The sequence below is a fragment of the Saccopteryx bilineata genome, chromosome 4 (genome assembly GCF_036850765.1).
Source record: "Saccopteryx bilineata isolate mSacBil1 chromosome 4, mSacBil1_pri_phased_curated, whole genome shotgun sequence".
Lineage (NCBI taxonomy): Eukaryota > Metazoa > Chordata > Mammalia > Chiroptera > Emballonuridae > Saccopteryx > Saccopteryx bilineata.
In genome coordinates this window covers 295,974,897-296,115,724 of record NC_089493.1, presented here as the reverse complement: position 1 = coordinate 296,115,724, position 140,828 = coordinate 295,974,897, and the positions used below count along the sequence as shown (strand labels likewise).

Genomic DNA, 140,828 nt, shown 5'->3' with positions numbered 1-140,828 from the left:
GCAGGAAATGGAACTTGGGGCTTTAAAACAAACAAACTCTTACTAACTTTTTTTTATTGCCTTTGGATTCCGTGAGAGAGAGAGAGGAGGTGGGGATGTGTCATATTTTAAGTGACCAAATAAATTATATTCCTCTCCCAAGAGGCCGATCACGTCATCTTGAGGGTCAGAGCTTACTTTCTCGTGCCCAGCAGGACGGCGTCCATCTGTGGAGCCCTCGGTGTGGCCTGGCTGCCTCCGCGCCTCCCTCCCGCATCCCCCGCGAGCTAGGTCCTCCGCATCACAGACCCAGAACCCGCTAGCGTCATCAGTGTGAAAGCCTCCCCGCATTGCCCAGGTTCCCAGTTTTGGACAATATCACATGGGGTTGGGGGAGGGGAAGAAAAACTAATTCAAATCCAGAATCCTGCCTGAGGAAATTGATGAGGAAATCTAAGATCCGTGTCCAAGCCACAGGCCCTTGGGCAGCATGGGGACCACCCTGTATATCCTATCCTATCGTATGTCCTCATTTGCCTCTTGTCACCCACGGCAAGCACAGGGGACAGACTTTCCATACAGCCTTCTCCTCCATGCCAGTGAGAAGTAATCACATCACCTGTCCAGCGTTGGGAAATCAGGTAGCGCGAGATCCCGTGTCTCTCCTGCTCACTTTTGTCCCAGGAGCTGCTAATCCACTGCCTGGGGTGGGGCAGCCCAAACCCGGCCCCTCACAGGCACAGACCTGGCTCTCATCCAGCTCTACCACGTCGCTGGCTGTGTGACCTTGTACAAGTTACTCCACCTCTCTGAGCTCATTTTCCTCCTTTGCAACGTGGAGATAATAATAGTACCCCTAGACGACGGACCTTTGTGGTAGGTTGTTGAAACATGAAATGAAATACACATAATGTCTACCATGGAGACGATGTATTTTATGAGACTAATGAGATGATCTCTATTATAATCAGGAGATGACCGTAGATATATATATATACACATATACATATATATATGCCTAGATCATATGAATTCATTTCTGAAAAGAATGTCATGGCACATCGTCAGGTTCCCGTGATTGAGACGTCACGCGTGCACATTGATGCCATGTGGTCACCTGCTTCCTAGCCCCCCCCCCAGCCCCACCGAAGAGAGCTGTTATTCAATCCAAGTGTATTCTATTTTAGATTCCAGGGACCATGGCACAGCACCTGGGAAAATACTCAGTGGCCAGTAGCTGTAGGCTCTTGTTGTAGGGGGGGGGCCTAGAAACATGACGAGCTCGGCTGCAGAGAGAAGAAAGGGCGCAGAGGCGAAACAGAAACTCTGTGCTTTCCGTAAACCGGCGGCCGGGCCTGGAGGATGGGGCGGGGAGGGCCGGAGCGTGACCTGGCGAGGCTGTCGGGAAACTCTCCTGGTAGATTTTTATCTGTCGGGATCAATTTGCAGGGTGCTGGCTCTGTGCCAGGCCCTGAGCTGGGCACCAGGGGGCAGGACGAGCTAGGACCGCTGCCCTCTGGGAGGCAACGGTGTGGGGCTGCGTGGGGTGGGGGGGTGGGGGGGCAATCCTAGAGTCGCCACAAAGGTACAATGTGCAGAGGCTGACCCGGTCACTCAGAGGGCCCCTGCCTCCAGCACTAGGTGGAAGGTTCTTCAAACCTGCCCCATGAGTCACGGGTTCAACCTCACCCAGCCCCCACCCCCGGGGCCCGGGGGGCCACATGTGGGGGGGAGAGCGGCCCTTTGGCAGCCGCAGTGACCAAAAAAAAAAAAAAAAAGCAAATATCCTGGAGAAAGGGGCCGAGGCCTCAGAATGCAGACCGTCCAGCCCACAGAGGGAGGAAGGAAGGTGGCCTGGGCGGGAGGACACGTGGACGCCCGGCCTCCGGGGACGTGCCCACAGGCCGGGCGTGTGAGCTCACCCGCTTCCCTCCCTCCTCTGCCCCTCCAGCCCGCCCGCCCGCCCTGCCACGCGCCGCCCGCTCGCCATGGCCCCCGGAGAGAAGATCAAAGCCAAGATCAAGAAGAACCTGCCGGTGACGGGGCCTCAGGCGCCGACCCTCAGGGAGCTGATGAGGTGGTACTGCCTCAACACCAACACCCATGGCTGCCGCCGCATCGTGGTGTCCCGCGGCCGGCTGCGGCGCCTGCTCTGGATCCTGTTCACGCTGACGGCCGTGGCCCTCATCTTCTGGCAGTGCGCCCTGCTCGTCCTGTCCTTCTACACCGTCTCCGTGTCCATCAAGGTCCACTTCCAGAAGCTGGACTTCCCCGCCGTCACCGTCTGCAACATCAACCCTTACAAGTGAGTGAGGGGCCCGAGGCCCTCCGGAAGGCGGACCCGCGGCAGCCGGCAGACGCCCGCTTTTGAGAGAGCCGGAGTCGTGGCCGGCCCGGGAGAGGTGCCCCTCCTCAAGCTGTCCCGAGTTTTCGGTCCCCCCGACGGCTTCCGAGAACGGGCTGGCTCAGGGAAGGCCGCGGGGACGCTTGCAAGGATCAGTTTTGCTTGGAGGTTGGACCTGGGATGAGCTGTCAACCCCTCACCCCGGGGACACACACACGTGTGCACACACGCCACCCACATGTGCATGTACACACACGTGTGCACACACGCCACCCACATGCGCATGTACACACACACGCGGCCCAGCTTGGCCACTTCCCCGGGGCTCTATAGCCTCACGCCCGGGTTCTCCCCAGATGTGAGCTCAAGGCTGACTCAAGAGTGGCACCCGGGTGACTTCCGGACACATCTCAGCTGCCCCAAATCCTCACCTGAGGGAACCCAGCCCCACTAATTAAGATCCTCGGGCTCTGGGCAGAATCAGCCCTCGGTACTGCCCTGCTGTCGGCCGCAGGACCTGTTTTAAATGGGTCACAGCATCCTTCTTAGGATTATTGAAAACTGGTCTGTGAGGCAGATCAGAACCTGGCGGAATATGTCAGAGCAGGTGCGGGGGTGGAGAGCAGGGAAGAGCCGGGGGTGGGGTGGTGGGGGGGACTAGCCAAGGGAGAGACCTGGACCAGAGTCACCGGCCGGCTGGCGGCCAAGCTCACAACCAAAATCAGGTCTACAGCTCACCCCCTACCTCCACGTCCTTCTTTTCTCCCCTTCTTTCTCCCTTCTGCCCATGACTAGTTCCCTAATGACCTACCGATGGTCACACTCCGTGCTGGGATCCGCAGCGTACGATGGAACAACCCACCGTCTTTGTCCTCGAGGAGTAGATATTGTACTGAAAGAGCAGCGTGGTAGCAAATACTATGAACACGAATGAAACTAGTAATAGTGGCCCTTTCGTGACAGAGGTAGACATAAAAAAACAAACCCAGAACTCGTGGACTCTTCCCAATAAGCCCATTTTGCGGATGGGAAAAGGAGACACAGAAAGGCTAAATGGCTTGTCCAAGATGACCCGTCTGAAACCGGGATGGGGGACCAGACCCCAGGCGGACCTGCCCAATCACAATGCACAGAGCAGGGAGGAGAGGGGGGGAGTTGAGAGAGAAGCCAGGATCATTTAGTACAGGGGTCCCCAAACTTTTACACAGGGGGCCAGTTCACTGTCCCTCAGACCGTTGGAGGGCTGCCACATACAGTGCTCCTCTCACTGACCACCAATGAAAGAGGTGGCCCTTCCGGAAGTGCGGTGGGGGGGCCGGATAAATGGCCTCAGGGGGCTGCATGCAGTCCGCAGGCCGTAGTTTGGGGACGCCTGATTTAGTATCACGAAGGATAGTGTCATTATGGTTCAGTCGACACCTGTAGCGTTCTTCTGTGTTCCCGGGGTTGTCAAGGGCACGGTTATACCTCTGCCCTCCCAGCACCGCCTCGAGGAGAATCAGAGGCCAAGGGCAAGTGTTCTGGGTGGAGACAGAGCCTGCCCCCTGGGGAGACTCCCAGTCAGCAGTGGTTGGTTTACGGGAGACACCCAGAGTCACCACTCCAGAAATGCTGGTTGGGGCAAACTCATCAGCACCCCCCCCCCTGAGCAAGCAGACAGTGGAGGCAGAGGTGAAGCCACAGGAAGCCACCCCAGGGTACACAGCCGCTGACCCCCTTCCACTCGATCGAGCGGTCACTTAGGATGGGGCAAATCGTCAAGGCCTGTCCTCCTTGGCCGAGGGGACAGGACACACACGTGGATTGGGAAGCAGCATGGAGAAGGGCTGGCGTTGGGCCAGAGGGGCCTCCGCTCTCCCTGACCCCCCTCCCTCCCACCTCGGCAGGTACAGCGCCGTGAGGCCCCTTTTAGCTGACCTGGAGCAGGAGACCAGAGCGGCCTTGAAGACCCTGTACGGCTTCTCGGAGCTCGAGTCCCGGCAACGCCGAGAGGCAGAGCCCTGGAGTTCCACGTGGGAGGGCGCCCAGCCCCGGTTCCTCAACCTGATTCCGCTGATGGCCTTCCGGGAGGGCGAGACCAGGAGGGCCACGGACTTCCTCACCGGGAGGAAGCGCAAAGTCAGCGGGAAGATCATCCACAAGGCGTCGGACGTGGTGCACGCCCAGGAGTCCAAGGAGGTGGTGGGGTTCCAGCTGGTGAGGACTCAGGCTCCCCGTGTGGGGGGCGCACGCGGGGCGGGCTGGAGACGGCGGGTCCCGGGAGGCCCCTCCTCTGGCATTTAGCCTTCTCTATGGTCCCACTGGAGGGCTCACGCCCCGTTAGGGTAAGTGAACTACAGGCAACTGAAATGGACTCAGGCCCTCTTAAGCAGGAAGCAAATGTCTTAGCGGGTGACTGGTAGCTTACGGAGGGTTCTCAAAGGACAGACAGGAGGGGAGACCCAGGCATCTTGGTGACAAGAAATAACAGCACATCATTCCCGCTGCTGCTGCTGCTGGATTAGATAAGCTCCGGCTATTCTTAATCTTCTCGTTAATTCATCCATCAAGATGGTTTCACGTCCCATCTGTGTGTGTGTGTGTGTGTGTGTGTGTGTGTGTGTGTGTGTGTGACAGAGACAGAGAGAGTCAAAGAGAGGGACAGATAGAGACAGACAGACAGGAAGGGAGAGAGATTGAGAAGCATCAATTCTTTATTGTGGCACCTTAATTGTTCATTGATTGATTTCTCATATGTGCCTTGACCGGGGGGCTATAGCAGACCGAGTGACCCCCACTCCAGCCAGCAACCCTGGGTCCAAGCTGGTGAGCTTTGTTCAAAACAGATGAGCCCGCACTCAAGCTGGCGACCTTGGGGTCTCGAACCTGGGTCCTCGGCGTCCCAGTCCGACGCTCTATCCACTGCGCCACCGCTTGGTCAGGCTCACATCCCCTCTTGAGGTAGCTGATTGGCCGAGCAGGGGTCACGCTGGCTCACAGAAGGCAGGGACCTTTGCTGGACAGTTTCACCAGACTGTATCCACAGGGGGACATGAAATGCCACCAAAGCGTAAAATTGGGGCACAGACACCAGAAGGAAGGAAATAACGAATACCCGGAAACACCCATTGTTCCCCGCACCGCTTGCCTTCATGAAGGGGCTGTCACCTGACTTTTCTTCTGGGTCGCATTCGAGGGGCTTGGGAGAAATAGCCAGTCACCAGAAATGCGTTCCATTGCCTCCCTGGGCAAACTCAGTGATCACCTTCCTCTCTCTGCCCCAGCTGCCGGGGTGGGACGAGAGCCGTGTTTCCACCTTCCAGCCTTGAATGCTGATTGTGAGACCTCCTTGCTCCAGCGCCAGGTCCCGAAAAGCTGGCCCCCCCTCGGTCACTGCGTCTTTTCCTAAGCCACCCACTAGGTTCTCCTTGAGACCCAAATCAACCCTTTGATGCCTGTCAGGAGAGTTTCTAAGCCCTGCACGAGAAGAGAGCATCTGGGGTGTGGCACGATTTCCCTGTGAAGCTCACCTGATTTTACAGCTTTTAAACGCTGCTCTTCCCTATCGCCGTAGGAGGCGAGGAAGGGAGGTATTTTGGTCAATGTTCCGCAGGGGACGGAATGGATCTGCAGTGCCGCCCCCAGGACCCCATGGAGACGCTGTCAGGGTCTGGGCTGTAATTCCGAGTTTTAGACTGTGGAGCCCAGTAGAGAATGGCGAGGGTCCCGGAGGGTCTCCGTAATGATAATCAGCCATAGCCCGGATGTGCGGGGACCCCAAAGAGGCCAGTTTTGCTTTTCACCTGGTGAGGAGTCATTTCTTCCTCATTGACTCCCTTCCTGGCTCTTTGAGGCTGGAGGACGATGTCCCTGAGCCCCCATATGTGAGAAGCCCATCCTTGCCCAGGGACCCCCTTCCTGTCCCCCCCGAGGGTCTCGCCTGGGGTCTCAGTTCCTCATCTTGACGGTCCTGCTGCAGGCCCGCGGCAGAGCCGACGGCTTCAGCCTCCCGCATCTCTTCCCTACTCGCAGTGTTCGAACGACACGTCCAACTGCGCCGTCTACACCTTCAGCTCGGGAGTCAACGCCATCCAGGAGTGGTACAAGCTGCACTACATGAACATCATGGCCCAGGTGCCCCTGGAGAAGAAGATCAACATGAGCTACTCGGCCCAGGAGCTGCTGGTCACCTGCTTCTTTGACGGGGTGTCCTGTGATGCCAGGTCAGGAGAGAAAGGCTGCCCCCTCGGCTTCGGCTCCGGGGTCCGCTCGCTCTGAGGGGCGGACCCCTGCGGGCACCTGCCGCTCAGCTGTGGGTCCCTGGGAGGGAATAGAGTGCTTCTCACTGACCCGGCCCTTTGGGAAACGGCTTACACAGGAGCTGGGTTCTAGAGTCAGCGAGGAAGGTGGAGACGGCATAGGGTCAAGGTCATCGTAGTCGCATTAAATTACTCAAAGAAACAGAGTAGTTCATCATATGTGTACAACGATTGTAGGATACCCTCATGTATACCAGTGACTGAGAACCACTGATCTAGCACAGAGGGAGGGAGGGAGGGAGGGAGGGAGGCAGAGAGGCAGGGAGGTCTATAATGTGGCCCCTTCTCTCGAGATCATGTTGATCATGTCCTAAAACTGGGGATTGGGATGGGAAAAGGTCAAATGTTGGCTGAGAACTTCAAGAGTAGAGGAATTTGGGGCCGGCGTACGGCACAAGAAGTACCAGGTCAGATGGAGGTGGAGGCTGGCGGATGAACAGAGAGAGCCAGCCTGCTTCAGCCTGGATGGGAGGTCCCTTCTGTCACTTACGAGAGAAAAGTGGGGGAGAGAGAGTCCTGTCCACTGTCCCTTGTTCACTGTCACCGCTGCCCACTCAGACTTCAGCTCCAACACGTGAGCAGGGGGAGGTTCCCAGCCCAGCCCCTTCTGACTCATGTTCTCACCCCCATATAGGAACTTCACCCTTTTCCACCATCCAATGTACGGGAATTGCTACACGTTCAACAACAAAGAAAACGAGACCATCCACAGCACCTCCATGGGGGGCAGCGAATATGGTAAGGAAATCGGGTGCGGTGGACAACAGGGGATGCCTGAGCTTTCCAGGGGTGGAGGGTCTTCCCGCCTGGCTGGACCAGGGGCAACACTTTCCCATTTCACCGTTTCCATCACCGTCTGTGTTGGTCCCTTCCTCACTGGTATCTTTGTTTGCTTGTTTGTTTGTTTTGTGACAGAGACAGAGAGAGACACAGAGAGGGACAGATAGGGAGAGAGATGAGGAGCATCAATTCTTCATTGTGGCACCTTAGTTGTTCATTAATTGCTTTCTCATTTGTGCCTTGACCAAGGGGAGGGGGACTCCAGCAGACTGAGTGACCCCTTGCTCGAGCCAGCAACCTTGGGCTCAAGCTGGTGAGCTTTGCTCAAACCAGATGAGCCTGCACTCAAGCCGGCGACCTCGGGGTTTCGAACCTGGGTCCTCCGCGTCCCAGTCCGACGCTCTATCTGCTGCGCCACCGCCTGGTCAGGATTCATTGGTACCTCCCGCCCCCCCCTTTTGGACATCTCCTCTCGACTTCTGAGAGAGCAGCCTCGACATGGCTGGGATTTCTCCTGGGAACCCACCCCGGTTTTATCTTGTCGCTGGAGTGAGAGAGGCGAGGCCGGCAACTTCCAGGGGGACGGACACCCAGACACACTGAGCAGGAGATGAGGAAGGCAAACACCGGGCCTTGGTCTTGATGGCTGAGAGGACGGCAGATGCTGGAGCCAAAACCTTGTACACATCTCTGAAGTGGGGACGCTCGTAACAGCTCTGAGGGGAGGTCGCTGAGAAGACTGGAGAGAGCGTGTGAAGCGCTTGGAGTAGAGCCTGACCCACTGGATGAGTCTGCCCAGGCTGTCGTGGCAAAGCATCACCGATGGGGTGACTTAAGCAACAGACGTTTATGCTCCCACAATTCTGGAGGCTGGAAACCCACGGTCAAGGTGCTGGCGGATTTGGTGTTTGGTGAGGCCTCTCTTCCTGGCTAGCAGGTCAGCCAGCTTCCTCACCGTGTCCTCACGTGGCCCTTCCTCTGTGGCGTGCAGAGAGACAGAGCTTTCTCTGGTGTCTCTCCCTCTTCTTTTTCTTCCTTTTTTTTTCCTTTTCTTAAGTGAGAAGCAGGGAGGCAGAGAGATAGACTCCTGCATGTGCCCCAACTGGGATCTACCCAGCAAGCCCCAAATGGGGCGATGCTCTGCCCATCTGAGGTGCTGCTCTGTTGCTCAGCAACCGAGCTACTCTAGCGCCTGAAGCAGAGGCCATGAAGCCATCCTCAGCGCCTGGGGCCAACTTGCTCCAATTGACCATGGCTGTAGGACTAGGAGGAGGAGGGGGAAGAGGAGAGAGAGAGAGAGAGAGAGAGAGAGAGAGAGAGAGAGAGAGAGAGGAGGGAAAGGGAAGGGGTGGAGAAGCAGATGGGTGCTTCTCCTGTGTGCCCTGACCGGGAATCGAACCCGGGACTTCCACACACCCGGCAACGCTCTACCACTGAGCCAACCAGCCAGGGCTCTTCCTCTTCCTATAAGGACACCAGTCGCATGGGATTAGTGCTTACCCTGATGACTTCATTTAACTCTCATTAGTTTCCTAAAGGCCCTGTCTCCAAATACAAGTCATATTAGGGGTTTCACCCTACGAAGGTGGGGAGAAGGGGACGCGTTCAGTTTACCACACACATAAAGCACACAGGGAGCGCCCGCTGTGGTTGTCACGGCGACGGTGGCCGCTCTTCCGCTCTCCCTGGTGCGCCGTGTCTGCTGCCCCACACCTGAGCCTGCAGGGGAGGCAGGCCCTCGACAGCTTGCCCGGGCTCACCCACCCAGAGGGATCCCTGAGAGGTCCTAAGCAAACTGAGCGTGAGGGATCTACGGGGACACGCCCACAGGGAAAGCCAGGCCTACGTCATCGTCGTGGAGGAAAGCCCCACCTGGACTCCTAGCCCGTGCCACCGTGTTGGCCGGCTTCCTGCCACGTCGGCAAGGAACCACCACCGAGGGCACGTACTTCAGCGGGAAGACTTGCCTGGCCTGCCTCTGCTCCTTGCGTGCTGTGTGACATCCAGCAAGTCACTTCCCCACTCTGGGCTTTGGCTCCTTTATCTGCAAATGGAAGAAAAACAAAACAAAACCAGAATTGTTGTCAATGTTCAGGGTTCCCTGAAGAGGAGCCCACGAAGGAACGAGGCAGCAACAACACTGCCGGCGGAGGACCCCAGTCTCTCCAGGACTGAGGCAGCAACAACACTGCCGGCGGAGGACCCCAGTCTCTCCAGGACTGAGGCAGCAACAACACTGCCGGCGGAGGACCCCAGTCTCTCCAGGACTGAGGCAGCAACAACACTGCCGGCGGAGGACCCCAGTCTCTCCAGGACTGAGGCAGCAACAACACTGCCGGCGGAGGACCCCAGTCTCTCCAGGACTGAGGCAGCAACAACACTGCCGGCGGAGGACCCCAGTCTCTCCAGGACTGAGGCAGCAACAACACTGCCGGCGGAGGACCCCAGTCTCTCCAGGACTGAGGCAGCAACAACACTGCCGGCGGAGGACCCCAGTCTCTCCAGGACTGAGGCAGCAACAACACTGCCGGCGGAGGACCCCAGTCTCTCCAGGACTGAGGCAGCAACAACACTGCCGGCGGAGGACCCCAGTCTCTCCAGGACTGAGGCAGCAACAACACTGCCGGCGGAGGACCCCAGTCTCTCCAGGACTGAGGCAGCAACAACACTGCCGGCGGAGGACCCCAGTCTCTCCAGGACTGAGGCAGCAACAACACTGCCGGCGGAGGACCCCAGTCTCTCCAGGACTGAGGCAGCAACAACACTGCCGGCGGAGGACCCCAGTCTCTCCAGGACTGAGGCAGCAACAACACTGCCGGCGGAGGACCCCAGTCTCTCCAGGACTGAGGCAGCAACAACACTGCCGGCGGAGGACCCCAGTCTCTCCAGGACTGAGGCAGCAACAACACTGCCGGCGGAGGACCCCAGTCTCTCCAGGACTGAGGCAGCAACAACACTGCCGGCGGAGGACCCCAGTCTCTCCAGGACTGAGGTGCCTTGGTGAGATCGGCTGTCCGATTGATTAAGCAGAAATCTGTCATCTTGCCTGAGAAACTAACAAGCAGAATCCAGTGTCCAATTTTATTATTTAGTTTGGCAAGACAGATTAGATTTCTCTTGCCCTTTCTGAGACATAGCACCATCCATCTGCTGTCTGAGTCCTGACCCGCAGAAAGCTCCAGCAGGGCCACACACCCACGTCCTCGGGGCCTTCCCTGGACACCAGGGCCTCAGTCACGTAGGCTTGGCCTTGACCTTCACTTCCCCGGGATGGGAGCAGAAAGTCCCCCGGGCTTTGGCTCTCCTCCAACAAGAATAACTCTCGGCCCTGGCTGGTTGGCTCAGCGGTGGAGCGTCGGCCTGGCGTGCGGGGGACCCGGGTTTGATTCCCGGCCAGGGGACATAGGAGAAGCGCCCATTTGCTTCTCCGCCCCCCCCCCTTCCTCTCTGTCTCTCTCTTCCCCTCCCGCAGCCAAGGCTCCATTGGAGCAGGGATGGCCTGGGCGCTAGGGATGGCTCCTTGGCCTCTGCCCCAGGCGCTAGAGTGGCTCTGGTCGCCCCTGGTGGGTAGAGCGTAGCCCCTGGTGGGCGTGCCGGGTGGATCCCGGTCGGGTGCATGCGGGAGTCTGTCTGACTGTCTCTCCCCGTTTCCAGCTTCAGAAAAGTGCAAAAAAAAAAAAAAAAAAGAGTAACTCTCGACGTACAGGCTCTTCTTCGGCCCCTGGAGGCCCTGCTCACTGGCTCCCTCATTTACCAAAATCACTTACTGAGAGTGGGGTGGATGCCAGGCCTGCGCCCAGGGGCCAGGGACGGCGCGGTGAGCAGGACATATGCTGTGTCCGCTCACAGGGGACGTGTGTGTTAGCCAAGAGGGACGGGTCACAGAGGAGCCAACAGGCACACGGACCTTGCCCAGTTACAAATCCTGCCGCATGCCGGGCGGAGAGAGAGGCGCCCGGGTCAGGATGGGAGTCTTGTGTAGGGACGAGACGACCCGTGGTAAGGTCCGCAGAAGGGTGTTCTGGGCACCAACCAACATAAGACCATGAGAAGGAAGTGAGTATGATGTGATCTAAGACCAGGAAGACCAGCGTGCTTGTGTTTGGAGCTTCGAGAGAGAGAGAGAGAGAGAGAGAGAGAGAGAGAGAGAGGAGGAGGAGGGAGGGGGAGGGGAGGAAGCAATGGCCTCAGGGCAGCCGGGTCCTACCCTGGGGCATCGCGCACAGAGAGAGGCCACCGAAGGGTTTTAGACAAGGACCTGAGCCTGTCGGGGTTCTGATTTTCAGGACGGTCCCTCTGGCTGGCTGGCTGCTGGGTGCAGAGCAGACAGACGGACGGACGCAGGGGTGGGAAGTCAGGTCAATGATGTGGTGGGAGGCCCCCCCACAGCTCCGCCCCCCTCCCCGCCCCCAAGGGTTTCCCCAGCAGCAGACTCCGTGCTGCCCCCCCCCCCCCCCCCCCGCAGGGCTCAGCAGAGCTCCCCTCTCTCAAGCACCAGGCGGGGACGCTTGTCTGGGCAGGCAGGGCGGCAGTTCCCTGACAGCCAGCGGAGCCGCGGGAGTGAGGCTGTTTGTGAGCCCCCATTTCGAGCAAGGCCGGCAGGACCCCATCCCCTCGTGGGGCTTCCTGCCTGGCCTGGGCCGGTGGTCCTCCCCTGCAGGACAATGCCTGGGCCTGCGTCTGGAGCCTCCCAAGGAGGGAGGGAGGGAGGTGGGCTGCCACAGGGTGTGTTCTGGGGCCTTTCACCACAAGGAGCCGCCTTGTTCCTCCCTCCCCCCCCCCAGGGCTGCAGGTCATCTTGTACATAAACGAAGAGGAGTATAACCCCTTCCTGGTGTCCTCCACCGGGGCCAAGGTGATTGTCCACCGGCAGGACGAGTACCCGTTCATCGAGGACGTGGGCACAGAGGTGGAGACCGCGATGGCCACCTCCATAGGCATGCACCTGGTAAGAGCCTCCTCGCATCTCCGGGGACTCGGGGAGAAGCGCAGATGGTTTTTTATTTTATTTTCAAGGCTGACCCATGAGGTGCAGCGAATGGGAAAGAACGTTGGGTTTCCAAAGGCAAGGGGTTCCCGCATTTGCCCACGGGCACCCCACCGGGTGTTCCGGTGGTTACACAACAGGTAGGCTAGGCTCTCCCTGTCTCTTCGTGCGGGTGAACTCGGACAAGAGGCCCGTGGGGGGAAAGAAACGGAGGAAACCTTCCTTGTGCCAGAGACCAGACACCAGCATGTACGGAGGGAGTGTGTGCTGGAAGCACGGTGTCAGGCGCTTGACAGTCCCCCCGCCAGTGATACAGATAGAGCAGGCCGACGGCTTTCTTCTGGGGCCACCGGGAGGCTCACGAGGCACGTGGACACTATTTAAAGGCGAATAGAAGGCCGCCGGGAGCTCAGAGGTTCATGTAGCCCGCCCCCACGTCCCTTAGTTTCACCCCGTTTACCAAGAACCCCCTTCTGCCTCAAGTGTTGGACCCTGTCCGACCTCACTCGGTGCTGAGGACACACACACCTGTCAACAGAAACGCATCCGGGCGGCGGGCTCCAGGCCTCGGGTCAGCCGTGCCCGGTGCGGGCAGAGGGTCGGCGAGAAGTTCGCTTCTAGGGGCCAAGCCGGGTCTTCCATGCTGCATGTTTCACTTGGTTTCTGGATGAGTGTGTTAAGCTGGGAGACTCAGTGGCTGGTTACTCAGTGAGGTAACAAAATTTCCTTCCACTTCTGCTCCCCTCTCTCGCGCGCGCACTCTCTCTCTAATAGAATGACTCTTTTTTATAATCTCTTTTTTTTTTATTTCTGTTTACGTTCAATATCATTTCATATAAGCGTCAGGTGTACGGCGCGGAGGTCAGACCATCTAGAATGAGCGTAAGAACGTGGTCAAAGGGAGGACGCACACAGAGCGAAAGACCCAAACCGCAGCAAGGGCCACACGGGGGCCGCCGTCTCCCTCCCTCCAGCCCTGCCCTCCGGGCGCCTTCCTCCCTCTCGCCCTTGCTGCTGGGCCTGGGCCGACCCTGGCATCGGGCATCGTGCTCGCCAAGTCGGTATAAGCATTTCTCCAGAACTCTCTTATACCCCGCTTTCCCCCTGACCCCGATAGCTTGGCGGTGGCTCCTGTATCAGCACCCATAGACCCGCCTCCTGCTTCTTAAAGACCCAGACCCTCCACGGCACGGAGAGTTATTGAACGATGCCCTCTTCGTCCGCGCTAGGTCCTTACCCACCACAGCTCAGTCAGGGTGTGACGGGACGGCGTGTGGGTGTGTCGGGCTGCTTCCTCGAGGCGCGTCGGAGAGCATGCGCTCTGTGGGGCCGGCCGTCCCCTCGCCGGCCACGTGGCCGGGTGGCTGGTCTTCGGCACCCTCGTCAACACGGGGATTATTAACCCACTTTTAATCTCTGCTAATCTGTCAAGCCCAAAAAATGGTAGCTATTCTCATTATGACAGTCCTTAGCGGCACTATTATTATTATTATTATTATTTTATTTTTTTGTATTTTCCCGAACCTAGAAACGGGGAGAGACAGTCAGACAGACTCCCGCATGCGCCCGGCGATGATCTGCCCCTCGGGGCGTCGCTCTGCCGCAACCAGAGCCACTCTAGCGCCTGGGGCAGAGGCCAAGGAGCCATCCCCAGCGCCCGGGCCATCTTTGCTCCAATGGAGCCTCGGAAGGAAGGAGAGGGGGTGGGGTGGAGAAGCAGATGGGCGCTTCTCCTGTGTGCCCTGGCCGGGAATCGAATCCAGGACTTCTGTACGCCAGGCCGACGCTCTACCACTGAGCCAACCGGCCAGGGCCATTATTATTTTTTACCTATGTGTAGAGGGGAAATTCTCCTTGAGGGCTGTCGGTTTATATCTCTGTTCATATCCAACCTTAAACGTCCCCGTTAAACTTCTCACTTTCACCCCTCACCAACTTGACCTCCAGAGCCGCATTTCCCAAGCCTGGTTGACCATCAGCCTCTGATCTGTATCTTGTACCAAACGCCACTGGTTATTATTCTAAGAGGCAGCCAGGCCGGGAACCTCCGCTTCATAAACCTGACTCGTTCTGCATGAGTGAGAAGCCAAGAGCGTTCCCTCGAACGAGAGTAAGGCCGGGCCGGCAGGACACACAGGGCTTAGCACAGCCGTGCCCGAGGGCTTCATGGGAGGGTAGAAGGTGGCAGGGTGGGTGGGCACCGGCGCTGGTATATCCACCCATTATTTATCCATCCACCCAACCAGCGTTTTCTGAGCCCTCCTAGGACCTAGACATTGGGATCACATCGGTGTGGAAGACCCTGTCCCTGTCCTGTGGGAACTTAGGGTCTAGCAGAGAGAACCAATGGCAAACGAGAAAGAGCACCCAAGTGGTTAATTGTAATTGTCACAGGTGCTAACGAGGAGAAAGGCAAGATGCTGGGATGGGGGGCGTCTCGTGGGGGATGCTCGGCCAAGGGCTATTTTTAAATGGGGGACGGGGAGGTTTGGGGAGTTCAAGCAGTGCTTTCCTGAGGAAGTGACATTGGTGTGGAGACATTTCCTCTGGAATGGTGAGATTCCAGAGGACGTTGGTGGCCTCAGTGTTGCGTGGTGCCCAGGGGAAGCCATCAGTTCGGGGGTCTGGGGACCCAGCCGCTCGAAGGGGCCACGTGGGTCAGGGGCTGCACTCTGGTGTGGGCAGTTTGTTCTCACACGAGCAGTTCCGTGTACTCACTTGGCTGTGTGCAGGGTGATTGCCCAAGAAAAAAAAAAAAAAAAGGTCTTGAGCCCCAACCTGCTCAAACTGTGGCTTTCAAGGACTTTGTGGGGCCACTTAGAAGCGCTGAGTCACTGGTTCTTCTGTTCACCAACTCCCGGATCAGATCGGATCGGAACGGATCGGAGGGCACGGTGAGCCAGCCTTTCCTGAGCAGTTTTACCCGCCGGCTGGAGCAGGGGCTGGGATCTGCAGTCACAGTCTTACCTGAGCCCTTCGCTGTGTCCTGCCTTCCGCCTCTCACGGCATCTGCGGACCGGACCAGGGGTTGGGGGGGTTGGCGTGGGGACGACAGTGACGAGAGCTAAGAATAAAGTCCAGGAACCGAGGGATTCCGCCTTCTGGTTCTCTGCTGCGAGCTCAGAAAATACCCACCACATTGTTCAGCCAATGTTCTCTTTACCAATGGTGGGTAAACAGAGACTTGGGTGGGTTTTCTGTTCTGCCTAATTTGAGATGTACAAAATGCAAGCTACAGAGCCGGGTCAGGCAGCTGCAGTGTGATTTATGAGCATTTAACAACAAGAAGAAAAAAAAAACCCAGGGATTACTGAGAGGTCAGTTGGGAGTCACTAAGAATAAGTTCAAACAAGGTAGACTTCCTTCCTTTCTTATTTATGTTTTGTTTGTTTTTTGGATGGGCATGTTAAGCCAGTGGACTCAGTGGCTGGTTAATCAGGGAGTTCACAAAATTTCTTTCCTTCTTGGAGGCACTGTGTGGCCAAAGCACTGGATATTCAGAGATGACCACATCATCAGAACACCTGCCTTTCAAGGTCTTAGCTTTAAGACAATACACGTTGGCAATGCGGTTTCTTAGCTCTGTGGGAACAGACACCTTCCCTGTCTTGTCCACAGGTGCAGTTCTTGGGGAGATAGTAGATCCTCAGTAAGGGATGGATGGATGGATGGATGGACGGATGGACGAATGGATAGGTGGATGGATGGATAGATGGATGGATGGATGGATGGATGGACGGACGGACGGACAGACGGATGGATGGATGGATGGATGGACGGACGGACGGACGGACGGACGGATGGATGGACGGACGGACGGATGGATGGATGGATGGATGGATGGACGGATGGATGGATGGCAGCCCAGACAGAAGCTGTTGGTGAAGGCTTTCTAGACAACAGATTCGTGAAGGACGAGGATCAGGAAGCACTATCAGGGCAGGACAGTCCAGACAAAGGGCACAGCAGTAGCCAAGTGGTCCCAGGAAGGATTGTAAGCCGTGTAACGAAATCTTCTGAAACATCCCCTTGGCTGAGTGTAATCAGGATACTGCAAGCAGCGCGTTTATAGTCATTCTAGAGAGAAGCGATAGGCATCTCAGCGGAGGCCACGGCAGCGGAGGCCACGAGCAGAAGTGAAGAGGTTTGAGAGAGATTACAACAGGAGGCAGCAGAGCTCGACAACCAAGGTCAGGGAGGAAGGGCCAGGGTGGGGGGAGTCAGGCTGATAATTCAGGTTCTGGCTGGGGCCGCGGGGTGGATGGAGGTGGCAGGCTCGAAACTAGGGCCTACAAGAGGAGGGGGAGGTCTGGGGGAGAAGACAGATGATCGCTTCCTTCCGGGACATACCCAGGTGGTTGTGCCTTTGGGGAGCCAGGTGGAAGCGTCCAGGAAGCAGCTGAGGCCGGGGCTAGTGGGCAGCATCACTCCGGACTCGGAAGTAAGCGCCATCCCCCCCCCCCCCCGCCGGGACCTGAACCGGAACGCCCCCTGTTTAAAGTCTGAGCAGAGAGAAAACGGGCAAACAGAGGCAGAGGAGTCGAGGCAGAAGCCGGGAGGAGTCGGTATCGGACGAATCGAGGAACAGAGCCTCAAGGAAGGTGTGAGCCGAGGGGCCAGCTGCAGCTGAGCGGTCAAGCAAGAGAAAGGACGAGAGGTGGTGGTTCTCTGGATCTGGCAGCGCAGCGGTCACCGCGGTGCTTTGCCGCGGAGGTTCTCAGCGGAGGAAGCAGGACAGAAACCTAAGTACAATGGGGCTGGGCAGAGGGGACCGCTCCCCTGAGGGCGTGGCGCCAGCCCCAGAGGGGTGGGGGTTTCTCGGTCACCACAAACCCTGCTGCACAGCCTCGTCCTAGAGCTCGTGCACACTTCTTTACACGAGCGCAGGCGCAAGAGGGAGTGAGTGCTCAAACTCCAGAGCCAGACGGCTGGGGTTGAAACCCCGGCGTGGCACCGTGGCTGTGTCATCTGTGTGTGCGTCTCGGCGACTCGCTCTGTAGAACGGGGGTGAAAGAACCGACTCAGTTCCTGGGCTGGTGAGCGTTCAGCGGAGTTAATTCGTGTGGAGCACCGAGAGCCAAGCTTGGCATGTAGGGAGTGCTTAAATATCGAGTATTGCTCTATGCATTTTATTTTAAAGAGAAAAAGATGTGAAGAAAAGGAAAAATAAAGGGAAAGGGGGTTGAAGAAGTTCCCTCTTGTCCTTTGTGATACTCCTCCTCCTTTAATGAGTCCAGAGACATCGATCTCTTTCTTTTTTCTTTTTTTTCCAAGTGAGAGGAGGGGAGATAGAGAGACAGACTCCCACATGTGCCCCCAAACCAAGCTATTTTTAACACCTGAGGTGGAGGCTCCAGAGAGGCACCCTCAGCACCTGGAACCGATGTGCTCGAACCAATGGAGCCTTGGCTGCGGGAGGGGAAGAGAGAGACAGAGAGGAAGGAGAGGGGGAGGAGTGGAGAAGCAGATGGGCGCTTCTCCTGTGTGCCCTGACCGGGAATCGAACCCAGGACTTCCACACGCTGGGATGATGCTCTACCGCTGAGCCAACCAGCCAGGTCCTGATCTCTTTCCTCTTTAGAAAGAGCACACTAATGACTGGCCACATGCGTTGCAAATGCCTTCCCCAGCTTGTGTTTTCCTTTCAGATTTCCCTGGGCTACTGTTTCACACACAGAATCATCGAATGTTTACATACTCCAATCTTGGGTTTAGTCACAATGTTTATGGAGGATTTTCCCTCTTTGAGGTCAGATCCTGAGCTGAGTTTCCTTCTAGTTATGGTATTATTTCGTTTCATATCTTAACCCACTAGATTTTCTTTTTCCCGTCCCTGCAGGAGATGAAGTGGAGATAGAATTTTGACTTCCTCCTAATAGTTAATAGTCCTCACTTCACAGATGGGGGTCACTGTTTCCTTCTCCACTGATTAGACCTGTACACTTCATCCTACACAGATGCGTTTTATGAATTCACTGCAATATAAAAACAGAACAAAAGAAAAAAAAGAAAGACTCGAATCACCCCTCATTCCATCTCAGGCGCCCGCAGCACCTGGGATTTCCCTGGTACACACCTTGTCAGACGTCAGCTGAGGACACTGGCACACCTGCCACCCTCCCCCAGGATTCTCAGAACGACCTGGGTTGATAAAGACAGGTCCTGTTTCCCACACACACACACGTGCACACCTACACTGAACCACACCTACACGTACCTGTGCATGCACATACATACGTGCTCGTATACATCTGTATGCTCGTACACAGACGTGTGGGCATGCTCACATATCTATGCACACAGCTTGCACCCGTTCTCTCTCTCTCTCTCTCTCTCACACACACACACACACACACACACCCAGTCTCGTTTTTGTGTCTCTCCCGAGAACACGAGCCAGGGTGTGTCCCCACCCTGCACGGATGAGCAGTTCTTAGAAGTTGACTGTGGACTGTGGCAAAGGGGGAAAGCAGGAAGGAGGGAGGGAGGGAGGGAAGGAGGAAGGGAGGGAGGGAGGGAGGGAGGGAAGGGAGAAGGGAAGAAGGGAGGGAGAGAGGGAAGGAGGGAGAGAAGGAAGCAGGGAGGGAAGGAGGGAGGGAGGGAGAGAGGGAAGGAGGGAGAGAGGAAAGGAAGAAGGGAAGGAGGGAAGAAGGGAAGGAAGGAGGGAGGGAAGGAAGAAGGGAGGGAGTGAGGGAGAGAGGGAAGGAGGGAGAGAGGGAAGAAGGAAGGGAAGGGAGGGAAGAAGGGAGGGAAGGAGGGAAGAAGGGAGAGAAGGAAGGAGGGAGGGAGGGAAGGAGGAAGGGAAGAAGGGAGGGAAGGAGGGAAGAAGGGAGGGAAGGAGGAAGGGAGGTAGGAAGGGAAAGAAGGAGGAAGGGAGGGAGGGAGGGAGAGAGGGAAGGAGGGAGGAAGGGAGGGAAGGAGGGAGGGAGGGAGGGAAGGAGGGAGGGAGGGAGGGAAGGAGGGAGGGAGGCAAGGCTGTGTCCAAGTTCATCCCCCTGAGGCTTTGAGTAGTGCAAGACCTTCGTGTCACTCAAAATAGTTCACTTGCCCTTGTGGCTTCAGAAGCACCCTGCGTAAGCCAGGCGCGCCGAGCCTGCTAAGCACCGCCACACAGAAAAGTACCCTCGTGCCCTCAGAAAGCATGAAGATCCAGAGCTGAGTCTCCCGGTCGCATTCCCTGGCAGGGCCCCTGGGCTGGCCCCCCAAGGAGCAGGAGCCCCAGCCACCTCTGCTGGTGACCCACCACTGTGCCCAGACCCTGTCGCCTCCTCCGTGCGATGCCAGGCGTGTGTACCCCCCGCCAGGCTGGCAGCGCTCAGAGCTGTTCCTGGTCTCTCAGACAGGACAGCTGACGTGGCTCCATGGGACACGGGGGCTCCAGGGACAACCGCCCAAGGAGCCTGCTGCTTGGCGTCTCAGCTCCCGGGGGCCCGGCCCCACCCTGGCACGTACCAGAGGCCCTGAGTCTGTTTGCTCCCAGCTATTAGAGGAATGGAGTCTGTCTGTCTGTCCTGTCCCGACCCGGAAGGACACTCACCCTTTATTGTTAGTGAGAACGGGAGGTTGCGGGGCAAAGTGGAGGCCTGCCTCCCTGCCTGTCTGTCTGTCTGCGATCGGGATCGGATCTGTTGGGGTGGGTCCCCTGGGGAAGAGAGTGACCAGACGGCCACTTGGCCCTTGGCTTCTGCTGTTGAAATATTTTTATTTATTTTTTATTTATTTTTTAAATTTTTATTTATTCATTTTAGAGAGGAGAGGGAGAGAGAGAGAGAGAGAGAGAGAGAGAGAAGGGAGGGAGGAGCTGGAAGCATCAACTCCCATATGTGCCTTGACCAGGCAAGCCCAGGGTTTTGAACCGGCGACCTCAGCATTTCCAGGTCGACGCTTCATCCGCTGAGCCACCACAGGTCAGGCTGTTGAAATATTTTTAAGTCAACACCGTTGGTTGCGCCTGACGTCCCTGCCACCCACTGAGGGAGGCTGCCAGGCCAGCAGGTGGATTACAGCACAAACCGAAAGAGGTTCTAGCCACAAACTGCTCGATCTCCCCCCGCCCCCCCCCCAATGATCTTTCTCGCTATCCAGACACCTTTCAGAGAAAAAGCATCTGTCACCCATTTTTCTTTATCCCCATTCTCAGAAAACAAAAACAAAACAAAGAAAATTGTACACACCAACAAGCACCCTGGAACCTTAGCTATAAGGAGGTCACAATTCATACTGTCCCCCCCCCGCCGGAGACATCGTCCTCTCTTTTTCCTCCGGTAGCTGGTCTGGGTTGTCTGTTCGCAGTGACGGACACTAAGCCAGAGCCGAATGCAGTAAAGCACAGACCACAGAGTGTGACCAGGCTCTGGACCCGCCGGGGCCAGTGTGCTTCCTCTCGCCAGGGAGTCCTATTCTCCTCTGCTGGGCCCTCCTCGGCGCTAAGAACGTCCACTTTTCCAAGTCCGTTTCTGGGGGTCAGGAGACAAGCGGGTGGAACGGGCCGTCCCTGGGACAGACGAGTCCCATGCAGCGTGGTCGCTGACCTCCCCCGGCCTCCCGGGGGGGGGGGGGGGGATTCTCCAGGGGCTTCTGACCACCCTTCTGCAAACCAGTCCGTGCTTCTCCGCGCGGGGTGTAGGCGGTGGCGGGGTTGGGCCGGGGCCTCCTGCTCGGACTCCGTGGCCAGCGGCTTCTCTTCCTTTGCCGCGTGGCCCCCCGGGCCCCTCTCTCGCCCTCGTGGCTTCCTCCGCCGCGTGCGTCCGCTTCCTGCGCCGCGTGCGTCCGCTTCCTCCGCCGCGTGCGTCCGCTTCCTCCGCCGCGTGCGTCCGCTTCCTCCGCCGCGTGCGTCCGCTTCCTCCGCCTCTTGGCACGGCCGGCTCTTTTCTCCGTCCCGTGTGGAGCCGACACGGCCCTTTCTCGAAGGTACCTTCCCTCGCCCCTCCAATGCCTCCAGCCTCTCTGCCCAGTCCCGTGGGTCACTGTCCCAATAATCTTAGTTATTTGCTCTTTTTACCATCTGTCTCCTCCCTGAGACCGTAAACTCCATGAGCACAGGGAGCTCGTCTGTTTCGATCATTCTTGATTCCGCAGGGCCTAGAATAGCCCCAGGCACCTAGTAGGTGCTCAATAAATAGCTGTGAAATGAATGACTAAATGCTGTTTCAGCTCCCGGGGGCTGTGGGCAATGCCCACCTCCCCCCTCATCCCTCCCTCTGCCCCCCCCACCTGGATCCTGAGGCAGGAGGCATCCCCCCTCATCCCCGCCTCTGCCCCTCCTCACCTGGATCCTGAGGCAGGAGGCAGAGCTGAATAGTGTCCCGCTGTCGTTACAGACGGAGTCCTTCAAGCTGGGCGAGCCTTACAGCCAGTGCACAGAGGACGGCAGCGACGTGCCCATCAAGAACATCTACAATGCCGTCTACTCCCTCCAGGTAAACGCGCTGCAGGGGACACCCAGCCCTGGGGGGTGCCCTGGACCCAGAAGAGAAAAGTGAGAGATGGGCTGGGGGGGTCTGGGACCAGGAACTCGGGTGAGAATCCCTGGGGTTCATTCAGACACCTCTGGAACAAACGACACTGGCTAGTTCCATCCCCTTCAGTCCGTCTGTAACCGGAGCCCGATGGATTCACTGGGGTTTGCCCAGGACACAGCCCACGGCCGAGACAGGCCCACTTCCTACAAAAGGGCCTTGGCCGGCGAGGGAGGGACGGGCGCAAAGCCGTCTGGGTCAGGCACTGGCTGAGAAGTCCCGAGCTTGGCCGGCAGGCCTGCACGTGCCCCTCGCTGGCCAGTGGCCCTGGGCAAGATGTGCCACCCTCAACCATCACCAGGCAGGTTGGATTCAATCAGACCCCTTCTGGGCTGTACACCTGGTTTCTTTCTGGCCTGGATGGTGTTTTCACAAAGGAAACCAAATTTCTCAGCTTCTCTTTAAAAAAACAAAAAAACCCCCACAAGATCAGGCCGATCGGTTTTAACAAAGCGTGGGTTCTGTGCTCTCCACCAGCCCAGCCCCTCATGGACGGCCGACATCACAGCCCCTGCCAATGTCTGAGTTTGCCACCCTTGAGCGTGGTCCTCTGCCTTGTCGCATCTTCTCCGAGTGTGGGGTTCACCGCCCCTGGGGGTGCCCCGAGTGTCAGTGAGAATCATCCCAGCAGAAGGGACCAGGAGCCCCTCTGCACTGAGCCCTCTGCTGACGTCAGAGCTGAGGCGTGAGCTGGTGGGGACACTCAGTGGAAAGAGACTCTTAGTCGAGGAACTCTGCTTGTAAGAATAAGAGAGGCAAGCAAACTGAGGTCAAGACCCAAAAAAAGAAAAAAAAAAACTCAGCTTATTGGAAAGACAGTCCTGTCCTAGAGAATATCCAGTGAGAGACGTGTACAAACCCCTTACATGTATCAATGTGCTCCGTGCTCAAAGATGAAGAAACTGGCGCTGGCTGGTGGCTTTCTGGATAGAGCATCAGCCTGGTGTGTGGAAGTCCTGGGTTCGATTCCCGGTCAGGGCACACAGGAGAAGCACCCACCTGCTTCTCCACCGCTCCCCCTCTCCTTCCTCTCTGTCTCTCTCTTCCCCTCCCGCAGCCAAGGCTCCACTGGAGCAAAGTTGGCCCGGGTGCTGAGGACGGCTCCATGGCCTCGCCTCAGGTGCTCTTGGTTGCCAAGCAACAGAGCAGTGGCCCCAGACGGGGTTGCCGGATGGATCCCGGTCAGGCAGGGCATGTGCAGGAATCTGCCTCACTGTCTCCCCTCCTCTCACCTTAAAAAAAAAAAAATGAAGAAAATAATGCATCAGAGAGGCTAAGTCACTTCCCTAAAGTCACACAGCTGGGAGGTGGCAAAGGTGGGATTTATTTATTTATTTTACAGAGACAGAGAGAGCGTCAGAGAGAGGGATAGACAGGGACAGATAGGAACAGAGAGAGATGAGAAGCATCAATCATTAGTTTTTCGTTGCAACACCTTAGTTGTTCATTGATTGCTTTCTCATATGTGCCTTGACCACGGGCCTTCAGCAGACTGATTAACCCCTTGCCCGAGCCAGCGACCTTGGGTCCAAGCTGGTGAGCTTTGCTCAAACCAGATGAGCCCGCGCTCAAGCTGGCGACCTCGGGGTCTCGAACCTGGGTCCTCCGCATCCCAGTCCAATGCTCTATCCACTGTGCCACTGCCCGGTCAGGCAAAAAGGTGGGATTTGAACTCAGGTAGCCTGCCTTCAGAGCCCCTGCCATTAGCTCGTACACTCTAAGCTTCTTGGATAGCGTGGTAGCTTATGATCCCCAAGGATCCCGGTGGAGGGCTTGGACCTGCGAGTGGGAGAGTTGGGGACCGTGTTCCTCTCTGTTTCTCGGCGTCTGCTGCGGCTCTCCCACTTTGCTCTGGGTCGGCGCTCCCACGATGGGAAAATGTCCACTCCAGCCCCATCACCACCTCTCCGTTCGTCTAAATTCTCCATACATGTTCTAGCTCGGTCTCTTTGGAGTCAGGGTACCGCCTCTGGACCACCGGGCTGTGACCTGAAGGGTATATTTATGGGGTCTTCCAAGGCCGTGGGAGGATGGCCATCTGGGTGGGGGCGGGGCTCCCAGCCCCCAGCCCCCCCCCCCCCCCCCCCCCCCCCCCCCCCCGCCTGCGGGGAGATTAACGGAGTCGCCTGGCTTCCTCTTTCAGATCTGCCTCCACTCGTGCTTCCAGACGAAGATGGTGGAGAGGTGTGGGTGCGCCCAGTACAGCCAGCCTCTGCCCCCGGCCGCCAACTACTGCAACTACCAGCAGCACCCCAACTGGAGTGAGTGAGACCGCCCCAGCCGTGCCCCGCCCCCCAGCCTGTGCTCGGCAAGTCCAGGCCCCGCCCCCACGGCCCTTTTTTCTGAGGGCAGTATTGGGAGAGAGATGTAGAGATGTTAAACCGAGTGTAAGTCTAGTCCTCCAGCCTGGCTTGAGTGATACTTTTTCCATGAAAGACCAAATGCTACAGCCCAGCCTTTGCCAAGAGCTCTGTCCACACTCCAGGAGACAAGAACTATTGATAGGACCCTTTCACGGAATGGGTCATTGAGGCTCAGGAAGGTTAAGCAGCCTGCCCAAGGCCACACAGCGAGGGAGCAACGGAGCCCAAATCAAGGACTGCCTGCCCACCCCCCCAACTCGTGTCCCTATCCACCGTCATGTCACACAGCAGTGTGTGTGTCCAGGGAGGCAAGTTTGTAGGGTGTGGCAGGAAAACTTTCACGGAGACCATGGGGGCACCACTGGAGACGTCCCACCCCCAGGAAGGACTCTGTGTCCCCAGTGCTCATGCTGCCCCGTCCCTTGTCCCCCAGTGTACTGCTACTATGAACTGCACCAGGCCTTTGTCCGGGAACAGCTGGGCTGCCAGTCTGTGTGCCGGGAAGCCTGCAGGTCAGTGCCCCTGAGGGGGACGGGGTGAGCAGGGCAGCGCTGGCCTGGGCCGGCCACGCTCACTCTGTGCCCTCCGCCCTTAGCTTCAAGGAGTGGACGCTGACCACCAGCCTGGCACAGTGGCCGTCGGTGGTTTCCGAGGTCAGTCCTTCCGCCCCCTCCCCTCTTCCTCCTGCAGCTCCTCAGCCTGGAGCCGGTGCCCGGCTGTGTCCTCTGCCCTCAGGGATGACACCAGGGAGGCCCGGGGTGGGGGCAGGGGTGGGGGCAGGGACTGAGGGCCACGGGCAGACGGCTGGCCCTGTCTCTCCGGGAGTTCCCCAGGGCAACACCTTTTTCTCCATCGCAGAAATGGTTGTTGCGCGTTCTCACTTGGGACCAAGGCCAGCAAATAAAGAAAAAGCTCAACAAGTAAGTTGATCACACGGTTTCCTTTGCTCTGTCCTGGGCCTCAGCCTCCTCACTTGCTTCCTCATTGCCAAACTCTCTCCTTCCCATTCACTCATCGCTTGATTCCACAAAGATTTATTGAGCTTGTGTCCTGAGCCCAGCCCTGCTCTTGGCCCGGGGCTCTCGAATGCTCTGACCACGAGGCACAGTATAAAAACACCTCTCTGTGTGGCCCACGCAGTGTGCGACAGCAATGGAAGTCTTGGGGAAACAACGCGTCCTGCATACACGCATTCAGGCAGGTTTTCAGATGCGCCCTCTGAGAGCCAAACCGATGGCTCCCAATTCCGAACGATTAGTGCTCAGATCATCGATGCTAATGTTGACTATCTCTGTGGACGCACGATGGTACTTTCTATTCTGTTTCACTTGGAGAAAGGCACTGGTAATAGCCCAGTTCATTTATTCACGGTTTTCTGATCTGTCTTGACCTCGTTGGAAAAATACTCCACTGAGCCTTGCACTTGTAATCCCTTGTGCATTTTCCACATCGAAATTCACTTCCAAGGGATCTTTAGCAAAAATCAGCCAGGCCGCTGTTCAGGGGCCTCAGCAGATGTAGGCAAAGATGGGGTGGCAGGGCCTGACTGCTGATGATACAGTGGATGAAGTGTCCACCCGAAATGCTGAGGTCACTGGTTTGAAACCCCGAGGTCGCTGGCTCTGAGTGCGGGCTAATCAGCGCAGGGCCGCTGGCTTGAGCAGGGGGTTGTCCACATGATTCCATAGCTCGCCAGCTTGAGCCTAGAGGTCGCTGACATGGAACGCCCAAGGGTCGTGGGCTTGAGCAAGGGGGGCACTGGCTTGACCCCAGTCAAGGCACAGACGAGAAGCAGTCGAGGTACCACTGGAGTGAAAGCAACTATGAGTTGATGCTTCTCACCTCTCTCTCCCACCCTGTCTTGTCTCTCTCCGTCTCTCTCTCCATAAGAAAAAAAAAGATTGGGGAGCAGGGAGGTTGCACATGAGCTCACATCTCTGTGGGCCATCCCATCTCCACAGTGCCCAGCATCAGGCCTGGCCCAGCGGGAGCCGGTCTGGTGCCTCCAATGTGGACTCGCTGTTTTGTGCCAGGTGCTTTGTGAGTGCTGGGCTACCCTGTTGACTAAGCAGACATGAGCCCTGCCCCCAAGATGCTTACAATCTAGCGATAAAGGTAGACTTCGACCCAGCAAAGTGCCTTCAACCGGCACTGCAAATCGGCGATTCCCAAGGCCAAATTGAGCTCCACCCACACAAGTAACTCCCAACAACATGTCCAGGCTTTCTCTGAGATGCCCAAAGTTCTGGCAACGGCAGACCCTCTGTTCTTGCCTGGTGCCTGAGAGCTTCCTCCTGGGGTAAGCGTGAACTTTCCAGCTTGCCACGGTCCTGTCAGGAGGCAACCCAGTCCCAACAATGGTGTCAGGGCACGGACTTTGAAGTCAGAGCCCCCTAGGTTTGAACACTGGCACTGCCCAGTCTGAGCTGTGTCGTCTTGGGCAAGTTGCTGACCGATGCCTGTCTTCGTTTTCCGTGTGGGCGAAATGGGGACGGTTAGAACCTCCCAGGTCACAGGGTGGTGCGCGTTCGGGGAGCTGATTGAGCCAGAGGCCAAAGGCTTTTGGAACAGCGCTTGGCAACATAGGAAGTGTCTAATAAAACATTCGCTGCTCTAATGATTACTATCATCATTCCCTTCTACCCAGCCTACCTCGCTCATTCACCTTACCTGCCCGTCTCTTGAGATTGCAATCAAACAATCACAAATGTCCAGGTTTACTGTAAAGAACAGGGTGCTAGGAGAGTATCAGTGGGTGGCCTGCCGAGTCGGGAGGTTGGGAAGTGGCTTTTGAGCCATGAACGGCCCGAGCAGCCAGGCCCAGGCTGGAGCTGTGCCCGGGCGCAGAAGGGGCGGCACGGGCCAGGCCCTGGTCCCCGGGAGACAGATCCCAGTGCAGCTCCGGGCACCCAGCTCACCCGGGCTCTGTCCGCTGGGATTTCTGCAGGACTGACCTGGCCAAGCTCTTGATCTTCTACAAGGACTTAAACCAGAGATCCATCATGGAGAGCCCTGCCAACAGCGTGAGTAGCTCCCTTCCCGCCCGCCCGTTCTCAAGGAGCAGAGTCAGATCGGGGAGCGGGGGGGGGGTCTAGTCTGAGCTACTGGGGGCACCCCAGGCCCTCGCCAGCCAGGCCTTGGACCAGAGCGGGCAGAGGAAGAGGGACAGGAAGCCTGCCTACTTCCTTCTCCACACCCGCTCAGGGCCAGGGCTGGCCAGTGGCTCTCCTGGGAACTGAGGTCCCTGCATGAGGCCAGCGTGGGTGGCACCGTCCTGATGGTGGGGCTCGGCCTCTCCTCTTGCAGGTTGAGATGCTTCTGTCCAACTTCGGGGGCCAGCTGGGCCTGTGGATGAGCTGCTCCGTCGTCTGCGTCATCGAGATCATCGAGGTCTTCTTCATCGACTCTCTCTCCATCGTGGCCCGCCAGCAGTGGCAGAAGACCAGGAAGTGGTGGTCCCAGAAGCGGCAGGCGCCCAGCGTCCCGCAGGCTGCCCACGGTCACCGCGGCCGGGACAACCCGGTCCTGGACCTCGACGATGACCCGCCCACCTTCACCTCCGCCTTGCGCTTGCCTCCGGCCCCGGGGGCTCAGGTGCCCGGCACGCCGCCTCCCACATACAACACCCTGCGCTTAGAGAGGGCCTTCTCCGACCAGCTCACGGACACTCAGGTGCCGGCCGAGTCCTGAGGCTTGGTGTGGACGAGAGATCCAGCCAGCACCGCCAGTCACGGTCTGAGACCTGGGACCCGTCTCCTGCCCGCAGAGGGGACCCTCCGCACCCACTCTGGGCTTTTGAGAGACACCGACTCCAAGTCCGCTTTGTACAACAAGACGGGGCCCCTTTGGGCCCTGCCCGGCCGCACTCAGAGCCGTCCTGACGAGACAGGTCCTGTGGCACACACCCTTCCCGCCTGGGCCCCAGAGAGAGATGGGGCCGAGGACGTGGTGCCCGAGGGAGCTAGCTCTCTGCCAGGACTTGGGAAAGACCGCTAAGCCTTCGGCCCAGGCTGTGACCTTCCGCAGGCACGGAGGCCTGACAGGGCGGGCTGGGGCCAGTGTAGGAGAGAGCTTCAGCCCCGGGGGCTGGAGCTGTTGAAATGAGACGTTTTTTTAGTCGCTGACATGGAAGCAATGTCTCTCCTCAGGGCCGGGGAGTTGGCTCGAGGTCCTTAGAGCGTGTGGAAGGGAAGAGGGTGCAGTTGGGGGAGGCCCGAGGATGTGACAGTGGGCTGTCCCTCTGGGAGCAGGGCTGGGGTCACCTTATGGGCAGCAAAGCCAGTGCCTTGGGCCCCTTCCCCCGGCAGAGAGGAGCCAGTTGGTGGGCATTGCTGGACGCTGCTGTCCAGTGGCCGCCGGGGGCCTAAAGGACTTTATCCTGATAAGCTAGCTGTTCTTCTTGCAAGGTGGACCTTCCACCGGCCAGCCAGCCCCGGCAGACAGCCCTGCCTCCGTCCCCCACCCCCCACCCCTGACGCGATCGTAGCTGGTTGTATGAAGAGTTGGGGCTCAACGTCAGCCCAGGCACGGAGCGCTGGGTGCTACCCTGAGCTCGTCCCGCTTAGCGTGGGGGGACCGACAGACAGACACTAGGACACCTCAGGTCAGACCCCGCGGATCGCCCGTGACCTAACGATGGGGCGGTATTTTCTCCCCTCGACTTCACAACGGTTAAAAGATATTGAAAGAGAAATATTTTGTGACTCATGCAAATTCTACGAGATTCAGATTTCCGGGTCCGTGAATAAAATTCTATTAGAACACAGCCACGCCTCTTCCTTCTTCCTGTCCGTGTTCGTCCGCGGCGCGTGTGTGCTCGGCCGCGGGCCGAGTGGCTGGGACAGAGAGCTTGACGGCCCACCAAGCCGACCCTGCCCACTCTCCGGCCTCGTACAGAAAATAAATCATCATCATAACCTGCCAGCCCCCCTGGGTGGGTGCATTTGGTCCGTACGAAGATCCCATTTCATGGGTAAAGAAACTGAGGCGTGGGGAAGGTGGCGCAGGTGAGCTGCGAGCGACTCCGGGCCGTTCGACTCCGGAGCCTGGGCCCTTTGGATCACGCCGCCCGCACTCGGCATCCAGCCCGCGCCGGAGCCTCTGAAGCTCGGCGTAGGTCAGCAGGCGGGGAAGGCGGGGCAGGTACCCATGGGGCAGGAGGGGCACCAGCTCTGTGGCCCGCGTTTCAGGACAGCGTCCAGAACAAGTGTGGCTGGGGACAGAGAGGCAGGAGGGCGGGTGAGGGAGCCGGGGCCGTGGGACCCTGCCCGGTCCCCCCCTCTGGGGACACCAGGTCCACCCTGACCTCAGGCCTGTGGCAGCCACAGGTTCCATAGGACCTCGCAGGACAGGGTGCCGCAGGAGGCCTGGAGGTCCGCGGGGAAGCGGTCGCTGTGACCCCAAGCTGTCCGGGCTCCCTGGGGAGCGGGCTCGGAGGGACCGGGGCTGCTGCAGGCAAGCGTCAGGTTCCAGAGGGCGCCAGCCAGCCTGCCGTCAGCACCAGGCTCGGGCGGCTGCAGCCGGTGCCGACAGGGAACTAGCCCTGGGACCTGCCTGGACATCGCCCACGGGGGAGCTCTCCTCCTCCTCCTCCTCCCCCTCCCCCGTGGCAGGCTCATGGAATCGGCATGATGTCACAGGTAGGAATGTTCCCAGCGAGGACGGGTGGCTGCTGACTTTGTCCAAGGTGAGGCCACGAGCACCTGGACCCAACAGGTGCCCCTCGTCCCCTGGGACACGTGCGTGTGGTCCCCCTGCAGCTCCCGCGGCCTCCTTCCTGCCTGTCCCCCTACCCCCGCACCCCCATCTCTCCACCTCGGGGCTTCTGCTCCTGCACTGCTGAAGGCTGCCCTCTCTCTTCCTCCACCCGGCTTGGAGGCCGGGCACAGACGTCCCCACCACGGGAAAATCGACCCACTCCTTCGCTGGCCCAGGCTGTTGGAGCTCCCTCCATTATGGATGGAATTTCTTTATCCGTTTGTCTGTCTCGCACTCAGTGGTCAAGTCTTTGAGAGCAGGAACTGTGTCTTATCCCTTTGTCCCCGGACAGTGGCACTTAGGGAAAGTTTATGGAGCTAATAAAACAACAACAGCCGTGATCGTGGCTGCTATGGACGGAGCACTGGCGGTCTTGCCAACGGCCGGGCATTCGGCTCAGTGCTTCACACTCCCAGCCTGTGGGACTGTCACGGCTCAGGTGTCCTTGCAGATAAGGAAACCGAGGCCCAGAGAGTTCTCCTCGTGGTCCCACCGCTTGTGGGCGTAACCACCGTGCAGAACGAATGGAAGCTTGCTCCGGGAGTCCAAGTCTGCCTGCCCCCAAGGAAGTCCCCTTTGGTCCTCTCCAACTTTGGGTCCAGCCTGCCCAGCCAAAGGGCTCTCTCTTATGCCAGGACAGAGGTGGGGGCGGGAGGAATCTCTTCAACCCCAGACCCCTTGGATAAGCAGCCATCACGGCCGGGGGTCACCACTGACTTCGAGGGACAGTGACTCCGTTTGTAGGTCGTGCTTCTGTTTGTTCACGACACATTCTTGTTTTTCTCAAGCCCTCCAAGCCTCCATCCTCACCGCCCTTCGAATTCTAACTCCCTTCCCAGAACCCTGAGTCTCAGACCCAAGTGTCCCCACAGCCAGCACCACATGCCCTCTGATAACGGAGACACCTCTAAACGCCATGTGTCCCCTGTGAGCCAGCACCCCAAGGGGAAGATACCTGATAAAAGACGCTGACCTCCCTGGGGGTTGGAACTCGGGAAGGAGCTCTGGGCTGGACAGAGCCATGAGTCATCAAGGGTGTGGTCCAGGTCACCACGGAGGACCAGCAAGTCCAAGAGGAGGAGAGAGGACGGAGACCCTGGGACCTCCGTGCTTAAGTAGCAGTTGGGGCCGAGAAGGAGCCCAAAGCAGAAGACGAAAGCAGTGGCCACAGGCTCCCGTTGGCTGCACAGTTCCTCCCTGTCCCCCGGCTGTGACCCTCCTGTGACTACTCATACCCACTGACATGAAACACTCCCGACAGGCAAATCCATAGGCACAAAAGGTAGGTTAGTAGTTGCCCGGCTCAGGCAGAGGGGGGTGGGAAGAGGCTGCTTCCTGGGGACGGGGTCTCCTTGGGGCGATGGAGACATCACTAGCTAGGTTAATGCCGCTGAACTTGACACTTTAAAAATGGTTAACAGCCTGACCAGGCAGTGGTGCAGTGGATAGAGCGTCAGACTGGGATGCTGAGGACCCAGGTTCGAGACCCTGAGGTCGCCAGCTTGAGCACGGGCTCATCTGGTTTGAGCAAAAAGCTCACCAGCTTGGACCCAAGGTCGCTGGCTCGAGCAAAGGGGTCACTCAGTCTGCTGAAGGCCTGCGGTCAAGGCACATATGAGAAAGCAATCACTGAGAAACTAAGGAGCCGCAACAAAGAATTGATGCTTCTCATCTCTATCCCTTCCAGTCTGTCTGTTCCTCTCTCTGCCTCTGTCACACAGAAAAATAAATAAAATTAAATTAAAATGGTTAATATTTTTTGTTGCTGTTACAGAGACGAAACAGACATAGAGAGGGATAGATAGGGACAGACAGACAGGAAGGGAGAGAGATGAGAAGCGTTAATTCTTTGTTACGGCACCTTAGTTGTTCAATGATTGCTTTCTCATATGTGCCTTGAACTGGGGGGCTACAGCAGAGTGAGTGACCCCTTGCTCAAGCTAGTGACCTTGGACTTCAAGCCAGAGACCATGGGGTATTGTCTATGATCCCACGCTCAAGCCAGCGACCTTGGGGTTTCAAACCTGGGTCCTCCGCATCCCAATCCGATGCTCTATCCACTGCGTCACTGTCTGGTCAGGCAAAAAACAAATGGTTAATTTTATGTTATGTGAATTTTACCTCAATTTTTAAAAAAGTAATATATCTATCTATCTATCTATCTATCTATCTATCTATATATATGTTTGAATAAAAAGAGTGAGTCGACTTAAAGAAAAATGATAAATGAAACTAGAAAGACAAGCAGGGTGCCCCCACAGGAGAAGTCAGGAAGCCCCTGGGGGCAGGAGAGGGGACCAGGGCCCGAGGCACTTCTGGAACTGGCCAGCAGTGGTCTACCTCTCCTCTCCAGTGGGGGGTACAATTGTGGGGGTTTGCTTTCCTGTTTATTTTCTTAAACCACACACATGTGCTTTTGCACACCTCTAAAAAGCATGGTTCTGCTCAATTAAAAAAATCTCAGGAAAGAAGATGATGGGTCGTGGGTAACAGAAGGGTCCAGTGGTGTTCCAGGAAGTGCCCCCAAGGGGTAAATAGCTCTCTGGTTCTGTCCTCCCCCCCCTTCACTGAGGCAGCTAGCAAGACACCCCCCAGGGTAGGTGCCCCGGAGGGGGAGCAGGGAGGCCCACACAGCCATCCCTGGTGGCTCGGCCCGGCCCAGCCCCACCGAGGGACAGTTCCAGCTCCTCCTCTCCTGCGGCAGGACCAGCCCAGGGTGGAGAAGGGCCTGGATCCGCAGGATTCTTGAGACACAAGCTTTAATTGTAGGTTGCAGACTGAAGACGCCTCATTGTGCCGAGCTGGAAGCTGGAAGGAGCCGGGGGAGGAGGGGAAGCAGAGCTGATTGTTAACCCGCATCCCCACCCCACCCCCTCTCCTGGAAGGGCTTTCCCGGCCAGGCCAGCCGGTCTGGGGCTGCCGTCTCTCTGGCCAGACCCACAGGTGTCTGTCTGACAAGCTTCTCTGTGGCAGCCCTGTTTGTTGACTAACTGCAGGAACTCAGGACTCTTCACAGAGGCCTTTTGTTCTTTAATAGCCTTGTTAAAAAAAAAAAAAAAAAAAAAAAAAGCATTTATTTTCATACAGAAGTTGTAAATATTGTGCTAGGAATCTTGTCTGCGAAGGCCGAGAACCTCACTCAGGCTGGGAGCCCGGACGCCTGTCCAGTCTCTCTGCTCCCCAGAAGGAAGCCAAGCTGCTCTCACACCACTACCACCACCCCCCAAAACCGAAATGATCCTATGGGCCTGCAGAGGACGCACTGGGGCCACGCCCCGGGCCTCTTCCTGAACTGGGGATGGTCGCCAAGGGGACAGAACCCTGTGGTGGGTGGGCCAGGCCTCCCCTGTGTCCTGGGGAAGCAACACATCTGCCTCCAAAGAGAGGGCGGAAGGGAGCAGTGGCCCAAGAGAGCCCCTGCGGTGGGCGGCCGTGTGGAGGAGGGAGGTAGGCGGGTTCGGCCCCGACCATAGGCACGGGCAGGCGGCGATGGAAAATTCCAGAAAACACAGGGGAGAAAATAAAGACCAGCCCGCCGTTCCACCCTGACAGACATCCTGCATAGAGACCCACTTTGGTACATGAAGAGGGGACCCACTCCAGCTCAAAAGATGCCCCAGCCCGGCGACAGGACAGGGATTCAAGTAAGAACACAACCAAGAGAGGAGAAGCCTGGCGATGCCCATGGCTCCCTGCCCGGCTCCTGTGGCCAGTCCCCCGCCAGGCCAGGTCCGCCACCAGCCCCAGGACGAGTTTCCGCCTCCTTCAACACCTCCACTCACCCGTCCACCCAGCGTGAGTGCGTCTACCGTTCGTATGGCCGTTCACAGATCCATCCATCCATCCATCCATCCGTCCATCCATCCTCGCACCTGCCGGCCCAATCGTTATCTTTTACACTCTGAGTCAGACGAGCTGGTCCTGAGACCTGCTTCAAATCCGGGTTCCCACGCTTCTCCACTGTGTGGCTTTGGCCAAGTTACTTAACCAATCTGTGCCTCGGTGTCCCTGTCCACAGAGACGGCGGCGGGAGGGAGGGTTCTGACAACTTCTACTGTATAAGATGGGTTTGAAGGATCAAATGAAATAAGGTAAAGACTAAGGCCTTGCTGGGCTGAGGGCCCGGCTCACAAAAGACCCCAGTCGCAGGAGAGCTTGCTGGCGTGAGGTTGGCTGCCCACTGATACAGAAACGGGCTGAGATGGGGCCGGCACCACGGTTCCCTCTCTGCTGCCCTGGAGGCAAATTCTGGCTGCACAGAACTGTGAGGACCACAAGGAAATGTCCTCCAGGACTTACTAATAAAAATAAACAAAGAAAAAACTACTGTATCTTTTTTTTTTTTTTTTTTTTTTTTTTTTTTAAGGCAGCTCAGGCCTCACAACTCCTAAAGGTCCTCAAGGTCAGGGCCTGAAATATGCTACCGCTGATTTAAACTTCCTGGCTTCGTTAGGACTGGGTCCCTGAGAAAGAGCTGAACTAGACCTCGGGGGAGCCATTTCAATGTAGGTCTGGAGAGTGGGCAGACCAGTACCCGCCCTCAAGTCTTTGAGGGACAGTTTATGGAAAACCTCGGGGTTAAGGGGGTGTCTTCATCACGTCTCTCTCCCCCCTCCCCCGGGGGTAGAGATGTCAGGGAAGAGGGTCGGGGAAGGTCTCGAGCTGGTTCTCCAGGTGGACAGTTGGATCTGGATTTCTTAACCAAGGTTCAAGACCTTGTAATAACATTCCGGGCCCTCACCAGTGGTGGATGCGGCTCATGGAATAAGAAGAGACTATTCTGGATGACAAAGGGGTGCTACAGAAAGTCACCCCACAGGTGAGCTGGTCATGACTGGTCAGGTCCTGGCGGAGAGTCAGGTCCCAGGCCTATAACTTCTTCTTCTTCTTTGTATTTTAAGTGAGGGAGAGACAGGGGGTGGACAGGAAGGGAGAGAGATAAGAAGCCTCAACTCGTAGTTGCAGCACCTTAGTTGTTTATTGATTGCTTTCTTATATGTGCCTTGACTGGGGGGCTCCAGCTGAGCGAGTGACCCTTAACTCAAGCCAGCGACCTTGGGCTTCAAGCTAGTGAGTGACCTCTGAGCTCAAGCTAGTGACCATGGGGTCATGTCTATGATCCTACACTCAAGCTGGTGAGCCCGCACTCAAGCCAGATGAGCTCATGTTCAAGTTGGCGATCTTGGGGTTTTGAACCTGGGTCCTCAGCTCTATCCACTGCACCACCACGGGTCAGGCCCAGGCCTATCGCTTCTGGAGTAAAAGGTTTAGCTTCGCCTGAAGCCAGCCCTGTCCACTGTCTCTTGCACATCGAGGTTAACACGCCTTTGAAATACCAGAGCAACCCTCTTTTTCAGACCCCTCCAAGGGAAACCCACCCTCAGGGGAGAACACAGTCTTGTTAGCCATCCTGTAACCCAGGGGTCCCCAAACTTTTTACACAGGGGGCCAGTTCACTGTCCCTCAGACCGTTGGAGGGCCAGACTACAAAAAAAACTATGAACAAATCCCTATGCACACTGCACATATCTTATTTTAAAGTAAAAAAACAAAACGGGAACAAATACAATATTTAAAATAAAGAACAAGTAAATTTAAATCAACAAACTGACCAGTATTTCAATGGGAACTACGGGCCTGCTTTTGGCTAATGAGATGGTCAATGTGCTCCTCTCACTGACCACCAATGAAAGAGGTGCCCCTTCCGGAAGTGCGGTGGGGGCCGGATAAATGGCCTTAGGGGGCTGCATGTGGCCCACGGGCCGTAGTTTGGGGACCCCTGCTGTAACCCCATCTCTGCCTGGCTTTCTCCTTTCTCCTACCTCCATGGAATCTTTCTCAGCTCCCTCCTTAATTCGAAGTGTGTAAAAGAAGCCGCACGCTAGCATTTCTTGGAAGCATTTTTCTGTCTGTCGAGGTCTCCCTTCCTCTGTTTGGCTCAAATATTATTATTATTTTTTAATTTTATCTATTTTAGAGAGAGAGGAAGGGAGGGAGGGAGGGAGAAACACTGATCTGTCCCTGTAGGTGCCCTGACCAGGGATCAAACTGGCAGCCTCTGCTCAGCGGGATGGCGCTCTAAGGAGCCGAGTCATCCAGCCAGGGTAGCTGATGTGAATTATTATAATAACTCTGTCCAGATCCGGACATTCTTATGTTGACACTGCGGTTGCCCTGAGCAGGGCCAGCTGGCTGCCAAGGTTTGGCCCTGAGTCTGAAAACAGAAATAGAAACAGCATCAGGGTTTGGCATGGGGCCCGAACTAAGGACCAAGCTATGACCAGAGAAGGGCCCAGCCCGTGGTCAGTGCCAGAGGTCAGTCTGTGGTCAGAATCAGGGTTCAACCCCGCTGAAGGCCTGGCCCAGTCCCCGAGCAGGTACGGGTCCTGATAACCCTGCTTGCTATTGGTGGAGGCCGCCTCCTTGCCCACGGGTGTTGGTCCAGGTAGGCTTGACCTTCTGCCGCTTGACCTTTCCCACCACTTCCAAGTCAGGTCCCCCAGTCCCCTTCCTTTGAGGCTCCTGGCAGCGGTCACACCAGCCCCTGACGCACGCACCCTTTCCCATCTCACCCACAACCAGCCAGGGGCCCTCCTTTGCATCCTCTGAAGACTTCAGCCCTGACACCAAGTTTCCTACTTGTATTTGCTCTTTTTCCGTATCAGAGCGGCAGATACTCCAGCTCACTCTGGCTTTGGCAAAAGGAGGAGAGAAAGGCTCTTTTGACTCACTTAAATGAAACATTCAGATGCCTCTGGCGTCAGGCGTGGGTGCACCCGAGTGCGTGGTCAGTCACCGGGGCTCCATCCACCCTTCACCGGGGCTCCATCCACCCTTCTCCGCACCTCCCTGGTCTCCGGGCTTTGCTGTTCGGACCACTCCTCTTACCCAGTGGGAAGTGGTCTTCCCCCAGAGATTCCCCGCCCACCACATTCACAGATAAAACTCACCAGGGGTTCTGATTGGTCCTCTTGGGTCACATGCCCAACTCTGAACCAATTGCAGTGGCTGGAGAATGTCTGTGTTAAACATGCCCACCTCCCAGGTAAGGGTGAGTTCTACCCAAATCACACAAACTCCCAGAGAATGGTGGATGAGCAAGCAGCCCAGCCCAGACCCTAACCCTTGAGCAAAGTGGACTTGAAGCGCGGATGACCCCATGCCATCAGGGGACGCTACGATGCCTGCGTTCCTCTGTTCTGATGGCGCCATTCCTCCCAAGGCTGCCTGTTGGATATGGACGTCCCTTCCACCTCTCCTGCTCTGTCCTCCCCCCACCCCTGCCTCTTGACCCCACCCGAACCCCCAGACCCTCTCAGTCTTCCCTGGACCCCCAACTCATCCGCCCTCTTCCTTACACGTTCTTCCCATTCTAGACCCTCACGTTCAAGCGTTTCAGCCACCCTCTCACCCCCATCACCACGGTTCCACCCTCACAACCCATGTTCAGTCCAAACGGGAGTTTCTCACTTCCCGCGGGTGGGCTCCCCCGTGGGGACGGTCATGGTTTTGTGCCGCTGCGCACATTCCTGGCGGTGGCGGTGACTTCGCGTCACACTTCTCAAACGTTCACGTGCACGTGATTCACTTGGGGACCAAACTTTCCAAACGCAGGCGCTGATTGGTTCGGTCTGGAGTGAGGGGCGCGGCTGTCCTGAGCTCCCAGGTTAAGGGCGAAGCCGCTGAACAGCCAGGTGTTAGCCACCCTCCAGGGAAGAACTGTGTGGGCCGCTTGTTCCACAGCGATCATCAAGTCTCTTCCTGGAACTTCTCACGGAGCAGGTATGGGCCAGAGACGCAGGCACTCTGTGATTTTTAACACATTCCAAGTGACTCTTAACCCCTGGGATGATTGGGAAATACTTCCGTGTCACGGTGACTTGGCTGGATGACTCCTTCTGGCTTCCGGGTCCCCTTGACCCACAGCAGGCGTGCCTGCCAGCCTCCCAGAGGAAACCCCGGGCGGGTAGTAGATGTAGACTCTCCTGTCGAGAAACCTCAGTGTCTGTCCTCCGGTCCTGGTTCTTTCCCGCCGTCTGGGATCAGCTTCGTCAAGGAGACTGGCTCCTGCTCTGTTCTGCATCCGCCGTGTCTCACCAGAAGTACCTAGCTCTGGTTCCGCCTCAGTCCTTACTGACCTCCCATACTTGTCCTAACAGTCAGTGTATTCCAGAGAAGGACGTCCCATGGGGATGGATGTTGAGGCTGTTCGCTGTGCTTTGCTACCACGCAGAAGGCTGCAGTCAATGACCCGGTTGGAACCTCTCCGGACACATGGGTCAGCATCCTCGTCTGATAGATTCCCGGGAGTGGAGTCCCTGGGCTGAGTGTGTGTGTGTGTGTGTGTGTGTGTCTGTGTTTGAACACCGATTTCTCCACATCCTCCCCAGCCCAGTGTGAATCGTGTCCATGCTGGCCAATCGGGTCAGTTGTTTTTTTTTTAAATGGTAACCCTTCCTTGCTTTCATATGCCTGCCTCTCTTTTATTAGGAGTGAGAGTATGTTTTCATGTCTTTAAAATTCAATCGACGAGATGCCGACTTCCAGTTATAAGATAGAGAAATCACAAGGATGTGGTGTGCAGTGGAGGGAACACGGTCGATAATGTTGTAATGTTTTTAAGGATGAAGAAATACAAATCGGCAGTTACCGAACAGTCATGGGATAGAAAGTACAGCACAGAGAATACAGTGAATAACATCGTAATAACGACGTGTGGTGCCGGCTAAGTACTGGGGGGAGCAGTTTGTAAAGTACACAGTCGTCTCACTGCTGCGCTGTCTACCCGAAACTAAACTAACTCCAAGTAATACTGCATGGACACTGTCATTGAAAATAAAATCCAGCTGACCAGGCAGTGGCGCAGTGGGTAGAGCATCGGACTGGGATACGGAAGGACCCAGGTTCGAGACCCTGAGGTCTCCAGCTTGAGCGCGGGCTCATCTGGTTTGAGCAAAGCTCACCAGCTTGGACCCAAGGTCGCTGGCTCGAGCAATGGGTTGCTCGGTCTGCTGAAGGCCCACGGTCAAGGCACATATGAGAAAGCAATCAATGAACAACTAAGGTGTCGCAACAAAAAACTAATAATTGATGCTTCTCATCTCTCTATTCCTGTCTGTCTGTCCCTATCTATCCCTCTCTCTGACTCTCTCTCTCTGTCTCTGTAAAATAAATAAATTAATTAATAAATAAACAAAAAAAAAATTTTTTTAAAAAGAAAAAGAAAATCCAAAAAAGTCTTGGTGTGTCTGTACGGTGATGGATGGTCGCTAGACTCACCGTGATCATTTCATCGTGTATATAAAATAATCAAATCACTATGCTGTGTACAGGAAGTAAATGTAACACTGGAGGCGAACTAGAATTCAGTTTTACAAATGAAAAGGAAAGTGAATTGCAACATTCTTCTGAAGAGAGCCGGTGCTGTCACACCTGGTCCCCTGGTTTTGTCTTTGTTTCTCTGGTTGTTATTCCTCCCCTGTCTTCTCTGCCAGCTTCCTGTCCCCCATGTCCCTTCTTCCAATGGCAGTCCTCCCTGGTTTTCTCCATAGCCCTCTGCTCACTGTACTTCGCACACCTGGGCTATATACCTTGTTCTTGCTCCCCGAAGGCCATGGTCCCCTCCTTATATACAATTTTTATCTCTGGGGAACTCCAGATCTACACTCTCCATTGTCTTCTAGATATTTCTACCTCAACACACCTAAGTTTTTATGTCCAGAACTGGACTTGGTCTCTTCCCCACTTCAAATTGGCTCATCTTCCCAAAAATGTCAGCTGGTGGCATGCCCCATGGACCCAGGCGATCCAGGCAAAAACCTGGAGGTCATTCCGCCCTCGCCTCCAATTCCGTGGTAGCAGGCGGTCAGTAGAGCGTGAACAGACAGAAACGGTGGGCCAGGCGCAGAGGGCCACCAGGGCGGAGAGCCCCGTGCGCCCAGCAATGGGCCGAACAGAAAGCCCTTGCACAGCCAGGTCTCAGCTGCATGTCAGCTCCGCGTCCAGAAGAGCAGCAAGAGCAGGCAGAGCAGCGCCGTGGCCGACATCAGGACCAGCCAGCTGCAGTGACCGATGACCTGCTTCTGTAATTTTTACGAATTTCAACAAGGAAGAAATGCTACAGAAGCATGTAGAAATTTATTGAAAGTGTTTGGTGGAGGTACAGTTTCCGATAGGACATGCAGAAGATGGTTCGAAAAATTCGAAACAGGTGATTTTGACCTTTCTGATAAGCCACGTTCTGGGCGACCATCTTTGATCGATGACGATGCTGTTAAGACCATGCTGGAGCAAGATCCTTTTCTGACAACATCGGAGATACAGAAAGGCTTAATTCTGCTCAGCAAACCATTTCGAACCACATTCGGAAGATAGGATTGGTGTGGAAATATATTATTTCATAAAGTTTATTGACGGTAAGAAAAATTTGTATTTTGTTTTATTCCAAAAATGGGCAGAATTATATATACATATATACATATCTTTATTATATGCGGCTTAAGTGTCTGTTTGTCGCCGATAGCTTATTGGTTGCTTGCGTAACTGTACTAGCCAATGGGGTGAAGTTGCCACAGCTGAATGCAAATTGAGCGGGTCAGGGGGAAGGTGAACATTTGTTTGCATTGGCAATCATCTGTTTCACATAAAAACTACGTCTTAACGTAATTTCTTTTAAGAATGCCTCCTAGAAAATACAGCACTGAAGAGGAGAGAAAAGGAGCTAAAGCTGCACAAAAATGGCTTTCTCGACAAAAAGAAACCACTGAGCAGAGAAAGACAAGGCTTGCTTCAGTCGCAGAGCAAATGCGTCTTTCTCGGCAAGGTGAGCTTAAAAATGATGGAAAGATCTACACAAGAAATGTTGTGTACAAAGAGATCTTTGACATGTGAATTAACATTTTATTATTTAAATCACCTTTATTTATTGAGCTAGCGGTGGCTCTTAAGAAATGTACCGCCAGTGGTTTCCTTCATTGCACTCTACTTTAAGCAATTAAGCAAGTAGAAGGGGGAAACCCCGTGGGGCACTAAGCAAAAGGGGCGTCCTCGCCGCCTGCCCTGGGTAATTCAGTTTGAATTAGCAGACACCTTTGCACAAATCATTTTAATTACAATTTATAATATCTAGAACAGCGGTCATTTCGTATGACCGCTGGGCTTTCTAGTATACATATATACATATATACCAGGGGTCCCCAAACTACGGCCCGCGGGCCACATGCGGCCCCCTGAGGCCATTTATCCGGCCCCCACCGCACTTCCGGAAGGGGCATCTCTTTCACTGGTGGTCAGTGAGAGGAGCATAGTTCCCATTGAAATACTGGTCAGTTTGTTGATTTAAATTTACTTGTTCTTTATTTTAAATATTGTATTTGTTCCCGTTTTGTTTTTTTACTTTAAAATAAGATATGTGCAGTGTGCATAGGAATTTGTTCATAGTTTTTTTTATAGTCCGGCCCTCCAACAGTCTGAGGGACAGTGAACTGGCCCCCTGTGTAAAAAGTTTGGGGACCCCTGATATATACTATATGTGTACACCTGGCTCTCCATAAACATTTTTTCAGTGTACGAATAGGCACTGCCCATGCCCTGTAGACTACAGAGGAAGACAGATCAGTAAACAGAGTTAGAAGTCCAAGGGGTGAGTTCTACGAGAGGCAGAAGACAGGAGTTTCTAAGAGCGTAGCTCAGGGTGTCTACTTAGGGGGACTTCCTGGAACACTCCCTGGGGGAAGTGGGGGTTTAAGCTGAGGCTTGAGGCTTGGCTTGGTCAGCCAAGGGAAGGAGGAGGACGAGGCGGAAGGAGCATGAGGTTGATCCTAGGAGGAAAACAGCCTCACCCCACTGATGGAAAACAGGGAAGCACACCTCTGTGGCGGCCAAAAATCATGCAGGGGTTTCTGCAACCAGACCGAGGGGGGGGGGGGCGGGGGGCGGGGGCTGGGAAGCGGGGGGGGGGGTTCTCAAGCCATGACTCATTCCAGGTTCAAGAGAGAAGCCCATTCCAGGAGGTGGAAGGGACCAAAAGACTTCTGTGACACCTGGCAACCCCGAGGACACCAGCTGGGACACCAGCAGTGGCTCAGTCTGTGGGGATGAGAAGGGGGACAAGACTTGATGCTGCTGAAGCACCCACCAATGTCTGTCCCACCCAAGAGATGCGCTAGGTGAAACAGGCTGCTCCCAAGGGCACCCCAACCCCCCCCACCCTGAGACCAGCTGGGCTGGGTTAAAACGGCGGCATCGCCCCGGGGAAACCTGACTGCCGCCAGCCGCAGACCTGAGGTGGAGAGACGCTGTGGGCACAAAGGTGAAATCCCTTAGAGCATCTGCTCGGGGAGGCTGGAGCCCCGCCCTGCGCCCACAGCTTGCTGACTCTTTAACAGGGCGCAGTGAAGGTACAGCAAATACACGCTTTCCCTCCTCTCTTTGTCTGGGCCAAAAAAAATGTTTAAACAGACTGTTTAACCCATCTTAACACCCAGAGCTGAACAAACACGGGCCTCCTTCTATAAGAACGAGCAAATAGCGGCCGATGACGGCACGGGCGGAGACCGCGGAGGTCAAAAAGCAGGAGCGATAGGAGAAGGGAGAGCCAAGGTTCCCCACGAACAAGTCACCTCGACAACCCAGGGGATGGAATTGAAGGGGGAGGGGGGGGACGCTGGTTTGTAGTCTCGAGACGTGGAGGCTGTCGACCTCTCAAACAATTCTTAATGAGAAAACATTCCGAGGGCATGAAAGGCTGCAAAAGCAGCTCACGGACCGCGTCGCCCGAAATCAAGCCGATGAACGTGACTGACGTACAGATTGAAGGTGTTGGAGTGCAGACAGAAAGAGGAAAGAAAGAAAGAAAGAGAGAGAGGGAGAGAGAGAGAGAGAAAGAGAGAAGAAAGAAAGAAAGAAAGAAAGAAAGAAAGAAAGAAAGAAAGAAAGAAAGAAAGAAAGAAAGAAAGAAAGAAAAGCAGATTGGCAGTAAGGGATAAACGTCCATGTTATCCCCCCCCCCCCCCAAGGAACAGACAGAGAAGAAAGATGCAAAGGAATAGCAGAAGAAATAGCCACTGACCAGAAGAAATATTTGAAGCCATATTGTAAAATGATTCTGTAATTATCTGGCAAAAAAAAAAAAAAAGAAAAAGAAAAAGAAAAAAAAAAGGCCCCCAAATCTGTCGATAGCCTGTGAAACTTTTAACAACTCAAACATACAGGAAAAATCTCCTACGAGAACCAGGCAGAAAAACTAGGTTATGTCTGAATGAGGTCATCCATCCACGTCTGAGGGTTAGACATCACTGTTAACATAACAAGACATTTCCTGGGAAGATAGTGATCCATTTCCAGGGAAGTGAAACAACGTTCACCAAGAAACTCTTCTAGCCTAAGAAACAAATTCCAAATAAAGACCCCTCCCCCCTCCACCCACCCAGGACAGGAATGGCAACAAAGAAAAACTCCAGTCCAAGAGACCTGAGCAATCTAAACCTAAAAATCCCAGATCATTTTAATTATACGGATCCTAAATACAAGCCTTCGTTAGCTGTTGTCAGGTAACAAAGTCCCCTAAAAACTCAGAGGCTTAGTAGCGTTTGAGTCCAGCAGACTGCCCTCCCCGATGTGTGTGGGCGGGCCCCCTCCAATCCGTGAAAGGCCTGCACGGGACAGAAAGGTGGAGGAAGAGGGAGTCCGCTCCCCCTGTCTGACTGCCTGGACTCGGGGTAACAGCATCAGATCTCCGACTCTCGGGCCCTCGGACGCGGATAGAACCTATGTCATTTCTCCCCGGTTCTCGGGCCTTCGGAATCGGACAGCAACTGCACCAACCACCAGCTTTCCTGGGTCCCAGGCTGCGGACGGAAGATGGTGAGACACCTCTGCCTCCATCGGAAGACTGGCCAATTCTTTATAACCCATCTCTTCACCTCTGTCTATCTCCTGGTTGTCTCTGCTTCTCTAGAGAACCGTGACTAACACCGTAACATGTTGTAGACATCAAGAACGTTGTGGTGGCAAAGGACAGAAACCCAATTCCAGCCAGCATAAAATAAAGCGGAAGTGGGGGGAGAGGTTACTGTTTCATATAAGTGAAAAGCTCAGTGATACAATACAGGCTTCCAGTATGTCTGGATCCAGAGACTCAGATGATCTCAACCAGGCTGTCTCTCTCTCTCTCTCTCTCTCTCTCTCTCTAATCTATCTATCTATCTAATCTATCTATCTAATCTATCTATCTTATCTATCTATCTATCTATCTATCTATCTATCTATCATCTATCTATCTCTGTCCTTCAGGAAGGTCCTCTCAGTTCCGCTGCAGTCCAAGAGTCATACCCTAAAAGCTCAGCGGCCCCAGAACAAAGAGGGACTCTCCAGAACGCACGTGCTGGGGAGAATCTGATTGGCCTGACGCGTATCCCACCCCCCACCCCCGAAGCAACCGCGGCAGCCCAGGTAGGAAGCGGGGATTGGCCGAGCCGACCTGCGGGAGAATCTGATTGGCCTGACGCGTATCCCACCCGCCCCGGAAGCAACCGCCGCAGCCCAGGTAGGAAGCGGGGATTGGCCGAGCCGACCTGCGCAGTGTGTCGTTTTAAAACTACGTACACGGCGTCAGACCGTACAGATACCAGCGTTAAAAATAGGAGCACGAATTCTTTGACACTCCTTCCTTCCTTCGACACACGGAGCCTCACGCGGGGGCTCTCCAGTGTAGGCCCAGCTTCGTGAGTTCTTCTTCCTCATGAACAGAACACAGCAGCAGTGACCGGGCGTGCCTTCCGGAGCTGGCCGAGAAGACAGGGCTGCTTCCTCCGTCCGCCCTCCTGTTTGTGCCCTCTGGGGGTGGCTAGCCGCCGTGTTGCAAGGATACTCAAGGAGCCCCAGGGTTAGAGGTCCGCTGGGGGAGGAACGCAGGCCTCTCACGAACGACCAACACAGACTCGAGGGCCATATGAGCGCGCCCTCTTAGAGACAGACTCCTCAGGTCGGTCAAGACCTGGGGTGGCCACAAGCCCCAGCTGACATCTTGCTCGTAACTTTACGAGAGACCCTGGACCAGACCCTCTCTGCTCCACTGCACTTAAGTTCATGGCTCACATCAACTATGAAGATGATCTTGTTTGTTTGTTTGTTAACACCACTCAGCTCTGGGATAGTTTGATGTTTGAAAATAATAGGCAATACACCTATCATTCTGCGTCATGAAAGAATCGCTTACTACTGTGTGTGTGTGTATGTGTGTGTGTGTGTGTGCTTTTAGCTCTAGTCATATGGACACACGTGGATCAGGCTGTTTCTTTTGATGGTCACAACCACGTGGGATTCATCGTGCCCTTATTTGTAGGCACCTAGACAGTTCCTGGTTTCCTGCCGTTGCAAACGATTGCCACAGTGAACACACTGGTAGTGCTTCCTCGGGCAAGGGTGAAAGAGCTGCTTTGGACAACACAGACTGACCGTTTTCTGAAGAGTGCCAGTTTGTTCTCTCAAGTCAACGTCAGAAGGCTGTGCCCCACCCAGGATCAGAAAGCAGACTCGGCAGCCCTGGGGGGGGGGGGGGGAGGAGAAAGAGAGCAAGGGGTTGGGGGGGGCAGAAAGAGATTTTGCTTGGGGCAGAGGCCACACAAGGTGGTGTGTAGATGGCACTCTATTGATCTGTACACTTCAAACCCATATGGCTTTGCAAATCAGTGTGATCCCAAGAAACTCAAATAAATTTTTAAAAATTTAAAAAAAAAATTTTTAATGAAAAAAGCAGAAAAGGAAAGCATGCTTGGGCCAAAGCTCTCAGCAACACCGGTCATCAGACGACAGCTAGGGAGGGGGCTCTCATCTCCCGGGGGGCCCCTCTGTGCTCGGCCTCCTGCCCCCGGGGCCAGGGAGGGGGCTCTCATATCCTGGGGGCTGCTCAGTGCTCCGCCTCCTGCCCCCGGGGCCAGGGAGGGGGCTCTCGTCTCCTGGGGGGCCCCTCTGTGCTCGGCCTCCTGCCCCCGGGGCCAGGGAGGGGGCTCTCATATCCCGGGGGCTGCTCAGTGCTCCGCCTCCTGCCCCCGGGGCCAGGGAGGGGGCTCTCATCTCCCGGGGGCTGCTCAGTGCTCCGCCTCCTGCCCCCGGGGCCAGGGAGGGGGCTCTCATCTCCCGGGGGGCCCCTCCGTGCTCCGCCTCCTGCCCCCGGGGCCCAGTTCAGCTCTCGGTAACTGGCCCGGATGGGATACCCAGAAAGTCCTCCACCGGCTGACCATTTCCAGGAAGGCCGGGGCTTCGACCTGAGCCCTGGACTCACTCCGTCCGCTCCCCTCAGGAAGTGCGGCAGCCCGTGGGCCGCCAGCCAGCCAGCCAGGCCTGGGGCCAGAGGACAGCGTCTTCCATAGAAAGGACCCAAGGACCCTGCCCTCTGGAGGAGGCCCAATGGAGCGGAGGGCAGAGGAAGCTGGAGGCGGCAGCTAGCTGCCCGGCACGAGCTGCTGGCACCTGCCGGGCCCACACGGCCCTGCTCAGGCCCTAAGGACCCTGCCAGCAAGAGCCAGGGCCCTGGCCTCAGATGTCCCTCAGGGCAGGGCTGCACTCATGGACCCCTAGGACCTGCCCAGGCCCCCAACGGGGCCGGTCTGCCGTCAGCCTGAACCTCGTGGCACAAGCTGCCACGGGGCCACTCTGCCACATGGAGTCGGTTCCTCCAGCTTCAGAGACACGGCCCGAGGTCTTCAGCGTGACACTTATCAGAGGTCAGCCGTTTGCCAAGCGTGCCTTCACAATCTCTGCCATATTCACGTGCCGCTCCTTACGCAGCGAATGCAGATGGTAAAACATCTGCCGAGTGTTTCCAGTTTGAACACATCCCTTTGTCTTCCCACCCAGCACCCGTGGCCAAGAAGAGAAGGCAACTTGGCAGGACGGCGTCCGAACAGACGAGGTCGGCGCGCTCTGCGGGCAGCGCTGCCCGCTCTTCCCTCAAAACAGAGACGTGTTTGAAGGCCTGTCACTACGCTGAGGTTTCTTTTTTCCTTCTGGGATACAATACTGCGGGTGTCCCTAAGCCACGTCGTGCCAGAGACACGCAGTAGCTTCTCGTCCAAGTTCATTTCTAGCTTCCGCGGCAGCCGGGTCGTGGTCCCGCCCCTGCGGCTGGTGCCGTGTGGCCTGGGTTCCTCTGAGTAGTGTGAGCGATGTTGCTCTCGGGGGGTTGCTGAGACCGACCAGAGGGGCCCCTTGTCACACTCTTCCCCCTCACAGCTCACCTTGCTGGTGACACCTCTGAAGCCCCCGGGTGGGGGATGACAGACTCACCACTTCTGCAGAAGGAGCGCCTGGAAGAGATGCCCCCAGTCCTGGCCAGCCACCAAAGACCGTGACATGAGCAAGAAGTGCATTTTTTTTTTTTATTTCATTTCGTCTGTGCCGTGACGCCGCTGGGCCTGTTTGTTAGCGCCGCTTAGCCTGTTGTCACATCACCAAAGCCCGCAGCCTTCACCCCTCAGTGACCTTCACTGCACCAAGGACGCCAGGGAGGGCACTGAGGGAGCGCGTGGTGCTGGACGCGGGGCAGTCTGCGCTCGAGCCGGAGTCTGGCTGCAGGAAACTGAAGTGGACTTTCAGCGATCACACCAGTTCCCGGTCTGCCCCGCAAGGCGTGACCGCCCCCCACACACACACCTCGGCTCTACATCCTCCTGACGCTCTGTGACGCCCGTCTCTCCTGGTGGCCACACGGGCGGGCATGTGCCTGACGGGAACCGGTGGTTGTCACGGCTATTTCTCTGATAGCCGACGACAGTGAATAGATGCTCAAATATTTATAAGTCATCTGGACACTCTCTTCTGTGCAGAGACTGAAGATAGATGGGTAAACGGACAGACACACAGATATCCTTTTTTATCCTATGGAGCTGTCTGTCTTTCCCTTGTTGATTTGTAGCTCTCTGTCGGTCTGCGAACAATTCCTTCGCAGCATCCCTCCTCCCCGGTGCCAGCTGCCTGTCCACTCTCTCGGTGGAGTTCTTTTCTGGACAAGCAGTTCTTACGTTTCGTCTTGTGCTGCTGGTGGTGCTTCTGGTCTTCCGGCTGACACTTTCAGTTTTCTGTAAATAGAGGTATTTCCCATTTCCCCCCCCCCCCCTTGCCACTGCCTTCCCAGCCCCCCCCCCCCCGGCAGATAGAGAGGGTGCCCACATGACACGGCTCTGGCTGATGAGACAGAGACAGAAAACTGCTGGGGCGGGGCGGAGCTCTGGGGAGCTTTCCTGGTGATACACCTCTTCTTCCCTCCGCCGTGTGGCTGGTGCCTCCCAGATACAGTTGCCATTGAAAAACATTCATGAGCCCTGGCCGATAACTCAGCTGGTTAGAGCAGCACCCCAAAGTGCAGAGGTTGCTGGTTCAATCCCCAGTCAGGGCACATACAGGAACAGATCAATGTTCCTCTCTCTCTCTCCCCTCACTCCTTCCTCTTTTTCTCTAAAATCAATCAATCAATTAAAAAAAAAAACGCTCATGATATGCTGACTAAAACTCCCGACTTCCCGGGTAGCAGAGAGCCGAGCTTCTCTATGCCCCCGTCTCGGTTCTCCAAGGACGCGGAGACATTTCGCGGTGGTGTCACCTGCCACGTCCACCGGCTCTCTGTTCAGAACTTGGCGGTTTGTCACGAGCTGAGCTGTTCTAATCGCCGAGGCTCCTCCCAGCCCGGATTCCCAGTCCTCTTCCTTGAATAGGAGACAATTCCTTCCCTGCTGTGTGCCATCCTGCACATGTTTGACTGTGTATAACCATAATGTTTTGCTGGATAATCAGAAAACCAGGTACACATGGGATAAAACTAAGAAAGAAAGAAGGAAGAAAGAAAGAGAGAGAGAGAGAGAGAAGGGAGGGAGGGAGGGAGGGAAAGAAAGAAAGAAAGAAAAAGAAAAAAGAAAGAGGGGGGAAGGAGGGAGGGAGGGAGGAAGAAAGGAAGGAAGAAAAGAAGAAAGAGAAAGAGAGAAAAAAGAGGGAGGGAGAAAAGGAGAGAGAGAGAAGGAAAGAAAGAAAAAAAAGAGGGAGGGAGGGAGAGGGGGAGAGAGAGAGAGAAGGAAAGAAAGAAAGAAAGAGAAAGAAAGAAAGAAAGAAAGAAAGAAAGAAAGAAAGAAAATAAAGAAAGAAAGAAAAAAGAGGGAGGGAGAGGGGGGAGAGAGAGAGAGAGAGAAGGAAAGAAAGAAAGAAAGAGAAAGAAAGAAAGAAAGAAAGAAGAAAGAAAGAAAGAAAGAAAGAAAAGAAAGAAAAAGAAACTCTCCAGGAATTTAGAGGTGGATCCCACTAATAAGTAGAGTCACGATTCTGGTGGCCAGAACAGGCAGTTCCTTTAATAGAACTTAACAGAACACCCTCCCAGAGAAAGAACACCTTGTTACTGTCCGGGTGTGCCACCTGTTACAACTACTCAATAAATGTTTGTTGAATGAATAAATTAATGTTAACTCCCCCCCCACCCCTACCATCACCTTATCAGATAAAGTCCCAACTCATTTGAATGGGTTCCAAGTCTCCATGTCCTGACTTGAACCTCTCGTCATGCTGCTGTCTTCACTGGGCCTTTTGCCCGTGACTTCTTAGCCGGCCTTCAAGGTGGGGACCGAGTCTCACTCCTGCCCGTGAAGTCTGACCAGCCTCTGACATCTCCAATGTCCCTACTGACCCCTTCTTCCTTGCAAGTCTTATTATATACCTTCTTACTCTTCATCACATTTCATTCTATAGATCATTATTAGCTCAGCGTGTTTTAACTGCCGGTCTGCGGACCAGTCCGCTGGGAATTTCCTGCCGATCCCGGAGAGAGTTAACCATCCGGGCTGTTGTATGGATGTCAGAGAGCCAACGGGCTTCGTCAAAGTCACTGACGCTCAGGTGACTTCTGCCTTCACAGGAATAACCCTGTTCCCAGCGGTCCCCAAGGGTAAAAAGGTTTCTATACGCCTGAAGTCTTTTATCTTTTTGAAAGAGAGACACCCCAAGGGCAGGACCCTTTTCCTGCTCTCGTTTCTTCCAAGCAGTTGGGGATCAAGAAGCAGTTACTGGTCTCTGAATTCATTGTCCTCATTCTGTTCAATGAGTCCTCAGCTCTGTCTGTCTGTCTGCGGCTGGGCCCCCCAGGAGCAGGTCTGGGGTGCCAGGACCAGGATTGCGTGTGACAGTGACGTGTCAGGGGGTGCTCCCAGGGAGGACAGGCAGGGGAGTGGGGATGTGTGGTGGGGGGGGGGCAAGGGGACCAGGTAAGGGGGTGTTAACTGCAGAAAGCCACCCAGAGGCCAGTGCTGGTTCAACCTGCCAGGGCGCTTTGGAAACAGTGTGGGTCCTATTTAGAGAGGCCCCAAAAGGCAAAGGAGCTGGAGTGCCCCCACCTCCACCTGTTAGTCATCGATTAAAGAATGTTCCCGCCCTGGCCCAATAGCTCGGTTCGGTAGAGCATCGACCCGGAATGCAGAGGTTGCTGGTTCGATCCCCGGTCAGGGCGCATATAGGAACAGATCCTCCTGTCTCTCTCTCTCTCTCTCCTGCTCTCTTCCTTCCTCTCTCTAAAATATCAATAAAATAAAACATTAAAAAAAATAAAAATAGCCTGACCTGGGGAGGCACAGTGGATAAAGTGTTGACCTGGAAATGCTGAGGTCGCCGGTTCGAAACCCTGGGCTTGCCTGGTCAGGGCACCTATGAGAGTTGATGCTTCCTGCTCCTCCCCCCTTCTCTCTCCCTTCTCTCTCTCTCTCTCTCTCTCTCTCTCTCTCTCTCTCTCTCTCTCCCCTCTGTCTAAAATGAATAAATAAAATATTTTAAAGAAATAAATACATAAAATAAAAATTAAAAAATAAAGAATGTTCCCAGGCATGAACACTTTTGGGCACATCGGGCTCTCGTGAGCACAGGGGACAGGTGGGTTCCGGTGGCCGGCCCAAAGGCGGTCAGCTCTTCCCCAGGGAGAGGGAGGCACTGACCGCAGGGCAGAAATGCACGGGAGCCCACCGTGTGCTCAAAGATGGTAAAAACGACCGAGAGAGTGACCTTTCCGCAGACACTGAACGCTCATCACCGCACAGACGAGGCATGGGCTGAGTCCTCGGGGGTCCTGGGGTCTTCCTGAAGTCACCTGCACCTCGCAGTCCTGCCCCAGGGGAGGAGCACGGGAGGCAGAGGCGGGTGGGGACAGGGAGGAGATGACACGGTGCCCGGTGACCCGGGCATGACCCAGAAGCCCAGAGAGTGAGTAAGGGGACGGGGAATTGCAGCCGGCGGAACAGCACGTACAGAGGCCGCAAAGCCACGCGGTCCAGGTCTGTTTGGAAAAGGGGAGCAGCTCGCCGGGGCTGGAACACAGGGTGTGGGACAGAGGCAGCACGCGGGAGCTGGGGCTGTAAAGGGCTGAGGCGGGGTAGCCGGGAGGCCATCCTGTCCTGCCGAGGAGACAGAAGGACGTCCAGATGAGTCCAGCTGTGATGTGAGAGGTGTTCCAGGAAGAGGGCCGCCATCAAGACCGTACACTGGACCCCCGGGGGGCCAGCGGTCAGGCTGGCATCCAGGACCCCAACCCGAGGGTTCTGTCCCTCCAGCCACAGGGGCTGGTCAGGGGCAGGCGGGGCGCTGAGCAGAGGGAAGAGCCAGGTCTGCAGCTGCTCGGGGCACGGAGGGAGGCCCGGGCAGCAGAGGAGTCAGGAGACGGAGACGGGGAAGGGTTTCTGAGGACAGCGGCCCCGAGCATGGACGTTCGTTCTCTCTAAGTACGACGATTGATGGACATCAGGAAAGTCTCTTTATCTGGCTTGAGCCGGTTTGTATCATGTCACATTGAGAGTCTCCACCGATAAGAATATATACTTTAGCCTGGCCAGGCGGTGCCCATCTGCTTCTCCACCCCTCCCTCCTTCCTCTCTGTCTCTCTCTTCCCTTCCCGCAGCCAAGGCTCCATTGGAGCAAAGATGGCCCGGGCGCTGGGGATGGCTCTGTGGCCTCTGCCTCAGGCGCTAGAATGGCTCTGGTTGCAAAAGAGCAACACCCCAGATGGGCAGAGCATCGCCCCCTAATGGACATGCCGGGTGGATCCCGGTCGGGCGCATGTGGGAGTCTGTCTGACTGCCTTCCCATTTCCAGCTTCAGAAAAATACAAAAAAAAAGAAGAAAGAAAGAAAGAAAGAAAGCAGAAAGGAGAAGAAAGTGCAGATGATGACCAACAGACGTTGGGGAGGGAAAGAGGACCAAGGGGCAGTGTTGGTAAAACCAGGAGCTCTTTATTGGAAAGGACCAGTCGATTCTGCGTGTGTGCGTGTGTGTGATTATGTCCACAGACAACTCCCTCTTTCTTTCTGACCCACTTTTCAAACGCCTGTGTTTGCCTTTTCCTTTCAACTCCTCCCCCTCGTGATAAACATGACTAATGCGGTCGCTCGTAGAGTGATGATAACTGATCCGATAACGAGATACTGAGGGAAGAGAAAGGGGTAAGGATGGGGGTGACAAGCTGAACGGGCGTTGGGGCCACTCCAGGAAGTCGTGATGGACCCCAGGACCTCGCAGCCCGACTACAATCCCCTCCCTGCCCCTCGGCGGGAACAGAGAGGCCCGTCTCTACAGTGAGGGCCCCCACGTGCTCCGAGAGCCACCCCACGGGCCCCGGGGTGCACTTACACGATGGTTCAGACCAGCTGAGAAGGAGGAAGGACGAGGATATGGACCCTGACGGGGGACACGATTAACAAAAAAAAATTTTTTAATCACTTATTTTTATGCTATCAATTTGAAAGTATTGATGAAAAAGATGAAAATCCATGGAATCGTCAACATAGCTCAGTGGACTTGGGAAGAAGGGACGCCCTTCAGTCTCGAGTCCTCCCTCGTCTCGTGACGCATCAGCATCTCGCTCTGTACGGGCTGCGTTCTCTGCCCAGGAGTCCCCTTGTACACAGGGTGTGTTGGGTTTGTTTTGGGGTTAGCTTTGAGACGGGGAACTTCGAGCACTGGCTCGTTGCAGGAATTCTTCACAATAGCAGCCCAAACGGCTCAACACATAGGGCGCCAGCGTAGCCAAGACGTGTTTGGAAGGTGAAGAAAACGGGAGCGACGCTGGTGGGCCACACCGAAACTGAACAGTCATGTATCCAAAGCTACTCTCAGGCCACCGTCCTGACAACGGTGGTATGGCAGCTGGGTGGGGGACAGTCCCCCCCATGCCACAGACACAGAACTCAGGGGACACCCACCACTTAGCGCAGTCTCGGACACAGGGTGCTGAGTGGTGAGAGCCACTCCACCAGGTGACTGACTATGTAATTCCATCTATGGTCTTCCGGAAGAGATAGGATGATGTTGATGGAGAAAAGATTGTTTGTCACCTGACAGGAGTCTGGGGGGGGGAGTGACCAGGAAGGGGGGGGTGGCACACAGAAGTGAGTCTTTTCAGGGTGACAGGAGAGTTTTGTAACCCAGTGGCGGTGATGGTCACACACACATAGATACAGGTGTTAAAATTCAGAGAACTATAGACCCAAAATGGGGCAATTTTATGGTATAATCATCTTTAACATAAATTAAAAAGCAAAGCAGAGTGGTGGGTGGTGTAGCTCTAAACAGAGAGATGAAGGCCAGCGTATGTACTTAAGGCTGTTGGAATATAGAAACGGCTCTCCAGGGGGTGGGCTGCATGGCTCTGTGAACGTAGGTAACACTGCCAACCTGCACTCTTAGAAACAGCAAAGATGCCTAACCAGGCGGTGGCACAGCGGATAGGGCTGACTGGGATGCAGAAGACCCAGGTTCGAGACCTCGAGGTCGCCAGCTTGAGCACGGGCTCATCCGGTTTGAGCAAAAGCTCACCAGCTTGAACCCAAGGTCGCTGGCATGAGCAAGGGGTTACTCGGTCTGCTGAAGGCCCGTGGTCAAGGCACATATGAGAAAGCAATCAATGAACAACTAAGGTGTCGCAACGAAAAACTGATGATTGATGCTTCTCATCTCTCTTCGTTCCTGTCTGTCTGTCCCTATCTATCCCTCTCTCTGAATCTCTCTCTGTCTCTCTAAAAAAAAAAAAAAAGAAAGAAACAGCGAAGATGGTAAACTGCACGACGTGTATTTTCCAACATTTTTTTAATTGGCTAAGTGTTTTTGGTACATTTTTTTATATTGATTGGTGTTTCAGTTGGGAGATAAGGTATTTGTGGGATTTTAATATTATAATATTTTTGTATCATGTGATATTTTCCATAACAATATTTTTTTTAAGTGAGAGGAGGGGAGATAGTAAGATAGGCTCCCGCATGTGCCCCAGCTGGGATCCACCCGGCAACCCCTGTCTGGGGCTGATGCTCGAATCAACCAAGCTATTTTTAGTGCCTGAGGCTGATGCTTAAACCAACCGAGCTATCCTCAGTGCCCAGGGCTGACACTTAAACCAATTGAGCCCTTGGCTGCGGGAGAGGAAAAAGGATAGAAGGGGGAGAGGGAGGGAGAGAGAAGCAGATGGTCACTTTTCTTGTGTGTCCTGATTGGAGATTGAACCCAGGACATATACGCTGGGCTGATGCTTATAGAAGAATTTAGGATCATTAGAGATGAAAAACCCAGATGTAGCATATAGATAACATATGCTCCTGCTGCCTGCTAATGACAGTGGGCATGGTCTACGGCCATACCACCCTGAACGCGCCCGATCTCGTCTGATCTCGGAAGCTAAGCAGGGTCGGGCCTGGTTAGTACTTGGATGGGAGACAGTGGGCATGGACCTAAAAGAGCTGAATGTATAAGCCGGGCTCTCCCACTTAACCTCCCTGCACCTCAATTTCTCCATCTGCCAATGGGGTGTATGGTGGAAACTCCACACCAGAAAGCGTGGCTGGGTACCTGGCAACCTGGTAAGAACCAAAAAAAAGGTCAATCGTTCATTATGGTGGGGGACAGGTGTAGCATGCTGCTGGTGGTCCGGGTGGGGGTTTGTTGTCTTCTGTGCTGGTCTCTGTGTTTCCCGTGTACTGGACAATGATTAAGTATTACTATTATAACCAAGAAGAGATTATTTACAGTTTTCCTCTTTTTTTTTTTTTTTTTTACAGACAGAGTCAGAGAGAGGGATAGATAGGGACAGACAGCAGACAGGAAAGGAGAAAGATGAGAAGCATCAATCATTAGTTTTTTTGTTGCGACACCTTAGTTGTTCATTGATTGCTTTCCCAGATGTGCCTTGACCTGGGGGGGCTACAACAGACTGAGGAACTCCTTGCTCGAGCCAGCGACCCTGGGTCCAAGCTGGTGAATCTTGCTCAAACCAGATGAGCCCGCACTCAAGCTGGCAACCTCGGGGTCTTGAACCTGGGTCCTCCACATCCCAGTCTGACGCTCTATCCACTAAGCCACTGCCTGGTCAGGCTCCTCTTCTTTTTTTTTTTTTTTTTTTTTTTTAAAAGAGCTTTAACTAGCTCTCTGGAGAGGAGATCATAAAAGGAAACCCTAGCATGCTGGGGTTCAGTCGTTCAACCTGGGGAATGATGTTTCCTCCCCCAAATCTATTATCCCCAGTGGGTGCCAGGATGACTAAGACACCAGCCCCACCTGGGAGCAGACCAACGCCGTGCTGGAGACGAACGGGCAGGTGAGCCGTGTCAGGAGGCAGGTGAGGACAGAACGCCACCGTGGGTGCTAACGAGGACCTGAGCAGCTGGAGAAAGTCTCCCGGAGGTGACGTGTGTGAGCTGAGTCCTGAAGGTGAGAAGGTGAGAAGGTGTTCGCCCCGCGTGGGGGCTGAATCCGGGAGGGGGAGCCGCGTGGGGAAGTGCACGCGGCACAGAAAGACACGGCCACGTCGAGGGGACGCAAGACGCCCAAGTGGATTCTTCTGTGAGTGGGGGAGTGGAGGATGGTGAGAGTCCTGAAGGAGATCGGACTCATCCTGTAGCCAACGGGAGACGATTGAAGGCACCTGGGCAGAGAGGCAATGAGGTCAGACCTTGATTTTAGAAGTGAGGTCCACCAGATAATCCAGAACAATGTCTCCACCTCAAGGGCCGTTCATCAGAAAGCTTGATTTCACCTACAGCCTTAATTCGCCTTCGCCATGTAAGGCCGCAGACTCACAGGTCTGGGGGTTAGGGTATGGACATCGTTGAGGGCGCTATTCTCCCTTCCACACCCTCTGTATTTCAGAGGTTGTGGTAGGGTGCTGGGGACACAGACAAGGAAGGTCCCTGACCTCTCGGAGCTGACGTTTTACTGAAGGAGATAGACAGTTTACAAATAAACAACCAAGTGTTTTGTTTTGTTTAAGATAATTTCAGGCCCTGGCCAGTTGGCTCGGCGGTAGAGTGTCAACCCAGTGTGTGGAAGTCCTGGGTTCAATTCCCAGTCAGGGCACAAAAGAGAAGCACCTGTCTGCTTCTTCACCCCTCCCTGTCTCACTTCTTCTCTTTCTCTCTCTCTCTCTCTCTCTCTCTCTCTCTCTCCTCTCCTCCCGCAGCCATGGCTCGATTGGAGCAAGTTGGCCCCGGGCGCTGAGAATGGCTCCGTGGCCTCATCTCAGGTGCTAAGAAGAGCTCTGTTGTTGAGCAACAAAGCAACGCCCCAGATGGGCAGAGCATCACCCCCTAGTGGGCGTGCCGGGTGGATCCTGATCGTGGCACATGTGGGAGTCTGTCTCTCTGCCTCCCCTCCTCTCACTAAAAATAATAAAATCATTTCAGAATGTAGTATATGCTCTGTGAAATAAATAAGAAACAGGATGATCAGAGAAGACCTATCCAAGTGCCTTTTAGTCTGAGACCTGAAGAGAAGGTGCCGGCGACGGGGAGATTGAACCTAACTGTCCCTAGCAGGAGGGACAGCAGGCGCAAAGGCACCAGAGAACCACGGCGACAGTCCCCAAGAGCAGGGGCGCAGCCGCGGCGAACCCGGGACGCAGAGGCTATAGGACGCAGAGCCCGATGAACCGTGTTCCGCGGAGTTCAGGGGAACGGGAGGGAGTAATAATCCTGTATTCGTTTCCTGATGTCACGTGACCAGTGACCCCCAACCGTCGAGACTTAGAACAACAGGACCTTCTTACCTCGCAGATTCTGAGGGTCAGGAACCGGGAGCAGCTTATCTGGGAGGTCCTGGCGTGCGCCTCTCAGGGAAGTTGGAGTTCAGTTGTTGGTCAGGGCCACCGTCTCTGCAGCCTCATGGGGGGCCAGAGAGCCCGCTCTTGTCTCTAGCCATGCGGGGGCCCTCTCCTTAGGGCCGTTCATGGTGCTGCTGCCCTCGGCACAAGTCATGAGTGCGCAGGGGAGGGGACACTCCGTCGTGTGAACCTCAGCTCAGAAATGACGTCCCGCCACGTGTGATCAGACACACCACGGAGTTGTGACGAATGACCACGGCTCCGTGGCTTTCACCGACGTGGAGTTCTCCTCCGGGTCAGGAGGCCAGCCATCTGGACCGGTCTCACTGCTCTGTCACCACGTGGTCTGTCTGTGATCCTTCCGGATAGCCTCGGGGAAAGGCCAGCTTCCTGACTCTCCAGTTCCTGGAGGCCGTCTGTGCTCCTTGGCTTTTGCCCCCTTCATCTCCCCAGCCAGCGACCTCGAGCCCGGCGTCTCCAGTGAGCCCTTCCTCCAGTTCCGACTCCTCTCCCTCCCGGCCTCCCGCTTAAGAAGATCACTGTTACACTGGGCCCACCTGGGTCGCCCAGGATGCTCCCCTTCTCCAGGGCAACGGCTTCCAAGCAACCTTCACCCCACCCGCCACCTCAGTGTCCTCGGGCCTGGTAACGGAACACATCCCCGGGTCCCAGGCGTTAGGACGTGGATGTCTCTGGAGCCGCTGTTCTGCCTCGCCCCCAGCTCCGTGACGCAATCATGTGGGTGGTGACTATCCAATAACACGAGACCAGGAGGTGTGGATGGCTGGGGGCCCTGGCACAACCCCCCTTAGAGCTCCAGCCGGAACACCTCGGTGGGAGAGGAGATGGGACACACCACACCCTGGGCTCGAGCACCAGAGGCAATTAAACACCTGGTTTGGGTTTCCAGCCATTTGTACGGTTTGTCTGGTCACAGTAATCTGTCCCCGTCTTCTTGTTCACTAGCGGGGCCGAGATCCCTCCAGAAGAAGACCCTCAGGGTGCTGCAGGCGGGGGTGGGGACACGAGTTCTATCGAATGATGCCACCACCACCTGGTGCTTTCTGGGTACACCCGGCGGCTGAAAACCAAGGACAGCTGGGACACCCCAGAATGACATTGCTCTTCCCGTCCACCCCTAACCCACCCTCTCTCTCTGACACACACATACACACACACACAGCGTGTAAATCCATCCTTTGTTCTGCTCGGTGGACAAAACAGAGCATGACGCAGAACGCAGGCGGGAATTGAAGGAACATCCGGTGTTTGGGGCAACTCAGGTGTGAGGGGTCAGGGTGCCCGTTTCCAGGTGACAGGTCTGGGTGTTCGATTTCTCAGCCTCGTTTATGAGATGTGCCCTCGTGCTGAGCGACCGAAAACATCCCTTCGGCCTGGCCGGCCGGCGTGGGAGCCATCTCCATTCACTGTCACCCAGCTGTCCTTTCGGTGGCCGGCCAGCGTGGGGGCCGTCTCCATTCACACTGTATCTATCACCCAGCTGTACTTCCGGGAGGTTTCAGGTTAGGCAACAACCATCTCAAGGTGTAAAAACAGGTCAGGCAGCCGGCAAGGTCAGCGTAAGGTCACGTTCCTGATCCAACCGGTATAGGCAACGTCTAGGCTGTTTGATCCAACCCTGGGGCCGACAACAAAATGGATTATAATAAATCTAAGGGCTCCTGGGAGTGCGGCCGCCTTCGACAGGCTCCTGGACCCCACTGCCAGGATCCCAGGTTGGTAACCGAGACCCGTACGACTCCTGGACGGCCATGGAGCTTCTTTTCTCTGCTCTCCATCATCCTTGTGTGACCACGTTACCCCCAGATGTCACCCTCTGCCCCCCCGGACACCAGAGCAAGGTCCTCCCTGTGAGTGGCTCCCCATGGTCCCTGTCCCTTTCCAATACATTGCAGCCTCCAGATCTTTTGATGACCCAGATCTGTCTGTCTGCAACACCCCCCCTCCCCGCCCCAAAATAATCCCTTTCCACTGTTGTTCATGTAAAGACTTCAATCCTCCCACGGCCGCCGGGCTGCTTTATGCTGCACCCCTTCCACTTTGCTCTCTGCACTTCACTCGCAGAGGACTTCTGCGGCAGGTGTGCCCTGTCCCCTGCCCCCTGTCCCCGTCCCTGTCCCTGTCCCCTCACCCTCACGCTCACCCTTTCAGAGCACGTCTGCTGACCGCCAGCTACCCACCTGCTGAGCTTCGCTCAAGCGCTTCCTCTGGGCTCCACAACCGCCGGCCGACCTCGCAGCCTGCGGAAGACAGCGGGTGAGGTTGGGGTGCCGACGCCCACGGTCCCCCGCCTGGGTGGGTCATTCTGCTGTGTGTCTTTTCCGCACCGTCTCCCAGGTGCCCCACTTTCCAGCTGGAGGAGCATTGTGATGGTTAATTCCCCGTGTCCGCTCGGTTACGCTGTAAGGATAGCCGGTTACTCCATCAAATACTAATGACACCGTGGCTATGAAGATAAGTGGTTAATGTCTGCAGTCAGTGGACTGTAAATAAAGGAGATTACTCTTGATAGTACAAATGGGCTTCAATCAGTTCAAAGACAAAAAAAAAAAAAGGCAAAATCTGAAGTTTCCCCCTCCAAAAAATTGTGTCTCAAGACTGCATCAAGTCCTGTCTGGTTGTCCTGCACGTGGACTCAGGCTGTCAGACCTCTGCACACGCTGTTCCCTCTGCACACGCTGTTCCCTCCTCACATGCTGTTCCCTTCGCACATGCTGTTCCCTCTGCACACACTGTTCCCTCCGCACATGCTGTTCCCTCCTCACATGCTGTTCCCTCTTCACACACTGTTCCCTCCTCACACACTGTTCCCTCCTCACACTCTGTTCCCTGCACACATGCTGTTCCCTCTGCCTGCCTGGGAACCCTCCCATGGCTCCTCTGCTGAATTTCTCCATATCATCCTTTCCAGTTTCACCCACCTGTCATCTCCTCCAGAGAGCTGGGTCACGCCAAGGTCCAACTTCCCTAGGTCCAACTCTTGACCACTGTGAACTTCTTCATAGAACCTCTGCCTAGTTACCCTATTACATTCACAGTTGTGTGTCTGTCTCAGAACACCTGAGTGTGCACTCTTGTGCCGGAAGCTTGCTCTAAGCTCTCCTGGGTGATGGATGGTCAGTCAGGTGCGGCCAGAAGAGGTGCTCGGGAAAGCAAGGTTCATGCTACCGCGGGGCCTGGACACACGCAGCGCCACTTGGTTAAGCCTCCGCGTGGCCAAGAGGCATAAGCCAGGGTGTGGGGCGAGGAGAACGGGAGCTTGCAGGGATTGGTTTAGTCTGAATAATTTCAGCAGTTCTCTTAGCAATAGGGGTGGTCTCTAGAGGTGGGATATCTGATCCTGGGACAAGGATTGAGGACCCCTGGGGTTGGGGGCCAGCAGATCAGACACCTCTGGACGGGTTAGTCTGCATATGAACAGCATGCTCCACAAACCCTTGCTGGCCCCGAGACCCGGGCCAGCTCCAGGGTGGGGGTCTCACTCCAGCCAGAAGTTTTTTAAGGTGTCAAAGCATCATAATACACACAAAAAATAAACAACACAGAGCTGCTGTGGAGCTGACTCCACCCTCGACTCCTGGCCCATAACAGGCAGGTCGAAAATACTAACGGAATGGATGGATTTTCAGGACGGCCGAGGTCTGTCCCACACACGGTCTTTCCCCCGGCCGTCCTGCGGAGGACAGACGTCTGCGAGCTGAGCGGACAGAGGGCATCGGACAGAAGTACAGGAAAGGCGTCAGAAGGCAAAGGGGGTGATTTCAGATAACACGAGGCAGTGGACTTTCTCACAGGTTTTTGTTGTTATACAGGCCGTATGTTCAGATAAACAAAAGAGAGCAAATAAAAATTGCCTGTGTTAAAAAAATAAAAAAGACAACAGACCAAAAATGGAGTCTCTTGTGCTAAAGCCCCATCCATACCCGCAGACCAAGACATACTACCTAACTAGCTGTAGTTACAACTTCCCCCAGGGATGTAATTTTAACTGGTCAGTCTGGGGTTCTCCGGTCAGCACCAATGCGGTCATCTGCCACAGAGTTCCCCTCTGTCCCCCGAAGGTAGATAAGCTAGGCCTGAAGCCACCCACCTTCTCTGCCTTCTGTCTACAGAAGACTCCGTGCCAGCCTTTAGAGCTCCTTCCTCCTGGCTAGATTGGGATGCTGCCCGATTCAGTGACTGTTCAGTAAAGCCCATGAGATCTTTAAAATTTACATGGTGGGATTTTTCATTGAATTTGTTGCGGGGAGATGGGTCAGTAAAATCAGAGAGGTTACTTTACAGGTGTACAGTGCTACGATACATCATCTGTATATCGTATGGTGTGTGTGTTCACCACCCCAAGTCTGCTGAATTTTTTTATATTGAACTCCTGCGATGTAAAATCAGATGAAACCTAAATAATGTCTGCCTCTGAGTTAACAGTGTTACAATAAATGTTATGCAAGATAGGAAACCTTGTGACTTTGATTAAATTTAGTTTAGTTTTGTTTTGTTTTTTTACCTTTTAAAATTTGTATTTATTGATTTTAGAGAGAGAGAGAAACATGGATGTGTCATTCCCCTTACTTATGCATCCGTTGGTTGGTTCTTGTAGGAGCCTTGATCAGCGAGCGAACAAACCCACCACCTTGGCGTATGGGAACGATGCTCTAACCAGCTGAGCTACCTGGCCACGGCTGCCTGAATTTAGTTTTAAATCCCAGCCCTAGAAATTATATCTCCCTCCTCCTTGACCCCCAGAGGCTTAGACTCCCCCTACCCCCGGCACAATCAGCAACCCCCGAGGCCACAGAAGACAGTAGCCTGGACCTGACTGGTGGTCACTGATCTGGACCAGGCAGCCTAAAGGTAACAATATTGACCTAAAGTTATGTTTCAGCTCCTAAGGGGGTCCGGGCAGAGGGATACTGGAAAAGATCTCAGGACCCCCCTACCCCCTGATAAAAATGATTCATTACCTCACCGCTAACCAATAAGCTCCCAGCACAGCCCAAAGCCTCCAATCCATGCTCTCCTGTGAGTATGCCCTGTCTAGTCTATAACCTACATGCCAAGGGAGCCAGGGTTTGTTAGAGCACTAAGCTCCTGCCTTTGTATGGGCCAATTTAAAAAAAAAATTAATTTTGAGATAGGGGAAAGGAGAGAGAGAGAAACTTCAACTCGCCATTCCACTTACTTGTTCTATTGATTGCTTCTCATAGGTGCCCTGACTTGGGCTTGAACCGGTGACCTCAGGGTTGAGCTGGCGTCCATGAGATCGAGCCCCGGCAACCCCAGGATCGAACCGGCGACCTCGGCACCTCTGCACTCCTGGAAGATGCTTTATCTACTGAGTTCCCGGACAGAGCTGGCCAATTCGATATTGAGTTATTTCTCTTTCTATTCTGCAAACCCTTGCCCCTGCATCTCTTCGGGCCAGTACGTGCAGGCAGGTGGACTCGAGGGGGAATCACTGGGCATCCTGGTAACAGCAGTCTCGTGGGAGAGGTTTCACAGAGTGTACACACATCCCTCGGAACTGCTTTCTCCGTTTCTTCTGAGTCTGAAACTATTTCAAAATAAGACATTTTAATAAAATAAAACATCGCTTATGGTGGTCATACCACCCAAAGATAACGACTGTTAACATCATGTCATTTCCCTTCCAGACTCTCTTTATGCATATATGTTCGTGTTTTATCAACGACACTGCACATGCTGGTTTGAAATCCGCCCTGTTGGGAAGATAAAATATATTATGCTCACTTTGTTAAAGATGGCATTGCCCATATGGAAGCTCGTTGCCCAGGTGATGGTATTGGTTGCCCTTCTTCCTTGGGATGGGCGTAATTATATTAATGTGTGTTGGGGGCGGGCTGTGGGCAGGCAGGAACCTCGTAGCCTGGGACTTGGGTTTGGGACTAAGCCTTTCCCACCCTTTTTGATCTGGGTGGTGCAACTCTCATGAGGAATCCCATTATGCCTCAGATAAGTGGCTTTGTATCAGAGACTTCCTTATTTGTATATTGGATTAAAGGTTTTGGATCTACACTATAAAGTGGGGCAGACCAGGAGCTTGCTCTCTCTCAGTTCCTGAGATTAGCATTAGAGAGGAGAGCAGAGAAAGGCCACGTGGAGAAGTGGAGAAGCAGCCAAGATGGCGGAGTGCTGAAGGAGAAGCCAGTTTGTGCGGAGTTTGTGCAGGGAGAAGGAAGGAGATGGGGAACAGAGGTGAATAAGTCTAGTGAGCTAGAAACCTTTGATTCTAAGAAACTTGGGTAAGTCAGTAGCTTTGTGAGCACTGAGTGAGTGGGTTTTGGAGCCCAGTGTGTGTTTTTACTTGCCCGCCGGGTGCAAGCTAGGATTAAAGCTAATGACCCACCAGTTCTTGGCTCCGTTGTTTCATTACCAACTGTCTGAATCAGATGCGAACCTGCCTGGGCCAGGCGGCTGTGATGGTGGCCGTGGCTGCTGGCTTTACAGCCCCTCCCCCCACTTCTCACAGCGATTCTTGATTCTTCCTTCTGAGTGCCTTGAAAAGGTGCCGGTGACCTTCTCCCAGAAAGACTGGGAACGTGTTTCTCTCTTCCTCCCACTGGTGTTTTCTGTTTGGTTGCTGGCTGTTGCTTTGCCTCATCTGCCCCAGACGCGGAGCTGAGGAACCCGGGTTCCGAAAACGTGAACAAGCACATTCCAAGAAACCGAGCAGCAGCCTGGCAGTCTCTCCGCCTCCCTCTCCCACTCCCTTCCCCGCCCTCCTCCCTGGCACGGGCATGCCTTCTCCAGCCCGCCCCCTCCCGCCTCCCCCTCCTGAGGAAGGGCTCTCCTGATTGCAAGGGGCCACCCAGGTGATCCGGGATAATCTACCCATCTCAGGGTCTTTCCCTTAATCTCATCCTCCAAACCTCTTTCGCCAGTGCCAGGCCACATATCCCCAGGTCCCAGCCTCAGGGTGAGGACATCTTTGCAGGGGACGAGGGTGAGGTCTTTCTTCCAGCTACAAGTACAAAAGGAGTCAAGAGTAAATCTCCACACACACACACAACTCCCAGGACCCCCCCCCCACACACAGACACACACACAGAGACACACACACAGAGACACACACACATACACAGACACACACACAGAGACACACACACATACACAGACACACACACACAGACACACACACACAGAGACACACACGTAGACACACAGACAGACACACACACACAGACACACACACAGACACACACACATACACAGACACACACACACAGACACACACACACAGACACACACACATACACAGACACACACACACAGACACACACACAGACACACACACACAGAGACACACACACAGAGACACACACACACAGACACACACACAGACACACACACACAGAGACACACACACACAGACACACACACACAGACACACACACAGAGACACACACACAGAGACACACACACACAGACACACATACACAGAGACACACACGTAGACACACAGACAGACAGACACACACACACACACACTGTTCCCAGTTTCTGATGTGTGTTCTTCTAAGATATTTCATGAAAATTCCAATGTCTCTTTATCGTTTCTATTTTTTCACCAATGATTGCACACTGATTTTTTTTTTTTTGCTAGCAACAAACACATCCTGCCAATTGCCCCAACCCCCAGAAGGTGGGTCCTCTTGAGAAGCTGTGTCATTGGGGGAACCCCAGCTACTGAACTGGTTCAAAGGCAGGTCCTTGAATGTTGGGGGAGGGCTGGGGAGAGGCGGGAGGAATCCCAGACTCTTGGGCAAGTGACCAAAATTGGCACTCGGGAACAAAAAATTAACAACCACGAAACAACTGCACAAATATTTATCCAGTGGCCCCGACCAGCCAGGTGCTAAACTGACGTTGGTTTACCCCTTAGGGTGAGACAGCCCTGACCCATCTCTGTGCTCCCACAGCCCCGGGGCCAGGTGAAGACACCGGTCAGGTGAGAGGCCTGTTGCTATTTATATGGTAAGTGCTGCAGTAGGAGGTCAAGAATTCTTCCGGAGAATGGGGGCGGGGGCGGGATACATTCATCAGGGTAAGTTCACTGCTATGGCAACACCCAGTCTCAGTGACTTCATGCAATCAAGGATTTCTCACTCCTGTGACCCATGGGAAGCTGGTTGGCGGAAGGGCAGGTGGCTGTGCTCCACACAGTCATGCAGGGACCCAGCCTCCTTCTACCTAACGGCTCCATTGCCCTCCCCCCCCCCACCCCAGGGAGTCGGAGTGCTCTGTGGGGTCCCCTGCATCCATCCACATCCTCCTGCAGAGGAAAGAGGGAACGGGGAGGATGACACAGGATGTTTTCAGTCATCATTCTGCCCACTCTCCATTGGCCAGAACTCGGTCACATGGCCTCACTCGTCTGCGTGGGAGTCTGGGAAATGTAGTCCAGCTCAGAGCCCCCTCAAAAAAAAAAAAGGGAAAGAACCAGTTTGGTGATCACATAGCAGCCTGTGCTGCACCCAGACTTGGAAAGTGGGAAGACTTCCTGGAGGGGGGAGGCTTCTGAGCTGATACCTGAGGGATGTGTCAGAGTTGTCCCAGGAAAGGAGGGGAGAGGAGGTGGAAAGGGGCATGTGGCAGGCAGCCTCGCTGCACGCAGCCGCGGACACAGGCACACAGAACCCTGGAAAAACCACCACCACGCGCTGTGGAGGAGAAGGAAGAAGCTGTGCTTGTCTGGAGGGGTGAAGACAGCGGGTTCTCAGCCTGTGGGTCGCGACCCCGGCGGGGGTCGAACAGCCAAAACACAGGGGTCGCCTAAAGCAATGAAAATACATTCCGAATCATAACTGTAGCAAAATTACAGTTATGAAGTAGCCACCAAAATTATTTTTTGGTTTGGGGTCACCGCAACATGAGGAACTGTATTGCGGGGTCACGGCATGAGAAAGGTTGAGAACCACTGGGTTAAGACATTGATCCCCAGAAAACCAGAGCCATGGAAGGGGTATCAACGGAAGATCAAGTTTCATGCTATAGAAAATTGTCTCTGGCTTTCTGAGCGGAAGAATCGATTGGAAGGGGACCGGAGAAGGTGCCGGAAGACCCAGCTGTGGGGGGGGGGGGGGAGATGACAGTCTGAACCCCGGGCGTGGCTGCAGGGAACAGTGGACAGTTCCAGGTACCAGAATGTCGGGCTCCAGAGCCTCTTTGTGGCGGGTTCAGTGAATCGAGGCTCAGAGCTGGGGCTCCGCGCTGGGTAACTGCATGGCCGGTGGTTCCATTTGCCAAGAAGGACAACCCGGCTTTTTACGGCGGTTCGTTTCACCGTGGACTCACTCGCTGAGTTCGCGGCGCCCGCGGGACACTCAGAGAGAGAGACGGTGTGCGGTCAGTGACGCAGGAGTCTGAGGATTCAGGGAAGGATGTGGGCGTCGGCTGTGGATGTAGCTCACTCCAGGGAGAGGGGAGAGAGGAGAAGAGAGCTCGGGGTGAAACCCCGTGAGATGCCAACACTCCAGGGTCCCGAGGACGTGGAGCTCACGGACGTAGGACAGAAAAACAGCCGGGTATACGGGACAGAGAAGACGAGCCAAGGCATCATGAAAAGGGGGAAAAAAAGGGGAAAAAAAACAATGTCCTGAAAGCAGGTGTGATCGACGGAATAAAACGAGCACAGAGGTCCATCGAGGGCTGACGTCATCAGTCGATGTTCCAGAAATGGCACGAGCCCAAAGGCCCAGAGGTGGGAGAGAGACAGTCACGTGCACCGAGGGCTGAGACGCCTGCCCAAGTGGCCAGCGAAGGAACGCCGAGCAGGAGGGCAACGGCAGAGGGGAGGTCAGAGGGCAACGGCGAAGGGGAGGTCAGGGGTCAACGGCAGAGGGGAGGTCAGAGGGCAACGGCGAAGGGGAGGTCAGGGGTCAACGGCAGAGGGGAGGTCAGAGGGCAACGGCGAAGGGGAGGTCAGGGGTCAACGGCAGAGGGGAGGTCAGAGGGCAACGGCGAAGGGGAGGTCAGGGGTCAACGGCAGAGGGGAGGTCAGAGGTCAATGGCAGAGGGGAGGTCAGAGGGCAACGGCAGAGGGGAGATCAGAGTCGTGACGGGGGGGGGGGGCAGGAGGTGCAGAGCCTCGTAGGGACACTCCGCAGGACTTCCTCTGTGTGCGTGAGCCGGGGACGTGGGCGCTGGACAGGTTTGACAGGGGAGGGACACGCCGTCACGTGGGTTTTAACTGACCGCTCTGGATTCTCTGTGGAAAAAAAAAAAAAAAGATGGGAGCAGAAAAAGGGGTCAGAAGGACAGAAGTAAAAGGAGAAAAAAAAATCCAGGTGACAGGTGACGGCAGATGGGACCCCAGCGGAGAAGGTGAGAAGTGGAACCCTTTCTAGAAATTATTTCGAAGGTGGAACCAGCCGGGCCAGCTGGCTGGCGGGTCGAGCGAGGAGCGTAGCAGGGACGTCTCCAGGGAATTATCTGCCGATACAAAGGAAGGACGGGCCCACGCAGGCTGCGACCTGCGTGCACCTGGAGAACTCTGCTCAGGGAAGGGGAGCCAGGCACTCGAGCCGTGGACTGTACGAGGCCACCGACACAGGCTCCTCAGAGTTGTTAAGCCCCAGACGCAGAACGGATCAGCCCTTGCCCGGGCTTCAGGGAAGGGGGCGAGGGGCGGGGCTGTCCCCTGACGCCCGGCTTTCTCACGGGGAGGGGCACGGCCTGGACCGGATGGGAGGCGGCGGTCACACAACCCTGGGAAGAGTGTACTCAATGCCGCTGAATTGTTCACTTTAAAAGGGTTAATTGATGCGTTTCACCTCTATTAAAAAAAATAGTTTGTGTTGTGTTGTTTTTTTTTCAAAGGACTTCAAGGCCTTTGGTCTAAACTTGAAGAATGGGTTGCCATCTAGTCAGGCAGAGAAGACTCTAGGAGGAGCAGGGTTGGGAAGAAAGTCCCCCGTGTTCAGTTCTGAAGGCCCGTCCATGTGGAGATGGCCACTGAACACCCAGGTGAGGCCGCCCAGGTGGGACCGGGCCGGCACACAGACCGACGGACGTGCACTTGGGGAGACATTAGGGAGCTGTGGGCGTCTTGAGACGTAGCTGGGTTTTCCACTCGGACGAGGCTGGTGCCTGAGTGTCTGCTTCCTGGAAGAAGAGGTCGGAAGCAGCAGCAACGTGGTTACAGAGAAGCCAGCCGTCTGATGTTCCCCGTCCCAGTCTGTGGAGGGAAGGCCATCCCTTCTCCATCAGAAGTGAGCCCCCGCTCGGGAGAGACGCCAGGCAGGACCAGGCTCGCAGGGAGGCTGCCGGCTCCGGGCTCTTCCACGCGTCCATCCTCCGTGTGGGATGTGGGCAGCAGCCGCCAACCTGGTGCCTTCCATCAACACGTGCCAGTTGAGCCTGCCAGCCCGGCCTGGTCCTGCTGAGACTCGTCCACAGAGAGAGCCGAGGAGCGCCTCTGGTTCGTTAGCCAGGGCGAAACTCCGCCAAACGAAGGGACCGGGTGGGTAGAGGAACAGTCTTCCATTGTTGGTGCTGCTCAGGGGCGACTCACCACCATCACCGTCCGATGGGAACAACCACCAGTGAAGCCTCGCCGGTGTGCCCGGCGCACTTAGCTCACTGCTTTGCGTTCACCGTCTCACTCTGGTCTAACACGCAGCCTTGGAGGCAGCTGGTGTTATTCTTAGCCCCGGTTTTGCATGTTGAAACAAGCACAGAGAGGTCTCGTGATTTGCCTAAGGCCACACAGTAAGTAAACAAATGAAGAAGCAGGAAGGCAAGCTCTGTGTCCAGCTCTGCAGCCCCGTGCTTGGGAGGAGTGGGATAAAAACAGACAATGTCGGAAGCCTCCCGTGCCACGGCTCAGGCACTCAGCAGCTGGAGAAGGCGGGCGGGTCTGGGTCCCCACCCCAACCACTGGGAGCCTCCTCACCTGCCCTAAGCGGGGATTGGCACGTAATGGGTGTCCTGAGCTTGTTGGACGAATGAAGGAATGATTAAGCGAACAGGCCCACAGAAGAATGATGAACTGGATGGCATTGCATCACGCTCAGTAATGAACGAGCCTGTCTCTCCAGCTGGGCTGGCAGCTCCTTCGGGAGAGACCCTTTCTGACATCCGGTGACAATGGAGCCCGACACGCTGAGGAAGTGTATGTCCCAGGTTAAAGGGCTTGGGCTCCACAGGCGGCGTGTGCCGGTTCCGACCCGTGGCCCGCTTCTGTACAAGCTGGGAAATGCCCACCGAGTTGTTTTGCCTCTCTGGGCTTCGATGGCCTCGTCTGGAAGACGGGGAGACTAGTGGGCCCTACACCTTAGAGATAGTCACCAAGATGAATCAGTTAAGATGTTGGTCAGAGCAAGTGCTCAAGAAACACCGGTTGTGTGTCGAGGACGCCACAGGAAGAGTCCCCGGTTGTCCCCTGCTGGGTCCGGGACCGTCAGCACCCTGTCGCCTAGGGTAAGAACAGGTAGCACTTTTCACGGGGAGCAGGTCTCAGGGACTGAGCTAAGCACCGGGTATGCATCGCTGCATGTTATCTTCACGACCACACTACGAGATGAGTACCATTCTGACCCCCTTTTCTTAGACTTGAGACTGGGGGGGGGGTTAAGTTATTTGCCGAGAGTCACAGAGTAAACAAAGGCAGAGAGAAGAAAGGGACCCAGCCTGTGCTCCACGAGGTCAGGGGCAGGTCTGTTGTCTCAGAAAAACAGAAACCAGTCTGGGTCTTCCAAACAGAAGGGACTTCTCGCAAGGGACGGATCCCACAAAGGAGCCAACAGCTGAGAAGTCGGACGGGCCGTGGTGATGCAACCCCGGGCCTGGCACCGGCAGGAGCTGCTATCTGTCACTGCTGGGGCACTGGCAGGGGACGGTGCCCTCCCTGGGACCGTGAGGGAGGAGCTAGGAGTTCAGCACGGGGTGGCAGAGGCAGGGGTGCCCAGTGAGGAGCTGAACCGGGCAGGAGATGACGCCTCTGAGTCTGGGAAGGGGGCGACCGCCCCGGCCGCCCCCTCTCTGTCCCGCCACCCAACGCCCTGCCAGGGCCTCCCCCCCGGTTCACCGTAGCTAGAGGCCAGCCGGCCAGTGGGCGATGTAGTTTGGGAACCGTGGTTCGCAGAAGAAGAAGAGGGGAGAGGGAATGAATGAATGAATGAATGCATCTAAGATCAAACGGGCCAATAGCCTGGCACTTGGGCTCTGCCTGCCTGTGGAACCCCGGCACACCTCACACGGGGGCTCAGCCCAGAAGAGGGGTGTCATACACCTCACACGGGGGCTCAGCCCAGAAGAGGGGCATCATACACAGGGAGAAGAGATGGGAGGGAGGGAGGAGAGTGGAGCGGACACCGAAGTCCGCGTCTAACCCCAGGGAGCAGGCTCAGGACCGCGGAAACCAGGCCGCTTCAGTGAAAGAGGTGCTGCTGACCAGTTCTGCGGTGCTCAGACGGGAGCTGCCGGCCCAGCCTCCATGGGGCGGTCCCGCTGAGCGGTTCTGCAGGGCTCAGAGGGGAGCTGCAGGCCCAGCCCACATGGGGCGCCCCGCTGAGCGGTTCTTGGGGGGGGCAGACCGGAGCTGCAGGCCCAGCCTCCATGGGGCGGCCCTGCTGAGCGGTTCTGCAGGGCTCAGAGGGGAGCTGCACATCCAGCCTCCATGGGGCGGCCCTGCTGAGCGGTTCTGCAGGGCTCAGAGGGGAGCTGCAGGCCCAGCCCACATGGGTCGGCCCTGCTGAGCAGTTCTGCAGGGTTCAGAGGGGAGCTGCAGGCCCAGCCCACATGGGGCGGTCCTGCTGAGTGGTTCTGCGGGGCTCAGATGGGAACTGCACATCCAGCCTCCATGGGTCGGCCCTGCTGAGCGGGGCAGACTCGGGCGCTCTGTGTGGCCGGGTTTGCTGACGTCTCAGGAGAAACGGACCCTTCTGACTCTCCCGTTAGATCCACTGCTTTCTGCATGTCGGCAAAGCAGTGAAACCCAGGTGTGTTTGGGATCTCTTGTTGGGTCAGAAAGAAGCTTGTTAGAGACGACGTGTGGTCATGATCACGTCACGAGAACACGGAAGCAGCTTCCCCACGCTCCCCCTTGCTTAAATTCAGTCACTTGTTTGTCCACTGGCCCCCTTAGTTAGGGTGTGTCTTTTTTATTGATTGATTCATTTTAGAGAGGAGAAAGAGAGAGAGAGAGAGAGAGAGAGAGGAGAGAGAGAGAGAGAGGGAGAAGGGGGGAGGAGCTGGAAGCATCAACTTCCGTATGTGCCTTGACCAGGCAAGCCCAGGGTCTCTAGCCGGCGACCTCAACGTTCCAGGTTGAGGCTTTATCCACTGCACCTCCACAAGTCAGGATAAGTTGGGTCATTTTTAAGCATCAAAGAGAAAAAGCATGGATGAGTGATCCCAGAATAGATCCTGGAACAGAAAAAGGACAATAGTGGGAAAACTAGTAAAATCTAAATAAAGTCGAATCAATCAATAGTCATGTATCGATGCTGGTCTCTCAGTCTTGTCGAGGAAACCATGATGATGTAAGATGCTGTAACATTAGGGTAATTGGATGAGAACATGTGGCCAACTCTCTGCACTATCTTGCAACTTTTCTGGAAATCTAAAATTATTCCTAAATAAAGGTTTATTTTAAAAATAATGAAGGCAGTTGAATGAAACTTTTTTTTGGTGACAGAGACAGAGAGAGTCAGAGAGAGAGACAGATAGGGACAGATAAACAGGAAGGGAGAGAGATGAGAAACATCAATTCTTCACTGTGGCTCCTTAGTTGTTCATTGATTGCTTTCTCATATGCGCCTTGACCAGGGGGCTACAGCAGACCGAGTGACCCCTTGCTCAAGCCAGCGACCTTGGGCTCAAGCTGGTGAGCCTTGCTCAAACCAGATGAGCCCGCACTCAAGCTGGCGACCTTGGGGTCTCAAACCTGGGTCCTCCACATCCCAGACCAACGCTCTATCCACTACACCACTGCCTGGTCAGGCTGGAACTCTATTTTTAAAGGTTAATGAGTTCATCCTGACCTGTGATGCTGCAGTGAAGAAAGTGTCCATCTGGACCACTGGGGTCACCGGTTCAAAGCCTTGGGCTTGCCTGGTAAAGGCACATACGAGAAGCAACTACTATGAGTTGATGCTTCTCACTTCTCCCCCACCTTTTTCTCTTTCTCTTCCTTTCTCTCTCTCTCTCTCTCTCTCTCTCTCTCTCTCTCTCTCTCCTCTCTCTGGAACCAATAAATAAAATCTTTTTTTAAAAAAAATTAGTGTGGCCCTGGCTGGTTGCTCAGTGGATGGAGGATCAGCCCAGCGTGTGGATGCCCTGAGTTCGATTCATGGTCAGGACACACAGAAGAAGTGGCCGTCTGCTTTTCTTCCCCTCCCTCTCCCTCTTCTCTCTCTCTTCCCGTTCCAGAGCCAATGGCTCTGTTGGTCCAAGCGTCAGCCTCAGGCACTGAGGATAGCTTGGTTGATTCAAGCATCAGTCCCAGACGGGGGTTGCCGGGTGGATCCTGGTCGGGCCGCATGCGGGAGTCTGTCTCACTGTCTCTCCTCCTCTCACTTAAAAATAAACAAACAAACGGATTAACGAGTTCATAATGATATTCAAAAAGCTTCTGCATTAAGTCTTCACCCTGAAAAAGTAGTCATTAAAGGGCAGTGTCGACTCTGACCCAGCCAGCAAAGGTAAGGAAGTCCTCTCTACAGGAGGTCGCGGGCTCACGGACGTCAGAAGGAGGACGTTGGAATTCTGTCTCAGCCCCGACTGAGACAACCGACTCAGCAAACAGTGGTCAGCGTCAACGGATGCTGAGACTCGGAGAGAAGGCTGGCTTCTCACATCCGGCATGTCATCAGCCCGTCGCAAACCTCCTACCGGGTATGAGAAGAGGCGACTTAACCACGGAGGGGGCCGGTTGTCACCGCTCACGAGTTGTCACCCACTGATCAATCTTAGCTTCAGAGTGAGTCTGGCTCATTCAGCACCGAACCGTCTCAGAGGACCCAGTCCTAAATGAAATAGTATCCCTCTCATTCTCCTTTTAAGTGAAAACACGGGTTATTAGGGGTTTCTCAAGTTTCTAATTACGTAAGTAACAGGTTAATATATCCCCTTATAAAATAATAATACTGCAGCTGAGGATGAATTCTCCCTGCCTCCCCCCTTCCTCTGTCTCTACCCTTCTCGAGGCAGCCGGGGTTATGCATCGTCTCGAACTCTGTCTCTGCAGTTCCTTAAACGTACGTGCCCACTCAAGTCTAGGCTCCTGCTCGAGAGGGTCTCTGCATGTGGATAAGGTCACACGGCAGGCATTGTTCCACGCTTGCTTCAATGGCGTCCGAAGGGACTAGGACTCGCTGAGCACCAGTCGTCTGGGAAGATTTGGTCCTAAATTCTCTCACCACCACCCCACCCGCCCACGTCCCTCCATCCCTCCGATCACTCAGCAAATGACGTCAGCTCTCCCTGAAAAGCATTTTAATGCTCTGACCTCTTCTCACCACCTCCAGGACACTCGCCCCGGTCCCTGCATCAGTCCCTGCCACCCTGTGGTCCCTTGTCAACAATCCGTATGTAAGTGAGTCTTTTCAACGTCCAGTCAGACACAGCCAAAGGAGATAAACATGGGGACCGAGACAGAGACTTCCACACCCCTGTCCACGCGAGCCACAATGATACCCACCACAGCCACGAAGGGAAAAATCCCCAAGTGTCCATCGGCGGGTGAATGTGTTAACAAAATGTGTCAAATACACGTACAATGGAGTACTAGGCACCCTTAAAAAGGAAGGTAACTTTCTCACCTGCTACAGCATGAATGAACCTTGAGGACACAAAAAAGTCAAGTATTGTATGATTCCAAGGACGCGCAGTACTCACAGAGACAGAATAACGGTGACTAGGGGCTGTGAGGGGAGGGGACTGATTCATCGTGGCGTAAGGCGTAGTGTTTCCATGTGGAAAGATGCAAAAGTCTGGAGATGAAAGGTGTGGGTGGTAACACAACAATGTGAATGTCCTTAATGCCCCTGAACCATCCACTTAAAAAATGGTTAAAAAGGTAAGTTGCATATTATGTGTATCTTATCACCATTAAAAAGTGCTTCAGTCCCGTAATCACCCACTCCAAGCCCTCCAAAGACCCTCACCTCACTCTGATTCAAGACCAACATCCTTGCAAGGTTCTCCCTACATGTTCCTCCAACTCCCCTACCCTTCCCTGACCCCCTCTTGCTCTCCTTTCCTGGTTCACTTTTGCTCCTGTCTGCTCCTCACACACTCTCCCTGCCCCAGGGCCTTTGCACTTGCTAGTCCCTCTCCAGATAGTTGCACGGCTGCCTTCCTCCCTCCCTTTGAAAATCCAACCTCCATCCCATCTTCTTTGGCTGGAATTCTTTCTTTCCCTTTTTTTTTTTTTCTCCGTAGCAGTAAAAAACACCTAAAAGTTTCTTTATTTTTTACTGTTTGCTTTTCCTCACTAGAATGTAGGAATGTTAGAGTGCTTCAAAGTCTCCAAGCCATGGCATGTTCTCCTTCCTGGAAGCACGCCCCTGCACTTTCGTCTACCCCCTCTTCTTCCCCTGCAGACGTGCATCTCTTAAACTCTAAGGGACTCCACGAGTCTTGCCACCAAAGCAGCCCTGCCTTGTCTCACTGTCCCCAGCTGTGATAAACATACTCTCAAAAGAAAAAAGAAAAGTCTCCAAGCTCTAACCCGACCTTTCTCAGGGTTCTCGGGTGCAACTGAAAACCTCAATAGCAAAAGCTGCAACGTCTGTTCCCAGCTGTCCCCGGGTCAAGCCCCCAACCTCCTCCCCCCCCCCCCGGTCCCCGGAGCTGATTAAATTTTCCATCCAGACCAGTAAGGAGATAAACTTGGAAAGGTATGTGCTCTGAGCCGCCAGGTAAGCCCTGAGCGCCGGCCTGCCTGGCTGCACCCCGTGTGATCTGGGCTCTGTGGTTGCATTTCTGGGAACAAGGGAAAAACCGCCAGGCTTGGTGGTGGCCAGAGGGTTTTGGGAAGACTGACCAGGCCAGGCAGGAGGGCAAGGCCAAACGGAGGTGGCCGGGAGGCATGGACAGCAGAGGCCCCACACTCGGATGCCCGTGGGGCAGAAAGAAGCCGGCAGGCTGGAGCGGGCGAGAATCACAAGGCACCGGGGGACTCAGGCCAAGCAGGTGTCAAAGTCTCGCGTCCCTAAACCTCCTGACTCCTTCTTTTCCAGAGAATCAGGAAATTGGTTTTGTTTTTTTTTAAGGCACTATTTCCTCATTTTTAAACACTGGTTTAAAAAATTTTTAAAAACACCAGGTGATCTGACAAACACGTTTGGAAGCTGGGTCTCTCCCATCCTCTGCCCACGGTGCTCCCGGACCGCCCGTTCACAGTGCTGCGATCTTGCAAAACCACAAAAAAATAAAGTTTAGGAACAAGGACTCTGGGTCCAGGAAGACCTACCAGGTTCCCTGACACCTGCACGTTTCTCTGCCTGAGATATGAGAACAAAAATCGTGCCTGGTGAGACCACGGGGGAGGAGAGTGAGCAGGTGCCTGACAGGTAGCGGTATTCATTGTCCCCACGAGGGAGGGGAGGAAGCCAAGGACCCGGAAATACTGGACAGAGAAAGAGGAATCACTACAGGACACGTGTGGCGTCCGCTGGTGTGTGATGATGGCCAGGAAGCATCTAAGCTTGCTCGGGTCCTCGGGCTGAGACGAGAGGTCCAGGGCCCAGGTCAAGATGCCGGTCAAATCAGAGACCCGGGACCTCCACACCTGCGGGGGGCGCTGCAGTCCTATGAGGCTCTCTATCTGTGGGGGGGGAGGGGTGGCGCAGATCTCAAATCAGGGCTTCCCATTCTGTACTTAAGCGCAGCCCCCATGGTCTGGCTGACCCTAATGGAGGACTTCCCCTCTGGGCTTGTGTCCTGTGGACTTTGTCTTAGAGTCTGGAGCCTGACATTCCAGATGGTCAACAAGATTCTGCTCATCGATGAATATTCACTGTCCCTTGGAGATCCTCCTGAGGTAGTTTGGATACAGTGTCCACCGGAATCGGTTGAGAGTCTTTTGGTTGCAAGCAACAGAAACCCCAACCCATGATGGGTTAGCAAAGATAAAAAATAAGAAAGGAAATACATGGTTTTCACGCAGCCCGAACCGTCCAGGGGCTGGTTCCAGGTAGGGCTTGATGTGGGTCAAATGATGAAACCAGGAGCTAGTTTCTCTCGCCGTCATCTCTCTGGATGGGATCCATACTGAGACAGCCTCTTCCCAGCCGTAGCGCCACCCCCGGACAGCTAGCTGCAAAGCGGGTGGGACTCCCTCCGAGCTCAAAGCCTACGTAGGGAGGAAGGGTACAGAATTCTCCTGACTGTTGTTAACCTGACCTGGGTCACGTCCCCTCCCTTGACTCAGTATTCTAAGAGGAATATCATGCGCTGATTTCTGGGCCGGGGGGTGGCAGCCACCTTGAACGGGGTGGTGATCTATGTGATCAGCATCCCAGGGTCAAAATATGGAGTGGATGTGAGAAAGGGACGGAGACCCCAGATCTAAGTCGGGCTCTGTTGCCTGAAGCAGAGAGAATGAATGTGCTGAGCCCCCTTCCTATGGGGAAAAAAAACCCCAACTTTTTAAAAAGAGAATATTCACCTCATCTCTTATGCAAAACATTAGGTGCTAAAGTACAACCTCTAACACCCCACTGACCACATCACTAGGGCTGGCTTGGCTCCCTTTGGGCTCTTGGATCCTCTTCCATATCTCGTCCTCTCCCAGAACGGCAGGAACCCGATAAAAGCCAGCAGAACTGTTCTCCTACAATGGGGCATAATTACCCAGGAGAACATGGTTTTGCCACTTAGAGACCTCCCGAACCAGGCCTGAATCTATCTAGACTCCAATCTGTGCATAATTCACCCCGTGTGCCTTCATCTTGAAAAGTGTGTGTTAAAAAAAATTCTTTGATTGATTTTTAGATAGAGGAGGCTGGGGAAGAAGCAGGAAGCCTTAACTCGTAATAGTTGCTTTCTGTATGTGCCTTGACCAGGCAAGACCAGGGTTTCGAACCGGCGACCTCAGCACTCTATCTAGATCGACACTTCATCCATTGTGCCACCACAGATCAAGCAATTTTTTCTTTGGCCAAACGATCCATAGTTCCAAACACCTGTCCAAAAAACCCACGTGGGCTCCTGTTGATGTCCTTCAGACCCGAGTCCCTATCAAAAAAAGACAGAAAGAAGAGAGCTCAATCTGCAAGAAGCTGAGACAACGCAATTTTTGTTCAAAACTGTTTAAAATACGTTACCTTAAAATGTGTCGGTCGGCCTGGCATCCACCAGTCTGGAGTTCCTAGATATACTCCAAAACTCCAGCTTCTCCGCATTGGAAACTACGGCACAAAGAAAGACATGCGATTTGTCTTTACAAACCCACTCACGCCGACACAGTCCGTCACAGACACACCTCCACTGGCACTGATTGCTCTGTGGGACGGGTGGGGATTTCAGGGGCACAGGCTCCTCCTGCAGCTGATCTCCCCAGAAATGTCTCTGGACTTTTTCCACTCACAACTTTGAAGTCTAGGAACACCCGTATACACAGGTAGAATATATTTCTTGTTCAGTGCTGTATAGTACTCCATCGAACAACCATGTCACGTTTTATTATTTCTCTAACTAAAAATAATGACAACAATACACTTCTTTCTACTTGTAGAGGTTTATCCATTTATAGTATCAACAATCTTGGTTGACTAATTTTCTCCAGCAGGATTCAGCCTCCCACTGGCTCAGTGTCTGTGGTAGACAGAATAATGACCCCACCCCCACCCCCACCCACCCCCTCAAATGTCTATATCTTCATTTCCCAGAACCTGTCAATATGTTAGGTTACGTGGCAGAAGGGGAATTAAAATTGCAGAGAGAATTAAGTTTGGTTATTAGTTAACCTAGAAATGGAGAGATGATCTGGGTTACCCGGGAAGGTCCAGTGCACTCACAGGGTCTTTAGAAGTGGAAGAGGGAGGCAGGAGAAAGAGAAACAGAGAGATAACATTGCCTGGCATTGCTCGCTCTGAAGATAGAAGAAGGGGCCACAAGCCAAGGAATGCAGGCAGGATCTAGAAGCTGGAAAAACAGGCAAAGAAGTAGATCCTACCCTACCCTACAGTCTTCCAGACGTCCTTCCTGCCACTTGTTGATTTTAGTGTCAGACTTCTGACCTCAGAGCTGTAAGATAGTAAATGTGTGTGTTGTAAGCCAGTCCCTTGGTGGTCATCTGTTCCAGCAGCAAGTGAGAAGGTGCCGTCTCTCAAACCGCAGGGATGGAGAAGACCGACACCTGGGGTTTGCCTGCACGTGGGACATGGAAACGCATGGGTTACAGATATTGGCAAGAAAGTGGCTGAAATGCTAGTCCTTGGAAACTTGACCCGGTGGGAAGGAGAGAGGGAAGGGAGGCCATGTGATGGGGGGAAGGGAGGGCCTGGCAGTAGGCAGGGGCTGCACCTGGGGCACAGTGACGTCCCTGGGGGGAAGCCAGAGGCCAAGCCCCAGGTAGGTGTTTGAATTCCTAATGCAGAGGTGGGGCTTTGGGGGTTGAGGGGTGGGCGGGGGTGACAGGGATCTGGGGGTGACCTCGGAGCGGTGGGCGGGGTGACAGGGATCTGGGGTGACCTCGGAGGGGTGGGCGGGGTGACAGGGATCTGGGGGTGACCTCGGAGGAGTGGCTGAGGCCGAGGGAAAGGGACCGTGCTAGGGAAGACAATAGTCAGACATCTGGGGGGGGGGGGGAGGCACAGGGACATTTCTGGGGAAATCAGCTGCAGGAGTGGGTTCCCCGGAAATCCCCACGTGTCCCAGGGGACAATCTGTGCCTGTGGGGGGCGTATGTGATGGGCCTGCAGTCGCACAGGTGTGTGCGATCAAGTATACCGTCAGGTAGGTTGGAGTGTTGTAGGTGGCCTGGGATGAGTCTCGGGGTAGCGTGGGAGATAGTGGTCTGTCTGGGGGACGCACGGACGAGAGGTCTCTGTGTGCATAGCTGTGGCACGTGTGGGTGTACGGAGGGAAAATGGGGATGTGTGTGCGTTGGTGGTACGGTGCGGTGTGTTGGGGGCGCGGTGCGCGGTGTTGGGGGCGCGGTGCGTACGGGGGGGTGGGGTGCGCATGGATGCGGCGTGTGGGTAAGTGAGCGTGCGGGCCTGGAGCTTGGTGAGGGTGAGACGAAGGAAGAGGGGCCCAGGGAGGCGGCAGCGGAGCCGAGCAGGTGCCGGTGGCCCGGCCTCGGGAGCCACCAAGCCCCGCCCGCGGGCGTCCCAGCTTCCCCGCCCCTGCGCCCGCTCCCTCCGCCCCGGGCGCGCGCTCCAGCCCAACTCCACAGAGACTCTGCCGCCGTCGCCAGCTCGCGCGTCCCGGCCCCTGCGAGCCGCCGCGGGAAGCAGGTATGACACGACCCCCGGCGAGGGCAGGAGTGGCCCTGGCCGGCGCCGGCCCCTGCGCGCCCGCGGCTCGCGCCCTCCGCTGTCCCGGCCTCAGTTTCTCAGCCGGACGCTCAGGCGCCGCGGGGACCCGGGCTCGGGGCGCAGGAGTCCTGCCGGGTGGGAAGAGCCCCGGAGCGTGGGGCGGGGGACGCGACGGTCCCCGGAGCACCTGCGGCGGCGGAGGGGCGCGGGGACGCGTCGTTCGGGAGGGTGACAGCCGCGACACTTGGGAGCGCGGACTTCGCTGGGCGCCGCGAAGCACTTTGTTGTGATTCACTGACTTCGCCCACACAGCATCCCTGTTGGCGGCTCTCTTAACCCTGGCACCGAGGGGGACCTCCCCAGGGTCAGGGGGGCTGAGAAGCGTCCCTGGATCCCAGGTCATCCGGACGTGAACCTGGGAGTCCCGCCCCAAAGCCCCCCCGGTTCGCCCGCCTCAGGGGGACTGTGGGTGTATTTTCTGAGTGTCCTTCCTCGGCGTGCTGGGAAGGAAGTCAGATGGGAACCCCTTCCTGTCTCTTCCCCCAGAGGGGATGTGTCCAGAGAATGTCATATTGCTTTGGCTTGCTGGGGGTGGAGGGGGCAAGTTGGGGACAGAGGGTGTGCAGCATGGAGCTGGGACCTTCCCTTGTATCGTAGTGGGGAAACTGAGGCATGGGGAAGTTTAGGGAGGAAGAGCTTCTCCCATCTATATAAAGCACCACAGCACCCCCACCCCATCTCCACCGGGGAGCCCTGGGGGCGGGGGCTGTGTGACGTTTTCTTCTCCCAGACCTGGGCATCCCTGTGGCCCTGACCATGTGACATCCAAGAGTGACCCAGCCTTCCTACCCCCCCCAACTGTGTAATTCCATGAGGAATGCGGGGACCTATTCTTCCTCCTTTGTTTATGACCTTCCTCCCGCCCGCCCTGCCCCCCCAAAGGTAACCACCTCTATAATTCCGGAGTGTACCCCTAGACCTTCCCTACACCCACAGAAAGTAGGTGACCTGCGTGGTGGTGCCCGGAGGACAGAAAAGGCAGAAAACGCCTCCACGTCACCGGGCACCGTGGCCCCCCTCCCCGGAGTTCTCATTTCCTCGAGAGTGACCCGTGTTGCTGCATGTAAACCTCGCTTAGTTATGTGCGTTAGCTGCGGAATGGGTTCCCACCCTGGCTAGGCCTCCGGACGGGTCTTTAGATAAAAAAAAAAAAAAAAAAAAAAAGGGGGGGGGAGGACTGGGTTTTTGGTTCCGTCGTTGCTATAAACTGCTGCCTCTGGGTTCAGTAAGCATTCTCCGCTCTTTGTCCTAAACTAACTCCGCAGGATCTGAATTTGGGGGACAAAGTCTCTTCATCGCAATTGTACCTACACATGTATGTACCCCTGCCAACACACACACACACGCACACACAGGCGCATGCACACGCACCAATGTCCTGCTGAATGTAAGGACAAACACAATACCCCCTCCGTCCAGATGCGGTCTGCCTGTCCAGGACCCAGTGGGCAGAGTGCCCATAAGCGACTGCGGCCAGGGCTTCTCTCTGGAAGCCCCCCACGCTACGCCCACCTTCCCGTGGGAGACAGAGGAGTTAGGAACCACAGCTGACAGACAGGAGCCCCCGGGTCCTGTGGGTGCACCGCAGACGTACGGAGTCCAGGCTGAGTCAGAAGGGGGCTGCTCGTCCGGGAATGTGTAGCCGGGACCGTCAAACACTGGCTGGAATTGCCTGATGACAAACAGCTGGTTGGAGAAGCAGCTGGAATCAGAGATGTTTGGAACACAAGCCCAGCTCCTCCACCGCTCCCCAGCTGGGGTTGGGGATCAGGGGCAATTCCCTTCCTCTGCCTGCACCCCGGTTTTCTCAGCTGTGACACGGGGTGATGATAATGGCAACCCCCTCCCCCCGAACTGCCCTGTGGGTGGGTCGGTGGGATGAGAAAACACAGCGTGCAGAACATTCTCAGCACTAGGTGAGCAGGAAACCCCGTCCTGGACGGAGCAGACCCTGGAGATGGCTCTGGAGGTCGGAGCGATGCTCAGAGCCACCCTCTGGGACCTCACCCGCACCCCACGTGCAGGCAGAGAACCCTACGTGCTGAGCGGGACTGAGGGTGAGGTTTTCGCTTGTTGCAAGCCAAGCCCAGCTCTCAACAGGGTTCAGACATGACAGGGCACCTACAAAGGGCCTACTGTGCATCCGGCGGCCCTGAGAGAAGCTGCAGAAACCGTCAGCCTAGGTCCCACCTGTGAGATACAGGAAATAGCAGACGTCACAAAGGAGACCTGTGGGCAGATTTTATGAGGCCTCTGCTCCTTTAAAACCTTTAGCTTACTCCCAAGATTTAAAAAGTAGGAGATGTCACATAAAATTCCATGTTTCTTGAGAAAAGAGGATCAGAAAAGATGACAGCTCCCGGCCCAGCACGCAGCACCCCCTGGATAGGGCAGGCACCCTCATTTTTTTTAAGTAAGAGGAGGGGAGATATATAGACTCCCACATGCATTTCAACTGGGATCTACCCGGCAACCCTGTCTGAGGCCGATGCTCGAGTACCAAGCCATTTCCAGCACCTGAGGCTGACACGCTTGGACCAACTGAGCTATCCTCAGCACACAGGGCCACACTCAAACCAATCAAGCCACTGGCTGAGGGAAGGGAAGAGGGAGAGAAAGGGGAGAGGGAGGAGGAGAGAAGCAGATGGCCACTTCTCCTGTGTTTCCTGACCGGGAATCAAACCAGGGACGTACACACATCAGGCCGATGCTCCATCCACTGAGCCACCAACCAGGTCCAGGCACCCTCATTCTTAAAGAGCAGCTTAATGTCAAGGTTAGCAACATAGACACCGCAGCCAGCTCCTACATCCCAGCTCCAACTCAGAGACGTTGTGTGGTCTAAGGCAAGTCACTTAGTATTTTTGTGACTTGGTTTGTTTATATGTAACACATGGGTATTAAGTGGCAAGTCTCAAAGAGCTGTTTTAGGCATTAAATGAGTCAACAGCCTGGAACCCTTAGAGCAGTGCCTGGTTCATGGTCAATACCACCCTAGTGTTGATTCTAATGCTGATAATGGTGGTGTTCACAGCCTGGTGATTTGTACTCCAGATTGCAAATTTTTTTTTTTTTTTTTTTAGTGAGAGAGGGAGGCAGACAGACAGGAAGGGAGAGAGATGAGAAGCATCAACTCGTAGTTGCATCACTTTAGCTGTTCATTGATTGCTTTCTCATATGTGCCTTGACGGGGGGTGGGGGGAGCTGTAGCAGAGCAAGTGACCTCTTGCTCAAGCCAGCAACCTTGGGCTTCAAACCAGTGACCTTTGGGCTCAAGCCAGCGACCACGGGGTCATGTCTATGATCCCACGCTCAAGCCGGCGACCCCGGAGTTTCGAACCTGAAACATCAGCATCCAGGGCAATGCTCTATCCACTGCCCCACCACCGATCAGGCTCCAAACTGTAATTTCTACCCCAAATTGTACTCTGTATAAAGTGCTGTAGAAACAGAAGAGAAGGGGGGAGGGGAGGAGTGGGAATGTCACCCTTTGAGCTCCCCCTCCTCCAGCCCAGCAGCTGCAGCGCTGACCTCGTAGCACACACACAGGTAAGAGGCTACAACACCAAACATTTTCTCTCTGCCCGAGGACAGAAAGAGGATAGCATTTCAAGGGCAGAGACAAAGAGGAGGGGACTTCTCAAGTGGCTTTTGAAGGATGAATAGGAGTTTCTCAGGAAAGGCATTTTTACACTGAGAAAACACCCTTGACGAAGGCCCAGGGGCAGGACAGAGTGAAGCGAGTTTAGGAAGGGACGAGAGGCAGGGAGATGAGTCCGGGGAGACGGCAGGGGACCTGGAGACCAAGCTGGGGCTGGTGGCAGGAACAGGGACCCCCATTTCCTGTGCCCCTGCTGTGTGCAGGCGCTCTCACAACCACCGCCCCTGCAGTCCTCATACGCCCCTGGGAATGGGGTCTGGTCACCCCCAGTTACGAGTTAGACGCAGGGAGGGGCTGTCCCTTGCCCGGTGAGCCGGTGGCCGAGCCGGGGTCGGACCCGAATCCGTCCGATTCTAAAGCCCAGGGACTATCTCTGAGCCTCGGTTTTCTCACTGTGACGTGGAGAGGGGACCGATGACAGCTATCGGGGAGCTGTGCGGTGGGGACGAGAGGGGAAAGTCCAGCACGGAGCCTGTCATTTAGATTGGAACACGGCCTCTCAGCCTGACTCACACCACTGCCCAGCCTCGGAGTGGGGGCCCGGGGACACAGAGCGAGTGACCCGGCCGCCTCTCAGCCTGACTCACACCACTGCCCAGCCTCAGAGTGGGGGCCGGGGACACAGAGCGAGTGACCCGGCCGCCTCTCAGCCTGACTCACACCACTGCCCAGCCTCGGAGTGGGGGCCGGGGACACAGAGCGAGTGACCCGGCCCATGCAGTCACACAGTCTCAGGAAATGCAGATTCTCAGACTCACCCCGAGACACCCCCACCCGGGCAGTGTCCTTTAACCGTCCCTCCAGGTGAGTCTTTTGCTCACAGAAATGTTCCAGTCGCTGGCCTAGAGGACCTCAAACGAGACTTCCTCCAGCCACCAACGTGTACCTCCCTAGACGGGCCGGGTGGGTGGGGAGAACTCTGTCCTCAGCAAAGACCACGGCCTGAGGGGATGTCCTGAGACAAGGCACATCCCTGTCGGCTCGGGAGGCTGGACAGACCAGTCCTTTAAGGACAGGAAGGTCCCCCAGGGCCCAGCGGAGTCTCAGTTGCGGGTTTTTTTTCACGCTTTAGAAGTCACTCTCCTGCCTAGTCTGGTGGCCCCTAGTCTGCCCACCTGGCGGGCCTGGGGCAAGAGTTCGCTCTCGGAGGGGGCTGGTTCAGGATAAAAGATCTCCCGGGCAGCGGAGGACTCGTCACCCCCATAAAAAGCTGTGTCTCCAGATGGATGCGGGTGGGGGCGCATGCAGGAGTCTGTCTCTCTGTCTCCCCCCCCCCCATCACTAAATAAAAGGGAAAGAAAGGAAGCTGTAGCTCTTTATGAATGGACGTACCATCATCTCCCGGCTGTGCTGTGAGAGCAAAGCTGCAAGGCAGAGAACAGGGGGCGGTACTCGGCCGTCTGTGTGGGCGGAGAACAGGGGGCGGTACTCGGCCATCTGTGTGGGCGGAGAACAGGGGGCGGTACTCGGCCATCTGTGTGGGCGGAGAACAGGGGGCGGTACTCGGCCATCTGTGTGGGCGGAGAACAGGGGGCGGTACTCGGCCGTCTGTGTGGGCGGAGAACAGGGGGCGGTACTCGGCCATCTGTGTGGGCGGAGAACAGGGGGCGGTACTCGGCCGTCTGTGTGGGCGGAGAACAGGGGGCGGTACTCGGCCATCTGTGTGGGCGTGTTGGAAAAGGCCCGCATAGGCGCATAGGACGTTTATATTTGCATACGCACATTCATTAACGGCTAGGGGACACCCTGGAAGCTGGTGACCCCGGTTGACTTTGGGGAGGGAAGGTAGTGACTCTAAGTGAGGAGGCAGGTGACTTTGTGCTGCAGACAGGTCGGTACCCTTGAGCATACGGTTTTCATCCGTATGCTAACCGTGTCAAAATTGTATCGTCTCACCAGGCATCTTTTCTTTTGCCTTATGCAAAACAAGCATAACTGTGGAGATAAGGCTAATCCTCCCTTGGACTGTGTTTTCAAATAAAGAACGGATTAAATTCGGACCTTGGCCGGGTAGCTCAGTTGGTTTGAGTGTTGTCCTGATTACGCCAAGGTTACGGGTTCAATCCCCAGTCAGGGCACATGCAAGCATCAGCCAATGAATGCATAAATAAGTGGAACAACAAACTGATGTTTCTCTCTCTCTCTAAAATCAATAATATTTAAAAGGATTTTTTTTTAAATTTTTTTATTGATTGATGTTAGCCAGACAGGAAGGGAAAGAGAGAGAAAGAGGGAGAGAGAGAAACATCCATCTGTTCCTGTGTGTGCCCTGACCGGGGACCGAACCGGCAACCCCTGCACTTCGGGACGATGCTCCCACCAAACGAGCTATCCGGCCAGGGCAAAAGAATGAACTGTTTTAAAGAGAGTCCTCTGATCACAAAAGAACAACTATTGTGCGATCCCACTTACAGGAGGGACCTAGGTTATGAAAAGTCAGAGAAACAGAGTGGAGTCGAGGTTACCCAGGGGCTAGGGCAGGGGAGAATTGGGAGGCGGGGTTTAATGGGCACAGCGTTTCGTTCTGTTCCGGAAGATGAAAAAGTTCCGGTGTGGATGGTGCTGATGGTTGCACAACAGTGTCAATATGCTACGACCACTGAACCGTGCATTTAAAAATGCTTTAAATGGTAAGTTTTAGGTTGTATATTTTGCCACGATGAAAACATTTAGGGATAACCAAAAGAAGGGAGGGGGTTGCTGTCAGATTGTTTGGGTTCTAGTCCTTGGTTCCGCCACTTCTTAGCACTGTGTACTTCTGATCAAGTGTGTGTATACTTCCGTAAGCCTCAGACTTCCCTCCTGCAAACGGGGCTGTCACAGAGTGCCTGACCCACAGGAATCCTACAAGAACTCCGTCACTTTGTCCGCCTCCGTGGGACGGTTCTAGGAGGTCAGGACCAGGGTAGGAGGGAGGTTAGAATAGCCACTGGACCAAATATTAAGACCAGCAGATTCAAGTGGGGCTGGTGTCCAGGGCGTTGGCGAACTCATTGTCTCCATTTTCACATCACGTTGTATTTACGACATTAAAAAGGTTACGTGTTTCCATCACGTCAACTACAAAATGTAGTGGCAGACAAAATCCTCTTGGCTGTTGAGAATACACAGAAGGTGTGGCAGTTCTTAAGCTGCCCCCCCCTGTTGGGCCCCCACCTGCCCTCCCCCCACTCCCCACCCCACTGACCTACAGAGTGATTTGAATCCTGGCTCTGTCCCTCATTAGCTGCGTGACCTCACGCAAATTATTTAACCTCCCCGCAAATTAGTTAACCTCCCTGCTGCTTCTGTGATGCAAATTTTCACCTCACTACGGGTGTGATACAGAGTAACGTGTCAAGTGCTTAGAACAGTGCCTGGCCACACAGGGAGCCCTAAACACAAATGTATTACGTTAACTGGAAATAAGCCTAAAAGTCTTAGCAATTTTTTTTAAAAGAAATTTATTTTTTTACAGTAATTCAAGTGTTCTAGCCAAGACGTAGGCGTGGGGTGGGCTGAACCTGGTGGGCTTCCCGGAGTGGGTGTGCTGGCAGGGAGCTGAAGGAAGGGAAGGGGTGCCCGGCTGACGGGAGGGGCAGTGAGGGACTGAGGCTCTCTGCCGGGGTGTTCGGACCTTCAGGAGGCCACTCAGGTATCGTAACAACGTGAATCCAGACCCACGCTCTCTCCTCCTCCCCTGCGCCTCTCTGGCTGAGGATTTGGAGGCTGGGGAGTCCGGTGCCCCTGACTTCCGGGCCAGTGCAGGCAGCCTGGCTTCCTCCTGAGGTGCCGGAGAGCTCACTCCTGAGCTGTGGTCCGGACGGAGGGCTGAGGCCCAGGTGGCTGTGTGCCCACTCCCTTCAGCAGCTGCGTCTGACCTGGGGCCTCAGGCAGGGGCTGGGCTGTGACCTCCCAGAACGAGCTCCCCCCACCCCAAGCGGAGTCTGAAACCCCGCCTGTGTCTGTGTGTGGACTCGGTTGATTTTCCTGGTTGAAGGGCTCCACCCCCGACGTAGGACGAATCACCTCTGTGCTTTCTCAGTGGTCTGCACAGGAGTGAAGAGAATTTGGAGAGAGGCTTTGGGGGAGTTTGGTCAGCGAGAGAGGCCACCGACAGCCTTCGGGGTCTGAGGCTCTGGACCTTTGACGTTGGTTGGGTGGGGGCCAGGGGGGTGTAAAATGTTTAGAAGTGTGCCTGGCTCGGGGTCAGTGCTCCCTAATGGAAGAAGGGGCCATTTACCGGGCCGGACAGTTTGGGTCCTCAAAGCATGGCCGCAGAGGTTTAGGGGTTTAAATCTTCCAGATCAGGGGTCCCCAAACTATGGCGCGCGGGCCGCATGCGGCCCCCCGAGGCCATTTATCCGGCCCCGCCGCACACCTGGAAGGGGCACCTCTTTCATTGGTGGTCAGTGAGAGGAGCATAGTTCCCATTGAAATACTGGTCAGTTTGTTGATTTAAATTTACTTGTTCTCTATTTTAAATATTGTATTCGTTCCCATTTTGTTTTTTTACTTTAAAATAAGATATGTGCAGTGTGCATAGGGATTTGTTCATAGTTTTTTTATAGTCTGGCCCTCCAACGGTCTGAGGGACAGTGAACTGGCCCCCTGTGTAAAAAGTTTGGGGACCCCTGCTCCAGATGCTGTAATTCCTGATTCTAGTTTGTGTTAACAATGGAGAGAGTCGGGGAGTCAGACAGGCTGGGGCTGGAGCTCACTCAGCTCTGTGTGAGTGTGCAGGACAGGGCACCTCTGAGCCCCGGCTGTGGCCTGCAGACGGGAACTGGGAGAGCACCCCCCCCGGCACGGGGAGAAGCAGGGCTGTCGCACGGAGTGGTCTCCCTGTACCCCCCAGCAGTCCAGGGGAACAGCCAGCGCCATCGTCTGTGCACTGCAGATAAGAGGACGGGTTCCGATAGGGCCAGGAGCTTGCCGAGGTCGCACGGAGCTCGCGAACGGTGGGGCTGGGATCCTACCCCGAGCCGTGTGACCACAGAACCCACTCTGCTGCCCCTGCCTCTCGGGTGCCAGGTGGCCTCGGGGAGGTGACTGTGGAGGGGAGGGGGACGCTTTCCTCCAGTACAGGACTCGTCCGCCCGTATCCACACACGGAAGGTGTCAGCTGTTCACGCTCTCGGGGTCTGCCCGCAGTCACTGTGTGGGCGAAGGTCCTGATCGCCCCTAACGACGTGGCCAGGCCTAACCCAGCTGGAGCGTGGCTGCGGGCGGCAGCCCCTCACCTTCCCGGACACCACATCTCAGCCCCCAGCCTCCCTGAGAGCCTGCGAGATGGCCGTCCACACAGCCTGGGCCCCAGGCCCGGAACAGGCTGGCTGCATTTCAGGGCCGGCAGGAGTTGGAGACTGAGCAGGGAGCAGGAGGAGTCATGGGGGGAAAACATCCCCCGTTTCCCTTCCTTGTCTCTGGTTCACGCCCTTCGCCTAGTGCTCAAGGGGGAAGGTTTGCCTCATCAACTCCAGTGCAGTGGAGCCCACTCTGGGGGTCCGGGCCTCAGGGAGCCCCGCTGAGCCAACACTAACAGAGTGCTAGCTATTGAACAGGCTCGGTGAGCAATGTTTTATCTGAGTTATTTCATTTAATCTGCACAATGACCCTATCAGGTAGGAATATGATTGCCTGGCCTCTGGTGGCGCAGTGGATAAAGCATCAACCTGGACCACTGAGGTTGCTGGTTCAAAACCATGGACTTGCCTGGTCAAGGCACATATGGGAGTTGATGCTTCCTGCTCCTCTCCCCCTTCTCTCTCTCTCTCTCTCTCTCTCTCCCCGTCTTTCTGTCCCCTGCCTCTCTAAGATGAATAAGAAAAAAAACAAAAAAAATCATAATCAATATCATCACTATTATCACCCTTACCATCACCCTCACCACCATCATCACCATCATCATCATCATCATCACCCTCCCCATCACCCTTTCCATCACCATCATCATCACCACCATCACCATCATCATCACCCTTACCATCACCCTCCCCACCATCATCACCCTCGCCACCATCACCATCATCACCATCATCATCACCTTCATCATCATCCTCCCCACCATCACCATCACCACCATCACCATCATCATCATCACCCTCACCATCACCCTCCCCACCATCACCACCATCATCACCATCATCATCACCTTCATCGTCACCCTCCCCACCATCACCATCACCATCACCACCATCACCATCATCATCATCATCACCCTCCCCATCACCCTCCCCATCACCATCATCATCACCACCATCACCATCATCATTACCCTCACCATCACCCTCCCCACCATCATCACCCTCGCCACCATCACCATCACCATCATCACCATCATCATCACCATCATCATCACCTTCATCGTCACCCTCCCCACCATCACGATCACCACCATCACCATCATCATCATCATCATCATCACCCTCACCATCACCCTCCCCACCATCATCACCATCATCACCATCATCATCACCCTCACCATCACCCTCCCCACCATCATCACCATCATCACCATCATCATCACCCTCACCATCACCCTCCCCACCATCACCCTCCCCACCATCACCCTCCCCACCATCATCACCATCATCATCATCATCACCCTCGCCACCATCATCGCCATCATCACCATCATCATCATCATCATCACCCTCCCCACCATCACCATCACCACCATCACCATCATCATCACCATCATCATCACCCTCACCATCACCCTCCCCAGCATCATCACCATCATCATCACCATCACCCTCGCCACCATCATCGCCATCATCACCATCATCATCATCATCATCACCCTCCCCATCACCCTCCCCATCACCATCATCATCACCACCATCACCATCATCATTACCCTCACCATCACCCTCCCCACCATCATCACCCTCGCCACCATCACCATCACCATCATCACCATCATCATCACCATCATCATCACCTTCATCGTCACCCTCCCCACCATCACGATCACCACCATCACCATCATCATCATCATCATCATCACCCTCACCATCACCCTCCCCACCATCATCACCATCATCACCATCATCATCACCCTCACCATCACCCTCCCCACCATCATCACCATCATCACCATCATCATCACCCTCACCATCACCCTCCCCACCATCATCACCATCATCACCATCATCATCACCCTCACCATCACCCTCCCCACCATCACCCTCCCCACCATCACCCTCCCCACCATCATCACCATCATCATCATCATCACCCTCGCCACCATCATCGCCATCATCACCATCATCATCATCATCATCACCCTCCCCACCATCACCATCACCACCATCACCATCATCATCACCATCATCATCACCCTCACCATCACCCTCCCCAGCATCATCACCATCATCATCACCATCACCCTCGCCACCATCATCGCCATCATCACCATCATCATCATCATCATCACCCTCCCCACCATCACCATCACCACCATCACCATCATCATCACCATCATCATCACCCTCACCATCACCCTCCCCAGCATCATCACCATCATCATCATCATCACCCTCACCATCATCACCACCATCACCATCATCATCATCATCATCATCACCCTCACCATCACCCTCCCCAGCATCATCACCATCATCATCATCATCACCCTCACCATCATCATCGTCATCATCACCATCATCATCATCATCATCACCCTCGCCACCATCATTGCCATCATCGCCATCATCTCCATCACCACTAGTAGCACTATCACGGACACCCACATGACTTCCCAGGCCCAAGGACGAACCTGCAGGTGGGAAAGAGACTCAGAAGACCTCACACATCCGTCCCCCTAGGAAGACTGTAAAGTCTGGAGACCCAGATTTGATTCTCAGTTCTGACACTTTCTAGCTGTATGACTTTGGGCAAGTCACCTGACTTCTCTGTGCCTCTGAGTCCTAGTCTGTAAAATGGGGCTGATGACAGTTCTCGCCTCACAGGGTGGTGATGAGGGTCGCACGAGCGGGCGTGTGTAAAGCACTCAAACCATAAAAGCAGTCGAACACGGGAGAACCCTCCGGCAAGGGGAGCAGCAGTTCAGAGGAGAGCTTGGGATCTGCCTGGCCAGGCGGTGGCACAGAGGACAGAGAGTCGATCTGGTGTCCTGAGGACCCAGGTTCGAAACCCCGAGGTCGCCAGCTCGAGCGCAGGCTCGCCTGTTTGAGCGCAGGGTTGCCGACTTGAGTGTGGGATCATCGACATGACCCCATGACTGCTGGTTGATCCCAGAGGTCGCTGGCTGGAGCAGGGGGTCACTGGCTTGGCTGGAGCACACACACCCCCTCATCAATGCAGGTATGAGAAGCAATCAATGAGCGACTAAAGTGACACAGCTACAGGTTGATGCTTCTCATCTCTCTCCTTTTCTGTCTGTCTGTCCTGCTAAATAAATAAATAAAGGAGAGCCTGGGGCATCCGTTTGGAGATCCCAGCGGCTCTGACCGTTGAGGGGCAGGCGCTGCCCAGCTCACATGAGAACAGCAGGGAGGCCAGCCCGGGGCAGCTCGGTGGCAGGACTGGAGAGACCACTCATGGGTCCCTCTTTCTCCCTAAGAAGCCAGGGGGGTGGGGGTGGAGGAGGGCAGCTCTCACCCGGAACAGGACGGAGAGTTCAGAGCGGGAGCTACGACCTGCCCAGTCTGGGAGAGACCAGGGAGCAGGACCCTCTTCCACACGGATGGAGGAGGTTCCAGCCAGAGCCAGCCACCCCCGGCCGCTGACCCAGACGGTCCTCCAAAGCCGCCAGCCAGCCCAGACCAGCACCATCGTGGTGCCGCTGCCTCTGGGCCCCTCCCCCTTTGCGAGGATGTGCTTCTGAGGTCAGTGCTCCGCCAGGCGCCCCGAGTCGTTCCGCCAGGCGCCCCGAGTCTCCCCCCTGCAGCCTCCGGGGCTGCCGCACACCCCTGAGTGGGTCCAGCTCCGGGGACGGCACTCACACAGAACACATTGTGAAGGGCGCCCCCTAGGGTTGTGCAGTGCGTGGCCTGCACGGCCGTGTGGGGCAGCTCTGGGAGCCCCCTTCTTCCTGGAGAGGGGACAGAATCTCTCTTGGGTGCCCTGCGGCCGGCTGCAGTTCATGGCACAGAAGGTTAGAGCAGCGTCTGGATGTCAGTCAAGACCCAATGAATGCCTTGCTGTCCAAGGCCAGTTCTTGAGAAGGTTGTGCCCGGCCATTGCGGTGACCGGGGATTGTGATGGATGACACATGGTCCTTGACAGAGATTACTGAGAGACAATATAGCCAAGTGGTCATAAGAGCGGGCCCTGGCGTCAGACAGACCCGGGTTCAATTCTGCGCTCCTACTCTTCCTGTGTGACTTTGGGCAAACCACCTGACCTCTCTGTGCCTCACTTTCCTCATCTAAAAAATAGGCATTATAATAATCCCCATGGGCGTGTTCTAGTCCTTCCTCTCTGGCCGTTACTGGGAGAAGAGAATGAAATGCTGCAGGTGAAGCTCTGAGCAGGGGGCCCGCCCAGTTGTTAAACAGTCACCACCTGTAAAAGGTCGGTGACATCCCTACCCAGGGAGGTGCGGTGCGGGGCTCCCTGAAATCCGTGCCGAGGCCACTGAAGGATCCGGGGGCTCCGTCTGAAGCCTGTGGCCCGGAGCCACATCCAGGCAGTACTTGATCGGACTTGTCAACATAACTTTTGCATAATCAGGTGCCACTGAAATGTCGGGGATTGTGTGCTGGGAAGGAAGAGGCCTCGGGTCCAGGCTTCCACGCCCTCCGTTCATTCTTGTCGACCGGAGGTCAGAAAACTACAGACCACCTGCGTTTGTGCAACCTGTGAGCTAAGAATAGTGTGTGGGGGGGGGGTTGTAGTTGGTAAAGAGAGAGAGAGAGAGAGAGAGAGAGAGAAGTATTATTCCATGACACAGGCAAATGACATGCACAAAACTCAGCGTTCGTAGAGTAAGTGTGATGGAAACACAGACACACTCCGTCGTGTATCTGCGGCTGCTCCTTGAACCGCTGTGGCAGCCCGTGGCGGCCACCGAGACCACGGGACCCACAAAGCTCAAACTCTCACTGCTCAGCCCTCTGCTGAAAAGTCGTGTTCAACCCTGATCCAACACACGGCTCCCAAACTCAGCTGCTTGTTGGAATTACTGGGAACGTTTTATTTCTTTTTTAAGATTTTATGTACTCATTTTAGAGAGGGGGGACAGAGAGAGAGAGAGAGAGAGAGAGAGAGAGAGAGAGAAGGGGGGAGGAGCAGGAAGCATCAACTCCCATAGGTGCCTTGACTGGGCAAGCCCAGGGTTTCAACCCAGGGACCTCAGCATTCCAGGTCGACGCTTTACCCACGGCGCCCCCCAGGTCAGGCTGGGAACTTTGTAAAAGCTTCATGCTTGGGCCGTGCCTCAGACCAAGCCAGTCGGTCTCTGGCGATAGAGCCAGATGTGGATCCACCATGCAGCAGAGCCCGGGCCCTCCGTCCCAGCCCCTACTGTGTGTCCTTCCAGCCGTGCCTGGAAGGGCTGTCCCGAGTCCGGAAAGTTTCCCCAGAGTCAGGCACCTTTTCTGCCCCAAGGCCTGTGGGCAGCGTGGCAGGCTGGCCCACACGGGCCTTATTTTTGTGTGACCCACACAGTAATTTTTAAATCGGGAAGTCTCACTTGAGCGTCTGGGCTCAGGTCCTCTTGAAACGCCGGAGCCCGGGCCATCCTGAGCCCGCATTTCCACGGGGCGGGAAGCTCCTGGGTCTGACGTGGCTCCGTTTCTGCACGTCGCCTGCTTGGCCCCTGACAGCCCTCGAGTTTGAGAGCCCTGACTTCATGGTGAGGGAATCTAACCTAGCATCTCTCTCAAATTTTAACATGTCCGTGCAGGCCCCGGGGTCTCGGTGCAGGAGGTCAAGCGGGTCTGGGTGTTGTGTCTCAAACATGCTGCTGGGTGATGCTGACCCGCTGGGCCTGGAGGAGGCCTTGGTTCTGAAACTTCAGTGTGGCCCAGTCAGCTGGGGGCGGGGGGGGGGCGCCGTTCCACCCCGGAGTTTCTGCCTCAGGCGGCCGGGGGGGTGGGTGGATGCGAGGATTAGCCTCTCTGACAGGTCTGCGGGAGCTGTGGCCGCCGCCTGTCTGGAGCTGGACTTCAGAGCCGCTGGCCCTGGCCGTGCAGCCTGCGCTGGACCCGCGGGCTCACACCTAGGGCGGAGGCTCAGTGGTGCCCCTCCCCCCACGGCGGACTCTCCATCCCCTCTGACCTCAGACGCCCCGCTGTTGCAGAGGGAACCGGGTCTCTCTCCCGGCTTCTTCAGCCAGCGGTCTCCTTGACCAGACCCAAGCGGTCTCCTTAAGTTCAAAGCCACGATTTATTTAAAAGACATCTGGAGCCTAGAGAGAGCAGATCTGTCCGTCGGTCCATCCGTCCGTCCGTCCGTGACAAACCTCTTCCCTGTTCTGATAGGCTCTGATCCGCACCTCCTACAATAAAGGCCCCCTCCACAGAGGTCTCACATGAGATCCCACAGCCCCCCCCCCCCCGCCACAAGCAGATCTGAGCCCCAGATACAGGGTCTGGGATGGGCCAGGCCTGCAGTCACAGGGCGGGAGGGGACAGGCCACACCCCGAAGACAGCTGTGGGGGCTGCAGCTTCAGGAACCCTCACGGGGCCCTCCTGAGGGTCAGGCTGGGCCGGGCGCCGTCCGCCACAGCTGCCTTGAACAAGAACAATCACCCCGGCCAGGACCGGTTTCCCGGAGCCGTTGAACCTGCGAGGGCTGGCAAGCCAGATCTGGATGGGTGAACCTGAGTTGATCAGAGATTATGAATGATTTAATTCTCTTTCTGGATCCGTCCGGGCCGGGACCGGCTGCCTCACAGGACCTCCGTGTTGGCTCAAGGAGCACCTGCCCACTGTCCTGCAGGGCAGTCCCGTCTGACAGGAGGCGAGCGCGTGGGGCCGGGCCCCTGGGGCGGGTTGGGGAGGTCTGGGCAGCCGAGGGCAAGCTCTGGCCCCCCTCTCCCCAGCTGGGTGACCTTGGGCGGCCAGCTGCTCTGTGCAGGCAGCGAGGATCACACCTGCAGGACTGATCCGGGCATCAGATGCGATGGTGTGGACCTGGTGCCAGGGCAGCTCCTGGCACACATTGGGCGCGCAACAATGGTGGCTGCTCCTTCCAGCGTCGTGATGGGTATAAATCGTGATGATTTAGCTACGTGAGCGGCTCCTCCCATGCTCCCACAGCCCGGCAGAGGGAATGGCACTTGTATGGGCAAAAAAGTACCTGTTTGGCACCAACTGTATTCGTACTGATATTCAACTCTTATCTAAGGGCCGACTGTGGGTGCCAACTGTTCTAGGCCAGCACCAGTCAATATAAATATAACACAAACCCCCAAGTCTGACCCACATAAGCAACTATGTATACATTTTCTACAGGTCACATTTTTTTTTTTTTTTAAATGAAAAGAAAAAGGAGAAATCAACTTTAATCTATTTTACGGAATCCCTATAGGCAAAATACCATCCCTTGAACATGTCCTCAATATGAAAAGTCACTAACGAGATTTTTATTTTCTGGTCAACACATCTTTTTAAAATTTTGACAGTTTAGAAAACAAACACCTTGACCGCCTTGACCATTTCTAAGCATCCAGTCGGGTGGCGTTGGAGACGTTCACGTTGACACGTCACCCTTGCCAGAACTCTCTGGAGCATCTTCCATCTCTTTCTTTCTACCGTTCCGTTGAGGCCCGGGCTATGTGGCACATCGAGGGCATGTTGCAGCCCACCGAGCAGCGCATGAAGGGAGACCCCCGCGTGAGTAGTGGCGTCTGGGTCGGATCGGACCGAGACGTCTGCCTCAGGGGCTGAGTCTGGGGACAACGGGCCAGTGCACACCCGCGGGGAGGTCAACAGTCCGGCGGAGGGAGGCCGGCGGGAAGCACAGAAATGGATCAGACCGTCTCTGACGGTGTTGGTTCCGTGGAGAAAACGTATCGGACTCTGGGGGGCTGGGGGCCAAGGGGGGGCCTCTCTGAGAGGTGTTGTTGGAGCCGGGGCTCCGTGAAGATCTGGGGCCCTGGCCCGCCGCGCTGCCCGCGCCTGGGCTCTGTGCCGGAGTTTCGACATGTGGACAGACGGACGCCAGACCCCGCCTCCACTTGCAGAGTCGGAGGAGCTGTGCGTAAGATCTGGACGTGCATGCACGTGTGTGTGCATGTGTGTGTGTGTGCATGTGTGTGTGTGTGCATGTGCGTGTGTGTGCATGTGTGTGTGTGTGCGTGTGTGTGTGTGCATGTGCGTGTGTGTGCATGTGTGTGTGTGCACGTGTGTGTGTGTGCATGTGCGTGTGCATGCGCGTGTGTGTGTGTGCATGTGCGTGTGTGTGCATGTGTGTGTGCATGTGTGTGTGTGCACGTGTGTGTGTGCGTGCATGTGCGTGTGCATGCACGTGTGTGTGTGCACGTGTGTGTGTGTGCGTCCATGTGCGTGTGCGTGCATGTGCGTGTGTGTGCATGTGCGTGTGTGTGCATGTGCGTGTGCGTGCGCGTGTGCGTGTGCGTGCATGTGCGTGGGTGTGCATGTGCGTGTGCATGTGTGTGTGCGTGCGTGTGTGTGTGCATGTGCGTGTGCATGTGTGTGTGCGTGTGTGTGCATGTGTGTAAGAGTTCACTGAGGGTCCCAAAGCACAGCCGGGGAGCTGTGGTGGCCTCTGGGGAACCGCTGGCCCCGGGTCACTGCTCCACACAGCGGGAACAGCAGGCACAAAGCACCTGCGCTGACGTGGTCCCCGCGTAGTGGAGGAGCAGAGTGGGGAAGGCAGACCGGATAGGACCTGTGTACCAGGGACAGCAGCCAGGCCCCGTTGACCCTCGGCTCCTGAGACAATGGTCAGGAGCTCAGTGTTAGTTTTTTGTTGTTGTTTTTTTTGTATTTTTCTGAAGTGAGAAGCAGGGAGGCAGTCAGACAGACTCCCGCATGAGCCCGACCGGGATCCACCCGGCATGCCCACCAGGGGGCGATGCTCTGCCCATCTGGGATGTTGCTTCATTGCAACTGGAGCCATCCCCAGCGCCCGAGCCAACTTTGCTCCAATGGAACCTCGGCTGCGGGAGGGGAAGAGAGAGACAGAGAGGAAGGAGAGGGGGGAGGGGTGGAGAAGCAGATGGGTGCTTCTCCTGTGTGCCCTGGCCGGGAATCGAACCCGGGACTTCCACACGTTGGGCCAACACTCTACTGCTGAGCCAACTGGCCGGGGCCTTGGGTGTTACTTTAAGTGCAGCGGGAAGCTATTGCTGGACTAGTTGCAGGAAAACGTGAGGTGCTCTAGACAAAAACTTGGGACTCGCACTCTTTGCCTAGGCCAATAATAATAATAATAATAATATTGGGGTCAAGGCACCGTGTATTACTGCCTTTAATCTGCTAGTGGGGGGGCTTCCAAGGCTGGTGGTGAAATAGGGGACTGTATTTCCACAGGAGGGTACGGAACTTGTTAGTTGGAGGGAAAAAGACTAGATTCACCCCCAGGCAGAAATCGGTCCTGCTTGGGGCGAGGAGTGGACGAACTGACCCTCTCTTCCCAGTCCCCGACTTAGGAGGGGGTCTTCCAGCCCCCTCTCTCCCCGCCCCTGTCTCCCCTTCGTGCTAGACGGCTCCTCTTCTCTTGGCGGCCTGTGTGTGAGGTCTACCTGGGTTGCCGTAGCCAAGTACCGCCGACTGGGCGGCTTCAACAGCAAAACCGTGTTTTCTCGCGGCTCTGGCGGCGGCAAGCACAAGGTCGAGGTGCCCCCGGAGATGCTGCTTCAGCTTGCAGGGGGCCACCTTCTCGTGTGTCCTCACAAGGTCTCTCCTCTGAGACGGCGCGGTCCCTGTGTCTCCTGGGTGTCCGAATGTCTTCTTAGAAGGAGGCCGGTCAGATCAGATTAGAGCCCACACTACTGACCCAGTAAACTGAATTATTTCTATTTCTTTATATATATATATTTCATATATTGATTGATTTTAGCTAGAAAGGAAGAGAGAGAGAGAAAGAGAGAGAGGGAGAAAGAGAGAGAGGAACACCGATCCATTCCTGTATGTGCCCTGACCGAGGATCGAACCGGCAACCTCTGTGCTTCGGACGGATGCTCGTCTCACCAATAATCCGGCTAGGGTCTTAATTGGTTTTTTAGAGACTCTGTCTTCAACTACAGCTGCATTCTGAGGTCCTGGGGGGTTGGGGGTTCAGCACACAAATTTGTGGAGGACACAATTCAGCTCCCAGTGGCAGATGGATAAAAGGGAGGCCACTCTCACCCCAACACACACAGACAGCGGTCATGTCTGGAATGCTAAGTAGAAGACGCCTTCCCCCTGGAAGGCTTCCAGCCATAATCAACCCTCGAAACCACACCAAGGGACACCAGGTGAATGTCCACCCTGCCCCCACCCAGCCCTGAAGGCCAGACATACTTGTTGAACACCTACTGTGTGCAGGATTGTTGAACACCTACTATGTGCAGGTTCTGGGCTGTTAAAGCACCGGGAAACCTGTCCAGACCCCTCCCCACCTATTAGTAGTAGGACAGATTAGAGAGGGAGATAAATAGCCATGATCCGAGGCAGATGGGAGCAAATAAAACCGAAGGAGTTGGTCCCCAGAAAATGCTGTGGGGCTGAGGGGGGGGGGGGATGGCAGGAAGAAGGAAAGATGACTTCCATTCACTGGGGACTGGGAAATGAAATAGCTACTCCCTCCCCTCGTTTTACAGATGGGGAAACACCAGGGCACAGAGAGGGTGATTCAACTGCACAAGGCCACACAGCTACTAAGTGACCGCCGGGATACAGAACCCAAGCCCTTAAGCACTGCTCTCTTTTAAAGGGGGAATGAGAGGAATAAGAGGAGACCCAGGTTGGGGCCACTAAGGGTTTGGCCTTTATTCTGGGGACACGGGACGCCGCCCCCATTGAAAGCTGCTGGCAGAAATGTGGCAGGTGACAGCTAGGCCTCCCGGAAGTGCAGTGCCAAACCTGGGCATTCACTGATGGAGCCGGGAGACGCCCCTGCCAGCCACCACCCTCCCTAGAGCAGGCTTGCAGGTCAGGGTGTCACCTCAGCCGCCAGCTCCACGCTCCGTCCATCCCTCAGTCCCCGACAATGATAACGACGGGCCACCGTGACTCGCCGCCCGGCTGAGAGCTGTACACGCGTGACCTCGTGTCGAGCCTCCCTGGAAATACAGGCCCACGGAGGGAGGCGCGCTGGCCGGCCCATTTACAGGTAGAGACACCTGGAGCCCAGAGACGGTGCTGTGGTGGGTCCAAGACTCCGCCCACTGGGTCTGACTCCCAGAGTTGATGTCTGGAATCATCGCAAGATCATCTGTGCTTCCTGCTGGGACACGGAGCGGCTCTAGAGCCAGACCAAGGACACAACCGACACAGGACACGCGCCTCTGAGTTTAACCTGGTTGACCTTGTCTTTCTGAGTCTCGTCGGGGACGCGGCATTCTGTGCCCCGTGGAGCAGCCGCCTCCCGCCCCCTCCCCTGCTCCCCACTCGGCCGGCACCTGCTAAGGCTGGCAGATACCTCTGCTCCAAGGTGCCTCCACCTTAGCAGGGAGGGAAGAGAGCAAATGAAACCAGCTGCATTCTTCCCCGGGTCGGCTGGCCGGCCGACAACGCACACCACGCACTCTGGGCAGGTGGCCACTTGCCCAGGCTGGGTGGGGAAGGACCGTGGGCTGGGTGCTCGCCACGGGCACCCCCACGTTGTCTGTGCACACAAGGACGTGATGACACGGCTCCTGGCATCGGGCCCAGTGGGCGAGGTGTGTTTTTTCCCCCTTGTCACTGTGACCCGGGACACAGGATCGAGCCGGGTGCTGCTGAGTCCCCAGCAATAAGGAAGCAAACGCAGCTCCAAGGCTTCTAATGTCAACACGGGTATGGAGGAAGACAGGAGCCGTGCGGGAAACACGCCTTCCGAAGCTGGCCCCTCCTCCGAGATCCCTCCTGGGCCCGCCCGCCCTGTCCGTCCACAGGAGGAAAAGAGGGGTCCTCCCCAAGACGCCACTGCGGGAAGAATGGCTGAGCCGCTGGAAGACCCTCAGTGGGGTCTCCAGGTTGATTTCACGCCCCTCTCTCGGGGGCTTTTCCCCCCTTATATTATAAAAGGAGCAGACGTGTTTAGGAAACAGCTGCAACTCCTAGAAGCGAGGCGGAAGTGTAGACACCCCTGGCCTGCACTTCTGTGATAAACCCCCCTCTGCCCCACAGTGGGTGCCTGGTCCCAGCCCACCCAGCCTCCTCCCCTGCTCTTTCCCTGAGGCAGTATCTGAACTCAGAGACGCCGACCTGTATTTATTTATTTTTATTGAATGTTTTGGGACGACAGTGGTTAATAAAATTATATAGGTTTTAGTTATACTGTACAATGCTATAGAAGCCTACATGTTTTTAATATATATTTTATTTTTTTTAAACTTAAAATTTTTTGTTGGTTGGTTTTTTTGTTTTGTTTTGTTTTTAATTTATTTTTTTAGAGACAGAGAGTGAGTCAGAGAGAGGGATAGACAGGGACAGACAAGAACGGAGAGAGATGAGATGCATCAATCATTAGTTTTATATTGCGCGTTGCAACACCTTAGTTGTTCATTGATTGCTTTCTCATATGTGCCTTGACCGTGGGCCTTCAGCAGACCGAGTAACCCCTCGCTGGAGACAGAGACCTTGGGTTCAAGCTGGTGGGCTTTTGCTCAAACCAGATGAGCCCGTGCTCAAGCTGGCGACCTCGGGGTCTTGAACCTGGGTCCTCTGCATCCCAGTCCGAAGCTCTATCCACTGCGCCACTGCCTGGTCAGGCCTAAACTTAAATTTTTTAAAAAATTTCATTTATTCATTTTAAAGAGAGGAGAGAGAGAGAGAAAAGTGAGGGGGAGGAGTAGAGAAGCAGATGGTTGCTTCTCCTGTGTGCCCTGACCGGGAATCAAACCCAGGACATCCACACACCAGGCTGATGCTCTACCACTGAGCCAACCTGCCGGGGCCTAAGCCTACCTGTTGTTTTTTTTTAAAAAAAAGGTTCTTCTATAATTCTTACTGCCTAACAACCATTTTTCCTGACAGTCCATTTTCCCATAGAGCTATAGTTCTCACTTTTATCAAAGTAACATTGTTTTCATAAACCTTTTCCACATTGACTTTAAAAAAAATAATAACTTTCTCCTTTATTATTTTTTTAATCATACAAGCAATATCTCTTCCTCTGTTCCTTGTGGAAAAGTTACAAACCACAGATAAACTAAAAGTATATTCTTAAAAATCAACCACAGGGCCTTCCTCCACACAAAGATAATCAGTATAGACTTTCTGGTCAATCCCATGCAATTTTTTTTTTTTTTTTTTACCTCATGCACATCAATACCTATCATTCTATATAGCTTTTTAACAGTTTTTTTTTTTTTTTTTTTTTTCTTTTTTACAGAGACAGAGAGTGAGTCAGAGAGAGGGATAGACAGGTACGGAGAGAGATGAGAAGCATCAATCATTAGTTTTTCATTGAGCATCGCAACACCTTAGTTGTTCATTGATTGCTTTCTCATATGTGCCTTGACTACCAGCCTTCAGCAGACTGAGTAACCCCTTGCTCGAGCCAGCGACCTTGGGTTCAAGCTGGTGAGCTTTTGCTCAAACCAGATGAGCCCGTGCTCAAGCTGGCGACCTCGGGGTCTCGAACCTGGGTCCTCTGCATCCCAGTCCGACGCTCTATCCACTGCACCACCGCCTGGTCAGGCTATATAGCTTTTTAAAAAACAAATAAAATGAACCACCCCCCTTCGGTGCTCCCAGCGCCTCCTCTTGGGCCAGCATCGGACCCGGTTGCATCCTCGGCTCTGGTGAACATTAACGTAGCACCTGAGACTATAAGCAGAGGAGAAAGGCAGGGAGTGTTTCATCATCATCAGGTGTGGTCGCCTTTCCACCCGGCCAGGCGGACAAGGAAGTGACATACCAGGAGCACTCTGGCCACGTGACAAGACCGCCTCTCCAAGGCTCGGCCTGTTGGCCCCGGGCCAGAGAGCTGCTCGTTACTGCTCTCCGAAGCCCTCCTGAAACAGAAAGTGTGTTTCTGGCAGCTGTGGCCACATCTGGTGTCCTGGAGCCAGGGTCACTGGGCTGGGTCGGCAGGACAGGTGTCCCACGGGAACTCCTGGGTGGAGGCTCATGTCACCCTTGACCGGCGGTAGAGGAGCCAACAGAACAGGTTTTGTGAGAGCTCTGGCCTTTGCCCGGGCGGCCAGCGAGGGGCCCGAGGGGTCCACAGAGCAGGCTGTCCTTGAGTCGCAAGTGGCCAGGTGTTGTATCTCATCCGGTGAGTTGCAGAGACAAGGGCGGACCTGGGCTGAGTCTGCCTCTTCCGTGCGGGGCGCGTGGAGATGGTGTTTGGATGGCCCTCTGACACATCTCTCATCTCCCCTGGTAACTGTTTGTGTTGCATTAGGAAACATCTCTAATTAGCGACCTCAAACCTGTGATTTTGTGGATGTCGCGGCTTTGGACGAAACTCAAGGAGGTGTTTAAGTAAAAAACAACAGTGAGTCAGGTTTTTTTGTTTTTTTTTTAAAGAACTTTTTTTTTTTTTTACAGAGGCAGAGATAGACAGGGACAGACAGACAGGAACAGAGAGAGATGAGAAGCATCAATCATCAGTTTCTCGTTGCGCGTTGCGACTTCTTAGTTGTTCATTGATTGCTTTCTCACATGTGCCTTGACCGCGGGCCTTCAGCAGACCAAGTAACTCCCTGCTGGAGCCAGGGGCCTTGGGTCCAAGCTGGTGAGCTCTTTGCTCAAGCCAGATGAGCCCGCGCTCAAGCTGGCGACCTCGGGGTCTCGAACCTGGGTCCTTCCGCATCCCAGTCCAACGCTCTATCCACTGCGCCACCACCTGGTCAGGCTGAGTCAGTTTTTTAAAGAAAGATATTGAGACTGGTGCCCGGTTGCAGCCCAGAACGAGAGAGAGGGCAGCACTCCGGGTCTGTCCTTGAGTGTCAAGAGGCCCCTGGCCAGGGAGCTCCGTGGATAAAGCCTCGTCCCAGCCCTCCAAGGTCGCAGGTTCGACCCCCGGTCAGGGCACCTATGAGCAACCACCGATGAGTGAGTGCACAACTGGATGGAACAACTCAGCGGGACAAGGAGTTGATGTTTCTCTCTCTCTCTCTCTCTTCCCCGTCACCTCCTCCCCTCCGTCTCGGCCTTACTCTCTCTCTTGCTCTCAAGTCAATGGAAAAAATTAAATAAAAAAAAAGAGTTAGTGCTTAGCCAGCTGGCCACTATCAAAGCCAGCTGGTCACCACCGGCTGCCTCTGTCTTCAGCGCAGCCCCCCGGCAGTGTGCGCAGGACCACGGGTCCAGCAGCTGCTGCGGACGGGCAGTCAGCAGGCGTGCGAGATCTGAGCTCCGGCCGCCGGGGAGCTGGGCCGGTCCAGGCACTTGGGAGCAGGAAGTCCTGTCCCGCAACGTGGTGGGGTGTCTCTGAACTGTGGGCCCCGCGCACCAGCCCTTGAACGTTTCTTTTATTCCTTTAATTTTTTAAAGACTTTTATTTATTCATTTTAGAGAGAGAAGGAGGTAGAGAGAGAGAAGGGGGAGGAGCAGGAAGCATCAACTCCCATAGGTGCCTTGACCAGGCAAGTCCGGGGTTTTGAACCGGCGACCTCTCAGAGTTCCAGGTTGACGCTTTATCCACTGTGCCGCCACAGGTCAGGCATGCACGCTTATTTTTTGAAGGGAGATTTCTAAATAGGTCCGTGTGTATCTGAGATTGTCTTTTAGACTCTAGACGACCATGTTGGCGTAGGAAGGGGTCCCAGGGCCCTCCCACCGTTGTGGACGATCCTCTTTCGTTGTGTGGCAGTCTTTAAAAATAAATAAATAAAATCGTTCTAAGCTCTTGACCATCAGCCCTCAGCGGGAGCTAGTAAAAGGGACTCTCGGGAAGTGAGTGTTGGATCGTCACCAGGAAGGGGGGAGGTCCCAGGTCTGTCACCCTCAGGATGTACCCAAGTTCAGAAAAAGTGCAGAGGTCCTCACCCTTGTGGCCAGTTTCTTCTGTGATCAGATCTTTATGACGTTCACTGTCAAAAATAAATGAGTTCCCACGTCCTTTGCCTGTCACCACCTACGGGCTGAGTGGCACTTCTCTGGTTGGCCACGCTGTCCACGCCGCCGTGTCCCACCCGCGGCCACGCTGTCCACGCCGCCGTGATCCACCCGCAGCCACGCTGTCCACGCCGCCGTGACCCACCCGCGGCCACGCTGTCCACTCCGCCGTGTCCCACCCGCGGCCACGCTGTCCACGCCGCCGTGACCCACCCGCGGCCACGCTGTCCACGCCGCCGTGACCCACCCGCGGCCACGCTGTCCACGCCGCCGTGACCCACCCGCGGCCACGCTGTCCACGCCGCCGTGATCCACCCGCGGCCACGCTGTCCACGCCGCCGTGTCCCACCCGCGGCCACGCTGTCCACGCCGCCGTGTCCCACCCGCGGCCACGCTGTCCACGCCGCCGTGTCCCACCTGCACTTGGAAGACTGTGTCGCTGCTCTGGTGTCTTGCATGAGCCCTTGAACAGCAGAAGCTAGTAAGAGCCAGTACACGTACAGTGCTGTGAATCGGGCACCACTCCTAGCACGAACTTTAGAAAACGCCAGCACAGGTAGGCGTCCTATTGTCCCCAGTCCTCGGATGAGAAAACGGAGGCACAGAGACACCGTGCAGCTTGCCCCTGGCTGCACAGCACACGCGGGTTCCGAGCTTGGCTCCGGCGTCCACGCCCCAAGCCTCTCACTGTGCAGGGGAGGCCCGTCCTGCACACACTGTCTTTCCTGAGTTTCTTCCTGGACCCTGGGGGGAACGTCACCCCCACATTTCAGCCAAGGGATAGGAGGCTCATTTTTTTTTCTTTCTTTCTTTTTTTTTTTTTTTGTATTTTTCTGAAGTTGGAAACGGGGAGGCAGTCAGACAGACTCCCGCATGCGCCCAACCGGGATCCACCCGGCATGCCCACCAGGGGGGCAATGCTCTGCTCATCTTGGGGCATCGCTCTGCTGCAACCAGAGCCACTCTAGCACCTGGGGCAGAGGCCAAGGAGCCATCCCCAGTGCCCGGGCCATCTTTGCTCCAATGGAGCCTTGGCTGCAGGAGGGAAAGAGAGAGACAGAGAGGAAGGAGAGGGGGAGGGGTGGAGAAGCAGATGGGCGCTTCTCCTGTGTGCCCTGGCCGGGAATCGAACCTGGGACTTCCACATGCTGGGCCGACGCTCTACCACTGAGCCAACCGGCCAGGGCCTGTCCTGGGGTTTTAAAGAAGGTACAGGGAGGAGAGTGCATGGCGTGGGGTCCTCTGCCCCCAGCTTGATGCAGCCGGCCTTCCTTCGAGAGGGAGCCCTCTCCACTCCACCCCCAGGAGGCAGGGGTCTGTATTCCAGGTCTGGGCGCTGCTTTGCCACCTGTGTCCTGTGGCTGGCACCAGCCGTGCGGGGCAGGGACGAATCTGCACCAGCACAAGGTGTGGGTTAGGGAAAGGGCTTCATAGGGACGCCGCAGGCTACAGCCGGCAGCCGCACGGAGTGCTCCAGTCTCCCAGGCTCTTTAGGGGCCCGGACCCCTGCTGCGGTGGTAAGGGCTCCCGTCCAGGCAGGGCAGCGACCCTCAGCTCCCTGGGTCTCCCTCCACACGGGGACAAGTCTAGTCTGTAGCTGGCCAACTTGGCTGCTGGTACCAGGCAGGCTGGGTTCAGGTACAGCTGTTTGCAGGAGTTGTCTGGAAAAGCCAGCTGCCAGCCACTGGGGACTCTGGGGACCACTGGAGACCTTGGGGACCGTGGGATTTCCTCGCCAGAGAAGGAGTCAGTCCCACAGAGAGCAGAGCCTGGGCACCGCGTCTCCTGCTGGCCGTTTCCTGTGAATGACGGTCCCCTCACAATTCAGAGTGAGGACGCAGGGCCATGTGGAGTGATTCTGCTCCTTGCATAAAATCATACTGACCGTAGCAGCAGCGGCAGCAGCGACCGTGGGCCCAGACTCCCTCTGTGCCGGCGCTGTGCAGAGGGCTCCCCTGCCCGATCTCCTTCGAGCCTGGCAACCGTGCCAGGAGGCACGGTTACTGTTGTCCCCATTGGACAGATGAACTCCAAAAGGCTAACCTATTATTGTGGTGGGTTGAGCCCCCCCCCCGAGGGGACAGCAGAGCCAGACCCTGACGAGGACCTGACTCCCAAGCCCCACCCTGTCGGCCCGCGATGAGAGTGGAAGTCATTTCTGGGTCCTTCACGTGAGGCGTTTGGGGGCTTGTCCAGGGCCGTGGGACGCACCCCTCTGTGCTGTGGACAGGACTCCCTCATGGCTCTTCGGGGGTCTCCCTGCCCCTACGGTGAGAGGGTGACCCCATCCTCACCTCACCACTGAGGGAGCCGGTGGGACGCCCTATCAACGGGCCCCACATCGTGCCCAGACACCACCCTAAAACGGGGGGCAGTGGTCCCACAGGACCCCTCCACGGGGTGCAGGCGTGTGGTCACCGCCTAGACAGCACAGAGACAGAGGAGAGTGGCCCATCGGTGACCCCGCCACAGAGGACTCAGCAGGGACGTCAGGAACTTGGCCGTACATTCTTAGCATTTCAGAGCTGGAACGAGCGTGGAAACACTTCTGGACCAGTGCCCGCAGACCAACCGACCGCTCCCTTTGCAGCCCACAGAGAACGGGCAGGCTCCTGTCACGGGCCGCGGTCAAGGAACCAGGGGGCTGGGGCAGATGGCGCTGGGGGGTGGGGGAGCACTCCGACCGCCCCCCACCGGCCTGGCCAGCCCGGTCACGCCCAGGCCCAGGGTGTTAACACCGCCGCTCACCTGCGGCTCCTATCAGAACCGCTCCCCCCACCCCTCAGCCAGCCTAAAACACAGCTGCTCCGCCTCGCTTCCCTCCCGCAGGTGTGGCGATGGTGTTTGCACCCCAAACACCCCACAGCAGCCTTCTCGTTCCGGGAGGCGAGGATGTCTGCAGGTGGAAGGTCTTACCGTGCCGCGGTCACCCTCAGCCCCTGCTCACTGGGCGCGTGCAGGCACCCAGCTCACCTGCGGGCACCCAGCTCACGTGCGGGCACCCAGCTCACGTGCGGGCACCCAGCTCACGGCACCCAGCTCATGTGCGGGCACCCAGCTCACCTGCGGGCACCCAGCTCACGTGCGGGCACCCAGCTCACATGCGGGCACCCAGCTCACCTGCGGGCACCCAGCTCACCTGCGGGCACCCAGCTCACGTGCGCACGCCCACGAGGCGTGGAGGTGCTGGGTCCTGGCTGTCCCGTCCCAGATGCGGTAGAGACGGCCAATCGCTCCCCACAGGACTGCGGCGGCTCACACCCCATCCGCGTGGGAAGCCGTGTTTTCCCTCAACGCTTGGCCAATACCTGGTATTTCAAAATATTTTAACCCTTTGGGTCATGAGTTTTTTCCCCAAAAAACTAAATTAGTTCCAGTTACACTTTTATTAACTTAAAATCATGTTTGTTTGATAACCAATTTATGGAAACAAGAGGAACATACATTTGCCTTTTTTTTTTTTTAATGTTGCCTTCCACATGTACCACCGTCCTCTGGATGGCCAGGAGGCATGAGGACGTCCGTGAACATTCATACTAACAAAGGGTTAATATTTGTGAATCTAATGGCTGCCACACAGAATTTTAAAACATAACTCCAATCAGCATCAATTAAAAATTGCTTTAAAAAAAATGTATTTACTTTTTGGCTCCTGTGGGCATGTCGGCGACAGAGAGCCAGGGGTGCGTTTCTTAACTGTCCGCTGACTGTGCGTGCTCGGCTCTTAGAGCGAGCTGAGCACACACTGGGGCTTACTAGTTACCAAGTGAACAGAGTAAACATTGATATGTGTTCACTGATGTTATGCCAATAAGTGGGATTTTAAAAAACGTCGATACGGTTCGAAATACAAAAGGTACAAGAGGAGTAATCAGGATTTTTTTTGTGTGTGTGTATTTTTCTGAAGTGAGAACTGAGGAGACAGACTCCCGCATGCGCCCCACCGGGATCCACCTGGCATGTCCACCAGGGGGTGATGCTCTGCCCATCTGGGGTGTTGCTCCGTTGCAACTGGAGCCATTCTAGCGCCTGAGGCAGAGGCCACAGAGCCATCCTCAGCACCCAGGCCAACTTTGCTCTAGTGTAGCCTTGGCTGCGGGAGGGGAAGAGAGAGACAGAGAGGAAGAAGAGGGGAGGGGTGGAGAAGCAGATGGGTGCTTCTCCTGTGTGCCCTGACCGGGAATCAAACCCAGGACTTCCACATGCCGGGCCAGCGCTCTACAGGAGTAATCCGTTTTAAGTCTCCTTCCCTGCCTGTCCCCCACTCCCAGTTACCTAGTTCTCTTTCTCAATGGCCACGCCTGTGACCACTTCCTGGTGTCGCCCCCTGAGAGGTCATTATCTCTACACTTTTGGTTCTTCACCCAAATGCACGCAGGCTCTACATACTGACCGGCCCTTTCTTGTCGTCCACTGAACTTCAGGCCTCGGCAGAATCCTCCTTCTCCGATCATCTCCGATAAGACCGTGCACACCCTCTCTGGAGGGCTCGGGGTGGAGGGCTGGGGGCGGGGAGTCTCCTTACGGCCTCCCTGAGTCACACGGCGCTTGACTTCCTGGGAGGCCCTGCGGCTGCTGGTGAGCTCAGCCCCGGGGGAGCGAGGGGCACACCGGGGAGGAGGCCGGTCCCTTGCCGACTTCCCTGACACCCGCCGCCAGAGCAGGTGCGAGAGAGAGGTCAGGTGTCTCATCTCGGTGCAGAGGTGGCCGGAAGATGGGTGGCCTGGTTTCTATTCCCAGACCTCCTACCTCTGACCCACAGCCACAGCGGGTCAGTCCTGCCCACTGCAGTCACTGCTCTGGGAAATGGGCATACTTGTGCCCACCCCCACGGACTGGAAAGGGGGGGGGTAGCAGGAAGACGTGGGAGGAAAGGCTTGGGGGAGATCGCAGGCTTTGGACCAGCGCACGCTGCAGCCAGGTAGAAAGTAATTAACAGAATGTCTAAAAGGGTGGCAGGTGCGACCACTTTAAGTGGTCCACAGAGAAACCCTTTCTAAAACAGTGAAATCAGCCTGACCAGCCAGTGGTGCAGTGGATAGAGCATAGGTCTAGGATGCTGAGGACCCAGGTTTGACACCCTGAGGTTGCTGGCTTGAGCGTGGGCTCAGCAGCTGGAGTGTGGGGTCACTGGCTTGAGCCTGGGATCATAGACATGACCCCATGGTCACTGGCTTGAAGAAGGGGTCACTCGCTCTGCTGGTAGCCTCCTGTCAAGGCACATATGAGAAAGCAATCAATGAACAACTAAGGAGCCACAACAAAGAATTGATGCTTCCCATCTCTCATCCTTCCTGCCTGTCCTATCTGTCTGTCTTTCTTTGTCTTGCTAAAAAAAAAAAAAAAAAAATTTAAAATGTGAAATTATTTTCATGCGTATTAGAGAAAGTATGGCTTAGGATATCAAATGTATTTCACAGGCATAATTTTCCTTAGTGTATGTAGTATTACTTAGGACCAGGCTGAAAAATTTTAAGCTAAAAAATAAGTCAAGTTGATATTCTAGGCAAAAATTGTGGAGGTGGTGTGCAAGTGACTGCTGTTTGGGACACACTGAATTAGTGGGTATTTGTGAGGGAAACAGCAAAATCAAAACTTACAGAGGCCGCTATGGAAACCCATTTGAAAAGTTTCTTTTTACCTAAAGCACATACGCAGGGCACAATCAGGTGCCAACCAACTCGTTCTATAAAGGGCCACCTCATTCATCATTTCGGCTTTGCGGGCCACCTTTCATCTTTGTCACACCATCTTCTTTTTTTGTTTTTATAACCTTGAAAAACCTAAACACCCTTGTCGGCTCCAGGACTGTACAGAGACGGGCCTGGGGCTAGGTGTCGAGTTGGAATAGGCAGGCTTTTTACAGTAAATGAAGCAGTTACCGAACAAAGGAGCTGCTGGTGCCCCAAACACAGTCAGACCACAGGAGTGACACCTGTCTATTCAAGACACTTGTTTCCTGATAACATTCCTGTTTTCCTTAGTCCCCTTTTTTCAGTATTTTTATGACCTCACAGATTGTGTGTTTAATGTTTCAATTCATTGCCGTGTATCTTTTTTTTTTTTTTAAAGATGCTCCAATTGTCCCTCCTTTCCTGGTAAGAAGCACTTCAAGGAGACCTTTGGAGTGAGCCCAGAAGTCTTGGGGCGCCTGCCGTTGCTTTCTGCTGTGATAAGCTACCCCAGTTTCATCTGGTGCACTTCCTGCACCAGAGGTGGACTGAGCCATTTTTCTAAGAAGCCCTGGTTTCTTTTGGTCAGGAATGGCGTTTATAGGGACCAAAATCTGGGTGCCTACAATGCACGGCTTTGCATGTATAAAGGGCAGGGCGTCCGGTCCTGTCCTGGCCCTTGAAGGTTCCGACCGCTCTCCTGAAGTCCTCCCTGCGCCGTCTCCGGCCGGGCGCAGGGAGCCCCGTCTGTGGCTCTGTCCCTGGCGAGGCGCTGGGGGACAATCCGTCCTATTGTGGGGCTGCTCTAGCAGAGGCTGACACAGGAAAGATTTTTTTTAAATAACCCCAGTCAAATCCCTCTTTGGGGGTGAAGGTGTACCTTCAATTAACTGTAAAAATCGAGCTACCCAGAACACCTATTGCCCGATCACCTTGGGTAATTGAGGTCTGGGTACAAAAAAAATAAGAACAGGGGATTTTAATGAAAAAGCATCTAACCTACGATTGACCAGGTTCACTAAAGTCAGACGTCCGTGGACACCAAAGCAGGGAATGAGAAACGAGGAAAGTGGGCTACCTATCAGGAAACAGGGAGAACTCGGGTCAACAGAGAGCACGGTTCTGTCACCGGGCAGCTGCTGGCCGGCGGCAGCAGAATGTTATCCTGTGGGAACAACCGTCAGCACCTGCCAATGTTTCAAAAGACAAAGAAGGCCCTGGCTGGTTGGCTCAGAGGTAGAGCGTCGGCCTGGCGTGCGGAAGTCCCGGGTTCGATTCCTGGCCAGGGCACATAGGAGAAGCGCCCATTTGCTTCTCTACCCACCCTCTCCTTCCTCTCTGTCTCTCTCTTCCCCTCACGCAGCCAAGGCTCCATTGGAGCAAAGATGGCTTGGGCGCTGGGGATGGCTCCTTGGCCTCTGCCCCAGGCGCTAAAGTGGCTCTGGTCACGGCAGAGCAATGCCTCGGAGGGGCAGAGCATCACCCCCTGGTGGGCAGAGCGTCGCCCCTGGTGGGCGTGCCGGGTGGATCCCGGTTGGGCGCATGCGGGAGTCTGTCTGACTGTCTCTCCCCATTTCCAGCTTCAGAAAAATACAAAAAACAAAAAACAAACAAAAAAAGACAAAGAAAATCTTAGACTTAAAAAAAAATTTTTTAATCTCAATTTTGAAATGGCAATGAGTTTAAGTGTTTTGTTAACATATATTTAGATAAAATGTATATACTATATCAGGGGTCCCCAAACTACGGCCTGCGGGCCGCATGCGGCCCCCTGAGGCCATTTATCCGGCTCCTGCCACACTTCTGGAAGAGGCACCTCTTTCATTGGTGGTCAGTGAGAGGAGCATAGTTCCCATTGAAATACTGGTCAGTTTGTTGATTTAAATTTACTTGTTCTTTATTTTAAATATTGTATTTATTTCAGTTTTGTCTTTTTACTTTAAAATAAGATATGTGCAGTGTGCATAGGGATTTGTTCATAGTTTTTTTTAATAGTCCAGCCCTCCAACGGTCTGAGGCACAGTGAACTGGCCCCTTGTGAAAAAAGTTTGGGGACCCCTGTACTATACAGTAGTACCTCTGTTTTAAGTATGGTGTCTGATGAGTTTATACAAATGTATGCATCCAATTAAACACATCTCATTATTCATTTTAGAGGGGGGGGGAGGAGCAGGAAGCATCAACTCCCATATGTGCCTTGACCAAGCCCAAGGTTTCGAACCGGCAACCTCAGCGTTCCAGGTTGTTGCTTTACCCACTGCGCCACCACAGGCTGGGCTCTAAAAGATTTTTTTTTCTTTGTATTTTTCCAATGTTAGAAGCAGGGATGCAGAGAGACAGACTCTTGCATGCACTCTACCAGGATCCACCCAGCACGCCCACCAGGGGGCAATGCTCTACCCATCTGGGGCGTTGCTCCATTGTAACCAAAGTCATTCTAGCACCTGAGGCACAGGCCATGGAGCCGTCCTCAGGGCCCGGGCCAACATTTATCCAATGGAGCCTCGGCTGTGGGAGAGGAAGAGAGAGACAGAGAGGAAGGAGAGGGGGAGGGGTGGAGAAGCAGATGGGTGCTTCTCCTGTGTGCCCCGGCCGGGAATCGAACCTGGGACTTCCACACACTGGGCCGACGCTCTACCGCTGAGGCAACCGGCCAGGGCTCTAAAAGATTTCTCTATATCTCTTTCTAGTCAGTCCATTCTTCACCCCAGGCCCAGAGACTGACTGATCTGTCTTCTGTCACTGTAGAATCACATTTCCTCTCTTGGGCTTCCTGTAAATGGTATTATAGGGTATGTACCCTTCTATGTCTGATTTCTTTCACTCAGCAATCGTTTGTTAACATCCATCCATGCTGTTGCATATGTCAGTAGTCAGTCCTTTCTTGTTGCTAAAGACAGAGACTGCTTTTCCACGGTAGGGATGCGCCCGGTTTGTTTATACTTATTCACTCGTTGGTGGAAGTTTGGCTTGTTTTTAGTTGGAGGTTATTAATGAATAAGGCTGCTCTACGAACACGTGTAGAAGTGTTTGAGCATATTTTCATTTCTCTTGGCTAAATAAAAGTGGAACTGCTAGGTCGTGTGATGAGAGTCCTTTTCATTTTAGAAGAAACTACTCAAGAGTTTTCTCATTGTCCCATTCTGTGTTCCAACCAGTCACGGGGGAGAGTTCTGATTGCTCCACGTCCTCACTGACACTGGGTGCTGCTGCCAGAGCTAGTGGGTGGGAGGTGGCATCTCGTTGTGGTTTTGATTGGCATTTCCCCAGTGGCTAAGGAGGTTAAGCATCTTTTCATGTGATGTGGGTCATTCATAGATCATCTTTTATAAACTGTCTTTTCAAATCTTTCACCCATTTTTGTTGTTGTTGTTGTTGGGCCTTTGGTCTTCTTATTGAATTCTAAGAACTCTTTATATATTCTGCACATGAAGTCTTTGTCAGACATACTATTACAATGATTCCCTCCCAGTGGTTCACTCTTTAATTTTCTTAACAGTATCTTTGAAAATTCCAGTTTTCATTGGAATTCAGTACACTTTATGGGCTTCTCTTTTCCGGTTCGTGACTTCGTGGCCTGTCTTAAACATCCTTACCTACTCCAACGTTGCATGGAGTCTCCCCTATACTTCTTCCGGATGCCCCACAGTTTTAGCTCTTGTGTTTAGGTCTCTGACCCATTTTAGGTTAATTTTTGTATATGGTGTAGGGTAGGGGTTGAAATTCACTTTTTCTTATAGGGACATCCATTTGTTTCAGCATCTGTTCTTGAAAAGATTCTACTTTCTCCACGGCAGTGCCTTGGCCCCTTCGTCAGTCTCTTTCTGGACTCTGTTTCTCTTCCATTCCATCGATTGATAGGTCCATTGCTACACCAATATCATACCGTTCTGATGATTGAACCTCATCATGAGTCTTGGTCTTGATGCAGATTGGTACATGTCTTTCAGCCTTGTTCTTTTTCAAAGTGGTTTCTTTTCTCTCTTAGTTCTTTTGCTCTTCCATATACATTTTAGAATCAGCTTGTTGATTTCTGCAAAATGTCTGCTGGGATTCGGATTAAGATCGTAGTAACTCTAGAGATTAATTTGGGGTTAATTGACCTCTTAGCGATATTGAGTCTGCTGACCCGTGAATGTAGTATGTCCCTCCGTTTATTTAGGTTTTCTTTCACATAAGTAATATATTTTTTTAAAACCTCTAAGGGTTCCAAGACAATCAAATGGAGAAAGAATCATCTTGGTCTTGTGACTAGCGGATATCCACATGCAAAAGAATGAAATAGAGTCCCTACCTCACACCAAATACAAAAAGAATTCAAAGTGGGTCAGAGATCTAAATATAAAGGGTTAAATCACAAAACTCCTTGATTAGGCAATGGAGTCTTAGGTATAATCCGAAAGCCCAAGCAACAACAACAAAATAGAGACAAACTGGACATCACGAAAATTAAAAGGTTTTGTGCTTCAAAAGACACCATCAAGAAAGTGAAAAGAGAACCCACAGAATAGAACATTTCTATCAATTCTATACATTCATATGTGGAATATAGAAATAACTCTTAGAACTTACTAGTAAAAGGACAAACAGAGGCCAATTGACATGTGAGTGAAAGATCTGAATACCTATTCCTCCAAAGACTGATTCGCCATCGAAAGACTGTCTTGGCAAGGGCACAAGAAAAGATGGTCAACAATGTTAGTTGTCAGGAAAATGCAAATCAAAACCAGAATAAGGCCCCACGTCACACCCACTGAGATGGCTATACCAATTTTTTTTTTAATGGCTCATTCCACTTTTGGAAGACAAAGTGGGGAAATTGGAGCCCTCACACGTGGCCAGTGGGAATGGAACATGGCACAGCCATCACGGAGAACAGTCCAGCAGTTCTTCAAAAAGTTAAACACAGAATTACCACGTGATCCAGTGGGTGGGTGTATCCACTGCTGGGGATATACCCGAGAGAAATGAAACCTGTCCACTCCGAGACTGGTACACACACACACGTGGACAGTAGCATTATTCATAGCAGCCAAATGTCCATTCATTGGTGGATGGATAAGTAAAGGTGACCTATCCATGATATGGGTTATTACTGAACAATACAAAGGCATGAATGATATAGCGGGATGCACTACACCGTGAGTGGACCTGGGAAACATTACGCTAAGTGAAAGAAACCAGTCACCAAGGAGCACGTCATATATGGCTGCGTTTCTGTGCGACATCCTGAATAGGTCGATCGTACAGAAACAGGAAATAGATTAGCGGTTCCCTGGAGTGGGGAGGGCGGCGGGAGAATTGGGAGGGAGCGTGGGTGGGCGCAGAGTTTCGTTTACGGTGAGACAAAAATCTTTTAAAACTTCTGTGGTGATGGCCTGACTTGTGGCGGCGCAGTGGATAAAGTGTCGACCTGGAACGCTGAGGTCACTGGTTCAAAGCCCTGGGCTTGCCCGGTCAAGGCACATATGGGAGTTGATGCTTCCTGCTCCTCCTCCCTTTCTTTCTCTCTCTCTCTGCCTCTCTTCTCTAAAATGAATAAATAAAAATAATTTTAAAATTTATGTGGTGATTGAACAGTTCTGTGAATATACTAAAATCCACTGACTTCTATACTTTCTTTTTTGTGTGTGTATGACAGAGACAGAGAGACAGAGGTACAGATAGGGACAGACAGACAGGAAGGGAGAGAGTTGAGAAGCATCAATTCTTCATTGTGGCACTTTAGTTGTTCACTGATTGCTTTCTCATATGTGCCTTGACCGGATTGGGAGTGGGGGGCTCCAGCTGAGCCAGTCACCCCTTGCTCAAGCCGGCGACCTTGGCGTTTCGAACCTGGGTCCTCCGCATCCCAGTCCGACGCTCTATCCACTGCGCCACTGCCTGGTCAGGTGACTTCTGCACTTTCGATGGATGAGTTCTGTGATATGTGAATTATATCTCAATAAAGCTGTTATTTTTAAAAGGGATTTTTTTTTTTTTAAATACTAGGCTAAGGACAAAAAAAAAACCCAACTTGTTGCAAACCCGGTGCAGCTCCTGGTCGTCCGCGTGCAGCCTCCCCTTCAGAAGGCTCAGAAGAACTGACCTTATGAATGACATTCACGTGTCTGTGGTCAAAATCATTAGTGACACCCACCAGGTTCCCAACTCCCCTTCCTCCCGGAGGCTGAGTCCCATCTCAGGGAACGTCCGTCTCCGAATGTGAGGGGACGTTTTCTCTGGGGAAACAGACACGGGTGCACACCACATCTGTCACTTTTGAACTTGCGGCCAGAAACATCTGCCCCGAGTGGGGGACCAAGATGTCAGCTGCACCTGTGACTCTCCGGAGCGTGACAAGGTCCACTCTCCCTGCGTCCACGTTCGGGACGCCGTCTCCCACAACTTGGCTCACTTGGGTTGGTTTCAGCTGTAAGCAGCTTTAAACCTTTCTGCACAAGCTGTGTGTACATTCCAAACACAGACCATCCATCGCCTTGGGGATAAAATCTGACAGAGCATTGTTTGTAGCATTTCTGGATTCTGATTTGACTCATCTCCCGAGGGGCCGAACGGTGGTTAGGAAATAAGACAGTGTGGAGTGGACTTCCATGCGCCTGTCCTCGACACCACCTACACCACCGACACCACCGTGGTTTTTGCCTGCTCTCCTATTGCGTACTGAACAGTTTATTTTTTCTTTCTTTTTGTTTCTACATAAATGTACTTAAGAACTCGAGTAAAAGCCAGTAGCTCCTCTTAACCGTAAACAGAAGATCAGCATTTAACAATAAACCCAGGGGAAACAGAGTGTTGTTAATTCAAAGTGGATACTGTTGCCCGACAAGGCTCTGCGCATGAGGTCTCATTGTTCAACTGGAAGATTAGAGAGGGGGGTTAAATGGTGTTAAAGACCTGCTTGTTCCCAGCTGAGAGGTTCTCCCTGATGGGAAAAGGAGTGATCACACGAGAGAAGCCCTTTCTCCGCATCTTCCGCTCCGATTTATCAGAGCTTAATGTGCGAGTCCAGGCCTCAGGGGTTCCGCACCCAAGGTTCTTTCCGAGTTTATATGATAGTTTCTGTGGATCATCATGATAAGAATGAAACAACCTCAGAAGCACCGGGCAGTGCCTGGGTCATGGTGAACATGTCGTGCTTTGACGTGGCTCTTGCAGTTGTTACTATTATAGTAATTGTTGCTTTATTATTCCAGAGCAGGGAGTGGGCCCTCTGGGGAAAGGCGGGGGTCAGGGGGGCTGGGTTAATCTGGCCGGGCGCTCACTCAGAGAGCTTCCTTTCCATCAGAGAGCAGAGGGCGGGGAAGCGGGGAGCCTTTAACAAATGGACTAGCGAGGTGAGGGCCGTGGCTGGGTCGGAAAGGCAGGTCAGGAGTGCAGTCGCTTGGGCGCGTTTAAGATCGCTATTTAGAGGAAGAGGTCGGGCGTTATTCGTTTGGCTGTCTGGTGGCGTTCCGGGCACTGTGCTGGGCTGGCTGGGGACACCACTGTCCTCAGAGGGTTTACGACCCCACAGGAGTGAGAGGCTGCTTGCAGAAGTAACTGTGACACAGGGTAACGGAGGCGAATTTCTTTTGTATTAAGATTCTGACAGTAGTGCCTGACCAGGCGGTGGCACAGTGGATAGAGCATCAGACTGAGACGCAGAGGACCCAGGTTCGAAGCCCCGAGGTCACCAGCTTGAGCACGGGGTCGCTGGCTTGAGTGTGGGATCATAGATATGACCCCATGGTAACTGGCTTGAGCCCAAAGGTTGCTGGCGTGAGCCCAAGGTCGCTGGCTTGAACAAGGGGTCACGTGCTCTGCTGTAGCCCCCTCCCCATCAAGGCACATATGAGAAAGCAATCAACAAACAACTAAGGAACCACAACAAAGAATTGATGCTTCTCATCTCTCTCCCTTCCTGTCTGTCTGTCGCTAGCTGTCCCTCTCTCTGTCTCTATCACACACACACACACACACACACTCAAAAAGAAAGACTCAACCAATGATGCATAAATAAGTGGAACAACAAATCAATCTCTCTCTCTCTCTCTCTCTTCCCCTTTCTCCCCCCTTCCTCTCTCTCTAAAATTAATAAAACTTAAACATTTCTAAGGAAGGAGAAAGGGAGGAGGGACGGCTGCCTGGGAGGCCAGGTGTGCCGCCTCCTGCGGGCACCCTCATCACGCGAGGCCGGAGCCGCCTCTGACACACGCACACCCCCGCCCGGGTCTCTCCGCAGGTGCCCATGATGCAGGTGAAGAAGTACCTGGTCAAGTGCCTGCACCGGCTGCAGAAGGGCCCCGGCTACACGTACAAGGAGCTGCTGGTGTGGTACTGCGACAACACCAACACACACGGCCCCAAGCGCATCATCCGCGAGGGCCCCAAGAAGAAGGCCATGTGGTTCCTGCTGACCCTGCTCTTCGCCTCCCTGGTCTTCTGGCAGTGGGGCGTCTTCATCCGCACCTACCTGAGCTGGGAGGTCAGCGTCTCCCTCTCCGTGGGCTTCAGGACCATGGACTTCCCGGCCGTCACCATCTGCAACGCCAGCCCCTTCCAGTAGGTGGGCCCCTGCCGGCCTCAGCCCTGGGCTCTTTCTCTTTCTTCCTGCGAGCTTTCCTTTCCTCCCTTCCCTCTTCATTCCCTTTCTCTCTCTTTTCTTTTCTTACCTCCTGGTCCCCCACCCTCCTTTCTACTCCGATGACTTGCCTTCTCTTCCCTCCTTTCTCTTTCTTCCCTTCTTGGCTTTTATAAACCCTTTGCCGCAAGGAAGATTCAAAATTCAGAAACATCCTGGGCTGAAAGAGAACCTTGGGAACGTCTAGTGGCCCCTGGCTTGGGGCACAGCGGTGCCCAGTGACTGGTTCCAGAGGTGTTATAGGAGCATCTACCATGTGCCAGGCACTGTTTATGGGCTCTGGGAATACATCACTGAACGGAAGTCCCTGCCCTCTTCACGGCCTACCAAAGAAAACAGACGCTCATCTTTTGTTCCTTTCGATATTAAATGAAGTACCGTAGTTTAATCATTATCAGGTGATGATAGAAACATACACGGTGGCCGTGCACTGAGTGCTTAACGAGACACCAGGCGGTGTGGTGAGTGTTCTCGGGTAATTGATGTCATTCTGACCCACGCAGCTGCCCTAGAGCTGGGCGCTCCTGTAGTAGCCCCTAATTCACAGGCCAGGAAATGGAGATTCAGAGAGGTCAAGGAACCTGTCCCCAGAGACACACAGTGGGCAGTGTGGCGTTTTGAACTCAGGCCTGGTCTGAGTCCAGAGCTGCCACCGTGAACCACTGGATGGCGAGGGCTATGAAGAGGACAAGCAAGAAGACCCAACCTAGTCAGGGATGAAGAGAGTACTTCAAGTGGAGGATACAGTATGTGCCAAGGTCCTGGGGTGAGACAGAACTCGGTACATTCAAAGAATTGAAAGAAGGACCAGTGTGGCTGAGTCATGAAAAACCTGGCTGACCCGTGGTGGTGCAGTGGATAGAGCATTGACCTGGGATGCTGAGGTCCCAGGTTCAAGACCCCGAGGTCACTGGCCCGAGCAGGGGGTCGCCAGCTTGAGAGGCGGAGGCTTGGGCGGGGCTGTCTCCTCCCATCGAGGCCGCTGTGCCAGGATAGGAGGGGACCGCAGCCCGCTCCTGCTCTGTTTCTCGGCTGCCCCTGGCCCCTGACCAGGCTCTCCCCCCAACCCCCACCCAGGTATTCTAAAGCCAGGCACCTGCTGAAGGACCTGGACCAGCTGATGGAAGCAGTCCTGGAGAGGATCCTGGCCTCGGAGCCGGCCCCGGCCAACGCCACCGCGGCCCTGAACCTCACCCTCTGGCACCACACCCCGCTGGTCCTGATCGACGAGCGCGACCCCCGGCACCCGGCCGTCCTCGACCTCTTCGCGGTCACTCACAACGACTCCGCAGGCCGCGGCCCGGCACCCCGAAGGGCCTGCAACGCCCAGGAGTGCAAAGTAGCCATGAGACTGGTAAGTGGGGCCCGGGCACACGGCATCGGGGGGCCCCTCTCGGTGATGCCCCCGAGAGATTCCTTCCGTTAACAAGCAGGGTCTCGCTGGGGTGGAGGGCAGGCAGGCTGGGAGCCACGGCCGATTCTGTGTGCTTACCAAGCTATTTCAGAAGTGGAAATAGGCCTGGCCTGTGGTGGCGCAGTGACCCGGAACGCGGAGGTCGCCGGTTCAAAGCCCCGGGTGTGCCCGGTCAAGGCACATACGACACGCAGTCAATGAACAACTACAGTGAGGCGACCATGAGTGGATACTTCTTCCTCCCCACCCCCTCCCTCTCTCTGTAAACTCAATAGATAAAATCTTTTTTTGTTTGTTTAAGTAGAAATAGGTGGTATGGTAGTCAAGACGTTTTTTGATGCAGGTGATCCAGCTCAGACTAGCTCAGGCAAAACAGGGACGTCATTGGCTCACACACTCAGAGGCCACGGGCAGGTGGAGGTCAGGTGCGGCTGGATCCAGGCGTTCAGCTGCTCTCATCAGGGCTCTATTTCTCTCCATCTTGGTTTAGGCTTTTTGTTTGTTTGTTTGTTTAATTGGATTTATTGGGGTGACAATGGTTAGTAAAATGATACAGGTTGCAAGTGCACAGTTCTAGAACACATCCTCTGTACTTCTCTCTCAGTTGTCTTCTCTCGCCGGTTGGCTCTCTGCACACAGAGGGCTTTGGACACGCCTGGTCTGTCCCTCCGGCTTAGCACCCCCTCCAGGAAGCTCCTCTTCCCCGTGGCCACACAAACGTCCTGGGCTTGACCCCCAGGTCACAGGCTCGCCCCTAAACCCATCACTGTGGCTGGAGAATGGACTCTTGTGGTTGGCCAGTCCTGGGGTCATGTGATTGAGCATTTGTGGGCTCGGAGCAGGTGGAAATCACCGCTGTGTGTTGTAGCCACTGCCCCAGGGGTGCTGTACAGCACCAGGCAATGGCCGGCGGAGCCTGGAGATGTCCTGAGAGCCCTGGGGGTACACATCCCTGGGGGTACACATCCCTGGGGGTACCATCCCTGGGAGTACCATCCCTGGGGGTACACATCCCTGGGGGTACCATCCCTGGGGGTACACATCCCTGGGGGTACACATCGCTGGGGGTACACATCGCTGGGGGTACCATCCCTAGGGGTACCATCCTGGGGGTACCATCCCTGGGGGTACACATCCCTGGAGGTACACATCCCTGGGGTACCATCCTTGGGGTACACATCCCTGGGGGTACCATCCTTGGGGTACACATCCCTGGGGGTACCATCCTGGGGGTACCATCCCTAGGAGTACCATCTTTGGGGTACACATCCCTGGGGGTACCATCCTTGGGGTACACATCCCTGTGGGTACCATCCCTGGGGGTACACATCCCTGTGGGTACCATCCCTGGAGGTACACATCCCTGGGGGTACCATCCTTGGGGTACACATTGCTGGGGGTACCATCCTTGGGGTACACATCCCTGGGAGTACCATCCCTGGGCCCCACTTTGCAAACTCGGAATGGGTGGCCCTGGGCCAGAGCCTAGGAATCTGTATTGCTAACAAGCACCCTGGTGATTCTGATACGCAGCCCTGGTTGGTGAGCCAGGTGGGGGCAATGCACCCCCCGGAGAGAGGCCACTGCTGTGCCTGCCACCGCGTGGTCAGGACTCGACCCCATGTCCCCACGCAGACCAGCACAAGGCAGCAGGGTCCCTCTGCCAGCTCGAACCCGGTGCCAGCTCCTTTCTGGTGCCACCTGTGTCCATGTCCTCGTCCGGAAAGCCCACGTGTCCCTGGTGGCCGTACCGGTTCTCGGGCGGTCCCTGTGTGTACGCACGCATGTGTGCATGTGTTGCACATGTGCCACACATGTGCATGTTATACTTGCACACACGTGTGTTGTGTGTGCATGTTGTGTGTGTCGCATGTGTGTGCTATGTGTGCACGCATGTGTGTTGTGCACATGCATGTGTGTTGTACGTGTGTCGTATGTATTGTGTTATACATGTGCACGCACACGTGTGTTGTGTGTGCATGTGTGTACATGCTGTACATGTGCACACATATGCTGGGGGCCAGGGTCTGCTGCTGTCGTGCCCTATCAGCCTCTCTGGGCCTCAGGTTCTTCATGAGAACAGGACAGTCGCCGTGAGGACTGAACAGGACCCTAGGTGAGGCCTTGGGAACAGAGGCTGTCCCGGTGAGTGTTAGGAGTGGTCATCACCTCTCTAAGGGGAGGCAGCGGCCTCCAGCAGGGTCCTGAGGACCCCTGAGGATGGAGCCCCAGGCGCTGTGGGAAGGGCTGTCCCAGAGTGTAAGGAGAAACACCCTCCGGCCCCCTTCAGCCCCCACTGTGACACGAGGACGAGCAGGAGCAGAGAGCCCAGACCTGAGTCCCAGGGCCAGAGCGGTTCTGGTTCTGTGTGGTGGCCTGGGCTTGGTGGTGGGCCTGCGGACAAGGCCCAGGCATCTTCCCCAGGGTCCGGGGAGGCGGAGTCTGGAGTCCTTCATGAGTCACACGGCCTCCAGGCAGCTGTCTCTGGAGTCTGGGGGAGGGGCTGGGATAGGAGCCCTGGGGGTCAGCGGGCCTGAGTGTGCCCATGGGCCTGAGTGTGCCCCGCTGGCCTGAGTGTGCCCCGTGGGCCTGAGTGTGCCCGCGGGCCTGAGTGTGTCCGCTGGCCTGAGTGTGCCCCGCGGGCCTGAGTGTGGTGCTGTGTGTGTGAGCCTCGGTGTTTGGGTCTGGTAGGGAGTGTGGATACATGTGTGCATGGTTGTGACCCTGACAGAGGTGGCTAGGACACCAGGAAGGGGGTGTCTGTCTCTGTATTTGTGCGTGCATGTGTGTGTGTGCATATAAGTGTACATATGTGTGGCTGTGTGTGCGTCCTCGTGAGCGTGCAGAGCGGGCTGTGAGCCGTCGGGTGCGGCCAGGAGGGGGAGGGCGGCTGGCGGAGCGTGGGCCCTGCCCTGGCACTGTGCCTGGGGCCCCCCCACATAGCACCCCCCTTGGTCTCCGCAGTGCTGCCTCAACGGGACTGTGTGCACCTTCCGGAACTTCACCAGCGCCACCCAGGCCGTGACAGAGTGGTACATCCTGCAGGCCACCAACATCTTCTCGCAGGTGCCGACCCAGGAGCTGGTGAAGATGGGCTACCCGGGCGAGCAGCTGATCCTGGCCTGCCTGTTCGGGGCAGAGCCCTGCAGCTACAGGTGAGAGGTGTCACCGGGTCACGTCCCGGCCGGGGGGGTCCCCACCGGCCCCCCCACACCTGTCTGTGCCTCGGGGTCTTAGGACACGTTTCCGGAGCACCCGGTAAAAATTATGTGAGCGCTCTGGCAGAGAAGGATGAAGGTCGGTGGAGGCCCCAGGAGCAGAAGGAAATACCGGGCCCCTTGTCATTAGAAAAAAGTGTCACGTTGGGGTTTCGCGGGGCCCTTCAGAAGTCGGGGCCCAGAGCACACGCCCGGTGCGCCCCCCGTTAAATCCGCCTCTGACTCGAGAAATCAACTGTGACTGTGGAATCATTTCAGCTGTACAGAGAAACTGCAGAGACGGGACACAGCATTGGTCCCTTGTCCTCCTCCTCGGTGTCCCCTGTCACCACGGTAATTTGTCACAACTGAAAAAACAAAACCAACACGGGCACAGTACTGTTAACTAAACATGACACACTTTATTCAGATTTCGTTGGTTTTCCTGGTACCCGTTTTCTGTTCCCGAATTCCACCCAGAAGGACCGCACCATGTCTAGTTGGTGCGTCTCCTTAGCCTCCTCTGGGCTGTGACAGTTTCTCAGACTTCCCTGTCTTAGAGGACGGTGACAGTTTCGGGGTACTGGCCAGGTGTTGTACAGGAGGTGCTCCCTCCGGGCTTAGACAGATCGGAGGAGGGCTTGGGGAGGAGGAAGCCTGGCAGAGGGGCAGTGCCTTCCTCGTGGCATCAGAGCGGGGACACGCGGTCGCCAAACGCACCGCCTGGGACGCTGACCTTCCCCGCCTCGCTCGGCTAAGGTTCGCAGTGGGTGACGGGGCACCGCACTCCCTTCCCAGGGGGGGTGTCATGGAGGTGGGTCACCAGGTCCAGCCCACGCTCTCAGGGTGGGGTGGGGTGGGGGTGGGGTGGCAGGGGGCAGAGGGGGACCCGGGCTGCTTGGAACCCTGCCCGCCCCGCACCCAGGGGCCTTCGGGGTCGCTCCTCCGTGCCTGTCTGTGTGGGGGCCCTTGTCACATACGATTTACAATGTTTACCAACACGGACTGTCTGTCCCCCGTGTGCTGGCCGAGCGCTGGGGCCCCTGGGCACACTCGGCCACCGGGCCTCTGTCCTGCGGGCGCCCGGGCCAGGCAGAGCGGTGACGTGACCTCCCGCGGTGGCCAGCGAGTGGGCGACAGGGCTGGCGTCCGCGTCCAGGCTGGCCGGTCCCGCTGCTCCTCCTCCTCACTGGGCTCACGTCGGCAGGGGCGGCCGGGCTGCAGGGCCCTCACGGGAGGTGGTCGCAGACTCGCGGGCGTGTCCGCCGGGCAGGGTGAGGCTTGGAGGACAGCACAGCGCTTCTGTGGATGTGCCCTGGCCCTGGACGCCCCGAGCCCCAGCCAGCCTGGTCTTCATAAAAGAAGGAAAACAATCTACCCCGACCTTCTGCAAAGACCGGAGCGCCCACAGGGACAGGACAGAGTCCGGTCAGCCCGCACGGACCCACCGCCCTCCACTGGGCCCCCACGGCGGTCCCCCCCCCGTAAAGTGTGCCCCGCTGGCGGGAGCTCAGGCCGGACAGTGAACGAAGGCCACACAGAAGCACAACACGGGTCACCCACCCAGAGACGAGCGACAGTCCCTCGCTGCCGTCCCCTATCCGGCCATGGTCACCCTCGCGAAAGGCACGCGCACTTTGTTGTGGGTTTGAATCGGGGTCCAGTCAGTGACAGTCACACACTGTGCTCCTAAGCCAAGCCTGTCCCCTGCCCCCTGTCCCCCCCCCCCCCCCCCCGAGGCTGCGTCCCCTTCCTTCCCTCGCCGTGCGTTTGGGGAAGGGGCTGGGCTGTTCGCCTTTCTGAGCCGCCCACGGTCTCGGTTTCACGGGTGACTTTTTTCCGTGGCCTCTTCGAGCCTGTTTCTCGGTAGGAGTCGCTGTCAGTGGCCGGGAGAGACAGACACTCAGTCCCGATCGGCAAAGCCTCTGGCTCGCCAGCCCGTGTCCTTCTTGCCAGAGACACACACAGCGCCCGTTGCTCTGCGCCCGCCCCTCCGCGCTCGTCCCTCGTGCCCGTCCCTCCGCGCCCGCCCCTCCACGCTCGTCCCTCGTGCCCGCCCCTCCGCGCCCGCCCCTCCACGCTCGTCCCTCGTGCCCGTCCCTCCGCGCCCGCCCCTCCGCGCCCGCCCCTCGGCGCCCGCCCCTCCGCGCTTGTCCCTCGTGCCCGTCCCTCCGCGCCCGCCCCTCCGCGCCCGTCCCTCGGCGCCCGTCCCTCCGCGCCCGTCCCTCGCTGGATCCAACCACTGCTCTCTTCGCAGTGATGTTGCAAGAAAAAATAAAATAAAACCAAAGGTCCGATGGAGGGAAGAGCCATACATTAAAAGACGCTTCAGAGACACACTAGCCCATCGCACGCTAACGTCACTTGGACCCGAATTTAAATGAAACAGACAGTGGCCACAGAACTGACAGGGAGGAGACAACCAGAGCTTCCAGCCGAATATTTACGAATAGGAAAGAATTGCTGTCCGTTATTTTTTTTTAACACGAGAGTAGCATTCTTTTCGAGTTCTTTCTTTCAGAGACCGAATGAAATGTTTCTAAGAAAGATACGCTGTGTGAGATCTGCTTCGTAACAATGTGGACGGGAGCGTGCAGGGCAGGTGGCGGGGGGGTGCGGGGGTGGGGGGGTTGTGACCGGCCGGGGTGGGGGGCTGCGTCTCTCTGCACTTTGAGATGTTTGAAATGCTCCATATCAAAAGGAATTCTTAAGGAAAGTCTCTGGAATGACATTACACTGCGTCTCCACTCCCTTGAGCGCCTGGACGGAAATGTTTCTTGCTGTGGAGTTACTTCCCTGGGAAACACGTCTCCACCAGGAGACAGGGCCCCGTGGAGGGTCGCTCTCCGTGCCTGGTCTCTCTCCTCAGCAGCACCCCCCCCCTGCTCGGGGACCCTCCCCTGAGTCACAGCCCCTCTCTGGGCCTCCGCAGCCCACCTGGCTGGATTCCGCCGGAGAGCATGGCTTAAAGCAACAGACGTTTATTTCTTCACGGAGGAAGCCGGAGGTCCGAAACCGAGATGTCACCGGGCCGGCTCCGTCCGGAGGCTGCGGGGAGGGTCCTTCCTGCCTCTCCAGCTCCGGGTGGGCGCTCGGGTGCCCCTGGGCTGTGTCCGCATCACTCCGACCTCCGCCCCGTCTTCTCTGCCCTGTGTCTTCTCCTCACCTGTCTCTCGTAAGGACAGTGGTGATCGGCTTCGGAGCCCACCTGGGTACCTGGCCAGGCTGACCTCCCGTCAAGATTATTGGTTCCATCTGCAAGGACTCTTTTTCCAAATAAGGTCCCGTTGACCGGTCCCTGGCCTGTGGATGTGGACGTGTCTTTTGGGGACCCCAGTTGAATCTTCTTCATGGTTCTCAAGACCCTGTGGATGAGACAGATGGAAACATGAAAGAAACTTCCTTTTCCTGGTTCCCGGGCTGAGCCTGGCCCCTGAGAGACTTCCTCCCCACCCCCGCTTCTCCCAGGGGGTGTGGGGGTCCCTCCAGCTTGCGCTCAGGAATGGGGGGGAGACGGGGGGGCACCTCGCCTCCGCCGCAGCCTCCGCAGCCCCCCCAACACTGGCCTGTCTTTCAGAAACTTCACCTCCCTCTTCCACCCTGACTATGGTAACTGTTACATCTTCAACTGGGGCATGGCGGAGAAAGCGCTGCCTTCGGCCAACCCCGGGGTCGAGTTCGGTGAGTCTCGGGTCCCCCCTCTGCCAGAACCGGGAGGTTGGACCTCCCTGCCCTGTGGGGGCCGCAGGGCCAAGTCACCGTCCAGCGTGGGATCAAGGGCAGGGCCCGGGGTGGACAGGCAGAGGAGCAGGAGCGGTGTGGGGCCCTGCTGTGTGGGGGGCCACCCAGGTGCCTTCTCGGCCACCGTCCCCACAGCTGCGAACCCCCAGGCAGGCAACGGGGCTTCTGTCTCACGACTGACCGAGCAAAATGAGGGTTCAGAGCCGTGTGCTTAGTCAGCGGTGTGAGCTCAGGCCCGCTGTCGGCGAAATCCCAGCACCATCCACCCGGCGGGGATTCCGAGCTCCGGGCGCACTGCCCGCAGGTGGCCAGCCTGCCCCACGGAGTCACTGAGAGACAAGGCCGGTGGACCTCACTGCCCAGGGAAAGGCCGGAGGGCTCGGGACAGCTGGGGCTCTCGGGCTGTGGGCCAGGCACGGGTGGGGACCTCGCCTCCCTCCTTTCTCAGGTTCTGACCGCCACCCCACCCCGCCCCCCAGCCAGCCATCAAGGAGCAGGCGGCCATTCAGTACCCATCAGGGCTGCTGACCAGCAGGGACATGGCGGGCTGACGACCTTCGCCCTGCTCCGCCCGCCCCCCCCCCAGAACACTGTACCAGAGAGGGGGGGTCCGCTCCCTCACAGGGTGGGGGGTGGGGGTGGGGGGGTTGGGGGCAGAAGAGTGGGATCTAGGGGCCCTGCCGCCTGTGTGAGAATCTCAGCAACCCCCCTTCCTCCCTGGCGACCTCGGATGAGTTTCTTCACTTCTCTGAGCCCCGTTCCCTCCTCTGTAAAATGGGGGTAACAGCGTCTGAGCCCCGGGGAGACTGTGCATGAAGATCACTCAGCCCAGCCCTCAGCAGGAAGCAAATGCCCGACAAGCAGCAGCCAGAGGGGCCCAAGCCCCTCTCCCCACAGGACAGCAGGCCTCTGCCCTCAGGAAGGGAACTGCCCGCCCAGGGGGGAGGGAGACCAGGGTCAAAGAAGAAATAATCACACAAGTGAGGCAGGTTCTTGGAAAAAAAGTTCCAGAGCTGGGAGGGGACCCAGTGAAGACCCGGAGACCTTGCCTAGGCAGCAGGGACAGGAGGGGCTTCCAGAGGAAGTGCCCGGGGCTGAGACAGCCAGCCGGAGAGCTGGGTCTTCTAGGTGGACAGGTGGGAACAGCGGGAACAGCGTCCCGAAGGCCTGGCGTCCTCGGGACGGGGCCGCGCAGCTCAGAGGGCTGGGTGCGGAGAGCAAGGGCCTGTGGGAGGCAAGGCAGAGCCGTGTGGGGTAGGCCCCTGGACCTGCCTCCCTGCCAGGCGGGCTGGGGGAGCGAGAGGGGCCCGGGAAGGGGCCGCAGTGGCGGGGACAAGGGCGGGGGGCCTCGGAGGAGACCAGGAAGGCGTCCTCCGGAGTCTCACGGAGTGGAGCCCGCTTCCCGGGCCGGCCCGAGGGGTCCCGTTGGACGGAGGGGAACTGGACGAGCGGGGGGTGGGTCTCCCTTATCCCTTCAGCCTCGGGAGCGAGTTCGGCCGCCCTCAGCAGCCCCTTCCTCTCCGCAGGCCTGAAGCTGATCCTGGACATCGGCCAGGAGGACTACGTGCCCTTCCTCACGTCCACGGCCGGTGCCCGGCTGCTGCTGCACGAGCAGAGGTCGTTCCCCTTCGTCAAAGACGAGGGCATCTACGCCATGTCGGGGACGGAGACATCCATCGGGGTGCTGGTGGTACGGCCGAGCCCCGGGGCACCCGATGGGGGCGGGGAAGCCCACCCGCCTAGCACCCGCCTAGCACCCGCCTCCCGCGGCCTCTTCAAGCCCCGGCCGGCCTGCGCAGGCCACTCCGGCCTTCCCCTCTGGCTGGACCCCACAGTACAGCCATGCTCTGGGGGAAGATCAGCACCCCCCCGGCCCCTGCTGGGGACCCCTGCACCCCTGCACCTGCTGGGGACCCCTGCACCCCTCCCCGTTTCCGAACCCCTAGACCCACGTGCTTAATCAGAGGCGGGTGCCGAGGGGGCCGCCTCGGGCTGACCGGGGGTCCCCGGGACCACCCACTCTGGACACAGGACAAGCTGGAGCGGAAGGGCGAACCCTACAGCCAGTGCACTGTGAACGGCTCCGACGTCCCCGTACGAAACCTCTACGGCGACCACAACACGACCTACTCCATCCAGGTAGGGAGGGGACAGCGCCGCCCCCAACCCCGGGGCCCCGGGGCCCCGTGGCCCCGTCCCGGCCACCCAGCCGAGGCTGCGTCTCTGGGAGGCCCTGGCAAGGCTGGCCCTGATGGACTTCGATGACCACAGGCTGCTTTCGTGGATTCGGTGACACTCGAGGCCGTGGAGCCAGCCCCGCCCCTGCCTGGGTGCTCACCAGGGCCCAGGGCTGCCCGCCGGTCATCCCCACTCAGCAAGTGTGCTCTCGGCTGCCCAGGGTGACACAACCTCACGCCGGGGTGCCCCCAGAAAGAACCCTGTGCGTGTGAGGCGCGAAGGGTGTGCGTGCATTGCAGCATCATTTGAGCCTTTCCACACCCCCCTCCCTTCCCAAGGTAATGATATAGGCTGCTCACAAGAATCAGGGGATGTTTCAAAGTGAATATGAAGCGATAAAATATCCCCCGATTCTTGTGAGCAGTGCACTCTCATTATTATCATTACCCAGGCTATTTTATTGTGAGCGTGTACTAAGAACAGCAGGCTGATCATGTGCAAGGCAGACATTTTCCCAAGTGCTTCACACATATTGAATCATGTCATTCGCACAACCCTAAACTGTGGATACTGTGATTAAGAATGACGAGACTGGGCCTGGCCAGGTGGTGGCGCAGTGGATAGAGCGTCGGACTGGGACGCAGAGGACCCAAGTTCGAAACCCTGAGGTTGCCGGCTTGAGCACAGGCTCACCAGCTTGAGTGCAGGGTCACGGACTTGAGTGTGGGGTCATAGACATGACCCCATGGTTGCTGGCTTGAGTAAGCGGTCACTGGCTCTGCTGTAGCCCCCTGGTCAAGGCACATATGAGAAAGCAATCAATGAACAACTAAGGTGCTGCAATGAAGAATTGATGCTTCTCATCTCTCTCCCTTACTCTCTGTCTGTCCTTATATCTCTCTCTGTCACTAAAAAAAAAAAAAAAAAGACGGGACTGGAATGTGTAGATGTCTCATCAGTTTACCTGAGAAATCCCTCTGGCGGGTCCACCCTCGGGGAGCCGGCCTGGGCCCCTCCGCCAGGGACTGGGACAGGGGGACAGGGGAGGGCAGTAAGCACAGCTCAGGCCCTCACCACCCCGTCTCAGCCGGGGGGACCCTCCTCTGGGCACTGAGCTCCCCGGGCCTCTCCCCCCGGGGCTGCGGTGGGGACACCGCTGGTCACGGCTATGCCCCCCCTGTCCCCCACCCCCAGGCCTGTATTCGCTCCTGCTTCCAAGACCACATGATCCGTAACTGCAGCTGTGGCCACTACCTGTACCCACTGCCCCCTGGGGAGAAATACTGCAACAGCCAGGAGTTCCCAGACTGGGGTGAGTGGGGGCCCCAGCCATCGGCACCTGAGCCGGCCGGGCCACTGTCCACAGGGCTCTGACTGCCGGGGAGGGCTGCGGTCCTGGCCCCGGGCAGGGCTCTGACTGCCGGGGAGGGCTGCGGTCCCGGCCCTGGGCAGGGTTCAGGGGGGTACCCAGGCCTGCTCAGCCCCGTGCACTGTCCGCAGGGCTCTGACTGCCGGGGAGGGCTGCGGTCCCGGCCCCGGGCAGGGTTCAGGGGGGTACCCAGGCCTGCTCAGCCCCGTGCACTGTCTGCGGCCCCTCACGGGGACCCAGCTCCCCTCCGCACCTCGGCTCCACGTCATGTAGGCTTGAGATGTGTCCGTGCAGGCGTGAGTCTGTCTTTATGGGCTATGTCTGTGCACCACATAAACCCCCTCACGTGAGTGAGCCTGGGTGTGCAACTCCGGCGAGTGCACACATGTGCGTGCATTCGTGTTTTTCCACACACGTGTGAAAGGGCCCCGGTGTGCTTGTGTCTGGATGTGCAGCTGCACTCGGGACCGGGGCCCAGTCTCAGCCTGGGTTCATGCCCCAGCCGGTGCTTCGGTGTCTGCATGCGTGCAGACCGGTTTGTGCGGACATGTGTGTGTGCACGCATGCACAGGGCCACGTGCATCAGCCTCAGCCCTGTGTCGTGTCCGTGTGGGCTCACCTGGCCTCCCTGGGGTTTTGAGGAGAGGGGAGAGGGAAGTGGCCCCCAACGTCATGAAACCTGAAGCCACAGGAGGAGGAGTCCCTTCCGGGCTCACACTGAGCCGGAGTCCTAACAGCCCCAAGTGCAAACACCTGAGGATGTTGTAGGCGGTAGAGAGAGTCCCACCCCCTCCTAAACACCACCCCCTCCTAAACACCACCCCCTCCTAAACACCAGTAACATGCGGGAACGAGAGAAGAAACTGTATCCCTTCCAACCATCCATTCCTTCTACACAAGCCTGCCACCCTGGTCCCCACTGGGAATGAGGAAGACAGATAGAGGGGAGCCGCCCTGATCCCCCTGAGCTGAGTCTGGATGTTTGGGGAGAGGGTCCCCGGGCCAGCTGGGGCGAAATGGCTGCAGATGGGGGGGCGGGGGGGATGGATGGTTCTCCGGGACAGACCTGCAGTGGCCCAGGGCAGGAGGGCAGAGAGAGGGCGGGCAGGGGCTCAGTGCAGGGAGGAAGGCCGGGAGGACGGGGATGGCTCAGAGTCTCCGCCCCACCTCCCCCCCCCCCAGTGTACTGCTACTCGGAGCTGCGCCGGAGCCTGGACCAGAGGGAGACCTGCATCAGGATGTGCAAGGAGTCCTGCAGGTGAGTGCAGGGCGCCCGGGGGGCCCAGGCCAGGTGCTGCTGGGCGGAGCAGGGCCCTCGGCGCTGTGGACGAACAGCCACAGCGCCGTCCTCTCTCTTCCAGTGACACCCAGTACAAGATGACCATCTCCATGGCCGACTGGCCTTCCGAGGCATCTGAGGTGAGATGGTGGTGTGGCCCGGCTCCTGGCCGCCCATCTCTGGCCGTGGGACCTTGGGGAGGATGCTGGTGCCTCTTCTCTCCACTCCCTCCCCCCCCCGTTCCCCCCACCTCCTGGGTGAACTCGGGGATGAGAGGACCCAGGGGAAACCTCTTCAGCTAGGGCAGTCCGGGAAGGGGCCCCTAGACCCAGAGGATGGAGCTGTGCCCCCATGGGCAGGGCTGGGGAGGAGGAACAGCAGGTGCAGGACCAGAGGCGGGGAAGGGCTAGAAGGGGGTGGCTGAGCCCCTGGGGGAGGGGTCCGGAGACCAGAGTGCCTTCTCCCCATGACAGCAGCCCCTTTGTGCACTATTACCTTCCCTCCCCCCCCCCCCGTCCCAACACATGGTCTCTGGGGCCTCAGGAAGGCTGGCTGTGGCCTGCCTCCCACAGGGAGCACGGCTGGTGGTTGGGAGGGGAGGCAGCAGGTGCCATTCTCTTTAGCCGCCTTCTCGGGTTACAGGACTGGATTTTCCATGTCTTGTCTCAGGAGCGAGACCAAAGCACCAATATCACCTTGAGCAGGTAAGCCCGGAGTCTGGGGAGGGCTGGGGAAGGCAGACAGGGGCGAGAATCAAAGTCTTAGGAGTGGAGTTTAGACAGGGCAGCCCCTCAAACTCCTTCTCAAACTGGCCAGATCCAGGAGCAGGCCTGGGAGAAGAAACACGGGGTGAGAGAGAGGCCAGCCCAGAGGACTGAGAGTCTGCCACTCCCTAAAGGAGAGCCTGTTCCTCCATCTGTCACTTGTTTGTTCATCCATCCATCCACCCATCCATCATCCATCCATCCATCCATTCATCCATCCACCAATCCACCTATCTATTCATCCATCCATTCACCCACCCACCCATCCATCCATCCATTCACCCACCTACCCTTCCATCCATCCATCCATCCATCCATCCATCCATCCATCCATCCATCCATTCACCCACCTACCCTTCCATCCATCCATCCATCCATCCATCCATCCATCCATCCATCCATCCATTCACCCACCTACCCTTCCATCCATCCATCCATCCATCCATCCATCCATCCATTCACCCACCTACCCTTCCATCCATCCATCCATCCATCCATCCATCCACCCATCCACCCACCCATCCATCATCCATCCATCCATCATCCATCCATCCATCCATCCACCCACCCATTATCCATCTATCCATCATCCATCCTTCCAATCTTCTACTCATTCTTCCATTCATCCCTCTATTATCCATTCTTCCATTATTCTACTCATCCATCCACCCACCCATTCTCCATTCATTCATCCATCTTTCCATTCATTCAACATAAACATGCACTGAGCCCAGAAAAAAGACACAAGGTCTATACTATCAGGAACCTGAGCCAGGAGGACAGAGAGATGCGAACAGAGCTCACGGTGAGGAGAGTCTGCACCAGCCCTCCCTGTGGGAGCACAGCAGGGAAGGAGCCTGCATCCGCCTGAGAGATAAGGGAGGTCTGATTAGGGAGGTGGCACTCGAGACCACCCTCCAAGGAGGAGTAAGAATTGGTCACACTTGACCGGTGGTGGAGCAGTGGATAGAGCATTGACCGGGACCTGAGGCCCCAGCTACAGAACCCCGAGGTTGCCGGCTTGAGTGTGGGATCATCTGGCTTAAGCGCAAGCTCACCAGCTTGAATGCAGGGTCACCGGCTTGAGTGTGGGGTCATCAACAGGATCCCATAGTCCCTGGTTTGAGCCCAAAGGTCGCTGGCTTGAGCAAGGGGTCACTGGCTCAGCTGGAGCTCCCTGGTCAAGGCGCATATGAGAAAGTAATCAATGAACAACTAAAGTGCTTCAACTATGAGTTGATGCTTCTCATCTCTCTCCCTACCTGTCTCTCTCTCCTGCAAAAAGAAAAAGAAAAAAAAAAAGCCAAACAAACAAAACTGTCCCAAAAAAATAAGTAAGAAGAGGCAACAATGTCCAGGCGGAAGATTGGACACAGAAGAGCTTAGTCCTTCTGAGGACGATCAGTGTGAGGGAGAGGGGAGCTTTCAGGGGTTGTCTTGGGCCAGAGTACCCCTTAGGAAGCTGGTGCAGAAAGGGGCCCCCAAGATGGGTGCTGGGCAGAGACGCCCTTCATGGTCCAGGCACTGAGGGGCAGGGGGCAGTGCTGTTGGCTCTTGCTTGGACCTCACCTCTCATGAGTGGGTCTGTGAGAAGTTCAAGCCAAGGACGGTTGAGGCAGCTTCTTGGCTGCCTTGTGTGTGTGTGTGTGTGTGTCTCTGTGTGTGTGTGTCTCTCTCTGTGTGTCTGTGTGTGTGTGTCTCTCTGTGTGTGTCTGTGTGTGTGTGTGTGTCTCTGTGTGTGTGTGTCTCTGTGTATGTGTGTGTCTCTCTCTGTGTGTCTGTGTGTGTGTGTGTCTCTGTGTGTGTGTGTGTGTGTGTGTGTAAGGGCGCCAGTCCTTGCTGCCTCCTACAGGAAGGGGATTGTCAAGCTCAACATCTACTTCCAAGAATTCAACTACCGCACCATTGAGGAGTCAGCAGCTAATAACGTGAGTTTGGGGGTTCCTGACACCTCCGCCCTGTACTTTTGAGGGTCAGGAGGGTCCCTGGCCCCACAGAGGATTGGAATCATCTCTAAAGCCAGTTGTCTCCCTGGGCTGAGATGGTCACCGCCCCTTCCCGGTCAACAACCCAGCCCCCTAGGAGCCCGAGAGGCTGGGCTTCAGGCAGGAACCTGTGCACCGACCCCCCCCCTCCGCCAGGGCCTCAGCCCCCCGCTCCCCACAGATCGTCTGGCTGCTCTCCAATCTGGGCGGCCAGTTCGGCTTCTGGATGGGGGGGTCGGTGCTCTGCCTCATCGAGTTTGCGGAGATCATCATCGACTTCCTGTGGATCACCGTCATCAAGCTGGTGGCCTTCTCCAAGGGCCTGCGGCAGACACGGGCCCGGGATCGCTACGCCGGCCCGCCGCCCACCGTGGCTGAGCTGGTGGAGGCGCACACCAACTTTGCCTTCCAGCCCGACGCGGCCCGCCCTGGCCCCGTCCCTGGGGCCTACCCCGATGAGCACACCCCGCCCATCCCGGGCACCCCGCCCCCCAACTACGACTCCCTGCGTCTGCAGCCCCTGGACGTCATCGAGTCTGACAGCGAGGGCGATGCCGTCTAGACCAGGGGTCCCCAAACTTTTTACACAGGGGGCCAGTTCACTGTCCCTCAGACCGTTGGAGGGCCGGACTATAAAAAAAACTATGAACAAATCCCTATGCACACTGCACATATCTTATTTTAAAGTAAAAAAACAAAATGAGAACAAATACAATATTTAAAATAAAGAATAAGTAAATTTAAATCAACAAACTGACCAGTATTTCAATGGGAACTATGCTCCTCTCACTGACCACCAATGAAAGAGGTGCCCCTTCCGGAAGTGCGGTGGGGGCCGGATAAATGGCCTCAGGGGGCCGCATGTGGCCCGCAGGCCGTAGTTTGGGGACCCTTGGTCTAGACCCTGCCCCGGCCCACCCTGGGCAGCCCAGGGAACGCAGACCTGGGAAACCGAGACCAGCGCCCACGGCCTCACGTTATCGCGCCCTCTCCAGAGGGCCGGGGGGATGGGTGTCCCCGCCCAGGGTCCACGTCTCTCGACGGAGAGGCCAGCAGCTCCTAGCTGGTCCCAGGCTAGGGGCTCCAGAGGGTCACGGTGCCGGGACGAACGTGGGGATTGTAAACTCACTTGGTTTCTGCCCACCTCCAACCCGACCCGAGCCTTGGGCCTGGGACGTCCCAAGCCCGAGAACACCCTCCACCCCGTGCCAGTCACCATCTGCTTCCCCTGCTGTCACCCTCAGAACCCACGCCACACTGGCTCTGCGGAGGGACTGGCGTGGTCAGCGGCTGGGCAGAGCGGGAAGGGCATCGGGCTGGGGAGGGGGGGGAGGGGCTGCCAGATAGCGCACGTGTCAATCTGGAAAATAAAGGTAGAGACCCCCAAGTCGAGCTTTGTTCTTCTTCGTCCGACGGGGCAGCCAGAGCGCCCTGACACATCCCCAGGGGTGGGAGGGCGTCCACGCTGGCGTGAGAGCGAAGCCTGCCCACGGACGGGCCCCGAGCGGGTGGCCGCCCAAGTGCCTCTGCAGTGGTCCCGGGAGCAGCTGCCTTAGGACGTTCTCAACACCGTCCCCTGCGCTGCTCTGGGTGACAGGACAGAGCGTGAGGAGAGGTGCGGGGAGGGAACTGCCCAGCTGGGTTGAGCTCTGGCAGCTGGGAAGAAGTGCTGTGTCCCTGCCCGCCCTCCCGGGGCTGCGCCCACATGGCTGGCTGGCCCACTCCAAACCCAGCCAGCACGGCGGGGAACAGAGCTCCAGGGCTGGCTCCCATTGGTCCCCGGTTGGGTCATGTGCCTGCCTCTGAACCAATCGGTGTGGCCAGCTTGGCCGGGCTGCTCAAACTGGTCACCCCTGCCCACTCCTGAAACCGACTGTAATTACATAGTTCCAGGGTGGCAGGGCCACGGCTCCCAGGGGTGCCGGATAAAATACAGGCCAGCAAGTTAACTATGAATTTCAGATAGAAAACAAATCCTTTTTTTTTCTTAGTGCATGCAACAGAGACAGGAAGGGATAGAGACGAGAAGCATCAGTTCTTCATTGCGGCACCTTAGTTGTTCACTGATTGCTTTCTCATATGTGCCTTGACCAGGGGGCTACAGCAGGCCGAGGGACCCCTTTCTCAAGCCAGCGACCTTGGGCTCAAGCTGGTGAGACTTGCTCTAACCAGATGAGCCCATGCTCAAGCTGGCAACCTTGGGCTCAAGCTAGCGACCTTTGGGCTATTTCCAGCAACGTTTGGGCTCAAGCCAGTGACCATGGGGTCGTGTCTATGATCCCACGCTCAAGCCAGTGACCCCATGCTCCAGCTGGCAAACTCAGGGCTCAGAACTGGGTCCTCTGCATCCCATAACCGATACTCTATCCACTGCACCACCACCAGTCAGGCAACAATGAATTCAATTTTCAGTAGAAATACATCCATACGGCCCTGGCTGGTTGGCTCAGTGGTAGAGCGTCGGCCTGGCGTGCAGAAGTCCTGGGTTTGATTCCCGGCCGGGGCACACAGGAAAAGCACCCATCTGCTTCTCCACCCCTTCCCCCTCTCCTTCCTCTCTGTCTCTCTCTTCCCCTCCTGCAGCCGAGGCTCCATTGGAGCAAAAGATGGCCTGGGCGCCGAGGATGGCTCCTTGGCCTCTGCCCCAGGTGCTGGAGTGGCTCTGGTCATGGCAGAGCGATGCCCCGGAGGGGCAGAGCATAGCCCCCTGGTGGGCGTGCTGGGTGGATCCCAGTCGGGCGCATGCAGGAGTCTGTCTGACTGCCTCCCCGTTTCCAGCTTCAGAAAAATACAAAAAAAAAAAAAAAGAAAGAAAAAAAGAAATACATCCATGCGACATTTGGGATATATTATACTAATAAATGGCCTGACCAGACACTGGCGCAGTGGATAGAGCATCGGACTGGGATGCCAAGGACCCAGGTTCGAGACCCCAAGGTTGCCAGCTTGAGCGCAGGCTCACCTGGTTTGAGCAAAAAGCTCACTAGCTTGGACCCAAGGTCGCTGGCTTGAGCAAGGGGTTCCTCAGTCTGCTGAAGGCCCGCAGTCAAGGCACATATGAGAAAGCAATCGATGAACAACTAAGGTGTCGCAACGAAAAACTGATAATTGATGCTTCTCATCTCTCCGTTCCTGTCTGTCCCTGTCTATCCCTCTCTCTGACTCTCTCTCTGTCTCTGTAAATAAATAAATATACTAATAAATGGCTAGTTTTTTCTGAAATTCAAAATTAACTGATTGTCCAGTATTTTTGATAGCTAAATATGGCAACTGTTGTAGCTCCCAGACAGAGGTCAGGGAACAGTGCCGAGCGACAGTGGGGCTGCTTTAGCAGGGACAGACAGCTGACCGCCGCAGGGCCCTGCTGGACACCTGCTGTTCGGGCGGTGAAGGAGCCTTGGTGTCCGTCCAAGCCTGGCGCCTCAGCCCAGCCCCACTGCTGGCCCACAGTGCCTGGTCACCGGCCTGGAATGCAACCCCACTGCCGGTCCACAGCACTTGGTCCCTGGCCTTGTCCCCGGCCTGGAACCCAGCCCCGCTGCTGGCCCAGAGCGCCTGGTCCCCTACCTGGTCCCTGGCCTGTAACCCAGCCCCACTGCTGGTCCATAGCACCTGGTCCCCTGCCTGGTCCCTAGCCTGGAACCCAGACCTGCTGTTGGCCCATTGGGCCTGGTCCCCGGCCTGGAACCGAGCCCAGCGGCTGGTACACAATGCCTGGTCCCCTACCTGGTCCCTAGCCTGGAATCCAGCCCCGCTGCTGGCCCACAACGCCTGGTCCCTGGCCTGGAAGGGACGTGTCCGAGGGGGCAGCTGTGCAGGAAGGAGGTGTCAGAAGAGACTTGGAGCCGCTCTGGCCAAAGGCAGCGAGCGTGGCCTGGGTTGGTGTGGGGAGGGCCTGGGAAGCCGGGTCTCCTGGCTCAGGGCCTGCGGCGTCTGCACTCCTGCTCTTGGTAGTTAACTACGTGCACCGCCGCTGTGACGACTACTTTATTAGCAGCAGTGAGTGTTGTCTCTGCACTGGCTTTTATCACGCTTGCTAATCAATGGCTACATTGTATCAAGCTCTCACCCCATGCCAGGCCCCAGGCCAAGTGCTTTATAAACCTTGTTTCATTTCATTCTCATCTGCACTGAGAAACAGTATGGTCCCGTTTTACAGGCAAATCAATAGAGGCTCAGAGAGGTTAAGTGAGGTGCCCAAGGGCACTATGACTCTGTAAGTGATGGAGGTGAGACTCCAGTCTCGCCCTCTTGCTGCTGGGGGTCTTAAGCATCCTCATCCCTATGTTGAGGGGAATACGGGGGCAGGGGGGGATGCATTCGGGGCGACACTAGAATCTATGTGAACACAATCGATTAAAATCAATAAAATTTAAAAATTTAAACAAAGAAAGAAGAATACTTGTCCCTAATGGGGACCTCAGGAATTTCAAATGGTCTCATCTGATGCTCTGGGGCAGGCAGAGCAATAATTATCTAGACGCCACTCTGCCAGCTCTTTGGTCACAAGTTAATTTGAACCGAATTAAGTTAAACAAAGAACAGTGGTTTCTTGTATTATAATAAAAGCCCAGGGACTTCAGGCCTGGCTGTATCCAGGGGTTCCCCTAGGCCTGGTGGTCTCTCCGGCTGCTGGCTGTACTTTTTTCTCTGTGACGTCCCCCTCAAACAGGCTCTCTCCATGTGCCACGCTCTGCCCCACAGTCCCGGGTTCCATCCCCTCAGCTCGGAGACCACAGTGGGAAGAACGCTCCCTGCCCCCTTCACTGCCACCCTGCCAAAGCCCTGAGAACGAATGAGGGTCATTCGGGTCAGCCTGGACCCCTGTTTTCATTCTGAACCCGTCACTGCCGCTGGGGGTGGGGCTGCCGCCCGACCAGCCTAGAAGACCCCCCAGGAGAGACTGGGCAGAGACGTCTGGCTGCAGCAGGAGGGGTACGGGAGCGGCTGCCCTAGACCTGGGGGGGTGTAAGCCTCAGAGACCCCCCAGGAGAGACTGGGCAGAGACGTCTGGCTGCAGCAGGAGGGGTACGGGAGCGGCTGCCCCAGACCTGGGGGGATGCCAGCCTAAGAGACCCCCCAGGAGAGACTGGGCAGAGACGTCTGGCTGCAGCAGGAGGGGTACGGGAGCTGCTGCCCCAGAGCTGGGGGGTGTGAGCCTCAAAGACCCCCCAGGAGAGACTGGGCAGAGACGTCTGGCTGCAGCAGGAGGGGTACGGGAGCGGCTGCCCCAGACCTGGGGGGTGTGAGCCCCAGCCCAGGCTCCGGGTGGGCGCGTCAGCTGTCCCCCCTCCTCTCCGGGAGGCCGCCGTCCCTCTCCCCTCCAGACCAGGAGAGAGGCACCGTCCCGTGCCTGGTCCAGGGCCCGGTCAGAGCCCTTCAGGGCTGAACTACAAGTTGGCTGGGCCCAAACTGCCCAGCAGACGACACGCACCCCGCAGGGAAGGTAGGTTGTACGTCCCGCGTGCCATTGCCCCCAGCGGAGCTCCATGCTCTCCCAATGACCCTGTGAGTTAGGGACCACCGGGCCGTGCTTTTAGGCCGGAAAGGGAGGCTCAGCTAAGTGCCTGACCCCGGGTTCCCTGGCTGGGAGGGGCGAGGCTGGGACTCGGAGCCCGTGGCTCTCACGGATGCGGCGGAGGTCACCCCAGATGCTTCTGCTTCTGGGCAGCAGGTCGCACCCTGAGGTTGCCAGCCCCCCCTTCTCCAAGGCCACAGCCAGGCCTGAACCCCGCCAGCCCCCCCCCCCCAAGCAGTCTGGGATCCACAGGAAACCGAAACATTTTTCTTGGGGCAGGTTCACAGTGGATGTTGTTCTGTCCGGGGCCGGCAAACCGGGTCCCCAGGCTGGACTGACAGATGGACGAGGACTGCCCTGGCCGCCTGGTGGGGCTGGTCCCTGAGGGGCCCTGGGCTTGGTGTGCCACTCCAGAGGCAGGAGCAGGGCGTCCCAGCTGGGGGCACGCATGGCGTACTGCAGGAAAACAGTAGAGATTCAACTGCAGCCTCGAGAGGAGTCTTGGGTGCGGACTTCTGAACGCCAAGTCCTGCGCGGGCGGAACGCTGCCCCCACCAGCGCTACGAGGATTGTTTAGGAAGCAGCTGATCCCTGTAGCCATTTTCCCACGTGCCTGGGGGCATCGGGCGGTCAGCTTTCTCTGCACCTGAATCCACTG

General features: G+C 55.8%; 2 protein-coding genes across 6 annotated transcripts; both read left to right on the top strand.

Moving 5' to 3' along the window:
• Positions 1-1,938: 1,938 nt before the first annotated feature.
• Positions 1,939-29,034, top strand: SCNN1G (sodium channel epithelial 1 subunit gamma). Of its 2 annotated transcripts, XM_066275869.1 has the most exons (13): positions 1,939-2,284; positions 4,210-4,519; positions 6,335-6,525; positions 7,256-7,359; positions 12,186-12,349; positions 16,743-16,829; positions 21,709-21,807; positions 24,050-24,167; positions 24,703-24,781; positions 24,865-24,922; positions 25,128-25,189; positions 27,217-27,292; positions 27,576-29,034. In XM_066275869.1, exons 1-13 carry the CDS (start codon positions 1,968-1,970, stop codon positions 27,957-27,959), a joined length of 2,049 nt encoding a protein of 682 aa, XP_066131966.1. In that variant the 5' UTR covers positions 1,939-1,967; the 3' UTR covers positions 27,960-29,034. The 2 variants fall into 2 exon arrangements, with proteins under 2 accessions (XP_066131966.1, XP_066131967.1); XM_066275870.1 differs by lacking the exon at positions 16,743-16,829.
• Positions 29,035-79,436: 50,402 nt separating this feature from the next.
• SCNN1B (sodium channel epithelial 1 subunit beta) lies at positions 79,437-135,405 on the top strand. 4 transcript variants are annotated; one of them, XM_066275867.1, is made up of 13 exons: positions 79,437-79,571; positions 118,327-118,646; positions 119,803-120,079; positions 123,206-123,294; positions 126,914-127,017; positions 128,604-128,767; positions 129,109-129,216; positions 130,450-130,567; positions 131,807-131,882; positions 131,986-132,043; positions 132,546-132,607; positions 134,520-134,595; positions 134,834-135,405. In XM_066275867.1, exons 2-13 carry the CDS (start codon positions 118,333-118,335, stop codon positions 135,212-135,214), a joined length of 1,827 nt encoding a protein of 608 aa, XP_066131964.1. In that variant the 5' UTR covers positions 79,437-79,571; positions 118,327-118,332; the 3' UTR covers positions 135,215-135,405. The 4 variants fall into 4 exon arrangements, with proteins under 4 accessions (XP_066131964.1, XP_066131961.1, XP_066131965.1 ...); XM_066275864.1 differs by having other exon boundaries at positions 123,104-123,294; positions 134,834-135,403; XM_066275868.1 differs by having other exon boundaries at positions 123,104-123,294; positions 134,809-135,170.
• Positions 135,406-140,828: the final 5,423 nt, after the last annotated feature.

Bases quoted from the DNA above. Each gene is read 5' to 3' on its own strand.
- SCNN1G (XM_066275869.1), top strand. From the start codon at position 1,968: ATGGCCCCCGGAGAGAAGATCAAAGCCAAGATCAAGAAGAACCTGCCG. The intron at 2,285-4,209 runs GTGAGTGAGGGG...CCACCTCGGCAG, and splicing joins TGCAACATCAACCCTTACAA to GTACAGCGCCGTGAGGCCCC. The intron at 24,923-25,127 runs GTCAGTCCTTCC...TCTCCATCGCAG, and splicing joins GGCCGTCGGTGGTTTCCGAG to AAATGGTTGTTGCGCGTTCT.
- SCNN1B (XM_066275864.1), top strand. From the start codon at position 118,333: ATGATGCAGGTGAAGAAGTACCTGGTCAAGTGCCTGCACCGGCTGCAG. The intron at 118,647-119,802 runs GTAGGTGGGCCC...ACCCCCACCCAG, and splicing joins TGCAACGCCAGCCCCTTCCA to GTATTCTAAAGCCAGGCACC. The intron at 129,217-130,449 runs GTAGGGAGGGGA...CCCCACCCCCAG, and splicing joins ACACGACCTACTCCATCCAG to GCCTGTATTCGCTCCTGCTT.